The sequence below is a fragment of the Alligator mississippiensis genome, chromosome 1 (genome assembly GCF_030867095.1).
Source record: "Alligator mississippiensis isolate rAllMis1 chromosome 1, rAllMis1, whole genome shotgun sequence".
Classification (NCBI taxonomy): domain Eukaryota; kingdom Metazoa; phylum Chordata; order Crocodylia; family Alligatoridae; genus Alligator; species Alligator mississippiensis.
In genome coordinates this window covers 28,053,327-28,197,505 of record NC_081824.1, presented here as the reverse complement: position 1 = coordinate 28,197,505, position 144,179 = coordinate 28,053,327, and positions in this window count along the sequence as shown.

The window sequence follows — 144,179 nt, the reverse complement described above, 5'->3', positions numbered from 1 at the left end:
TGCCGCCCTGTTGTCTGCTCCTCAATTATTTTTGGCTAGGAGGACTCATATCCATTTATAGGCAATTCAGAAGGGCTCTATCTTTTCTGTTTGTTTTTTTTTAAAGTACAGTACTTTTTTCTGTATGCACCTCAGGAAGCATCTGAGTTTTGGTCCAACCTGGTTCTTTCTTTAACAAATTAGTTAAAATGACCTTTCTTTCTATATATATATTTAAATTCCTTCCGGCTCATTTGACTGCATTTCTCAGACACATAAACAGAAACTCAACTACCAAAACAAGACTGTCAATCCACATATATTAATAATACCACTTTTTCTTCCTGGGATCAATAAAGACAGCTGTAGTAGTAGGGATTTTTATTCTAAAGCCAAAAGTTACGGTGGGGTGAAAATTAGCACATATACTTGAAGTATTTTGTCTTTTCTGGACTTGCATATACATTGTTAAGGAGAAATCCTGAATAATTCATCTGACCTGGGGCTTGGACAGCACTACTGGTAGCTTCTTTGCCTTTTGAAAATAGTAATCATAAAAAACACTTTTGTAATTTTATACTGAATATGCCAAAACAGACTCTATGGCCATGTCCCCACAACCAGGGGAATGTGGTTGTAGTGGTGCACATGGGGTTAGTGCAGGGAAAAATGCTGCAGGTGGGTAGGGGAGGCTGAGGCCAGCACCAGGGCGGGGGTTGGGGGCTTCCCAGGGTTCCCACAGCAGTGATCTGTGCACTCAGAGCCTGGCCAGCAGCCAGAGTGTGGCTCTGGCCAGCCAGGTTCTGGTTTCAAGCAGTACAAGCAGCTGCCACATGTGCTGCCCTGCTTTTTTCTGTATACTTTTTCATACTGGGATTGCCTGGTATCTAAATTTGGCTCATTGCTGCAAATATGCAGTGTGGAGAACCAAATCACATGCACGGGGTGATTTGGTGCATGTCTGTTTTGCAATGCATCTACAGCCTTTGAGGCATCACAAAATGCATATGTGCACTCATGTGAATGCAGTTTATATGCCCATCATAATAAATTTCCTTCTTGACTGAAAAGATAGATTCTTCTGCAGTCATCCTGTGCATTGAAGAAGGGAAATTATTATAATCAATATTATAATCAATAATGCCCTTTATAGATTAGTATAATTCTGTTAAAATCAGAGGCAATGTATTTCTCAATGAACTTCTAGATATTCCACTCTAGTCTTTGTGCTGGTTCCCTGAATTTTCCAGGGAATACTTTATCCCCCTGTTGATTTACAACATAAACACAGTTAGGTTAGTGCTAGGTAAATGGATTTTATGCTCAAATATATGTACACATTCTTATACTGTTATATGCATTGAAGCTCATTACTCCACAAGGAGTGTCTGTAGAATAAGGCATTGCTTTGCTAAACTACCAATGTCTTATTAATTGCCAACACATCATTTGTTTTGCCTAATTGGACAGTCTATTTTCAAGCTATCATTACTGAGATAAACTCTGTCTTTCTTAGGTTTTAATTCTGCAAGATGCAGAACATTCTGACTTGATCCAGCAAAAAGAGTGTGAATGTAAGCTTAACCTAAGCACATGAGCAATACTATTGAAGCCAATGTTAAAGGTCATACCCTGAGATTTGGGCAACCAATGTTCCTCTGTATGCTGTGCCATAAACTTCCTTTGAGATTTTGGACAAGCCACTTTCACAGAGTTAGGTACCTAAATGCCTTTGAGACTGTGGCCCTTAGTCTCTTATCTCTAATTTCCATCTGTAAATAAGGACAAGCACTGCCTTAACATACAGGAGTGTTGTGAGATAATTATATGAAAGACTGTACAGCCATCAGATGCAAGAGTAGCAGAAAGGAGCCTTAGTCAGAGACACACATTTCAGTACTTGGGATAAAGCCCTTAGTTATCAAATGCAGTCATTTGCTCAAATTTAAATGAAGCAGAATTTATATAATTAAAGAGAAAAAGGGAACTTTTTATGGATTGCTGACTTTGTTCTGTACACATCAGATATATAGTCCCTTGCCACAGGCAGCTAATTATTTATAGCCCTGATTCTGCAATGCTACATATAGTTTTGCATACTGAAGCACTACTGAAAATAACAAGACTACTTTGATAAAGGTATAAATGTTTGCAGCACTGACACTGAAAGCAGAAAAAAACCCAATTCCATTTAGATACAAAGCATCAGCTAGTCAGGTAGTGGATTTCTTGTCACTCAGGCATATATTACAGACATTGGAGTATTGCTCCATGTTTGTGATGCTCTCATGTAATTGTTGATAATGATGGTGTGCACTAAAATTTCTTACTAAACAAAGGGTTCTTTTCTAAACTATAAATTCGCAGACCCCTAAGAGAACCAAATTTCCTTGTTCTCAAAACATAACACTCCTCCTTTAAAACATCTATCCCAGGCATCCTGCAGAAAACAGAACAAATCCTTAACACTTGCCCATCTTTCACTTCAATAGTATTACTTGTGCTTAGGCTAAGCTTACATTCACGCTCGTTTTTCTGGATCAAGTCAGATTCCTGGAACAGGTATTTCAAATACGACTGTTGCAGTGAAAATGGGACATATGGTCATCATCCTACAGGTATCTGTTTATTTCCTGATAATGTTAACTTGTTCAGTGTAATAGATTTTGGTGCTACTGTGCTGGCAGCAGATATATTTATTCAGTCATGGGCAAGTATTTTCAGCCATGGCATGTGCCATTTGAATATGTTATGCTTGAAACTTAAGTGAAGTGAAATAAGTTAGACATTATAATATTGGAGAGGAATAAATTTAGTTCTAGGCAATCTAGCTTGTCTGTAATGATTTCCAAGTCTTTGTTCTAAATAATTTGATAAAAGAGAGAAAATGTAAGCAAGACCCAAAAAAGACTTGAACTTCAGGTAGAATTTAGGTACGTATATAAGTCATAGATCAGTAAAACTCCCAACTAACTGGTTAGGGATTTCAGGGGCTGTAAGCAGCTAAGTATTCTGGTGAAAACCTTCATTGGCAACTAAAGTTCAGGCATTACATATATCAAGAACTACAACCATTTTGGTTGACCCAAACTTTAGGCATTTAAACTAACAAAGATAATTTGGTATCCCAAAGTAGACAGTCTTACATCTAAGACCCCCTAAAGGGCTTTACCTGATTCATGTAGGGTGCTTGTATATGTGACACCGGGGGGGGGGGGGGAGGAGTGGGGAGTTCCACATTGTCTCAATTTGTCTCCCTTAAATTCACACAATGGGTGTCAATTTATGCTGTCACTCTGTATGGGTAACAGGTCAAAAATCTCCAAATTGGATTCTGCAGGGGCACTGCAGAAGAAATCAACCCTGCTGACTTCTTATTACTAAATTACAGCAGGGGGCACCTATAGCTCACACAATGCTGATATGCGTAGCTCAGCAACAGTTGTTCAGTTTCATTAATTGGTATATTTCACATAAGTGTAATTTCAGTATTTCATTACTGTCTTAATTTAATATACATTTTTAAACAATGTTTTCTTTCCTCTTATTTGGAATTAAACATTATTTCTTATATTTTAAATGTTTTTAATTATTATTTTTATATATTCTTTTTATTCAAGTAAAGTTTATTTACTGTTAAAATCTGCTTGCTTGTATTCCTTTATTTCACCCTCAAGCACAATGCTTGGCCAAACAGCTGGGAGTGAGGGAGGGAGGGGCTTAATGTAAGTGGCAAGTATGTCTGCTCTTTGCAGTCTGTTTCACATACAATGGGGGGGGTGTGGGGGGGAGGGGATGGACTCTGGGCTGCCTCTTGCAGTTGCTGCACTTTTTTCCCTGTTAGCAGCGGCTGTATCTGCTGCAGCTGTGGCATGTGCACTCAAAGCTCAGACACCAGCATACACTGGAGCTGAATGAATGCATTTTTACTGCTTCCAGCAGTGATGGTCAAGGGAAGACATGATGGAGACTATGGTGGTGGCCTCTCAATCATGAGCACAGGCCGCTGATCATTTGGGTGACAAAGTGTGCCTCATATATAGAAAGACTGAAGAAAGAAGGCAGAAAATCACTGGGAGATTATGGCCAGCACAAACAGATTCCTTGACATGGCTGATAAGTTCTGTCTGAGTGCTGAGCGTTAGCCAGTGTCAGGAGGGAAAGTTTAAACAGGAGCTGCTTAAGTGTCTGTGCAACAAGGGCCCCACTGAGACAAACTCATTGACAGGGTCTGTGGTTGTGAGTGAAGGGTGCCTCTCCTCTAACCACAGAAGGAGAGTCCCATTATGCTTTAGGGATGAAGGGGAGGAGGATACAGAGGAAGCTTGGCGGTGGGGTAGGACCCAATCATGGATATTGAGTTCCCAGGTATGAATGATTTGCTCAAGGATACAAAGGAAAATCTATGCAATTTAGACACAGGATGTTGCTGGGGGGGAATGACTGGTGTTGTGAACTTTACCTGTATTTTTTCATGCTTCTATAGGAAACCCAAGAAAAATATGAGGTGCAGGGTGGGAATAATGTTGAGTGATGGGTCTTTATCAGTTAGTAGCAGTGACTACTTGAAAACTTGTGACTCAGGGTGAAAGAGGGGAGGGGAGCAAACAGATAATGCAGGGTGATAGATATTTACCAGTGACTAACAGTAGTTAGTGAATGCTTCATCCATCCATAGGAAAACCTAACTGAGGCTGAGATACAGGATGTAAGGGTGAAGTGGGTGAAGTGCAGGGGCAAGTAATGGTCATGTGTTTGTAGCTGTTTGACATTATTCTCTTCTGTTTCATTTCACTGACATTTAAATAAAGTCTAAGATCACATTTAAAATACTTTTATTCCATGTCTGTCATAACAGGGGAATGTGTGGACCACCCACACACCCCCTGTCTCCAGGTTGGACCCCCAATCCTCGCAGACAGGTGGGAAGGAAACAGTACACGATTATTTTATTGAGCAACCTTTGCTCCTAAAACTGCATTGGCAATGGCCTCTCAAACACTGATGTCATTCTCGGTGGCAGGGGGCAGGAACATGTAGCACTGTGACAAATCCAGGCATCTCCGGAGATTCCATGGTATCCCAGGCTTGCCTCCAGCTGTGTCATAAATCAGGACGCTGACCCATGAGCACAGGTGTGCCCAAGGCACCAGCAGGATGAGCAGGAGCAGGGCATAATGGATCAGGCTGCCTTCTTTCTGCACAAATAGATCATCTTCAACTGACCAGGGGACACACTGCAGGGACATGCATAGGCTGCAGCAGTGGCGCGATGCCTCCCTGGACAGGCCCCCCATGCCTCCCTGGACAGACCCCCTGTAGGGAGAGCAGGGGCACAGCCAGCCCCTCACCCCAGTCCTCTGGCAGGAGCCCCCACATGACCCAAGTCTGGCTACTGTGAGCTTTGCGACAGCAGCACAGCTACTCAAGATCGGCTGGCCTGTAGAGAGACAGGGTGAGTGGGCATTAGGCTTGCTTGCTACTGCAATTGGCCATGGGGAAGGGCAGGAAGCCAGTTAGGCTGTGGCCAGTACTAAGTGTTGTGATGGCCACACAGAGAATCTATCGGGGGGAAAGTGGATGGGCTGGTGGGTGGCTGCCTGGGGACAACCCACCAGCACCCCTTGAAGCTTACCATGTTTGTTGGGCACCTTCCTCGAACTGCTTTCCTCTGATCTGAGGCCAGGCACAGCTACCTCCCCCCCACTTCTCCTACCCTCCCCACCCCCAGTGTAGAGCATCTTATCTGTGCAACATTGCAAACTTGCACAAAAGACCTCTGTCTGTTCCCTGCTCAGGGCCAACATCTGGGCCCACCCATGAGGCTTCCAGCAGATAGATGGACCTGTCTAACCATTTCTCTTAGCCACATTTCTCATCCTCTTAGGGCCAGTGGTAACACATAGGGAGTGCATGGGGTGCACATGCATCCCTGGAGTGCACTGGTGCACCCCCTGACAGGCAGTGCTCCCCACTTAGGCAATGGGCAGGGGGGGAGGTGGGAGCACTACTGCCCCCCCGATGCATGCTGACCAGGGAGTGGGGGCACCAGGTGAAGTGCTGCTGGCACTTCTAGGAGTGCCACTGGCACTTCCAGGAGTGCTGTGGCTGCTTCTGGGAGCACCGCTCGCACTTTCCGGTTGGCACAATTGGCTGTGGGGGACCCCCCCGGTCAGCTAGATTGGTCATGGGGGGATCCCCCCGGTTGCTGACTGGCCACTGGGGGGGCACATGCCTCCCTGACTCAGGTGGCACCAGTCACCCATGCTTAGGGCATTTACCAGCTTGCTGGTTTTAGCATCTGCTGCTGCCTAGCTGGGCTGCCCCCACATCCTTGGTGGTGTCATTGCAATTGGAATTGGAAATGAACAACAAAAACCTTTATAAAACAAATGTGGTAATAAGATTCAATTATGTACACTTTGCACTACAAAACTGGTGCACTCAGTGAATCCTGCGATCAGAAAAAAATTGTTTGGCCCAAAAAGCATGAGAAAGTGTGTCTGGCTGTGGAGGGGAGAGGGGTAGTGGGCCCTCGTTGTCTGTAAAGAAGTGCGATTCCCCCCCCAAATCCCCTTCCTCCCATTTCAAGCCAAAGCCAACTGTAATCACTGCTTTCACTTTAGGTGAGAAGTGGCTGATCATTCCGCAGGGTTTAACATACCTTGTGTGGAGGTTTCTGCTGCTCTTCAGAACCAGCTGGTGATGTGTCCATATCCCTTATGCTTTCATCTGAACTTGAGCTGCTGGATTGCCCATGAGTGGCAGGTGTGGTTGGTGAAGTGCCCACAGTTGAAGTGCCTGCAGACAAGGATGTCCCGGTGGCCTCAGTCATTTGATGTTCATGTTGATCCAGTACCTCCATTAGCAACTTAAGGTACTGGTAGTGAAGCACGTGATGGACAGGGGTGCCCAGGTGCTTTGCTCGAGAGACATCCCTATGGAATTTTGCCTATGGCATCTTAGCCTTGACACGGCACTGTTGTGTGGTCCTCTTGTGACCTTGCTCTGACATTCTCAATGAAGATGTGCCAGTTGGCCCATAGGTTGATGATGAACTGGAGCATGATCTCAGGATCCCCCAACATATGCCTTGGGCTCTTAACTTTGGTGAAGGTCTAGGCAGATCCTGATATATGTGCTGCTGGCCGTTCACTTCTTCCAAGAACCTCAGGCATCTGAGATCAATAAGGGGTACCCCATCCCCCGGTGTGCTGTGATCTTAATTTATAGGTCTGGAGGTGACCTATACAAGGAAAGTTCAGTACCCTCCCCCTCCCCCCCTTAGTGCCTATGCAAAGTTAGACCAGACATGGTGCACAACTGTTGCAGTTTTTGGCACCAGAATGAGGTGATCACAGAAGTCAGTTTTGAGGCAGGCTGGGTCAAGACATGGCTGGGGGGTTTTATCTTGTGTTCTGTCTCCCTTGGCTGTGGCTGTGATAATGGGACACATTAAGATGTGTGGAAACAGACGTGTGGAAACAGAAGCTCACAGAATTTGGGGGCCGGAAGTTGAAGTGTTCTGCTGAGTGAGCACACATTTTTCCTGCTGAGGGCATTCTATGTAAAAAGGAGGTGCTTGGAGGGAGACATATTTAAACTTGGAGTGGGATTCCCATCTGGGGATGTGAGAAGAGGACTGATTAAGACGTGGTCACGCATGGGCAACCTGACACACACAGTACCCACCAGACCGCAAAGTTGGGGTTCAGTTCATAAAGTGTGTTGCTGAGCACCCACACATTTTAAGTGCTGAGGGAGCTGCATTTAAAAAGAGACTCCTGAGAGGGAAAGGTCTCCAAAGTGGCAGAGGGATGCCTTACATGTGGCTATGAGAAGAGGATCTGTGAAGACTTGAGGGGGGTACACCTGGCAGACAAATGGACTGAGACCTATGAGCTGCTGGCCATTCACTTCTGCCATGAACCTCAGACATCTCAGATCAATAAGGGGTCTCCCCACCCCTGGGAAGCTGTGCTTAATTATTAGGTCTTGAGATTCCTTGTTGAAGAAAAGTTCAATCCTCTTTCTCCCACAGTAGTGCCTGTGCGAAGTTAGAAGCCTAGGCATGCTGCACAACTGTTGTAATTTTTGGTGCCAATATGGGGTGTTCACCTGGGTCATTTTGGGGGCAGGTTGAGTTGAGCCAGAGTGGGGAAATTTGCTTTTGTGTTCTGGTGCCTAGGTATGCCTGTGATGGGGTAATTGGTCATGTGTGTGCAACCTGATACGTGTGGGTCACATGTGCATAACCTGACACATGCAGTATCCACCAGACCCTGAAGTTAGGGGTTGGTTTATAAAGTGTGTTGCTGAATGCCCACAGATTTTCAATGCCAAGGGATCTGCATTTAAAAAAAGGATGCTGGGAGGGACAGGTCTCCAAACTGAGAGAGGTATGCCTAGCTGTGGCTGTGAGAAAACAACTGATTAAAACATGGGTCTCATGTGTGCAACCTGACACATGCAGTAAACAACAGACCCAGAATTCAGGGTTTGAGTGTTTAAGTGTCCTCCTGAGCAAGCACATATTTTTTGCATTGAGGGGATTGCATGAAAAAGGGGGTGCTGGGAGGGAGATGTTGCCAATCTGGGAGAGGGATGACAAGCAGTGACTGTGAGAAAAGGACTGAATAAGACATGGGTCATGTACGTGGAACCTGACACACGCAGTACCCACCAGAACCTGAAGTGGTTCATAAAGTTCATAAAGTGTGTAGCTAAGTGAGCACATATTTTTAGCATTGGGGGCATTGCATGTAAAAAGAGGGTGCTGGGAGGGAAATGTCTCCAAGCTGCAAGAGGCTGTGGCATGTAGTCATGCTTCAGCCACCCACTGTGGTGTTGCTTTACTTCCCACCCCTGCTTCCCTCAAGCACACCCATTCCAGTGTGCCCCCTCCCCCTGCCCCCACCATCACCAGCAAGGATGGGACTAGGAGTCAGGGGCAGAAGGGCAGCAAGTAGTAAGTTTTCTGTTGCGGAGTGGGGATAGCGCGGGGCTTTGGGATGTGGTAATAGGGGACAACATGAAAGAATTGGTTAGAGTAGGTGTGAATATGTCAGGCTAACTGCTGTGTCTCTCACGCTTGCCCTCCAACTGTGCATAGCTTGATGGCCGATGCATCCACACAGACCCCTGCAGATGGATGTTTAGTGGCACCGAGTACATAGGTATTTTTACAGAAGGCTTGGGGACGTATTGCTTGAAAATCTGCTGTAAGGGGAAGCAAAAAAACTTGAGTTTGGGAGTATAGGACAAACCCCAATATCTACTTTCTTCCTCTGCAGCACACCCGGTGCTTCTTGGACAAGGTTCTGTGCTTGAAGTAATTTTTTTATGAAAGGCAGACAGAAGACTACATGAAGGGGCCATTTAGGATGGGGAGGGGAGAATGGGTATTTTTGCTTTTGCTATTTATTTATATTTGAGTAAAGTTTTATTCTTGTAAGTGTCTGTGTTTTCAATCAATGTACACAGTGCCATCAGTCTTGTGGCTGGAGGCATGTGGGTCTCCCTTGGGGAGGAGATGGTTTCAGTTTGGTGTGGGGAGGGGTGCTTTTGGCCATGAGGGGGGGCCCATGGCATCCATAACCATACTAGCCACCCAAGCCTGAATTCAGGGTTTGGGTGTTGAAGCATTCTGCTGAGTGGCCACATGTAGTGCTACCATTGAGGGAACCTGATGTAAACATGGGATGATAGGAGACCTTGCAAAACTGGGAGTGAGATTTTAATCTTGGGGTCATGCACCTAACTGTGGCAGTGTTAATAGGACTGTTAAAAAAAACTAGGAATTGTGGAAACTAACACCCATATTAGCCTTTGGAGCTTGAATTCGGGGTTTGGGCATTGAAGTGTGCTGCTGAGTGGCCATATACTTTTACCACTGAGGGCATCTGATCTAAAAAGGGGCTGCTAGGAGACCTTGCAAAACAGAGTGGGTGGAATTTGAATCTTGAAGTCTGGCACCTATCTGTGGCAGTGTTAATGGGACCAGTTAAAAATTGGATAGTGTGGAAAGTAACACACACACAGTAGCCACCACAGCCTGAATTTGGGGTTTGGATGTTAAAGTTCTCTGTTGAGTGGCCACATAGTGTTATCTCAGGGGGTGCTAGGAGACCTTGCAAAACTGAGAGTGGGATTTTATTCTTGTGGTCAGGCTCCTAGGTGTGGCAGTGATAATGGGACTGGTAAAAAAACTGGGGAGTGTGGAAACTAACACACGCATAACCACCCGAGCCTGAATTTGGAGTTTGGGCATTGAAGTGTTCTTCTAAGTGGCTGCATAGTTTTACTGCTGAGGGCATCTGATCAAAAAAAGGGTTACTTACTAGGAGACACTGAAAAACTGGGAGTGGGATTTTAATGTTGGGGTCTGGTGCGTAGTTGTGGCAGTGTGAATGAGATGAGTAAAAAAATGGGTATTGTGGAATATAAGACACACAGTAGCCACTGGAGCTTGAATTCAGGGTTTGGGCATTGAACAGTTCTGCTGAGTAGCCACATAGTGTTACTGCTGAGAGAGTCTCCTGTAATAATTGGGGGTTTGTAATGCAATGTTCCTGAATGTGACTGTGCTCCTGTGTTTCTGGGTGCCTTGCATAGTTCAAGAACCCCAGTCTTCAACACCTCAACACACCTTAGCCATCAGTAGAGTGAAATTGGAGACAAACAACACAAAAATGTTTCTTTTAAATATTTATCTAACTTAATTAATGAATTAAAAAAAGGAGGTCAGGAGGAGACTGATCCATGCTGGGCTCTGCAGCTTCACCTAGTGCACTAAAACATTCATTACACAGAATTCCTGTGAATTACAATGCAAATTACCTGAAAGTACTAGTGAACTGTAGTGGCACCTGGTGGCCAAGGCGGGGTCTGGACATGTAATTTGGCAAGTTGATATGTATGTGACATGTACACATGACAGATGTTTTGTCCACAGTGGGACAATTTGCCATGATCAAACTCAAATAATCAGGAGGTGGTCTAATCTGCCATACTGTAGGACAGTTTGAGACAACAAAACCTCATGGACATATACATGGTGACACCATTATGCTAGCCCAATGGCAATTTTAATCACATGTACATGGGAAAATTGTCACTTGTACAAGCGCCCATCTAGCATATATTGACACCGTTAAGCTTGGTTGTAGTGACTTTTTATCTAATAGCCTAATAATGATTAGTCCACCCATCCAAAAATGGGAGACCTAGATTCAGCTCTTTCACAGACTGAGGAAGTCCAAGTCATACCTATAGGAGAGTGCATTAACTAGTAGACTAGATGCTAGAACTGAACTGGTCTGAGGGCTCTCTCTACCCTTCCTGTTGAAGTTGTATCAATGTACAGAAATGAACATGAGAGCCTTGAGGCCAGGACAGCAAACAGGCAAGAGTATTCCTCTGTAGCCCAGTAATGAGGACTTTTTCCACTCCCAGGGGATGCCCTGAGTTATGACTCATGCTCCCTGTGCTCATCCATATTTATGAATGGTATTTAATGCAAAATACATATACAGTCCTAGAAGCAGGCCTTAATTTTTAGGTGTGGGAAAACTCGGTATCACTGGGCTCCTATACATGTGGAGGGAGGCTGCTCCAATTTACTGTAATTACAGAGAGCTAGAACACTCAATTACCATGCTCCAGCAGACTTTAGTGTCACATGTATCAGTGTCCTCACACTGAAAAATGGTGGTGGGGTGCTTTAAACTAAAGCTTGTTTGATGAGCTTTAGTTCAAAGCGCCCTGCCACCATTTTTCAGCATGGGGGCACTGATACAAGTGACACTCTGGGTGCTTTTAATTAGTGCAGGTTTCAGAGCTGCGCTTATTAAAGTGTTTCGCCTCCCCCCCCCCACCCACCCATCATGCTTAAGTCCCTTTTTGGATCTTTCCATATGTAGCTATTTTGTTTTATTTAATCCATGTGATCTTAATTGTGATTGTACATTACTCTTGATTTCTTCACTGGGAATGCAAAATGTTCCTGTCTCACTCACATTCTAACAGGTTATTTTCATAACAGACATTTAGACAGAATGATAGCTGCAGCTATATATATATATATATATATATATATATATATATACACACACACTATGTACCTGGTATGTCTTCATGCTCCTATACTGATATCAATGTAGTAAAATCTTAGTAACTTTAGGCCCTATTTTAACCAAGGGTTAAAGTTACAGCCACTTAGCTAATTTATACTGTTATGGGAGGATGTTATGTACCAGTTACAGTGAAACAACTGATGCCTGCCCAAGCAGTTGAAAGCTGCATTTGTTCACAGCCTCTGCAATCAGGCCCATAACTGGTTAAGTGTGCATTCATAAGAGGTGCGCGTGTGTGTGTGTGTAGCTGCTAGGTGTGTGTATGTATACATATATATGTATACATACATACATACATATATATTAGCCAATTGCCCGTCAAGAGTGATGGGGAGGAGAGGGCTGGGATGGAATGCCACTACCTAATGCCCCATGCTGCCGCTGTTCTGCCTCTTGCATGGAGTGGGGTCGGGGAGCTGATGGCCTCGGCTCCCCCACCCTCTGTCTGGTCCTTGGCATGCTTCGGAATCGTGGCAGCACTCCCCCATGCTTGGAGCACACTGATTGGCTGTTTCCGTCAGCCAATCAGAGCGCAAATAAAGAGTTATGGACAGACAGACAGACATAGGCTTTTATAATATTAAAATAATATAGCTGCAGCTTACACTACATTTTATCACTATAGGAACATGAAGACATACCAGTTACATAGTAACTGCTTATACCAGTAACATTCAACACCAACATGATTGTTATGTCTGAGCAGAGGTTTTCCTTTCACTAGAAAATGTTTGTTGTAGTAGCTGACATTGCCTCTCATGGCTGCTCAGGAAATCATGCTCATTATTAGCTCCTGATAGCTGCCTCTGGACACTCTTCATCTGTTTCTTTAGACACAGGATTCCCCATTTTTGTTTTAGACTGAGTCTTACTGGCAGATGGTGTCAAAACCTATATAATTTCTATAGAAGGAAAGAACTCTACATTTCATATATCTCACATGTGTTAAGTGAAAATGTTACCATCATTTCCAAAAGCATTTTTGCTGATTTTGCAATGTGTTCTCTTTCTTTCTAGAATCAGAATTGTCTTTGTGTCAAGGAGCTTGATTTTCAGTCAAATTGTAGCCATGTACAATCAGCAGTATAAGAAAGGAGTAGGTAAACAGTGCAGAAGCCATGGGTGCCAATGTAGAGAGGAAATCAGCATGGTAGGCCTCCAGGGAATCTAACCTGTCTTGCTACCTAACCCAGTGTTGCTAATTGCTGCCAGTGATGGCAATCAGCAGCACCCAGGCCAGTGACAAGGGCAGGGATTGGGCATAGTGGGGCTTGAGACTCTGGCTGCAGAGATAGGGGCTGGAGGAAATATTTGCCAATAGCTCCATGGGATTTGGAATAGCCACTGCTACAGAGGGAAGTGCCTGTGCAGCCAGCACCTACAGGGTTAATGCTGCAGCCATAGAGTGTAAGGACCCTCTCGCCCTATCTTTCCCCTTGACATTTTTCTTGCTGATGAATTTACCATTATCAATTGCCATGGGCAAGGAAAAAAATGGCAATTTTAGAGACCTGCAGAATCACCCTGTGCGCAGTCATATCATTCAGGCCTCAGGGCTTCCCATAGATTTGGAAATGTGGCAGCAGGGGAGTGGCAATTAATGCTGTCGCCACTCCCCAACTGCCAGATTTTCCGACTCATGCAGCCCCCCCTGCACCAGACTGACTGGATTTGACCTGCAGGCTGAACACCACTGGTTAAAATTATTAACCCAGCTTTCATGTGCCAGAATGCTAGAAACCATTGCTTAGCAATCTAACTTTGCATTTCCCAAATTTTGGTCAGTGTTTATACATTTTTTGAAAGTAGAGGGAAAGTAGCAGTTCCTTAATGCTAAGAAATTTGGACTATCAATTGATTATGTGTCTAGGTTACATCAGGGTGCCAAATGCGCAGCCCACAGGCTGGGTCTGGCTTGTGGAAGGGTTTTCTCTTGCTCATGGGGCTTCTGGGAGGCCTAGGAGTTCAGGGGTGGGGCCTGCTAAACAGTTCTGGACTATGGGACCCCATAGGAAACAACCTTCAGTGTCCAGGGGAGGTAAGCAAGTGGAGTGAGATGCCACTTACCAGGTACACTTGCCCCAGCACCAGCACAGAATGGCATGGCCCACTGCTGCAGTTGCTCATCACACCACCACCAGGTCCAGATCCAGCTTGCAAGGAGCCCCATGGCCTGGATCTGGCCCAGAGGACAGGGTGAGTTTGACAACTCTGGATTATATGGATTGTGTTAGGTCCTTTTTCCGCATTGATGATTGCTATATTTCCAAAAGGAAAAAAAAAATAGCATTTATAATAAGGTGCTGCTAGGAGATTTGTGAAGTGCTCTTTAAAATCTGAAATTCAAATTAGATGAAATAAGCCAGTTTGATGAGTTAGGGATAGAAACTTTCATATATGGGGCAAGGATAGATAAAGAGTTATAGTTCTTTTAAAAGCAGAGAAATTTATTGTGCTTCACCTGAATCCACAGTAATGCCTTTGCTTGTCCACTTCAACTCTGAGGTACATAGAAGTTAAAATGGCAGCTTACCTTGGGAAAAAAAGGAGAGTTAAGATAACACAGTTAAGTTTGATTTACAATGGGATAGGAATGGGCTGATAACAGTTACAAATGATCCATATTTATGAGTGATAAATTTTCCATCTTCTTTTGAAATGCTATAATTGCTTGCCTGTTCATCCCCAGAATTTCATATAAATACATAAGATGAAGAATACCAACAAGTTAACTTCTTGATTTCAGTTTTAGTCATTGCTTAGAGTTTCACAGATATGTAATCTATAACATAATGAATGCCTTTCTTGCTGTGTATAATAAATTCCCTGAATTACGGGTCTGCATGTTACCAAAATTCAGTAATTAAAAAAAACAAACAGGCCACTTATTTAGATGCATAAAAAGAAGCTAAGTTAGGGTCTTAATTTAGGAAGGGTACTGTGGTACCCAAAAGCTTGACTATGTGCAATCCAAGCATGTAGTTCGTCCAAAAATATATTACCTACAGAAATCCTTGGCTCTCATATGTGAATTAATTATATGTACAGTGTATAAACACATTCACCTTAATTCTATGTCATTCCTTGTATCCCAGCTAGGATGCTGAATATGTCCATCAGATTTTCCTTTTAAAACTTATTCAAATCATTCTGGCTTTGGCTTTGGAAATGTTGACCTCTGACTAAAAAGTCTGAAAGCTCTTTAGGGTGTATCAGTGCCATTTGTGAACCAATAACAATGTGTTACTTTAAACAAAGTTCTCCTTCTGAAATACAAACACCAGTTCCTACAATGACTCCTGGGTTTAGGCAAAAGTCTTACCCATTTCCAATCAACTCTATAAAGAATCCCATTTATATTCATTATAACTGACTCTTGTCTCTTTTCTGCCATGAGAAATGTAAGCTGCATGCAAAATTTAGACTTAGGTGTCTTTCCTGGCAGTACAAATAGCAAATGCTTCCAAGGCCATCCTATGCCACCTTTTCCACCTGTTACTTCAATATCTTCTCGAGCACTGAAGATAGTTTGTGTACAGCCATGTTCTATCTGCTCAGTTGGTGTCAACAAGGGTAGCTCTTTTGAAGTCGATGGAGTGATGCCATATCATACCAACAAGTATATGACTCTACATATCTATTATTGCTACCCTCTACAGCAAAATGTTTTATAACAGGGGTTGACAAAATGGTGGATCCAGCCAGTGGTTAGACTCCATTTCCCAGCAGCCCCTGTGGCCAGTTTCCATGGAGACCCCAGCAGTGGCAGGGCCATGACAATGCAGGGCCAGGGTTTTCACCGAGACTGACTCCAGCAATGCTGGCAGTGTGAGCAACTGGGTGGGGAGTTGTTGTGGGCCACAGCTGCAGTCTTGCGGTGGTGACAGCATGGTTTGGAGCCAAGGAAGAGCCGCGATCTACTGTCTGTATGTTCCTGCTCAGGGCATGCGGGTAGTGGATCGCAGTTCTGCCCCGGCTCCAGACCATGCTGTCACCATCACAAGATCCCAACCCCAGAGCAGCTCTCTGCCCAGCTGCATGCCTTGTCTGCGCTGCTGGGGCCGGTCTCCATGGAATCCTTGGTCCCACGCTATCAGGGCCCTGCTCCTGCTGGGGTCTCCATGAAAACTGGATGCAGTGATGTTGGCAGGGGATGCTGGGAAATGGAATCTGCAGGCCTGATTTGGCCTGCAGGCTGGACTTTGCCTGTCCCTGTTTTATAGACTTCCATTGTTCATCCACTGCATTTGTCTTTCTCCATCTTGTCCTTTTCTTCTCCCTCTATATATGCCCAAAAAGCATATTTAAGCTTGTTACCTTCCCTTTTTGTGGTGATAGTTTGCAATTAATCTCTCCTTGTCTCATAGGCCAACTGGCTAGTTCATCTCTAATTTGATCCCCCGATATTCTCGTCACCTTAGTTCCATGGTAAAATAATAGCTGCTTATAAAAATTGTGGCAGACTTTCCAGTAATTGTCCAGTATGCCAGGTTCAGAGAACCTTGATTTTGATTGGTGGAACACCTCCACCAATCAGGTAATGGCAGGGAGGGGCTTCCCCCACTCCTACCTGGGGCGAGGCAGAGAGCCCCAGACCTGGTTTTAGCCTGCACTCTTTAGGCCCAGTAAAACTTTGGGAGGCAGAGCCTCCAAAGAGAATAAAAGGAGCTGCACGCCCAGCACGTGGCAGATGCGTTGAGGGATGAAGAGAGCAGGGCTAAGAAGAGCTGGGGAAGAACTGCTCAGTGGCCAGATCCTGCTGCCCTGAAGAACCCCTGTAGATGCCTCTCACTGGACAGGAGTGGTGGACGGCTCTAGTCGCAGCCAGTGCGCAGTGCGTGAGACCCTGGAAGCTGTGTGAGACAGCTCAGGTCTCCAGCCACTCGGTGCATGCAGCAGTGCATGGAGCCCAGACCCTGGGAGCTGCATAAGGCAGCTTGGGTCTGCAACCCCTGGCATGTGGCCAGGACCTCGGTGCATGCAGTGGTGCACAGAGCCCAGGCCCTGGGAGGTACATGAGGCAGTTCGAGTCTGCAACCCCTCCGTGTGCGGCTGGGACCTTGGTACACAGAGCTCAAGACCCTAGAAGCAGCTTGAGGCAGCTCAGGTCTGCAATCCCAGGCAAGCAGCCAGGGAACTCGGTGCAGGCGGTGCTGCATGGAACAGGACCCTGGGAGCCACTTGAGGTGGCTCGGGTCAGCAGCCACCAGCATGAGGCCAGTGGCTCGGTGCAGGCGATGCTGCATGGAGGGTCCAGGAGCGGATTGAGCCCTGGAACTGCATGAGGCAGCCCAGGACTCCAAACCTTAGCATAAGGTGAAGTGGACATACATAAGGCACTGAATATGGCCCAAAAACGGAGCCAGTGGCAGTGGAATTCCCCTCACCTCAGGAGAGGTATGAGAAATGAAGGACTGGAGGCAGCCTCTCAGGCATGGATTCAGAGTTACCCTGGGAGAGAGGGTCCCTGGGTCCTTGAAGGGGTGTGTTGTAGGCTACTCCCTGGGGGTTAGGGGAAGCCCTGGGCCTCTCTTTCCTCCTTGCCCCCTCTCACCCTCTTTTCCACAGTTACCTATCAGGAGTGGGGCCCTGGTCTCAGAGGGCATCCAGGTAGTTGTAGAGTTGATCACTATATCTTGTTGTACCTTATATTTTGGAATATTGTGCCTTATTTTATTGTTATTACTAATGTGGGCTGTTGTTGAATGGTGGTATTTTATGTATATATTTGGCTGTTGAATCCCTTGTCAATACCCCCTCTTTGGTTTGCCAGAATTTATCTGCTGTTTAACTATATTTGCTTGTTGATTATTTGGACTCACCTGTGCTTACCGATTTTAGATCAGTTACTTACCTGTGCTGGGTTTGAAGCCATTGGTGGCAGTATAATTTCCTAGTCACCATTTATATAGTTTTATATATAAATATATGCTGTATATATATTTATTAATATCATTTATTTGTGTGTGTGTGTGTGTGTGTGTGTACACACACAGAGTATATATTATCTCTGTTATTATTATGTGATATTTTATATCATAGAATCATAGAACCATAGGACCAGATGGGACCTGTAAGATCATCAAGTCCAGTCCCTTGCCATGGGCAGGAAATTATTGGGCTCAGACAAGCTTGACAAGGTGCTTGTCCAGCCTCATCTTGAATACCTCTCCAAGGAGGGTGACTGCACCACCTCTGCTGGGAGTATGTTCCAGATTCTGGTGACCCTTACAGAGAAAAAGGTTTTTTTTTAATGCCTAGCCTGAATTTATCCTCTATTAGTTTATGCCTGTTAGTCCTCGTCCTCTATTGAGGTGCCTTCCTGAAGAACTGCTCCCCTAGTTCTTGGTGCTCACCCCTGATGTACTTGAAGGTGGCTATCAAGTTGCCTCTCAGCCTTCTCTTACTCAGACTGAACAAGCTCAGTTCCTGGAGTCTCTCCTCATAGGGTCTACCCTCCATGCCCTTGACCATATGCATGGCCCTTCTTTGTACCCTCTTGAGCTTATCTTGAAGTGTGGTGCCCAGAACTGGACACAGTACTCCAGTTGAAGCTTCATCAACACCAAATAGAGAGGGAGGAGCACCTCCCTGGATCTACTGGCAACATATCAGCTGATACATACCAAAGTTTTATTTGCCCTTCTGGCAACCTCATCACACTGTTGGCTCATAGTCATCTTCTGGTCAATTGTGACTCCCTGGGCTCTTACAGATGCTGTTCCAGCCAGTGGACTACCACTCATCATATAGTTATGGTGAGGGTTCTTCCTACCCAGGTGAAGGACTTTGCACTTCTTATTGTTAAACATCTGATTTTGTTCAGTCCATGAATCCAGTCTGTCAAGGTCATCCTGAATCTTTGCCCCATCCTCTGGTGTACCCACGTTTCCCCACAGCTTGATATCATCCGTGAATGTAATCACTGAGCTTTCCAACCCCTCATCCAAGTCATTAATGAATATGTTAAAGAGCATGGGTCCAAGCACTGATCCCTGGGGGACACCATTGAAAATGGGCCTGCAGGATGAGGTCATCCCATCAGTTACAACTCTCTGGGGGAGGCTTGTATTACCACTCTCTGGGAGCGAGCCAGTTGTCTACCCACCTCACTGTAGACTAGTCCAACCTATTACCCTCTAGTTTGATTGAGAGAATCTCATGGGAAATGGAGTCAAAGGCTTTACTGAAATCTAAGTAAATGACAACAACCTTGTGTCCCAAATCCAGATGGCCAGTTTCTTGGTCGTAGAATGACACAAAGTTAGCCAGGCATGATCTACCCTCAACAAAGCCATGCTGGTTGCTTTGCAACACCCCTTCAGTTGTCAGCTTGTAATTGATAGCCTCTTTAACACATTTTTCAATGATTTTACCCAGGACTGATGTCAGGCTGATCAGTCTGTAGTTTGCTGCATCATCCCTCTTCCCTTTCTTAAAGATGGGCACCACATTGGCCTTTCTGTCATCTGGGACCACTCCTGAGTTCCATGATTCTTCAAACAGCTTGGCCAGTGGTACTGCTATAAGCTCAGCAAGTTTTTTCAGGACTTTTGGGGCCAGGTCACCTGGCCTACCGACATGAAGTATGTATTTACGAGTTCTGCCTTTTCTCAGGTGCTGACTGTGGGCTGCCTCTGAGTATTCAGTAGGGGTCCCACAATGGATCCCAATATTTTCTTGCTTCCTATGTATCTGTAAAAGCACTTTTTGTTGTCTTTTATGCCGATGGCCAGCTTGATTTCCATGCCTGCCTTACCTTTCCTTGTCTCGTATCTGCAAGCCCTGGTGATACAGGTATATTCCTCTCTGGTAGCTGACCCATTCTTCCATTGCTTATATGCGTCTTCTTTCTTTTTCAATAGTTCCCTAATATCCTTGTGGAGCCAAGTGTGTCTCTTGGTTCTTTTCCTGCTTTTTGTCCGCATGGGAATGGCCTGTTTCTGAGCTATAAGAATTGCCTCCTTAAGGAAGCACCACTGTTCTTACACTCCCAAATCCTCTAGTTGTTGGTTGCAGAGGGCCTCTTCTACTAGCCTCTTGAGCTCTGCCAAAATCTGTCTTCCTGAAATCTAGAACTTCTGCTTTGCTGACTGATTTCCCAGTCTTTTGGTGGATGGTAGACCTTATCAAGTCATGATCACTGTTGCCCAGAGCACCACCAATTCTCAGGTCACCTATGATGTCCACCCACTTCATCAGCACTAAATTCAGAGTGGCCTTACCCCTAGTAGGCCCTTCCACAACCTGCATCAGAAACAGGTCTATTTTTGCCAAAAAATTGGCTGACCTGCTGAAGGTGGCTGAATGGTCCTCCCAACAGATGTCAGGGTAGTTGAAGTCACCCTTGACAACCACATCTCTAGTGTGAGCTGCCTCAGTCAGCTCTCCAGAGAATTGCTAATCACACTCCTCCTCCTGGGAGGGAGGCCTGTAGTAGACTCTCCCTCTCCTGGTCCCCCTTGTATCCTGACCCAGAGGGCTTCAAGGGACTCTTCCCTGCTATCAAATGTGACCTGCAGGGAGGGATACTGCTCTTTCACATAGAAGGCCACACCTTCTACCTTCTTCCCAACCCAATCCTTCCTGTAAAGCCTGTAGCCTCAATATTGACTGCCCAATCATGTGTGTCATCCCATCAGGTCTCCAAAAACTCAATCAGATAGAAATCCTCATCAGCCAGAAGGAGCACCAGTTCCTCCTGTTTGTTTCCCATGCTTCTGGCATTCCCATAAAGGCACCTGAGTTCCTCCCTGGTCGCCTCAGGTTTTCTGTCATGCCACCTGTGTTTCAAGATGTTAGTACTTTTATGGATGTCCATTGCTTTAGTGCCCTCTCATGTGTCATTGTGGCTAGAGGATTTGTGCACAGTAGTGGAACCTTCTCCCCAGCCCCTGGACATACCTAGTTTAAAGCCCTCAACAAGACAGTGACTCTCATAGCAAAGAGTTTCTTCCCTCTGCCTGTGAGATGAATACCATCTCTCATGTGTAGACCATTGTAGTTAAACTATGTATCAAGAGTGAGGTATCCAAAGCCCACTCAGTGACACCATCTCTGAACCCTTTGGTTGACCTCCTTGATGCACTCCTCCCTCTGACAGCCATGGCCTCTGACTGGGAGGATTGAGGAGAAGACCACTTGTTCATCTAGGTCCTTGAGCTTCACCCCCATGGTTTTGTAATCTCTTACGATCCTCCCAGGGCTACTTCTCACCATATCATTGGCATCCATGTGGACAAGGAGCATGGGGTAGTGGTCAGTAGAAGGGACCAGTTTAGGGATCCTTTCTATCACATCTCTGATCCTGGCTCCTGGAAGGCAGCAGACCCCTTAAGCAAAGGGGTCTGGCCAACAAATGATTCCTTCTGTGCCCCACAGTAGGGAGTCTCCTATGACTATTACCCTACATTGCTTCCTTGCTGGGGTCAATTGATCCCATACAGATGTATCAAACGTTGATGGTATGAGGCCTTCATAGCTGTTGTGCAGGGTTATTGGTGGGACATATAATGCATGCTGTAGCTTTGGTCCTGACATCACCAATGTCCACCCATGATTGGTTGGGGCATCTTGATCAGGCCTGCACTCCTGCCTGGTCTCCATGGCCTCTTTCTGGCAGTAGGCATCAATCTCTGCCTCGTGTTCCCTGATGGTCTGTAGCCTGTCCACCTCCTTCTGTAGCTCCCTCACCCAGCCTTCCAGAATCTCCAGCAGCGAGTACATCCCACAACTAGAAGCACTCATGCCTCTGATCCCAGCATCCAGCAGATGTGCCAGGCAGCCATCACAGCCTGGAGTCAAGGTCTCTGTCTGTGTGGAGGCTGGAACCATGGGTTCCGTCTGGGTGGAGGCCTTCAAGGTACTGGGGCGGTGGTTCATCCAGGCCAGGAAGCCTGGGGAAGTGGTGTGTACCCACTGTATTACAGGGTGAACTCTGGTCACAAAGCTCCCCAGGTGTTTGTATAGGTGGGAAACCAGGTGGATGTTATTGTCCTGACATCGTCCTTACAAGCTTCTGTGGCTTGGCAGGCAGGTTGGAGCAGTTGCCTCTAGGGGGAACTCCTAGCTACCCAGCTTCCCAAAAAGCCAGAGGGATTCCCTGGGTTCCTATGAAGCGGGGTGGGGGGCAGGGCTGATCCCTCATCCCTTTTACCTGATGTCCAGTGCTGGAGGACTATCCTTGGTGTGGGGGGGTTTCTGCTGCCCAGGAGTGCAGTAGGCACAGGGTGTTCCATGCTATGCGTGGGGCAACTTGGTGGCAACTGAGGAGTGACACTGCCCATTGATAGTCCTTTCACACACCCTTCCATGCTAACTCCAGCACTGACTTGCATGTGCCAGGCCCAGAACATGCCTGTTTGCACAGCTCTGATTGTGTGGCTCCCTGGGGGCTGGGCTAAGTAGGAGTCACAGGGGGCACGACTATCCTTGGCTCTGCTCAGCTGTTCACTCTATCTAGTGCTCACCCATCGCAGGCCCCACTTACCTCCTGGCTCCATGCTGGGGACCAGGTTGGGGTCTGCCAGTGGAATCTGCTGGGGGTCTTCACTGTTAGGAATGCAACAGGCTTGCAGCCATGTGTCTCCCACCACGAGCTGGTTCCAACTGAAGAAAGATTTCCATTGGGACCTTTAAAAACTTTTATATCTCATGGCCTATAGTGAGTTTCATGAGATCTTGTGGTGTGTGAGATTACGGCACACCACTTGCAGGGACCAGCTACTGGCCCCCACCCTGTCCCGCTGGAGAAAAGGGCTGGTAAGTAACCCCCCTTTCTCAAACTCCCATGCTAACTTGTACATGCCAGGCCCAGAGTATGCCTGTTTGCACCCTCTGTTCATGTGGCTCCCTGGGGGCTGAGCTAAGTAGGAGTCAGGGCGGGGAACATAACCCTCCTCAGGTCCAGTCAGCTTCCCCCTCTAGCTAGTGTCCACCCACCATGGGCCCCACTGACCTCCCGGCTCCATTTTGGGGGTCAGGTTCATAGATTTCATAGATTTCATAGACATTAGGGCTGGAAGGGACCTCGGAAGATCATCGAGTCCAGCCCCCTGCCCAAAGGGCAGGAAGTCAGCTGGGGTCATAGGATCCCAGCAAGATAAGCATCCAGTTTCATCTTGAAGGTGTTCAATGAAGGCGCTTGAACCACCTCAGGTGGCAGGCTGTTCCAGACCTTAGGGGCTCGGACAGTAAAGAAATTCTTCCTTATGTCCAGCCTGAAATGATCTTGAAGTAGTTTGTGACCATTCGACCTCGTCATCCCTTGGGGCGCTCTGGTGAACAAACGTTCCCCCAGTTACTGGTGGTTACCCCTGATAAACTTGTAGGTGGCCATCAGATCACCCCTGAGCCTGCGTTTTTCCAGGCTAAAGAGCCCCAGGGCTCTCAGCCTGTCATCGTAGGGTCTGCTTCCCTGACCTCTGATCATGTGCGTGGCTCTTCTCTGGACTCTTTCAAGCTTCTCCACATCCTTTTTGAATTGTGGAGCCCAAAACTGGATGCAGTTCTCCAGCTGCGGCCTCACTAAGGCCGAGTACAGGGGGAGAATGACGTCCCGCGATTTGCTTGAGAAGCATCTATGGATGCAAGCCAGCATTTTGGTCACTTTACTAGCCTCAGCATCGCATTGCAGGCTCATGTTCATCTTGTGGTCAATGATGACCCCCAAGTCTCTTTCTTCCATAGTGCTAGCCAACATAGCACTGCCGAGCCTATAAGGATGCTGCGGGTTTTTTTTCCCAAGGTGGAGAACCTTGCATTTATCGGCATTGAACACCATCAGATTCTCGTCCACCCACTTGCTGAGCCTGTCCAGGTCAGCCTGGATCACCCGCCTGTCTTCTGGTGTGGATGCTTTGCCCCAAAGTTTGGTGTCATTGGCGAACTTGGCCAGTCCGCTTCTGACTCCAGTGTCCACATCATTAATGAAGATGTTGAACAGTATGGGTCCAAGGACAGAGCCCTGGGGGACCCCAGTGGTCACAGTACACCACGATGAGTGACTTCCATCAATTACTACCCTCTGGGTCTGACCCCAGAGCCAATTTTCCAGCTAGTGGATCGTGGAGGACCCAAGGCGACAATTGGCCAGTTTCTCCAAGAGGCGATCATGGGACACCAGATTGAAGGCTTTTTTGAAGTCAAGATATATGACATCAATCTCTTCTCCCTTGTGCAGGTGATAGGTCACCTGGTCGTAGAAGGAAATGAGATTGGTCAAGCAAGACCTACCTGCAACAAACCCGTGCTGGCTATCCCTTAAGATGTTGACGTCGGCCAGTCCATTAAGGATGGCCTCTTTAATAAACTTTAATAAGTTGGGGTCCACTGGAGGGGTTTGCTGGGGGCCTTCACTCTTATGGGCACACTGGGCTTGCACCCATGCCCCTCCCACCGGGAGCTGGTCCAAACCACCATATTTTGGTGCAGGGGAGGATATAGTTAATTATGGTGAATTCAAGCCCCCATTCTCCCCCAAATTTGAGTTACCACTTTCCTTGTCTATGGGCTTCCTCTGTCTACTTGGCTTCAATAGATGTCGGACTGGGCACATAGGCAGGTTGGCAGGGAGGAGGGGTTGGAGGGAGAGAGACATAAAAAAAACCCCAAAACACATTTTTTCCACTCTTACCACAAACACACAAACCTCATTTGCCTCTTGGTTACAAAATCCCTGATCATGCCTCCATGCATACTTTCAAAAAGCCTCAGCTACTCAGCTGTCAAAAACTCTGTTTTTCCTGTAATGACATCTCTTATATACTTTATACTGTAAAATAATAAGAAATCTGCAGGTCACTGAAATTTTAGGGGCAGAGTAAAATAGATTTAATATAAAAATAAGGGATATAGTGCTATTGTGCTAATTGTTTTGGACTTGTCTATGGAGAGGGCATAATTCTAGGATTCTACTGTACCATTTCTGGTTCCTAGCCTAGAGTTGTAATGTACCACTTAGGGTATAGAGCCTTGTCCATATTTACTACCACCGGTAGAAAAAATGCTGGTTTGAATATATGTACATTACAGCCCAGAAGGCAGTGGGCTGGTGAAGTTGAGAACAACTCATTGCCTTCAAAGGAGCCATCTCCATTTACATCATCTATAAACTTTTTGTATTTATAGTTTCCTTTCTCAAAGGAATAAGATTAGGCTTAATTATTATTTGTAAAAGAAATAGGCAGGGATTTAAACCATAGGAATATGTAGAAGCCAGGACATTTTTTCTGATGAATCAGAAATCATTGTGCTTGCTATGGTGGCCAGTCTCAGTGGTTCTTACTTGATGTGCTATGGTGGGGCTGCAAGAGCATATAGAGGGGAGGTTGGAGTGGTTGTTTCATCACCCCAGAATGTTCCTGCTGCACCTGGTACCATTGTATTGAGAAACTGAGACTGAACTCAGTGTCATAACAACACAGCTGTGTTGTTTCTTTTCCAGAGCTAATATTTGCAGGGATAACTCGGGCATGTCTGCAGCATACTATGTAAGAATACCATGAGAGAGGGAAACTATGGGACTTTGCATGAGGTGAGGAAGAGGTTTGGGAAAGGGTTGGAGAGTGGACTGTGGGGTTTTAAGAGTGAGAGAAGGGGGGCTATGAAACTATATATTAAGTGGAGAGTAGGTTGGATCTTCTTAGTTGGATGAAAGCTAAGCCATTGGATCATAAAAGGGTCTGGAGGTGAGTTGTGAGATCACAAAGGTTGAGAAACATTGGCTTAAGTAACTACATTATATCAGTCTTACCCTTATCCAACTTTCCTCCTCTCCCTTTATTATTGATAAAGCCAACAAGTTTCTCTCTCTTTTAGACAGACTGAAATCTTTGGCCATGTCCAGATGAGTGTGGCTGTGCAGTATGTGGCACTGCAGACCTGTCTATGGTGCCACACAGTGCACATTCAGGCATTTCCCACACTGGTACCTTGCAGCATGGGGGCTTTTTGACCCAGGAAATCCCGGGGTCAAAAAACACCCACGCGGAAAAAAGGTGGGGTGGTGTACATTGTGGCAGCGTATGCTGCCCAAAATTGGAGCCTGGCTTTGGTTGCCAGCCAGGCTCCCAGCTGCAGGAGGGCCACAGCTGAATCTCTCTGAAGCCCCCAGGGCTCCAGGTAAGGCTACTGGGGCTAGCACAGCTGCTGGCCTCAGCCTCCCCTACCCCACCTGGGGTAACCTGCTGCATGCCAGAGGGCGTGTGGCATGGGTGTTCCCCAGGGACAAAGACAAGTAGGGGAGTCCCTGGGGAAACAAACATCTGTGCTCATGTGGACATGGTCTTTGAGGCCATCTTTTACTGTATGTGTACATGATCTTTACTGAGGACCTCAAGTCTATATTTTAATACACATGATAAAACTAAAGTGGGTTGAATTTTTTTGTATGTAGATAATCCTTTCTGATAAAGTGCAATCTAAAGTTTGTAGTGATAGAAGTTACAAATTTTGAGATGCTCTCTAATAGGAGACTGAGGGACCTGGCAATTAGGAAATGGTCCCTCAGTGATGCAACAGCTATTTAGTTACCAAGCTAGGGAGAGACTAAGGGCCTGCATTAGTTGCCTACTGCTCCACAATGACATTCACTGTTTAGATAGTTTAATTCACCTATTCCTGTGTTTACTGAACTCAATGAGCACTACTAAGCCCTGACTATAGCCATGCCTTAAGGCATTCCATTTCATTACTATAATTTCTGCCAGGTGAAACTTAAGCTATTTAAGTGTCTAAGCACCTGATCATTCCCACAAATTAAGTACTCACATGTTTTAAATGACCTTAAACCTGCTATCAGCAGGCTTAAATCTCTGGCCCCAGGAGTCATTTGGCCCACCCCGCCTCAGAAAAACAGCATAGATTCATAGATTCATAGATGTTAGGGTTGGAAGGGACCTCAATAGATCATCGAGTCCGACCCCCTGCATAAGCAGGAAAGAGTGCTGGGTCTAGATGACCCCAGCTAGATGCTTGTCTAACCTCCTCTTGAAGACCCCCAGGGTAGGGGAGAGCACCACCTCCCTTGGGAGCCCGTTCCAGACCCTGGCCACTCGAACTGTGAAGAAGTTCTTCCTAATGTCCAATCTCAATCTGTTCTCTGCTAACTTGTGGCCGTTGTTTCTTGTAACCCCCGGGGGCGCCTTGGTGAATAAATCCTCACCAATTCCCTTCTGTGCCCCCGTGATGAACTTATAGGCAGCCACAAGGTCGCCTCTCAACCTTCTCTTGCGGAGGCTGAAAAGGTCCAGTTTCTCTAGTCTCTCCTCGTAGGGCTTGGTCTGCAGGCCCTTGACCATACGAGTTGCCCTTCTCTGGACCCTCTCCAGGTTATCCGCATCCTTCTTGAAGTGCGGTGCCCAAAATTGCACGCAGTACTCCAACTGCGGTCTGACCAACGCCCTATAGAGGGGAAGTATCACCTCCCTGGACCTATTCATCATGCATCTGCTGATGCACGATAAAGTGCCATTGGCTTTTCTGATGGCTTCGTCACACTGCCGGCTCATGTTCATCTTGGAGTCCACTAGGACTCCAAGATCCCTTTCCACCTCTGTGCCACCCAGCAGGTCATTCCCTAGGCTGTAGGTGTGCTGGACATTTTTCCTCCCTAGGTGCAGCACTTTGCATTTCTCCTTGTTGAACTGCATCCTGTTGTTTTCTGCCCACTTGTCCAACCTATCCAGGTCTGCCTGCAGCTGTTCCCTGCCCTCCGGCGTGTCCACTTCTCCCCATAGCTTTGTGTCATCTGCAAACTTGGACAGAGTACATTTCACTCCCTCGTCCAAGTCGCTGATGAAGACATTAAAGAGTATCGGTCCAAGGACCGAACCCTGCGGGACCCCACTGCCCACACCTTTTAAGCAGGAGATATCTATTCACAACATTTTTTAAATAAAAGAATGAGGGAGATTATAGCACTTCATTACAACATTTAAGAGTTGTGATTTTTATGACATATCATTACATATCATTTGTATATTTATAAAGCATAAAGGAGAAAAAAATGTTCCAGTTACTTCAACTGGCTTACTCTAGAAGCAAGGAGTCTGCGATAAAGGGGGAAAAAGATATTCTAGGGATGCAGCTACAGCTGTACCTTAGGGGGAAACCCCCCCTCCAAAAACCCAGTGTTTAAACCTCGTTTAATCCTTTCAGACTAAGCGTCAAGGGGCATCAGCTAAGATAACAGGGGACTCCAGTGAGTTTCGGAAGGGGTGGACAGTGAGGAAGCTGCTGTTCTGGGATTTTCAGATGTAGAGATTCAGGTGTTATTAAAATAAAATGAACTGCTGGCAGAACTGTAGAATCACTAGCTAATAAGAATGGATTCAACATTGCCTGGGGGGCTGACAGAAACTCAAAGGAAATTCTCTCCATCACACTACATTTATCTTGCATAAATGCTTGAGTTCTGATTCACTGTGGTTGAATTCTGACCCTCTTGGTTTCCATTATCACTTACCCTACTAACACAGCCCATTGATTTTACTGCCACCTCTGTTCTCTCTCACCTTCCCTTATTTGTTTTCTAGGGAACTGTCAGAATTATAGCCATTGCTTCTTTAGAATTGCCGAAGAGTGTCAGCCTATTCTCCCATTAATGTTTCTCATGCCTATATAACACTTGTCTCTAGCCATAGAAATAAAACAATTATCCCTGCCCCCCAAAAACAAACAGAACAACCCAGGTTCTTCTTGGCAGCAACAGTCCTTTACATTTTTCTCAGGCCAATTCACTTGCTCCTTTTCCTTTCTTTTTGTTATCCAGCTATTACTGGCTGGTCTGGATGGGAATGCAGGTAGTTCTCATGGTGCAATTGTAATTGGCAGTTCCTCGATATGAGGAGGATAGTTTTTCAGTAAATGAGGAAGTTATCGATGAGTCTATAGATTACTATGGGGCCAATCCAAGATCTGTGTGTTCAACTGCAGACATGCTAAACAGTTCTAAGATGAAGGAGTGGATTCAGGTGACACTGGGTCACAATCTTTCCCTTTGTCTCTCTCATCTATCTGTCTCCAGTGAGGTGAGCTTGCTTAAAATGATCAATGCCTCGTTGTGTTTCACAGTGCTAGATTCACAGATTCAGTATTGAAGTTAATATCACATTTCTTCAGACTGGCCTCATTATCTCCTAACTATGTGTGTTGTGTGTGGGCCTCTGTTGCTCTTCACAGAGCTCTCCATGACATAGCTACCTACAGATCATCATCATCAGTCAGGACCTGGATGCCAAAGCAAGCACACATGTGCACCAGTGCACATGTGCCCTCGACTCCCCTGACTCCACCAAGAGAAGCAGTGAGGAGCCAGCTGCAGCAAGCAATAAGGTAAGCAGTTTTCCTCCCCTCCCATCCCTACTTAGATGTGCCGGGCAGGAGCCACACTCCCAAGCTGGGTGAACAGGCCAGGCAAACAGGCATGCTCTTCAAGGGCATGCTGGAGTTTGCGCAGTAGTGGGTTAGGGGAGAGGGGCAGCTGAGGGGGCACTGACCCCTGGGGAGATGGGGGTGCTTATCCAGGGAATCCCTGGTAGTCGTGGTGAGGGGAGGCTCCAAGCCAGGCTGAGTAGGGTTTCCTCGGGGAGGGCCTGCCAGCTGACTCTTCTGCACATGTGCAGAGCAGCCTGAGCCCTCACTGATTGGCCTGGGAAATTCAAACTGCGCCAGTCGGGACCTGGATGCCAGAGTGAGCACATGTGTGCACCAGTGCATGTGTGCCCTCAGCTCCCCCAACCCCACTAAGTAGAACAGCGAGGAGCCAGCAGCAGGAATAAGGTAAGCTGGGCAGGGAGGGGGAAGAGAGAGCTGAGCCGGGCCAGCTGTAGGGAATTGGGAAGGTGTTTTCCTCCCCTCCCATCCCTACTTAGGTGTGCTGGATGGGAGCTGTGCTCCCAAGCCAGGCAAACAGGCCAGACAAACAGGCACACTCTTCAAAGGCATGCAGGAATTTGTGCAGGAGTTAAAGCAGGGGGAGAGCAGGAGGGGCCTGCGACTCCATGCGTCAGAGTCGGTGGCTTTGGACAAAATCTTCAGGTGAGTGCACGTGAGGAGTCTTTAATGGGGGTGGTGACTTGGAGTCCTGCCCTGATGCTGCCTCCTGCCCAGGGCTCCACTGAGGTCTCCACCCAGATGGAGCCATTGGGTGGGTTGGCGGCACCTGGGCCCCCTGCCTACAAGGGTTGCCTGGCAGGCCCTTGAGGGCCCAGGGGTAGCAGGAGGGCCAGGACTCCCCTCACCTGCCCCACATGTGCCCAGATTGAGGCCCTGGAGGGGCAGGTGAGGGAGCTCCAGGCAGAAGTAAGCAGGCTAAGGGGGATCAGGGCGATTGAGAAGATTGATGAGTACTTCCATTCTCTGCAGGTTCACATGCCTGGAAGGAAGGAGTCACAGGAGGGAGTCGATGTGGCAAGATGGCAGACAGTCACCTTGAGGGCTAGACATCACAAAGCCAGGGCGACTCCCTCAGTGCAGCTGGAGAACAGATATGAGGTCCTGGCATAACTGGCAGAGAGTGCAGCAGTGGAGGCAACTCCCTTAGCCATCACCAAGCAAGCTAAGAGAGAACCGTGCAGCCAGAGAAGAAGACACTGGGTCATTGTGCTGGGTGACTCCCTCCTGAGAGGAACAGAGGGAGCCATCCACCACCTGGATCCCATGGTACAGGAGGTATGCTGCCTGCCCAGAGCCCGGATTTGAGACAGCACAATGAGGATTCCAGACCTGATTAGGCCCTTTAACTATTATCCCATGGTCCTCATCCATGTAGGAATGAATGACACAGCCCGGAGTAGTCCAGGCAGGGTCATGAGTGATTACATGGTGCTGAGAACCAGGCTCAGAGGTTTGGGGGCACAGGTGGTCTTTTAATCCATCCTACTGGTCAGTGGTTGAGGACAGCACCACAGTAATTGCGATAGAAAGGTCAACTCACACCTTCGGAGCTGGTGCCATCGTGCGGGGTTTGGATTCTTTGACCACGACCTGCACTTCCAGGATAAGGCCTTGTTCGGACAAGATGAGCTACACCTCTCTCCAAGAGGTAAGAGTCTCTTCTCTTACAGGTTGACTGATCTCATACGCCAGGCTTTAAACTAGGTTCGTCAGGGAACGGGGATGTTGATGACAGGGAGAGGCCAGGAATAATGAACCTCAAGCCAGGTGCTGGAACAGTCCAGGTAAGTACCAAGGGCCCCGCTAAGCATCAGAATGGGGAAATAGCAAGGGCACCTATTGGGGGGCTTAGATGCCTCTATATTAATGCTAGGAGCATGGGAAACAAGCAGGAGGAACTTGCACTCCTGCTTGCAAATAAAGAATTCGACCTAGTTGGGCTAAGAGAAACTTGGTGGGATCCTACCTATGACTGGGCAGTGGACATTGAGGGCTACAGGCTGTACAGACAGGACAGAGTGGGGAAAAAAGTGATCTCTTTGTTAAGGAGCAATATACATCTTCTGTAGTTAAATTGGGCCAAGAAGAAGGGCAAATTGAGGTACTATGGGTCAGTTTACAAGGGGGGCGGGGTGAAAGGGACTCAGTAGAGGGGGTCTACTACAGACCCCCACACCCGGGGGTCGAGTTAGATTTAGAATTCTCGAGACAGCTCTCAGAGGCAGTGCACTCAAAGGACCTGGTCGTTATGGGTGACCTAAGCTTCCCAGACATCTGGGAGAAACAGGCAGCCGGGTCTGCCCACTCACAAAAGTTTCTGACCTCCATACAGAACCTTCACCTATTACAGAAGGTACATGTTCCTGCTAGTGGAAATGCCTTACTAGACTTGGTATTGGCTACAGGGGATGACTTGGTGGGGGATCTGCAGGTACAAGGTAACCTAGGGAATAGTGACCACCTATTGATAGGGTTCACTATCTGAAGAAAGTTGGGGAAGATAACTAGTAGGGCAGAAGTGTTAGACTTCAGGAAGGCCAACTTCAACAAGCTCAGGAGATTAGTTAGGGAGGGACTGAGTGGTAAATGCCTTGGAGAGATGGAAATCCAGGAAGGGTGTGCGCTTCTCAAGGGACTAATCCTGCAGGCACAGAAAAGGACCATCCCAGTACAAATAAAAGGGGGCAAAAAAGCAAAGAAACCCTCTTGGTTGAGCAGGGAAATCCAGGAGAGCCTGGAGGGGAAAAAAGAGGCCTACAGGCTGTGGAAACAGGGGGCTGCCACCAAGGAGGAGTATACCTGCTTGCCTTGAGCTTGCAGGGAAACAGTGAGGAGAACCAAAATGAAAATGGAGCTTAGGCTGGCAGCAAAAGTTAAGGATAACAAAAAGTCATTCTTTAAGTACATAGGAAGCAAAAAGAAGGTGCAGGGTAACTTAGGGCCCCTTCAGGATGAACTAGGGCAACTGGTAACAGATAGGATGGCCGAAGCAAAGCTTCTAAATGATTTCTTTGCATCTGTGTTCCTGGACATGAATACAAATACGCATCCCATTGGGACTTTTGGTAAGCCCAGTATAGCTATCAACCCACCAACTGTTCGTGCTGACCTAGTAAAGGGGCACCCAGAGGGGGTTGAATGTATTTAGGTCAACAGGCTCTGATGATCTTCATCCTAAGGTACTTAGGGAATTAGCTGGATTCATAGCGGAGCTGCTGGGACAACTGTTTCAGCACTCATGGTGCTCGGGACAGGTCCCAGAGGATTGGAAAAGGGCCAGTGTGGTCCCTAGTTTCAAGAAGGGAAGGGAGGAGGAACCAGGTAACTATAGGCTGGTTAGTCTCACCTCTATCCTTGTAAGACGTTTGAGAAAATTGTTAAGGATCACATTTGTGGGGGGCCAGTGGGGAAAATAATGCTAAGGAGTAATCAGCATGCGTTCATAGCAGGCAGATCCTGCCTGACTAACCTGGTTTCATTTTACGACCGGGTCACAAAATGCTTGGATGAAGGAATAGAGGTAGATGTTATTTACTTAGATTTTAAAAAGGCCTTTGACACAGTGACACACCCAGTTCTTATAAATAAACTAAACAGTTGCAATGTAGATTATTACGTAGTCCGGTGGGTAGAAAATTGGCTTATGGGACATACCAGAGAGTGGTAATGGATGGGTTGGTTTCTACCGGGAGAAATGTAGGCAGCAGAGTCCCCCCAAGGCTCTGTCCTGGGACCGGTACTATTCAATATCTTCATTAGTGACTTGGATGAAGGAGTAGAAAGCACCCTTTCCAAGACTGTTGATGACACCAAACTATGGGGGGAGATACACAAACTAGGACGACATTTTTTACAGTAAGGGTGGCCAGAATCTGGAATGGGCTTCCAGGAGAGGTGGTACTATCACCTAACTTGGAGGTCTTCAAGAGGAGGCTTGATAAACACCTGGCTGGGGTCAGACCTCGGTCCTCTTTCCTGCCAGGGGCAGGGGGTCAGACACAATGATCTTTTGTGGTCCCTTCTGACTCTACAATCTATGAATTTAGATCACAGGGAGCAAATCCAGTCTGATTTGGACAGGCTGTGGAAATGGGCCGAACAGAATAGGATGCAGTTTAACAAGAATAAGTGTCATGTGTTGCACCTGGGGAGGAAGAATCATCAACATGCCTATAGCCTGGGAGGTACATTCTAAGTAGCACGACTGTGGAAAGGGAACTCGGAGTAGTGGTCAACTCCAGAATGAACACAAGTCACCAGTGGGACGAGGTAATAAGTAAAGCTAACCACACCCTTTCTTGCATAAGTAGATGCATCACAAACAGGTCTAGGGAGGTGATACTTCCCCTCTATGCAGCATTGGTCAGGCTGCAGCTGGAGTACTGCATCTAGTTTTGGGCACCGCACTTCAGGAGGGATGTGGATGGCCTGGAGAGGGTTCAGAGGAAGGCCACTCATCTAGTTAAAGGCCTACAGAAAAAACCCTATGTGGACTGATTGAGAGACCTGAACCTCCTCAGCCTCCACAAGAGGAGGTTGAGAGGTGGTCTTTTGGCTGCCTACAAACTCATCAGAGGGGTCAGCCAGAAATAGGGGATACAATGTTTATGAGGGCACCCATCAGGGTAACTAGAAATAATGGCCACAAACTGGAAGAGAGCAAATTCAGGTTGGACACCGGGAAAAAATTCTTTACAGAGAGGATTGCCAAAATATGGAATATACTTTCAAGGGAGGTGGTGCTTTCCCTTTCCTTGGAGGTATTTAAAAGGAGACTAGACAGACACATGGCTGGGGTCATCTGACCCCAGCACTCACCCTTGTCCAGGGCAGGGGGATGGACTCAATGATCTAATAGGTATCTTCCGACCCTAACATCTATGAAACTATCCCTGACCGATACCTGTCTAAACTCTTCTTGAACACCTCCAATGATGGAGAGTCCACAACTTCTGAACATAGTCTTTTCTGGTGCCTCACTGTTTTAACGGTGAAAAAGTTTTTCCTGATGTCCAATCTAAACCTTCTTGCCTGCAATTTCAGTCTATTGGTTCACATCCTGTCTGCAGCAAAGAAAACGTGTTTTGCCTCTTCTCTATGGCAGCCTCTCAGACATTTGAAGACTGCTATTATGTCCCCTTTAAACACCTATTTAGCAAGCTGAACATAACTATTTCCTTCAACTTCTTTTATGGCTTCCTTTATAATTTTTATCTGTCCCTGGATCTCTTCTAAAGTCTTCATGTTCATTTAAAAATGCAGAGCCAAAAACCTGAACATGATACTCTAGATGAGGCCTAACTAGTGCCAAGTAAAGAAGCACTATTAATTCTGATGTCTTGGACTTAATGGAGGCAGCCCCAAAATGGCTGTAAATAGGTAGGGATGTGGTTGACAACACAACAGAGGTAGCTTGCATATGTTGATGATGATTATGTCATTGACCTGCACAGTGTCCATTCTATTGCACTCTGGGAGTTATTATGTTTCTTGGTAGTATATGGTAGGGCTATGCAAAGCTTTGGTTGCTGATTTGATTTGGTGGAGATTTGGCCCAATTCAGTGGCTGAATCTCTGAATCAAATCAGGAGACTCTTTAAACGCTCTAAATCAAATTGGAACCCTTCAAATAGATTCAGAAAGATTTGATGATTCAGACATAGACACAGCTTTAAATGTTTTTTCTACATACCTCAAGGTTCCAGGTGGCTCATGAATGTGGAGATGCTGGGGCAGATGGAGCATCCCACAGGAGCATTGTGGGGAGGGTGGCAGTCTCCAATGCACTCGGCAGCAGACCCGGAAGTGGCCCAGAAGCACCTTGGACCCTCCTGGCTCAGTGACTGGTGCCTCCTGGGTCTGGTGCAACAGAGGGTGCTGACAGATGCAATTGGGCAATTTTAAAGTGCTTTGCAGCCATGCATTTCTGTCAGGACAGAGCTCTAGAGCGCTTTCAAGGGGCTGATTAAATAAGAGATGTCACTTCTGTTAGCACCCAAAGACAATCTTTGTCTCTGGGCAAGCCTGAATTATATAACCCTCATATGTGACCCCAAAGAGCCATGTACCTTCCACTCTGGATGATGGACCATTCAGACAAACCCAGATCTTGCCTGGTGAAAGGGCAACTCAAATAAAACATTGAAAAGAAAAGTACTTGACACGTTTCCATTATCTGAGCACAGATCCTCACTTACCAGTATTGATAATATGATTTTTCAGCCCACACTATCCAGACCAGCTTTAAGATGGAAACTTCAGAAGACAGATTGGCAGAAATACCAAACTGACCAACAAGAAAACAAACCAGTTAGAGGATCCATCAGAAACCAACACTGATGAAGGCTACAATACATTTACAAACTGCCTAATTGAAATAGCCAAACTCTGTGTACCTTGAGAGTTACAAGAAGCCATTATGTGACATGCTGGGATGAACAGTGCAAAGATCTCTTTAATATCATCAAGCAATGCAATGACCCTGCAACCATAAAAAGAACTACAGGACAGTTGGATACTGCATTAAACAATATCAAAAAGGAGAGAAGACTTACTACCATAGAAGGATTGGATATGACCCACTCAAGCAGACAAGCATGGTGCACCATTAACTGCCTTACAGGCAAAGGCATAAAAAAAACTACATTGCCCTGTGTCAGCAAACTCCCTCACAAAAATACTGTGCGACAACAACAATTATAGTAACCCAAGCAAGCAACACACAGAAATTATTAGACATCTGACTTGCGAACAATTTAAATCCCCCTACGCCAACCTTAATTTAACAACCCTCATTTAACAACCCTCATTTCTGGCAATGAGTTCCACCCAGTCATTAACGCAATCAAGACTGCAAGGCTGCAGTTAAGATTTCCAGAATTTGTTACCAAGCTGGGAACCACCATGAAAAGATGGCTTCAGACATGTATGTATAAATGCTTAGAAAGTAACAGATTTCCAAAAATCTGAAGAAAAACTGACATAACTGCTATCTTGAAACCCAGTAAACCACCAGAGGATCCAAAGAGCTACCAACCCATCTCACTACTCTGCATTATATAGAAACCCCGTGGAGAAAATAATCCTGAGTAGAACAGAGAATATCATTGATCCCTAGCTCCCAAAAGAACAAGCTGGCTTTTGGAAAAAACTGGTCTACCACTGACCAAGTTACATTACTTCTATCTGACACAGAGAATGTATTTGAAATGAGGCATGGTCTTTCTCAACCTCACAGATGCCTATGACAGAGTATAGCATCAAGGCCCCAAATATGAACTGCATCTATGATACCCGACTGCAAGCTATGTGCTTTCATGATGAACATAATTTCTAGCAGATCATTCAAACTGGCAACTAGCCAAGGAGAAAATAACAGTATGAATTCTGAAGAATGGAGTCCCCCAAGGGTCAGTGCTAGCATGAATACTTTTCAATCTATATACCTCGGACATTCTCCATACAACATCTAAGCAATACATGTATGCTGATGATTTTGTCACAGTAGCCCAAGGAACAGACATGACAGATCCAGAAAAGACATTGAATACTGGCATGGAACTCATCACTGACTATTTCCATAAGTGGTACTTAAAGCTGAGCTTCAATAAATCAGTATCTTCACTCTTCCACCTGGACAATCATTGAGGCACAAGCATGCTGTATATTACTAGAGTAGGCAACCACATCCTTCCCCATGAGTATGCCCTAACTTAACCTACCTAGGTGTCTGTAACAGGGTCCTACCCCAGGGGTGGTTATAATGCCCCAGAATGCCCTCTCAGCCCTTGTCCTCTCTGCTTCCTTTGAAAATCTCCCCTTCAGCTCACCTACCATGCCTTTATGGTTTTATGTCATTAGAAAAGGAGGCTGCCCCAGGGTTCCCCAAGCAAGATCTCACTCATGAGCACCGGTGTTGCTGGTCATCACTGTAAAGGCTAATCATGGCCTCCAAACCTCTTCTATAGCCATGCCCATGCTGAACAGGTGTTTATCAGCCATTACTTAAGTGCCCATCTTGCCTCTCAGCACCAGGCTGCCTCAGGCCTCCACTCCATTGTTGGGGCCTTGGACTTCTCAGCTTCTGCTCCCACTGCTCTGGCTGGTCCCTTTGGCCTAGACACAATACACCAAATCTGGCTCCTTCCTTGGGCTCTAGCCCTTGTCTCATCCTCTTAGGCCCTTGTCTCTACGCTGCCTGGCTTGTGGACCCTCTGGCCCCAATCTCTGACCCTTTCTGGGCTGTGGCCCTCTAGCCTGAAGCTCTGCTCCTCTCAGGGCCAACAGGCTTGCTAGCCCTTGTTCTTGATTCTCTAGACTGTGGACTCTCTAGCTCTGTTTCTGCCCCTGTAGGGCAACTCAGGGCTCTCTGGCCTGTGTCGGGGCTCTCTGAACCTGGCAGGGTCCAAGGCAGTTACATGCCCCTTGGGCACTAATAGGACCTTGAAGTCACACCTTTCTAGTCCCACCCAAACCACCTGTCACAACTCAAACCAAAAAAACCCCCATAAATACTCTGGCTAAATATTTACCCCCCCTGGTTATATACCAAAAACTCCTACACAGCTTTGGGTCTTAATCTGCTGCTAACCCTGCAGCCCCCTTCACTTGCTGTCTCCAGACATAGCATGCTCATAGTCCATCCTCAGCAGGCAGCTTCATGCAGAATTTCTTTCCCTTCAGCTTCCAGGGCCAGACTGTTTGCTCTGGCCTGGATTTATATGCCCCAGAGCCCTGCCCCTAAAGCAGCAGGCCTGCTTTAGGATGGCCTGAAGTAGCAGAGCTAGCTCTGCAGCTGTTCTCTCCTTTTAAAGGGCTCTGGCTGCCTATCACACTATAGCTAGTTCTCCTCTTGACTGCCTGAGTGCAGTTTGCCTTCTTTTTCTTTCTCGAAGTGAAAGGAACTATACGTTCCCTGTAACAGTGTCACATTAGGCTGCTCTTTCACCTATAAACATCACATTTAGAAGGTCAGCAGTAAAGTCACTGAACGGGTAGCTGCCCTAAGATGTTTAGTCAGCACGACATGGGGTGCCAACTTCAAAGTGTTCAGAACTACCACACTCACAATGCCCCAGCAGAATATTGTGCTCCTGTATGGTCCAGAAGTTGTCACACTAAAAAGCTTGACAGTGTACTTAACAGTGTGCTGAGAGTCATAACAGGCTGCATAACTTACACACACATGTACTCCCTGTACTCTTGGGCATTAGACCAAGTGATATAAGAAGACAAATCCTAAGATCATTACTGGCAAAAGAGGCAAGAGATGATGAAAATCACCTGCTCCATCAACTGTTAGCTGAAGTCGCAAACAGATGGAGGCTTAAGAGGCTTCAAAGTTGTAAACTGTTTATACAAGAAGTCCACAAGTTCCTGAAAGAGGTTAGAGATGCTGAACCAAACCTATGGGCAGCAACAGGGTGGGGCAACTGCTGGGAAAATCAGATCCATTCCTACAGCATTTTATACTATTTTATACCATCAGAGTCCCCCACTGGGCATGACCTTGACAGAGAAGTGTGGGTCAAACTGACCAGACTGAGATCTGGATACAGACACTTCAAAACAACACTTCACAAGATGCACATCTTGGACAGCCTCCTGTATGCATGAGGTGTCCAAAAAACAGCACAAGGCTTAATCAAAAGCTATAATTTTACAAGTGCCCAGATGGGGCAGGTGGAATCTGCACATTGAGTGATAATACCAGACAGTGGCTCATAGATTTGGAAATTGATATCTGACACCAGTGTTTGAATTATACTTTGACTCTTGGTGGGGTGGTCTGCAAATATTGGGCTGCCTATCATGAAGCCCTAATAAAATCAGAGACCCCCCTACCCCCCAATGTTATGATTTTCAAATCTTACAGGGGGGGGGCTCTCATCTCTTATGGGGGGGGGGGGCCTCAGCACCTCCCCCCCCCCACGAGCTCACCAATAATTCGAACCCTGTCTGATGCTATATGAAAGAAGAAGCAGCCCAAAAATCACTCTTGCCTTTTGTGCAGCTGCACCACACTGCAGGCTTAGCCAAGACTCTTAGATCCTTTTCCACAATGCTGCTATCCAGCCAGTTGTTACTCATTTTGTATTTGTGTTTTTGATTATTCTTTCCAAGGTGTAGCCCTTGCATCTCTCTGCATTGAACTTTATCCTGTTCAAGTCCAACTTTCCAATCTGTCAAGATCTTTCTGAATTATGCTCCTGTCCTCCACTGTATTCACAATCCTTCCTGGTTTCATGTTACCTACAAATTTGCTCAAGAAGCTCTCTATTCCAGTATCTAGATTGTTAATCAATACATTGAACAGTACTGGTTCCACAACAGACCTCTGTGGGACCTCACTTGAAACCTCCTGCCATTCTAACGTGGACCCATTTAGAAGCTCCCTTTGCTTGCAGCTATTTAGTTTTTAATCCACCATTTCTACAATTTGTTTATGGCAGTGGCTCTTAACCTTTTTAGATTCAAGGCACCCTCCATTACTGTTGTGAATCGAGTAGCACCCCATTTAAAAAAATGAATGTATTTATTACAGAGCTAACCACTTGCAGAGGGGGATTTAGAATTGCTGGTTTATGAGGAGATCATGTAGGAATCTGTCAATAGCCTTGTTGAAGTTCAGATATAGTGTATCTACTGTATGCTTTTTTTTTAAACCACCTGGTTAGTTAGGAAAAGATCAAGTTTATTTGGTATGATCTGTTCATAGCAATCTATGTTGGCTGCTTATCATTAGCCTTTCCTTCTCTAAATGCTTGCAAATGGACTTCTTTATGATATGCTCCAGTAACTTTGCAGGCAGCAAAGTGAAGCTAATTGGTTTATAGTTCCCCAGGTTCTCTTTTTTGGCTTTTTTAAAAGAAAGACATTATGTTGGCTCTTTTCCAGGCCTCCGGTACCTCACCTGTCTCCAACAGCTTCCTAAATATTATTACCAAGGACTGCAAGATTTCCTCTGCCAGTTCCTTCAGGACCCTGGGATGAAGTTCGTTAGGCTCGGCTGTCCTTTGAATTCATTCAGACACATCAAAAACTCTGACTGTTTCTTTTGTTATCTCATCCCTCAGCTTCTCCTCTTCCTTATCCAAATAATCCTCATTAGATCTCCAGTTGCAGCTGAAGACATGGATGAAGAAACCTCTCATAAAAGACTGAGGCAAGCTTGTATTCTTTTAAAGCTAGGTACAGTAAACATTTTGTTAACCAGCATCTTACAAGCCGGCATGCTCCACTAACCAGCATGCCAGCTTGTAAGATAAAATGAAACCGGAAGTGCCCACCATGGCACTTCAGGTTTCTCTGAGCCCCCATGGCTCAGGGCAAAGCAGCTTGTGCTGCCAAGCCCCCATGGCTTGGGGGCATAGCAGGCTGTGTGGGGCTGTGCGGCGTTCACCTCCCTGTCCTGCAGGGCCCGCAAGAGGGGTGGCAATGCTGCAGTAGGGGCAGTGAGACGCCCCAGATGCGGCAGGAGAAGCAGCAGGCAGGGCTAGTCAATTAACCAGTATATTTTTTTATCCAGCATCCCCCATTCCCAGGGGATGCCAGATAACAGAGCTTTTACTGTAGATGATTTCAGTCCTTGAAGCTGTCACTTCATCTTATTTAGGACCTGACTGAATTGAATGACTCACATTGACCCCTAGGGGCACTGTGTCTGACTCTTAAATGCTTGCTTAACTAACACATATGAGCAATGGGAGTAGAGTCAATGGGACTATTTATGTGCTTAAAAATATTGGGAGCCTATACACGTGCGTTGAGGCTGCTCCGAAATGTTGTAATTACAGATTGCAGATTAATTGAGTCTGCTTGGAGCGTGGTAATGGCCACCTCATTTGACGAGCTTTAGTTACTTAAAGTGCACCTGCTGCTATTTTTTATCATGGGGATGCTGATACACATGACGCTCTGGGATCTTTAATTAGAGCAGCTCCTCCCACCCCCACAGCACATGTATAAACACCCATTAAGGCTTAAATTCTTTGCCAGATGGGGGCATTAATGATCTTTACTATCTATATACTTGATAAAATGGTGTTAGTTATAATACAACTCCAGACAGCTTCTACTGTCTATAAAATAGATTGCAAGCATTTTGTATCAATAAGAATTGTTGGGATACTACTTAACAGATGACGCTGAATGCTCATGAGAAAAAAAATTTTGAATGCATACCATATGCCAACCTTTTTAAGAAAACAACAGGAAAAATGTAGTCCTCAGATGACACTAGGTAACTGCATTGTCTGCACTTGGATTATCTTAGAATGACAGAGCTGCATTTGTTCCCTTACGTTACATGCCCTCTTCCTCCCCTGCCCAAAGAAGAGAAAGAAAGTGTGTCATGCCATAGATAATGAATTATGCATTATTGCTTATTTGTATCACCCGACTTGAATGCATGCACACACATACCTTTTCTGCATGTTAAAGAATTTCTTGTGCTCAAGAATCCTTAGCGTATTCCAAGGTCTGCTTACTATTAAACTGTCCCTGCCTTGTTTTTAGCTAAGCTTTAATAAACATGACCCTTGGTTTTGTATAGAAATGTTTTAATTGAGGAAGTATGTTATTGATGGCTAGTCTCATTTACAGTACTTGCAGTCTTCATGGCTCTCTGCAGCTGACTGCACTGACGTCATCTCTAGTGTTATTGACACATTCTTTTGTGGTGTGAATGAAAAAGTAAATTGATCCCAGTGGGGACTGTGTTCACAATGAGCAGAAGAAGGCTGCCATTCTGCCCACTATAGATGGCATTAGAATAGTACTTGATCTGACACCCACATCAGTCAGAGCCAGGATTTAGTGCACTTGGGAGGGTTTTTGGGGGTTTTTGTTTTGTTTTGGTCACTCACAGAACATTCAGATTTTTTGGCTTATCACACAAAATGTAATAATTAAATGATAAAGGATATAAATAGTAACCTGTTTATAGAGATAAACGTGCTTTTGCAGAAAAGGGCAGGTATTCCCATTTTAGGGCTAGGGAAGGTCCTTGGGGTGGCACAGCAAAGGAAAAGCTATGAATAGAAACCAAGGACTGAATCCTCCGCTGGTGACAAATCAGTCAGCCTGGGTTTGCTGACGTCAGTGGTGATAAACTGAATTCCACTGACTGGAAACATGGCCTCAGGTCTCGAAAAATCCTAGTTCTGAGCAATAAGTGTTTACTATAGAAATCCTGTTCCTAATGTACTGAAAGTGAATCATCTGAATGTTATTCATGCTACATGTTTTGCATTAGAAAGGAAAAAAAAGAGGCGACTTTGCAAGCTTTCCCCCCTCATATCGTTTTAAAATATCTTTGGTACTTAATATATAGTCTCCATCAGAATAGTTTTTCATAATCTAGGGAAGTTCTCTTATGCTATGAACAAGTGTATAAGCAGATTGGGTGCCTGGCTTTGCTCTTGTTGGAGCCCCTCAGCCAGTCCTCGTAATACAAACAATAGTCCTTTCCTCAAACAAATGAGTAAAGCAAAATCTTAACTTTTCTCCAGGCAGCAGGTAAGGCCCCTGTATCTCTAGTCTTTTCTTAATAGTGAGTCCTTCTGGGTTCTAGGCTGACTCCTTGGCCACAAACTACTCTTTCTGAGGTCAAGCTCCTTGCTTTTCCCTCCTTGGGCTTTTAACTCTCAGCTAATCACCCTCGGCTGGGCTCCTACAAGGGCTGGCTATCTCCCTTAAAAGGCTAGACCTGCCTAATACAAGGTATTACATTTGTACTGCTAAATACAATCTTTTTACCACTATGAAAAGTGAGTGAACAGCTGTTCAAGCTCTTTGAAGTTCTACAAAGAAGGCGAAAGAGATACACTAGATCATCTCATTAAAAAAAAGGAACGTCTTATTAGGGCTACATTTTGTAGAGTAGCCTGTACAATTACATACAATCCTACAAGAGCCTAGCTTCCCATAGTGCCTTGCTCTCTTTTCCTCATTCCCCATTCAGTTGCATCCTTGACCTGTTGAGTGCAGCCTGTCCAGTGGCAAGCAGTCGGGGAGTGGAAAGAGTGGGGGATCTTAAAGTGGTGGCAGTAAATCCATTTTTCAGATGCTATAAATTCCTTGCCACAGTAAATCCCTACCTTTGCTAACTGTGGGCACATCTACATGTGTGCCCAACTGTGCAGTAATCACCACAGGGTCACCATTTCTGACCCTACTGCACAGGGTACACAAGAAAGTTACACAACCAGTAGCAATGAGCTACTGTGAGGTAGCATCAGCATCGCAGTTCATGGCCACTGACTCTATGCTGCTGTAGGAATGAGCTATGGTGCCGTGGCTCATTGCTACAGAGATGTAGCATCTTGTGCAGGCACGCTGTGTGTTCCTGAGTGTGAGATGGCTCCTTTTACTATGTGTAGTCCCCAAAGGTCATTTTGGTATAGAGTTGGTTTGAAAAATAGCTATATATTGTCCTCCTCTAGTCATGGGCAACTGGTGCCTCTTGGGTCTGGGGGAGGGCACCTGTAGAAGCTGGTGGTGGCATCGGCAGCAGGGATGGGGCTAGTGAGTACCCACAGAAGCTGGCGGCAGGGTTGGCAACAGGGAACGGCCCTGTCAGGGGGGAGGCATGTGCCCCCCCCCGTAGACCCCCTACCAGTCACCTATACCTCTAGTACACCCATGTAGTCCTATTTACCACAACTGTACCAGGGGACCAGCATTTGGGGAGTGCTGGGCTTCCTTTTTAGGAAGCAATTATATATTTTCGGGCCCTAAGAACCCTTATCTTGGCAAGATCAGTCTAGTACAGAAAGAAAAGATGGTTATTACATGATCTACCACAGGGAAAGGAGATGAGACAATGAATGGAAAGGGAGACTTGAATAGTCCTTGCCGGACCAGAGAGGAAGTGTTTCTTTTACAGTAGCGGAGTTGCTTTGTGTTGCTTTCCACCTGAATTCTTAAGGGTTCCTCTTCAGTCTTCACCAGTATTGGCCTACCGATTAAAACTCTGCAGTATTTGAGATGGCTGGTGCTCCACATGTGCACACATGTGTACTATAGGCTTATGGGATGATTTTATGTTGCCTGTAATGACCTATCTAACATATGTACACATTGTATAGAGCTGACAATTTAGCAGGACTTTGTTTTTGTGTAGTTATCAGTTTTTAACTGGAAATCTCCACTCAGGATTTTTTTATAATAGTGCTTGGAGGACCCAGAGATTTCTGTTCCTTTTCCACCCTACATAAATAATTTAATCTTCTGAGACAAGAGAGAAAAATTAATTTCTATCATTGCATGTGTGTGGGTGTGCTGTTTATACACACAGGAATACCATTGAGTAAAATCAATTTAGAACCATATGAGAAAAAGGGCAAGCAACAGGATTTTAGAAATAAGATAATCTTTTCCATTAATATAAGTTTCTACATGGTAAAATAACTAAAAGAGAAAGATAAAGGAGTACAACTTATCTAAAGTAATTTCTTGTCAAGAAAAATTTCTGGCTTTCTCGACCTGATATAAAATTCCAATGTTGTTACCCTTGCATTTTAAAAATGTTAGTACCATTTAAAGCTCTGAAATAGAGTTTTCTAGAATAAACTGCAAGAAGTCTGTGAGTATGTTAATAAGTGTGAGCCACATCAGAACCACAGCATCTATGGAGTGGATTCGAATTCTAGCTTTGGGTTAAAATATGGGGGGGGGGGGAGGAGCATGGGGAAGGGAGTATACAGACCTCCTAACCAAGAAGAAGAACTGGATCTCGAATTCAATAGGGAACTGGCTACATCTACACGTTCGCAGTGTATGATCATCATGGGAAACTTCAATCTCTGAGACATCTTATGGGAAGAGCACATGGCCTAGTCTGACCAGTTGTATAACTTCATTGCCTGCATTGATGATCTGTACCTGATGCAACAGGTCTATGGGCCAACAAGGGGAGAGGCACTGCTGGATTTGGTTCTGGCCAAAGGGAATGATCTGGTGAGCGATCTGAGGATCAAGGGGAAGCTTGGTGACAGTGACTATGAACTGATTACGTTCTGTGTCCAACACAGGGTAGGCAAATCCACAACTTTGGGAAGGCTGACTTTCACAGACTCAGGAGACTAGTCACTCAGGCACTAAGGGATCATGGCTCCCTAGGAAAGGGAGTACATGAGGGATGGTTGTTCCTAAAGAACTTAATCCTCAAAGTGCACAGGAAGTCCATCCCATCCCGCAGGAAATGCAGTCAGAGGGCAGGGAAGCCTCCCTTGGCTCAACAGGGAACTTCTGGATCTTCTGAAAGGTAAAAGAAAAGCCTACACCAGATGGAAAACTGGAATCATCACCAAGGAGGACTGCTCAGTACTAGCTTGTACCTGTAGGGAGTGGTTCAGAAAAGCCAAAGCAGTAACCAAACTCAAGCTAGCTACCAGATAACAAAAAGTCATTCTCCAGATATGTGGGAAATTGGAGAAAGAATAAAAGCAATATTGGCCCCCTGTGATATCAAATGAGGCAGCTGACATCTGATGCCCAAGAAAAGGCCAAATCTCCTAAACAATTAGTTTGCATTAGTTTTCCATCCACCCAAAGGGGTCATGCCATCAGACAGGACATAAAGCATCCAGGGCTCAGGAGTTGGGCCCACAATTGACGTAGACCAAGTGAGAGAACACCTTGAGAGGCTTGACATTCATAAGTCTGTGGGCCTGGATAATTTGCACCCAAGAGTCTTAAAAGAGCTGGCGGACATCATAGCATGCCCTATGGCTAAGATATTTGAAAGCTTGTGGTGCTTGGGTGATGTACCGGAAGACTGGAAAAGTGCCAACATGGTCCCAATCTTCAAGAAAGGGAGGAAGGAAGATCCAGGGAAATACAGACCTATCAGTCTCATGTCCATCCTTGTAAAGATCTTGGAGAAAATTATCAAGGGATCCATCTGCAACAGGCTAATGGAAGGCAACCTACTGAATGCCAGCCGACATGGTTTATTATAGAAGGAGAGGCTAAGAGACATGGAACTCTTCGGCCTGGCAAAGAGAAGGCTCAGGGGAACTGTGTGGCTGCCTATAAGTATATAAGGGGGGTGCATCAGGATCTGGGAGAACAGTTGTTTACCAGGGCTCCCCAAGGGATAACTAGATCTAACAACCACAAACTTCAAGAAGGCCAATTCAGACTCGATATAAGGAAACACTTCTTTACAGTCTGAGTATCCAAGGTCTGGAACAGACTCCCAGCAGAGGTGGTACAAGCACCTACTCTGGACTCATTCAAAAGGTGTTTGGATGCTTATCTTGCTGGGATTATTTGATCCCCACAGACTTCCTGTCTCTGGCAGGGGGGCTGGACTCAATGATCTCACGAGGTCCCTTCCAGCCCCTAATGTCTACAAAATCTATGAAATGATATGTACAGGTGCAAAAAACCCCAAAACAAAACAAAACATTATTTTAGGTCACAATCTAGTTTGGCACCTAAGTAGACACCTAATAGGTATCACTCCCATCATGAATGGCAAAGCTCATGAGGTGCCTATGTTTCAATCAAGTACCCATCCAGCAGTAATCCAGTTTCATCACCCACATACGTAATTTATACCTAAACCCTGCTGGGATCTAGTTTGGTTCTGGGGAGGCACCCAAGTCCTCAGAGTGAGCTAATATGTCAGGCATACACTAAGCATGCCTAACTCATGAGCAGCATTGAATTTAAACAAAAACAACAACATTAAAGGTAATATCCACCCCTTGCCAAAGTACTTAGTTGCAAGAGCACTAACCCTGGCTTATATATACTTTGGATATACTTTTTTTTTTGTTTTTCATTCATTACATTTGATTTGAAAAAGGTTTTTAAAAGTTCATTTTATAACATTAAATAAATAAAAAAAGATTGATGTTGGAGTGAAATATATTCGTTTTTCACAACACATGATTTCAAATGACTTAACATATTGTTTTTAATATTACCTAGTTGGACATTTCAAACTTCTTATTTTTATTCCATTTTGGAATACAGAAAAAAATGTTGAAATCATGGAATTTCTGGCAAAATGGAACTTCTTTCTGGTGACTTCTTTCTGAGGTCTACTGTCCAGTAATTAACACATCAGATATTTGAAAAGGACTAGTTATATACAACAACCTACATTCACTGTCAGGGTGGCTAGGATCTGGAACCAACTTCCAAAAGAAGTGGTGCTGGCTCCTACCCTGGGAGTCTTTAAAAGGAGGCTGGATGAACACCTGGCTGGGGTCATTTGACCCCAGTACTCTTTCCTGCCATGGCAGGGGGTTGGATTTGATGATCTGCTCAGGTCCCTTCCGACCCTACCAACTATGAAACTATTAATCTTCAGAGTATTGCTAAACCATTCAGACAACAGTTACAGAATAACTACAGTTAGAATAGCAATTTCCACTAAAATGTTTACATAGCAGACATTTCAACCTTGAAAGTCATGCCATTCATCTAAATAGCACTTGATAGAAGATTCCAAGAAAGTGTGGTATAATATGCTAATGATTTTGTGTGGATATGTGTTTTTATATTGATAACCTGGACAATAACTCAGACACTGTACTTTGGTGCACAAATGAATGATTTTATGTTGAAAACATCGCTAGATACCATGAATGCCCTTATCAGCTAATACCTGCAGAACACACAAAATGACTAAAGACACAAAAGGTCACTAAAACTCAACTGATTTCATTTTACTATAGAGCTAAAATGGTAAAATTCTATAAGGGAAATATACTCTACCTAGCAACACTATGATAAGCAATGCATAATGCATAATCAAGCTGTTAAGTAGCTATTGTGTAGCTAAATGTGTGGATATGCTCATTCTCAATCTGGCAGGAAAAGAAAGGCAGGAGAAAGAAATAATTTCTGAAATATGGAAATTATATGTTTTGGAACAAGTAAAACACAATGGTTTGTGTTTGTTGGGACACCAACATTTACAACATTAGTATCTTTTTCTCTCCCTTATGCAAAAACACTAATGAACATTTCATCAAAAATGAATAAAATTAGTTGTGTACATTAAAATACAATACAAAGTTCAGATCCAGACCCAGTCATCCCTATTGTTTTTGTAAGCTCCATCTCTTAGAGATTCATAGGTTTTTAAGGACAGAACAGACCACTGTGATCAAGTCAGACTTCCTGCCTCATTTAAGTCAGAATTTTCACTTATGAGTAAAGGAAGATGCACCTCACATCACACTATATTTTATACTGGTGGCTCAATATGGATGGAAAGTTCATCTGAGACTCACTGCCTATTGGGCTAGTATGTTAAGAGACACCAGTTTCTCAGCCAACAATACACAAACTCCCCAGGCAAAATAACCAGATATCCATTTAGAGCTTGTCAACTGAGGGGAGCCTTTTGGCCTGAGAGCAGAGCAAGGCTTGAACATGTCTCCAGAGATAGTGAGATGCCTTCACTGCTCTGCCGCCATTGGTTTAATGAACTAATACACCAGCATGTTAGTGAAGTGACTGACAAAAAATGAATAGCTCACAAAACTGGAAGGGCTAATTTGGCTTGTCCTTTAAAATTACAGTTGCTAATGCCTACTTTCTGAATGGGAAATTGTATACATCTGTTGTGTCTCTGAAGACTTTCCTGTGACTTAGAAAAATACCTTGTTGAAGGCCTAGCAGCACACTAGAAATGAATAGCTCCAGCTCCTAAAATCTCTAGCAACAATCCAGGTTTCTAGCATTCATTATTAGCATTTATTCATATTACAGTCTTAACAAGCATCTCCAATGAGACCTATTAAAACCACCCTATTTTATACTGCAAGGTTGCATGGTATATTTTGGTCTTGCTTTACACTTGGAGCTAATCAGGAATATACATTCTATATACTTGACCATGGGGCAATTTACATGATTTGGTTAGCGTTCACTGGACCATTGTTCAATGTGTATATGATATGAGGCTAATGGGTGAGATTATGTAAAGAGTTGGAGTCAGGTGCCATCAGTATGCTGAGGACACACAGCTCTACCTCTTTTTCTCATGTGAGCCTGGCTCCACAGTCCAGAAGCTGCAGCTGGTGCAGAAAGTGGCAGCCCGCCTTCTGACAGGATGGGTCACCAGGAACCCATAACTTCAGTGCTCTGGAGTACACTAGTTTCCAATAGCTGTCCAGGCACAATTCAAGGAGCTGATTTTGACTTATAAGGCTTTAAACATTCTGGACCCTACATATTTAAGGAACTGCCTTCTTCTTTATATCTCACCATAATCTCTAAGGTCAGCTGAGAACAGCCTCTTGAGTGTACCAACAGTATGCCAAGTCCGCTTAGTGAAAATGTATGTGGGAGGTCATTCTTAGCAGTTACTCTCTGCTTTGCAACTTTGCAACCTCTTGAGTCCCTCCACAGCCTAAGCCTGGATTATTATTCAGAATCTCTGTCAAACCTTCCTATTTGGGCAGGAAGTTAACAAAAAAAGCTAGGTTGAGATATTATGTAGGGGGTTTCTGGTTTATGCTGATATTCTAGTTCCCTTATAAGTTGTTTCATTTTTTTGTCTTTCTCCTGCTTTATAAGAAAAAAGTTATTTTGTTTTCTTATTGTATGCCACCCTACACCTTTGTTGGGAAGTGTAACATATATATAAAATAAACAAATAAATACATAAACAATTCCATGTGTGAATACTCTCAGGGCATGAACATACATGTATCCTCACCATCACTTGTGACTCCACCTCTGGCCTAAACCTGTCTGCAGTAACTGCATTTCTGTGGGTGCAACTTTGGAAACTGCTGGTCGAGGAACAAAATTAAGAAAGTCAGCTGGTTCAGAAAAGCCATCAGATGGTAACATCTTTCAGTCACTGCTGACACAGTTGGGATTTGAAATGGCGACATTGTGAAAAAAATCCTATTTTGGCAGTATCTTGAATCATCTTGGTTTCATGACTATGTTTGTCTGATGACCTAAAGAAGGTGTGCAAGATGGAAAACCATCAGGTTTCTGAACAACATGAATTTCCTCCTTTTAATTAATGGGTCTGGACTGCAGTCCATAATTTTCAGTGGTATCTTTCCACTTTTAAGAAAAATAGCCCCACACACACTTTGGGTTGAGGTTGATTTGGTCATTTAAAAATTCAGTTGAGAGACAAGTGGATGGATGTTCATTCTTAGGCGTTTCTGGTCAACGTTTTACTCAGTGCAAGTAGATGAAAATAGCTCAAGTTTATTACTTTGCTCCCTGTAATGCAAAAGTCATCTTTGTTCATTGACTGAAGTCTGTTATAGAACTTGAAGCTGAGCCAATGAGCCACCTTCACAATGTTCCAGTCCTGAGCAACTGAAACATGTCAGTGGAGGAGTTAGCAGATTTGTTGAAACGAACATAATTTTGAAACAGAAGGCAAGCTGTGTCAGTGCAATTCAGGAAATTCAAATTTAATATCACTATTCAGTCTACATATATGCTTTTTTCTCATACCACACAACATCTGAATTATGCTGATATAAGCAGCATCTTATTAGAGAACCATTTGTGTTGTCATGAGGTGGGGGGATGGAACTGGTACCTACTGGGAGCTTCTACATGTGAATTTTACTACCCAGTAGATTAATTTACTGCACAGTAAAGTGTCACCATCTACACATGTGCCGCAATTAGGGTGCAGTAGATTAATTTACTCCAGTGTAGGATAGTCCTGTCAGACCCGGGTACTATCCAACAGCAGAGTAAATTACTTCATTTAAACATACATGTAGATGGTGGTCAGGATTAGTTCACTCTGGCTCAAATTGCACTGGAGTTCATTCAGTTGCCTTAACTGGACATGTAGACACACCCTCTGTTTCTCTACATCAATCTTACATTGACGTAGCTGCCATAAATTCACCCACAATAATTGTCCCTCATCTTTAGGTCCCAGCCTGAAGCTTTAGGCAATCCTCTTTTAGTACATGCCTTCTCCATAAGCAGGTCTGTTTGTTTTTAGATTCTTCTCCTAAGCCCTAGCCATGTTTTCCTTTTCCCACTGTTACTACTATCTTTATGCTAGGAATGGTCTCCATTGCTTAGCTCTCTCACTACTAAGGGATTTTCTCCATGGTTTCAGTTTTCAGTGAAAACTATTAGGCCATGTTGGCTTTTAATAAATTAAAAACATATTTCTATGATGGTTTAATAAAACCTATAATTATTGCTGATAAGGTTCAGTTGAATGTCAATTAAAATGCACAAAGGGCTTTCTTTGTTAATTTTAATTAAGTTGGCAGATTATAAACCTAAATCATATAGTTCTAATAAGTAGCAAATAGTAATATATATAGTACAACAATACAAAACTTTTTTTTTCAGACTTGGGAGAAGGGATTTGAATAGATACAGGAGCCAAATTCAGAAGAGGACGCTTCAAAAACAAACAAACAAACAACCCCCCCCCCCAAACAAAAACAGACAGCCAACTCAGCCAACTCAGCCGCCTCCTTTGCTCATTAGCTGTGGTCCCTTCTCTGGGACCTTCAGCTCCCCCTTAGGCCCTGGCCTTGTCTCAGGCTAGTCAGGACCCTGAGCTTCTTTAGTCCATAGGTGTCCCTTGCGATGGGCCCTTTTGACTCCTCTCTGGGTCCTGGCCCCAGCAATGACCAATCAGGTCCCTCGGGTCAGGTCTACACTGCATACCTGCTTTCAGGGTTCTCCCATTCCTGCTTCAGGTGCTTTGCAAAACGTGCCTGGCCCCATGGCATCATTCCCAGCAGGCTCAGGTGCTTCAAGAAGCTTATCTGGCCTTCCCAGCATTAAATAACCCACCTGACGGTGGAGGCTGAGATTAAGGTCCCCCGACCCACCTTCCACCAGGGAGCTGGTCACTCCTGGTATTTACATGGGGACTGCTGCACCACCAGTGTTCTAGAGTTTGTGCCAACTGTAGACACTTTTCCATTGGGTACTATGTCAGACTACTAAACTAGTGGGTATCAACCTTCAATTCCTTTTTGAACAACAAACCATTAACTAGGTGTACCCACCTCCATTCGACCAGGAGTTCATGCACCGCCTTCGCCCGGGCTGACTTGGTCCCTCCTTCCCTGGGATGCGGCTGGCCTCTCTGCTACTCCAATAGCTCGTACCATGGTTACCCTCACCGTCGGCTCTGTGGTGCGGGGTGCAGTCGGCCCCTCCCTCGGCGCTGCTGCCGGCCCTCCTGCCGCCTCGGCTGCTGGGTTCCCCGCTGGCTGTGCCCCCACTTACGGAGCTGACTCCTCCCCCCCTCGTGCTGCTCCCGGCTGCTCCACCGCGCTGCTCGCGGCCGTCTCCGCCTCCTTCCTGTGCTGTCCCGCACTCTGTGGGTGGCGGCTGATCCCCTGCTCACTGGGGCTCCGCGCTCTAGCTCTCTCCTCTCAGCCGCCCCGTTGCCTCGGCGGGGCCGCCTTTTGTTTCTCCCGGCAGGCGTGCCCTGCCCCCGCCGCTCAGCCGCAGCTGGATAAATGCCCATCTGATGACCCATGCTGGTGCAGCCGGCGCATGGACTCTCTTCGGCTCCTCCGGCCCTGCGGGAGGTAAGCGGACCCCTTTGCCGCCACGGGGGTCTCCCGGCGCCCCCGCTCCCCTGGGACACTAGGATATATTATATTAACAACCCACTAGGCCATTAATTTCCTTCCACAGTTGGTTTAAAAGCAATAGGTTAGTTATCAATGGATTAATGGATTCATGGTACACATTGTGAAAAGCAAAAGGAAATGATCTAATCACCTTGAAATACATCCCTTGTGGTACCATTTAGAGGTTTCTGTTCATCACAAGATCAATTATAGTCCATACAGTGACCAACAATGAGAATAATCATGATCATTAGTTTTGCTAGGGATTCAATAGGAGATGTTAAATGTTACACATAATTATTCCTGTTTGATAGAAAGATGAGAGAGTTGTATAAAATAATGCGAAAATAGTCAAAATTGGTACCAGCAGTAATTATGAGAAAAATCCATTCCATTACTCAAAATTTGTTATGAAAACATGTATTTTCATTCTAAAAGTGTTGCATAAGTCTACAGAATTAATAATTCATGCATTTTATAAAGCATCTCACTTGTTCTTTTTTTTTTTTTTGTCTTTTCTTTTTAAAATTTGTTAAGAACTAGATCCTAAAGATCTTTACCAGATTTTTATTTCTTCTTTACTTACACAAAACTCAAGTTAATTTCAATCACATTCTGGCTCAACATCATAGATTTGCTGAATCATGTTTTACAGATTACAGATTATAAATCAAAGTAATAACAGTTGATCCTAAGGGGTGAAAGATAATTTCTGCTGAATGATTAATAACACTTTGCATTTGTACCATGCCACTCATCTAAAGTCTCCAAACATTAATGTTTTACAAACATTAATGAATGTAATTTCCGAATAATCCTGTGGTTAGGTAATGGAATTTTTATCATAGTTTTATAGAAAGAGTACTGAGGCACAGCCAGATTAGGTGATTTGGTTAAAATGAAAAAAGAAGGTAGGATTAAAGCTGGGAACCAAGCATTTAAGGCCATGCTTCAGTTCCCTTTCAGTCAACAGGACATGCTGAGTTGAAGCCTACATCTCCTAAATCTCAGTCATCTGCTTGAATCATGAGACTATCTGTTCTTAATTCTGATTTTTTGTGCAGTACATTCCTGTATCCCTCTTATACTTTTACAACTCCAGTAAGAGAAAAAGTCAACAGGGCATGTTGCCAATTTCATTTTTTATTGATGGGTAGAAAATATGCTGAGTTCTGTGTGTTCAGACTTCAGACTTGCAGCATACAAATTCCCCATTTCTCATTTCAGGGATTTGCAGGTCAAAACAGTAGGTGATGTCACCCCCGAGAGAATAACTAGGCACAGTGAACTCTTGACACCTACATACAGGAAACAAAAATGTTTCCCACAAATGTAAGCTTAAAATTACTCTTGCAAAAGGGTAGTGTTTGCTTCATTCTCAAAATCATCAGGCTACTTTATAATACTTCAGCCAGTAAATTTATATTTTGGGCAAAATAATAGAGGCCACTTTGTGGCAGATTCAGAAAACCATTTCCACCATGCCCTCTTGGTCCTTCACTTTTCTTTATTGTCCTTTAAACACAAGATAAAAAAATCCTGACTCAAGAAACCTGAGCCCACAGTACAATGACAAATGTCATAACAAAATTCCATTATGCTTTTATAGTGTTTTTGGACCAGCTACACGCTCTCTTACATTCTTGAGAGAACAGAGCCTGATATGGTAATGGACTTGCAGTAAATGTAGAAAAACACTTACTATTTAATGAAAGCTAAAGCTGGGTCTTTATTATGCTATATTACATAGTGTTTCTTACTAAACTATAATGTGTCATACCCATAATAAAGTTCTATTGGAGATATATTATCTGATGTGAGTAATAAGGACATCGGTTCATATATGCTAGTGCTAGAATAGTTTTGTTAGGTCAGAGAGTCTTTCTTTTTGCCTTTGCAGGATAATACATTCTTCACTTCATCTAACTGATGTCAGCTTTCACAGATGTGACTGTCAAGCCTCCTGACTTCATTTCCTCTTTCTGATCTCTACAACTGACCTTCAGCTTTGGGAACTTATCCCACTCAGCATTTGAATTATTCCTTGGGCTTTGTCTTTACTAAGAACTGCTCCTTCTCAGATGTCTCACTGACTACATTACCACTTCTGGATCAAGTCACTTCCTCTTGCATTATATGCGCACCCTCTGTCTCGGCCTACTCACATACCCCTTTTGTGACCTTCAGCCAGTTTGCAACTGTGACTCCTTTTTACTCTCTTTTGGTCCCCTCCTTTCCCATCTGCAGGAATTCCAAGTTTAGTTCTCACCTCTCCATCCCCCTCCTCTGCCCAGTCTCTCCCAGGACTCACCCCAGTCTCTTAGCACTGGGGTAAACACTTAGCATCTGTTTCCTCTGTTTCTGTCTCCCTACTGCTGGATACCTTTGGAGAAAAGATGTATGTTCTATCTTCCATTAGTATCAACCACCTTCCTCACGAAACAGTTTTTCCTCAATGAGCCACAAGTTTGTAACTTCTTGAATTCATTTATCCCAACATCTATGCTTAAATTTTCCTTAAATCAGCCATAGCAAAGAAATATTTTGACCCACACATTTATAAATAACTGTGCAATAGGCAAAAGAGGTTTTTTTTTCCTGTTAAATCAAATGTTTTGTTGAGCAGCGGAAGACAAAGGACACAATTCATTATGGCTGGGTACAGACACTACAGTTTTATCCATATAAGTGATAAGAAACTGGTTTATACCTGTAACAGAACAGAAGTTTGGCGCACACAGACTGGTTTAAAAATGGCAGAACCCAGTATAAGATTTGCCACCAAAGGATGAATGTATATTCTGTCTGCTACTGATCTCAACTGCGCTGGATACAGAAAACTGGGTAATTTAGATTGATTCCACCTCAGCCTTTGTGAATGTCTGTACCTAGCCTATACATCTATTTAAATGTTTACTGTTACTCTGTATTAGTTGCCTGCCTCACCATTAACATGACTGAAAAGCAAGGACTTTCAGATGTGAAGGCTAAGTCATAGCATTTATTTTTCCAAAGCTGCCATCATATTTGGTTCAGAAATTAATAACATATTTTCTTGTTTATTGATTACCATTCTGTAGAAACTATATTCATTTTCATGTAATAATAACATTTAAAATATCCCTCAAGCAGTTGAAAGTATTTTACTGTCAGGAAGGAACTGATATACATTTCTATTCTGTCTGTTTCCTGAAAGGAACCTTCCAGTCCCAGAGTGACCCCTTGATAGCTATTCTCAGTACTGGTGAGTCATTCATTAAAGCCTCTGAGTCATAGATGGTATCAGTTTCATATAGGCATCAGAATCACAATTGTGCTCACTATATGAGGAATGAAAGTAGCAGTAGGGGATAAATTACTTCAGCAAAATATTTCTATTTTCTTGCTTTTCCTCATCCTAATTTAATATCTTTTGGTGCCTGTGGACATTCATTATTGAAATATATTGTGTCACCTGCAAACTTTATTCTGATCAGCTTGATAGAGAAAAAATAATCAAATGTATAGGGCTCTGTTATGCTGTAACTGGAACAGATGTCTCTAGGCAAAGGATATTTTAGAATGACATTGAATGTGTCTTTATCCCTTTGAGAGATTATAGCAAATAGGCAAATGGATAAGTGAAGTGCACTTTCTGATAGAACTAATTCTAGGGCAAAATTCGTATCTATCTACTGGCATCAGGAGTAGAATTACAGGTACATCTATTTGTCAGGAGAATTTCAATGAATGAAAGAATGAAGAAATAAATGGTATTCTTATTTAACACTTGCAGTTCTGCAGCTCTTTAGATTATTACCTTAGGTGAAATTAAAACAAAGGGAATTATCAATGCCGAGGGAAATAAACCACTATACAGCAACAGCTGCTTCTGGCATCTTTAATACCAGGCTCATTTTGGGTTCAGGTTCTGCTACCTTTAATCATGTGTCCAATTAAGATGATCCATTTTTTAGAGGTAAAAGAATCTTCCTCCCCACATTTCATTCAAGATTACTGATGCCTGCATGAGTATACCATTTCAGACACAATCATTTTAAGACACACAAAGGCAGATTCTGATTAAAATATAAACCTCTGTTTTGATAAATTAAAATAATACAAAAAGAAGTATTTGCAAGTAATACAGATAGCTGCAGCCAGTCTAAGAGGAAGCACTGTGTGAAAACCATAACAGCTGCTGGTGGACATGTGCTTGCATAGTTCAAGCATGCTCTAATGGCTGAGCCCTCCTCTTTTACCAGGGTTGCAGGTGGTTGTGGTTAGCGAGAGGCTGGGGGGATAGGATGGAAGCAACCGTGTTTCTGAGGGGTGGTGCTGCCTGTCACCAGCTCTCCGGAAGGGAGCTACTATCGTATCAAAGCTTTGACTGCATTAGAAATAGAGATGGTTAGTAATTTTCCATCCAAATCCTTTTCTTATACATAATGTAGTTTCCACAAGATAAAAATTACATTTTACCAAAATTATTCATATGCTCAGAAATGAAATATTGAATTGCTGGTTTGTTACAACAATGCATTAAACTACATTTTCCTACTGGAACACATTACTTAGGGAACTTGTCCTTCTGACCTACATTTTTTCCCATATGCCAGGATCACTTGAGGATTATGTTTCCAATAAGGCAATACCCAGAGTTCATCCCACTTGAGCTGTATGATGCATCATAGGATTCATATACCTCTGGGTGCACTGTAGGAGATTCAGTTTAATGAGGGAACCTTTCTTACAGAGGAAATGGGAGAATCAGGTTCCCAAGTTATAGCTGCCATGAGGAAACACAGTTTAACAGTGAAATGACTTTTAACAAAGAGTTTTGGGTTGTTCCAACAAACTGTATTTCAACATTTTCATTTTACTAATGTTAAAAAGGCCCTTGCAACAAAAAACATCTTCAATAAAAAGAGTTTCTTTCAATCAAAAATTACCAAAAATCTGAACAAGAAACTCTCAAAATTAAAATAAAAACTTTAAAAAATGTCCATTGCACAAAAAATTTAAACTTTAACTTTTGATATAACTGTGGGATGAAAACATGTTTTAAAATTTTCCTATTAGATCAAACTTGCAAATTTCATGCAGCTCTGAATAAAATGTGTTAATTAATAGATTAATGGATTACACGGTCTCCACCTATTCATTCAAATACCTTGATATTTCAGTATTAACACTGGTGACATTTTGGGCCATTCCATTTAAAATCATGAATGTGTCTACTCATTTATAGATACATTTGGGGCAAATAGAGTTATTTCCTCATTTCAGTGATCTCATTATCTGTCAGTTCAAAAAAAAAAAGAAAGAAAAGAAAAATCCTTCACAAGGAGTAGCTCTCTCCTTTGATACCTGGGAAAAACATACCTAATAATCAAATTTCCTTTCATCCTTTTCTTCCCTCTGAAATCTCCTATCATAATTTCTGAAGTCTGGGAACATTTAAAAATATGCATAAACCCTTTACAAACTAGGGTAAAGATGCTTTGTGGAACTGTGAAGAACGTATTAGAAAATACTAGAGGTTTTGAAAATATTAATCTCTGTCCTCACAATCCTGATTTCAATTACAAAACTGTGACACTGTTTGGAAATTAAAATGGCCATTTTAAATTATTCCCAGGCTTGGTTTCCATGCTGCTTTCAGAAATGCTTGTTTTGTTGAAGGAGTGAAGATATTTTAAAATGACAGGGTTAAAAGAAAACCTCCCTGGTTTAAATGAAGTCATTATTTTAAAGATTGAACCTATTCTCTGTGAACTGATCTTTTTCACAAGGTCCCTGACAATAAATTCAGCCAAGCTTAAAGCCTATATTTTCAACTAGGTAACAGCAGCCTCTCAAGGCAAAAGCAGAACTGGACATTCCTGACTTAAGCAAGGTTATTTTAAGAGAAAGCAACATGTAAACATATTTTCTGTAAATACTATGGCTGCCTATACATGTACTTGGGGGTTGCAGGGTGGGGGCATTTTAATTAGGGCGGCTCCCAGACAGCCAATCCAATTAAAATGGCTCACTGTCATGTGTGTTAAGCCCTTGGGCATTTTAAAATGGCCATGAAATGCTTTATCTAAAGCTCATTCAATGAGGTTTAGATAAAGTGCCCCTGCAGCCATTTAAAAATGCACGGGGGTTAGTACACATGGTGGTGAGGCAGCGCTGGAGTGGTCTAATGTGAACGTGGAACAGGCTTGATTAATCAAGTCTGCTCTGATGTGCTTAGGGTTACCATACATCCAGGTTTGCCCAGACATGCCCTCTTTTTTGGCTCCTTGTCCTCCATCCAGGTGCGTTTTTTAAAATGCAAGCAAATGTCTGGGTTTTTGCTCTGCCTCTGGCTTTTCCTGGGCACAAGCAGCTTCTATGCTTAGGCCTGGGAGCAGCAGGCAAGGTGATTGGCTGTTGGGGGTCACATGCTCTGTGCCTGGGCCCCGGCAAACTGTTTCCAGCTAATAGTGTGTGTGTGAGTGCGCATGGGAGCTGAGCGTGCGGCAGAACTAGGGAGCGGGGGGCAGCAGGTTGGAAGTGCGGGGCAGTGGCAGGGTTGGGGGCAGAGGGAGGTGGGTTAGGAGTGAGAGGCATTGGCATGGCTGGGGGCAGGGGGGCAGGGCAGGGGTTGGGAGTGAGGGGAACCAGCAGGGCTGGGTGGAGCAGGGGGGCTGTGTGTTGGGAGTGAGCGGCACTGGCAGCACTGGGGAGGCAGGGTTGCAGGTTGGGAGTGAGGGGCACTGGAAGGGCTGGGGGGCAGGGGCTTAGGAGTCAGGGGAGAGGCAGGGCACAGGCATATCACCCCCCCCAACATTCATATTTCCCCCTCCCCCTTTCCCTCCCCACCCCTCCCTCTCACAGGTGTTCTCTTTTTGATCCTGGAAATATGGTAACCCTAGGAGCTGTAATTTGAACACAAATGAGCATATGTATAAGTAGCCTATATTCCGAAAAATAGCACCCCCTTGAAAATAAGGACCAAGGGTTTGCTTGTGTGTGTGTTCTCAGTAGTGTAATGAGAAGGGGTGTGTGGGGCAGCATCCCTGGGTGCCCTCTCCCAGGGCCTGTGTGAATAGCAGCTACTGCCACTCACAGACCAGCTGCTGCAGGTACTGCGGCCAACTATCCCAGTCCCTGCTGCTGTAGCTGCCCAGCACATCCTGGCTGTAATGTCTCTGCTTTGTTGACTTCAGTAGAAACTGGACTGAGCCATGTGAACAAAAGTGACAGAAATTTTAACGCTTATAAACAGGCCGCTGTAAACTGAGAAGAACTAGATGGGCTTGCATGCCTGGGAAAAAAAAATCTTCTTTGATCTCCCACCCCCTCTTCCCTCCCCAGACAACCATAGGGTAACTGAATATCAAATGACTCAGAGAAATTCTTACTGAAGTCTGTAAAGAAACTAAATTCCCTCCACAAACAAATGTATTGCTTTTTATTTTTAAAGATGCATGTTACAGATATTATCCAAAGATTACTGTAGTCTGTGGAAACTTTCCATTAATTTCAGTGGATTTTATATCATGTCCTAAGTGCAAACCACAGCCTGGAAAATCTTGGCTGCAGTTTGTTTCTTGTTGTATATGGGAGAATCAAAATAGCTGAGCATATTTCTTGTATAACAGTCTATTTGTGAATTATCTTGGGCTCTCAAACATGAAGTAGAGGTATTAAAAACAAACTGAAAGAGGCTTTCCAGCCTTGCAATGATGGCAAAACCCCTGACAAAGCGTGCCCTACAACTATGGGGTCTGAACTAAGAGTTATGGGAAAGGGAGCAAAGAGAATTTATCAATAAACTAAGGTGCTATAGCATTATCAGCTTCAGTGACAACTGCCAGGATAGATCTTGATGACATCTAGAAAAATTTCTAAGAGTGAAAATTCAGAGGTATTCTGTGGGAGGCGAAGGAGACAACAAAAGACCTTAGCCCAGTCTCATTCACCTTGTGCACACGCAGTCCCCATCCATCTGCTGAGTTTGATAGATGTGATCATAAAAGCTTTTGCAAAAATGCTTACTTGTCTGCCAGTTTAGTGTTACTAAAAGACTCGTTTTTTTCATCCATCTGTTTAAAAATAATGACAGAGTATAAAATAATCTAGAAATGTAGAATCAGAAATTATGTTTTAATCAGTAGTTCATTTGTTCCCATAAACCCCATCAGAATTTAAAAGAATATGTATGTATATTCTTATATATATATATTATTATAAAATAGCAGGCCATGAACATAGTTGAGGAAGCAGTAGCATAACTTTAATATAAAGAACCAAAATTTGTGACCAATAAAATATTCATTAATATCAAAATGTATAATAACTATTATTTTGCTAGAATATTTAATTTCTGAACAGAAATAACTAAAAGTTCAGTTTGGACAAATTTTACAGGATGTTAAAGATGAATACAAAGAGAGGGGAAAGAAAAAGAGGGAAAAAAAGTTCAAAAAAAATCACACTTTCAACTGGACAGTTTCACTTTTTCCACTTTTCCTTTTTCTAGAAATCAAAAACATCTGAAGTCATGGCTTAGCTCCATGTGGTGTCCTCTACCTTCTGTTTAAGACAATGTCAGTAACACACAGGTAATGCTTGAATGAAGTGTAGCTTGAATGTATATAGTTTGTCATTTTTTTCTCTAAAACTGAAATGTTCTAAGACAAGCTTACCATATTTACCAATATCAAGATGCCACATCTGGTCAAGAAAACCTCTATGGCTATTTTAGGGGAAAAGAGAGGGAAAAAAAACCCTACTTTTCCCTTATAGCAGAGTGGAAAGTTCCCCAAGAAACAGAAGAGGCAGTCATTTAACCTGTAGTGGCTCTGGCTTTTATTCGCATGCGCTCTTAGGCTGGATCCAGACATGCAGGCAGGTGCTGTTTGTAGTGCTGCAAACCTCTTCGCAGCACTGTGAAGTGTATGAGTTGTATGTTAATCCATGTATGGTGCTGCTAATTTGCAGTGGTAGGGCAAAATTTGCTACTGGGATTTCCTCGTAGCAAAAAACCAGAAACCAAAACCAACCCCCGCCTCCCCCCCCCAAAAAAAGTCTGGCTGGTTGGGGCACAGCGTGCCTGGAGACGTGGAAGCAGGACTGGCTGCTCCCCTGTCTCCACATGCCTCAGCATGGGGGCTCTGCTGCAGAGCAAAGTAGTGGCACAGATTTCTGCTGCTACTATTTCTGCTGCTAAAAAAGCACACAGCTCATGTGAATGTGGCTTTAACGCTTGTCCACACTGAGAAGACCTTGTCATATGTTCATTTGCAGCAGTTGCAAAACACTGGAATGTAGTGACCTATGAAAGTTAGTACACATTAGGAGATAAACCTTGCCTGAAAAGGACCAACTTTGCAACATCAGGGCATGTAATGCATGCTAAACTGATTCAACATGGTTCTGCTTGTATTGTAACTGCACTCAGTAAGTGTTAAGTTGAACACGTGACACTACCTAAAAAATGAACATTCCTCAATATAGCAGAGGAAATTTGCAATCTGAGCAGCCACAGTACCAAGGATGGTGACATAATTAGCTGCTGATGTGGCAGGAGTTATTTTTGTGCCTCCTTGGGGCTGCTGTCCTGGTTGCCCCTCCCCACGACACCAGTTACATTACTGTTCCTGCACTCTGGTATGCTCTTGGTCCCCAGAAGCCAGTTCTGCCCCATATTGTGAAGGGGTGTGTTAAGGTCTTGTCTCATGGCTGAACTAAGTAGAGCTGAAAGTCTGACACTCCAGAACTGAAATGGTGCTATGGACTGCTGGGTAGGAATGTGGTGGTTGCATGTGTGTGACAGATTTTTTATAGAAAAAACTATTTTTACAAACTGCATAATTCATTCAGTGACAAACCATTGTGTAATGTAACTTTTCAACGTACTAACCATGGTACGCAAGTTACCAAAATACTTCAATATAGGTGTTTCATATTTCTGATGTGATGTATTCATATATATATATAAATTATTGCAAATTAATGTTTGTTTAGTGACAGGACAGGCTGCATTTGTACTCATATCACCAATATAAAATGATATAATCAGGGACAGCAGAAGTAAAGGGAAAAGTCTCTTGCATTCCTTACTACTTTCATTGTATCATAGTACTATAACACTCAGTAACACTCCTATACTAGACTTTCTGTTCATACACTAACCTTCTATAATACTTTAACTTTCATCTTCAAGGAACAATGAAAAAACTATGTACCCCAATTTAAAACTTGGTCAGGGATCTCAGTGTTGTCAAGTCAAGGTATTTTACCAAACATCTAGACCTTTTGAGAGTCACGTGCTGATATATCGATAAAAAGACCATCTGAGGTTTCTTGTAAGGCTCTGTGTGTACATTTAATGAACGTTTTGTTACTAGATTTCCGTAAATTATATAAAATGACAAAAATCCCCTATCTAGCCCATATGTCAGTACAGATTTGTTTATTGCAGTATATTTCCTAAAGCATTGTTCATTTTTAAATGGCTTGAATCTGCTCTATCTTCCATTCTGAATTCATTAATTCAGTTTTAAATACTACACGGCATGACAATTATTGGTAGAGGCAAACAAAAAAATAGATAAGGATGATAAAAACTGGATGAAGAGAGAATTCAAGAAGAAACTGGTACAAAGTTGATTTGATTAAAAGAGAAGATTAATATGATTTATATTCAGAAGTCAAATATATAGGAACTGCCTGATCCAAGTATTAGATAATTCTATAATAGCAACTCCCAAGACTGTTTCTTCATTATGTGTTAAATAGTCACTAGATAAAATGCCTAACAAGCTTTGGGACTAAGAGGCTGTCCCTCTGAGGATACACTGGGTCACAGAGCTTGCTTTCCTTTTGGCCCCACCCCCCTTTCCTTTTTTTTGTTGCCAAGTGGGCTCCAAACTAAGTTTATTTGGTAATTTATTTTTCTACTTTTTTACACATGAAACAGTAAACTCCATAAAACTCTTTTGAGGTCAAATGGAATATTCCATTGCATCTAAAACAAAGCACAGGTAATGAAGGGCTACCTTCACAAAGTTGCTGTAGAATCTTCCCAAAGCAGTGCTCATTGGTGCAGACTCCACCTTGGCTTACAGCCTCGTTAACAAAGTGTTTAGGATCTTTAAGTGGTGGTGAAGAGTGTTCGGGGTGAGGGGTCGGGGGCAGCAGGGAACAGACGTGAGCTCTCTAACAGCCACTGCCAAATGTATAACTATCAATCCTGGTGCTCTAGGCAAGCAAGCTGTCAAGTCCCAGAATGCAATTCAGGGGTGGGGGATAGAGGGGAGGGAGTGGGATTTTTACCTGACCATTGTTTTAATATGGGATCTCAGAGATCCTAGCTTCTGCCACTGTGGGACAGGGTTCCTGCACCTGGCTCCCTACATCCAGCTGCTACTTCCATTGTGAGGGCATGCTGGGGGTGCTATTCTGGTGCTCCCTCTACACTGGCACCTGGAGCTGGTAGCCTGGTAATTATGCTACTACCCAAGCTGTACTGCCCTCATATCTCATGAGTGTGAATGTACAGAAGGCACTTGAAGAACTGACACTTCCTGATTACAAATGTTGAAGTCAAGGTAAAATCCAACCCCTCTGAAGTGAAGGGCAGTGTGCCATAGTTTGGTATGTCATTGAATTCAGTGGGATCTGAAAAATGTGATCTACGTTTACTTCCAAATGCGATTTTTTTTTTCTGAACTGAATTAAATGTAGGTCAAAGACAGTGAATTGGCAGCCTTGCAAAGTGATGTCCTTTATTTATTTATATAACAGATAAACTCATGTAAGTAACACTAGCATATACGTCTATCCTTCATTGCCTTTCCAATATATGTCCCTGCAGACTGCACCCATCCCTCTAATGTCTGCATTGCCAATCGTTTATAACCCTACCACTACTAGTTTAAGATTAACAGAAACATTCCCAATTGCTGCTAAGTGAGTTGGTGTTTTTCTTTGCAGTGCTAATAAGTCCCCAAGGTAAAGATGAATATATTTCTATCATTGGCATGGATCTTGTGAGGAAGCATCTTGAGAGGCTGGACCCCCATAAATCAGCTGGTCTAGATAGGTTGTACCCAAGAGTGCTAAAGGAACTGGCAGACATCATAGCACAGCCATTGGTGAGGACATCCGAGAACTCGTGGTGCTCGGGTGAAGTACCTGAAGATTGGATGAGGGCCAGTGTGGTGCCCATCTTCAAGGAAGGGAAGAAAGAAGACCTGGGAAACTACAGGCCAATCAGTTTGACCTCAATCTCTGGGAAGATTTTGGAAAAAATTATCAAAGAAACCATTTGTGACAGGCTAACAGAAGGCAATGTTCTGAGGGATAGCCAGCATGGGTTTGTTGTGGGTAGGTCTTGCCTGCCCAATCTCATTTCCTTCTATGACTAGGTGATGTTTCACCTGGACAAAAATGAAGAGGTTTTGATGTCATATATTTGGACTTCAAAAAAGCCTTTGACCTGGTGTCCTATGATGTCCTTATGGAAAAATTGGGCAACTGTGGCCTCAACTACTCCACAGTCCATGGTTGGGGAACTGGCTCTAAGGTTGGACCCAGAGAGTGGTAGCTGATAGAACAAAATCAACATGGCACTCGTGACTAATGGTGTCCCCCAAGGCTCCTTTCTCAGACCTGTACTCTTTAATGTCTTCATAAATGATCTGGACACTGGTATCAAAAGCGGACTGGCCAAGTTCACTGACAACACCAAACTTTGGGGGAGAGTGTCGACACTTGAGCATAGGCAGGTGATCCAGGATGACTTTAATAGGCTTGCAAGGTGGGCGGGTGAAAACCTGATGGCATTCAATATGGAGAAATGCAAGGTGCTCCACCTTGGGAATAAAAACCTGCATCACACTTACAGGCTTGGCAATACTGTACTCGCTAGCACCATGACCAAAAGAGACTTGGGGATCATGATTGACCACACGATGAATATGAGCCACCAATGCAATACCGCAGCTGGCAAAGTGAACAAAAATATGGCTTGCATATACCAATGCATCTCGAGCAAGACCCAGGATGGCATCCTCCCGCTGTACTCAGTCTTGGTGAGGCTGCAGGTGGAGTACTGCATTCAATTCTGGGCTCCACAATTCAGGAAGGATGTGGAGAAGCTTGAAGGAGTCCAGAGGAGAGCCATGTGCATGATCAGAGGGCAAGAGATCAGGGCTTATGAAGAGAGGCAGTGAGCTATGGGACTCTTCACCCTGGAGAAGTGCAGGTTCAGGGGTGATATGGTGGCAGCCTGTAAGTACATAAGGGGTGTGCATCAGGATCTGGGGGAACACCTGTTCACCAGAGCACCCCAGGGGATGATAATGTTCACTGGTCACAAATTTCTGCAAGACCATTTTATGCTGGACATAAGAAAAAACTTCCTTACTGTCTGACACCCTGTGAAGGAGTGAGACAGAACGTACAGCATGGAGGGCCAGCAGGGCTGCAGCTGCAGCCCGGAAAGGAAGAAAAATACCCACCCAATTTCCGGAGCAGCATCTCGCTCAGGATTGGCAGAGGGAGGCTGCTCAAAGGTATTTCCGGCCCTGGAGAGGGGCAGAGAGGGGTCAGTTCCCTGCAGGCCGCAGGGAGAGAGGAGCGGCTGAGTGTCTTGGCAGGCAGAAACTGCAAAGCCTGCCTGAAGAATGCTTCAGGAGTGACCCTGAGGTAGGCAGAGGCCTGCGAACAAGCGACTAGTGGGAATCTCTGGGGCAGAGTCACAGCTGAGGATCCTGAGTGAGGGAGTTCACAAGGCCAGAGTGAACCTCCGGACTGCAGTTTTTCCAGCAAAGGATCCGGAGGAGGGTCCAAAGGGAAAAAAATCTACAGTCACAGGTAGAGCCTTCTTGCACAGGGGGAAGACCCTGAAAGACTGTGAACATTCATAGGGGTGCAGGGCAGGCTCGCACAGCAGAGAATGGACTAAGGGATTTGTTTTGGGGACATTGCCAGAGCCTGATAAGAAGGATGAGAAGCAGCCGGGGGGGGGGGGGGAAGGGGGAGGGTTCTGTGATTTCTTTTGCTGTCTATTTTTTTAAATTTTGTTTGAGCACAGGCCAAGGCCAGCCCCTGGAAGGTTGTACCCAAAAGAGGCACTAGGACACCCTGGGGTGCAGAGAAGGTTACAAGAGGCATCAATGCAACCTGGCTGCGGAAGAACATCATAAAACACCATCTGGAGAGGTTAGGCTGGGGTAAAGGGGAGGTTTGGAGTCCCACAGAAGACACAGGGATCAAAACCAGGCAGGATCACCGTGGGCATTGCCTCCCAGGAATATAAAGGTCATCAAAGTCATGGCAAGTGAGAAAAATGTAAGATCCACCTCCTGGCAGACCTGGTGATGCAGAGTCAAGGTCTACCCTGTCGCCACCTGTAGGCAGATGAGCACAGGGCAGTACTAGCAAACCCTATAATACCTACAGACATCACAGACCCCCCAAGGCCTAGAACAGACTCCCTTTAGAGGTGGTGCAAACACCTACTCTGGACATTTTCAAGAAACATTTGGATGTTTATCTTGCTGGGACCTGATGATCTTACAAGGGCCCTTCCAGCCCTAATGTGTATGAAATCTATGAAGTCTGTGGGTGTGGAGGACACTGAACACTAAACAACTTTCAATTACTAACTTCTCCAAACTGAATCTGAAGTGATAATCTATGGGCACAAACAATCCCATGATTTACTCCAGGGCTGTTCAACCTCTAAGTAGCTGAGGGATGAATGCCCCACAGGCTGCACTAACAAGGGTTGCAAGGCTGTGAGCCACACCATGGTGAGCCATGACCCTCACTGGGTCACTGTGATGAGGGTACCTACTGTTGGCCAGTAACCATACTGGCCCGTCACTTCGTCTAGGGCAGTCTTCCCAGTCTCGTCTGCCATGACTTGTTGAGAAACAATCTGTTGGAATAAGCAGGAGGCTGCCCCTTTAATACCCCGAAGTCAGGGGGTTCATGCATGACTTCACCCTTCCTCTATCATATCCCATGCCTTGCAGATGGCACCCTAGAGTACATCTTTGCTCCAGCTCATGGCCAGGCCAAGCCCAGCCCTTTGCTAGGCCTCATACATTCGTCCTTTCATTCAACCCCATGGGGCCTCATTCATACCGCTCCACTCTTATTGGGGCCTCTTGTACTCCACCCTCTCTCATCAGGCCTCTCTCATGTTGCTCCTCACTCAGCCACACCCACCCTGTTCTGTACCCTTGTACAACTGTGTAGACCATCAGGCTTGCCTACTCACTCTCCTTGATTGGCCCTGGGGCAGTCTTTTGGGCCTCTCCCATGGCCCTCATCTGAACGGTGATCAGCCAATTTGCCTGGCCCTAGACAGAGCTCTGAACCAAGTCCCTCTCCAGGTAACTTTTCACTCTCGCCCCCTACACTAGGGCCTCATGGTCTTACACCCCCTGGGCTCAGGTGGCTCTCTCTGGGAATGTCTGGCCCCACCACACACTATGCCCCCTTCAGTAGGGCTTGGGGTCTTACACCTCCTGGGCTCAGGTGCCTCTCAGTAGGCATGCTTGGCCACACTGCTTTCACTATTACCCACTGGGTAGTGGGGGCTGGGGTTTTAAGATACCCCACCTTGCCTTTCACCAGGGAGGTCACTGACCTCACATTTCTGAGGGACTATTCTGTCATGGACAGCCCCACCAGACCACCCTTCCCTGGCAGGATGCAGTTTTCAGTCATACCCAGGACCAGGAGCCTCCTGCCATCCCCATGGGTTCTGCCCTTATCTCCAAGATGTTCCAAGCAGCCACTTGGCCAGGTGTTGCTCCTTCAGCTGCTAGGAGCTCACCATACACGCATGCCCTGCACTGCACTACACTTCATGGCCTGCCCCCATTGCTGCACCATGCATCTTACCCCCTCTATGACCCAACACTGCACTGCAACCCCTCAGACCACTGCACCACTACCCACATTGTCCCAGGCTCACCATCTGCTCTCCTGGCCACACTGTGGTGCACTGTGGGGCAGGCAGCAAAAGCCAGGAAAAGGAGGGGGAGCCCAGAGACACCACCTGCTGTTGGAGCCAGAGCGATAGGGGGAGCAGTGTCCATGGGAGCTTGGGGGCTGCAATTTAGTCCCTTGCATGTGGCTTGCTAGTTGAACAGTTGTCTACTCACTCTTCAACATATGCATTTTAAAAATAATGTAATTATATTTGGAGATTTTAAATTAAAAGAAACTATTTAGAGCTGCCTTGATTACAATTCTGATGTTGAGTCTGTGATCTCTCACTTCTGAACTAATATCTTATTCCCAGTACATGCATAAGATTAGAAAATATTTTAAACAGAGATTTAGGCATTAAATTAAGAAGACTACTGAAAATGATAATTTAGTGTGAAGAATGATGCCTGGAGAAATTGTAAGTTACACACAAGAAAAAGTAGGAGGTTATCTCATAAATCCACACCATAAAGGAGGAGAGAGTACTCTTAACACTTTTACTTTCCTTGTACTTTCCAGATAAGGTTGTTAGCTGGAAATCTCTATGATAAGGCTTTTTAGACACTTGGGGTCACATCTGTTATGATGATATGAGCCAACACAGCATATTTTGCCATTTTTAAAGCCTGAAGTTATAAACAAAGTTACAGATCTTTGAAAAAGTCATGAAAACAAATATATTGTTATAAAACAATGCATTCTGCTACACTATTATATTTTAAAGATTGATTGAATTAAGCCCCAGGCAGATATGGACTTAAATGCATGATGGGATCTGATCTCTAAAACTGCTATCATGCTTCCTGCCATGCCAGGAGGAGGAATTGTGATATCAAGAATCATGCCATATTGCCTGTGCATGGAGAGCCTGAGATCATGATTCTGGACTTGCCCTGTTCTGGCAGGTTGGGTGCCCAACAGTCAGATGATATACAACTAGCTTTGGGGCCACAGAGCCATTCAAGCTGGCTCTGGGTACCCCCTGTGGTCCCCAGAGCTGGTTGATGATCAGGTCATAGTTGGCAGATTGGGACTGTTCTGGGGCTCAAGTCTTGGGCCCTCTCAATCTCCCAACAGCCTCCAGGGACAACCTGCGATTCAGGTCCCAGGGTGGTCCTACCATCCAAGGATCAGATGATTCAGATGGCCCCAAAGTTTGAGCCCCAGGGCATCCCAATTTTCTATCAACTAGCAGAGATGGCCCTGGGATTTGAGCCCCGGTGCCACACGAATCTGCTGTCAACTGAAGGGGACTCAGCTGGCAGGGTGCAAGTCTTGGGGGAAGTCCTTGCCAACCAATGATCAGGTGACTGGGAGACTACCCTCATCTGCCATCAACTGGCAAGGTCTACCCTGGGTCTGAAGCCCCGGGCCGTCCCTGCCAGCTAATCAGGATTGCTCTGGAGTTTCAGCCCTGGGGCAGTCCCTGCCTGGCATCCCATGTGTTCAAATTATGGCACCATACAAACCAGCCACAAAGATATTACACTTTTAAAGTAATCTCTTTGTCCCTGATTTGTGATTTTGTGGGGCCATAAATTCTATTAACTTGTGGCCAGTTGCTATTTCTGGCATGATTAATAACTTAATCATGCCAGAAACATAACATGTGCCAGGGGCCTTAGATAATAATAATACATAGCTTTTATCTAGTGCTTTTTATCATTAGTTCTCAATGTACTTTACAAGGAAGAATTATGCTACAGAAAGAACTATCCTAACCTTATGTATGAGAAGCTAAGACTCAGGGTGGAGATATGACTTGTACAAGGGCACCAGCAGGCTAGTGATCAAAATAGGGTAGAACCCAGGCTTCCTCAATCCCAGTCTAGAGCTCTGTCCACTTCTGACTTTGCATCTAGCATATTCTGTGTTTTACTCTGAAACATGTTAAAAGTGATAACCTGTTCTTTCCCTTGTGTATCACCATTATCTTCATTTCATAGGAACTCAAGATATGAAGCACTGGGCTCTTCACTTTCCTCTTGGGTTGACCGCAACCCCATTATCAAACTTAGTTTTCTTCAACTTCTGAAGGGAAATTAAAACAGCATCATGCCCTTCAGTTAATGGCAGCTGCTGCAGCAGTTAGGTATCTCTATTTAAGGCTTAGATTTAGTGTGCAGCTGCATCAGCATTTCTCTGAGCTTGTATAATCTTGGGATGATTTTATGAGCCATGACAAAAATGATACAGAGGGTCAGACATAAGCACAGTGTGGATGGAGACACATTTTTAACATCATTGTTTTTTAGTGGAGTCTCCTACTGGCTGCTCTTGAAAAGTCCAGCATCTTAAATATTCTGGAATTATATGCTTTGTCTGAATAAATTATATACATGATAAGAAACAAACCATAATGACCCCCTAATGTTTGCATGGATGGTGATTTTTACTCCTTTATTATAGTGTATTCATGGGCTTGCTTGGGAACAGGTGCACAGAACGGATATATGCATCTATCAATAGTTTCTACACAGTTCAAGTAATTCTCTTAAATAAAACTCAGTAGTCTTTGTCAAATTGGCTACCTTGGTAACAACCCCTTCAACACATCATGCGTTACCATACAAACTTCCTTAATAGCAACATGTGATTTACCAATTCCCAATCCTGACTAATTAGAACATATCAGGAGTAGCTTGCTTCCATAAGACAATGACCACTCTCCTTTTCATATCATTGGTACTTTCATTCTTTTGGTCTGGCACTGCAGCATCAGACCTAATTTACCATGGAGCTACAAGAAAGCCTCCATTCTCGTTTGGAAGATGTGTAGCCATTGCTGCTAATCCCAGGTTTTGACAACAGCTTGGCTCCATCAGATTGTGGTTTTGGTAGAAGCTGCAACATCTTATTCCACTTGGTAGACACCATGCTCAAGCACTACATAGACCTAACTACTTCAGGGATGGGAGTGCTACTGTTGGAGGAATTTCTCCATGAACTTTTCTGCATATTCTGCCCTTAGCTTCAAACGTTTTGTATGTGCTTTCAAAAACTCTAGTTGAAAGCTTTCTTAGCAAGCAAGGGCCAAGCATTTATCCTGGTCTCTGTTTTGAGTAAGGCACCAGTTCCAAGAATTTTGTAGGAGTTTCACAGTCACTTTTAGAATTTGTCCTTTTATCCCAGAGCTTTACTTTATCTTTAAATAAAAGTCCTTTCAATATCTGTGGCAAGCCATCATTTCAAAGATGTGTGCTGTGAACTGTGGCAATGTGAGCAGGTGGCACTATGATGCAGAAGTGTATGTAGGGCAAAACTGCAATAGCGATAAAATAGCTAGCATGGATATTGTGTACTGGTACTTAAACTGACACAGTCCTACCTTTACAGTTTTCAATCATTTAGTTCTTTACTGTAGATACAACTCTTGAAGTAGAATGCCTCTCCAAGCTCCAAAACAATGGGCTAATGACTAAATGACATAGTTTAGCACTTTGTGGCCACATCCAGATCAGTGCAGATGTTTGTTTCCCTGAGGACAACTAGCAGTGAGATACCTTGTGCCACTGCTAGCTGTCCTCAGGAAATGCCTGTGCCATGCACCCTCTGGCATGCAGGTTATCCCAGGTGGGGTAGGGAAGGCTGGGGCCACCAATGAACTGGCTCCAGCAGCCTCACCTGAGGGCCTCCTGGGGCTGCAGCATTGGTGATCCTGTTGCTCGGAGCCTGGCCGGCAAGTGGAGTGGGACTCCAGCTGGCTAGGTTCTGGTTTTGAGTAGCATGCACTGTCCCCATATATCCAGGGGTCAACCCCCCCGCCCTCCTGTGCTGCTCCCTTGCAGTGTGGAGAACAGCTGAATGTGTGGCGCCATATACCGCATGGCCATGCTTATCTGGACATGGCCTGTGAGGCATAATACTCAATGAAAACCATGCCTGAAAAAGAACTGCATCATATAATCACTTGTTCAAGGGAGTGTATCCGTATGTGAAATATGCAAGACTATGAAAAGATTGCAATGTCCACATGCCCTGTGTACAGTACATAAAGGAATAATATAAGGGCTATAAATAAGGTTATGATACAGGCTGTGTTCTAATAGCAGATGTATAACTTGATCATTGTAAATCTCCTGAAATCCCCAACAGGCCCAGCGGAATATATGAGACATCTTTGAGACATATGACTATAAAATCAACCTGGGTTTCCATTTTTGTAGAACAAATTTTCCAAAAACATATATATATGCAAAATCATTAAACAATATTTTTTTTAATGTCAAATGATTTTATTGCTATATTGTGAATTAATTTAATTTGACCTGTATAGTATGTTAGAACATGATAAAAGTATATTTTATATATCGTATTAAATATCATTTCAATGTATTATACAAGTCAAAGGAAACTAATTAAAAAGACAGTCAAAATAAGACACCAGACCAGATCCTGTTTAGCCTGTTAGGTATATAAATGGCATTCTACTTCACTTTGAATTTCCTGAAAAAATATGAATGTATATGTTTTTGTACCATGCCGGCCGCTTCTACATGAGACTCTGACTGCACAATTATTACTGCGCAGTCATTCAGTACTTGCAGACCCAAGTAGTAAATGAGTATGCAGTGACCAGTATTACTGCACAGTAGCATTCCTCCATGGTTTCTTTGTGATGTTGACTGCACAGTAACTCGTTACTACTGTGCAGTAGTGTTGTGTCACAAGTTCAGGTTGTGCAAAACTGCTGCACAATAGTAATGAGCTACTGCACAGTGAGCATCTCATATAGACATGGCCACTATAATCTTAGCCTTATGACTGAGTCCCAGGGACTTGAGCAAGGTGGAATAGGACCACACTTAGGCACCTAAGTCTACTCTGATACCTAGTAGTTGGAATATGATCTGGCCTTTTTTCCAGTTAAAAAAACCATAATCCTGAAATCAAAATATATAAATGTTCTGATTTTGTTCTGCATCTTTGACAGTAAACTGCTCTGTAGAAACCTTGTAAGAATTTCTAGTTATAAAAATAATCCATTTGAACCTGACTAGGGAGGGTGTATGGGGAGTAATAAAGAAAAAAGGCCAAATGTAATGTAAATCTGCAATCACTCCACTGAGTCTTCATTTTACACCTGTGCAAGATGAGAATCAGATCCAGGGTCTCTTCATTAGAAAAATCTGTAGAACTCTCTAGAGCTCAAATGACTTCTCATAAAATAGCATATAACTTGGTAACTGGAAGAATACAGGAGAGATGACAGTTACTTTCTTTCCTGCTTAGTTTAACTCAGAGCTCAGCAGCAGGTACAGGATGTTCTGAGGCATTGCAAAAACTCATTAGTTCCCTATAAGGAAAGCTTGCCCTGGAGTTCACAGTTATTATCCTTGAAGCTAAAGATGTGAGTTGAAATTCTATGCAGCTTCAGTGCAGCATGTTTCTGCATTTACTATGTCACCTCAACTGAACCCTTTTGGCTCTCAGGGCTTCACTGTAGCCCATCAGCAAAATTACAGGTTACTGTGAACAAATGCTTCAAGTTATTGGGTAATTTCTGGATTGATCAATGGAAATTTTTACAGCTGTAGTATTTTTTGCTGAAAGGATAATTGATTTTTCTGTTTTGCCTTGAAATGAACAAAAGGATAACACACAGACTCAAAGACCAGAGCATAAATAGATTTGTATGACTGTGTGTAGCGTGGTCACAGCTTGATCTGCTCAAAACTTTATTTGGGTTGCATGAGTGGTGAGCTGTTCATTGTATTTTCTACAATCCTATGTAGCCTGGCATTACTATTGGCACTGCATGCTGGGCAGCGTGCTGTTTGTTTAAAGAAGCAGTGTACTGATCTCCATATTTCATTTGTATTGTAATCCCCTGATTTCCATCACATTTTAATCCAAAGTTTGTATTCATTTTAGGCTCCCATGGGATCTCTACAGGTAGTGTAATTACGTCTATATATGATATGTGTCTGTGCACGCTGTAGGGCTGATTGTGAGGGTGCTAACTTGTACACAGATCGCTCTCACAATAGCAGTGCTATCTTTTCTCCCTGTAGAATGCAGGAAGCAGGAAATGGCTGGGCAAGAGGGAGGGCCATAGATCCCCTCTTTCCCATACCTCCCGACACACACACCTGCACTATCCCATGAACAGAGCCAGTGCACCATGACACGAGAAACAGTCTCCGTAAGTGTGCCATACTTGTCACACACTGTGTCATAATCCCTTTGGTGCTTCTGCTGTGCAGCTTCACATTTCTCTGAATGCAAGGCTTTGACATAAGTGGCACAATCCCACCCTATATACATACACACTGTAAGCAGGGCCATCAGTATTAATAGAACATATTGAGGGAAAATAAATAAGTCTTCCACCTAAAAAACTCATATAACTACAGCAGCCCAATCAAACGGTCACAAAATTTAGAGTTGGATGTAGATTTCATATGACCTCAAAATGTCTACTGTAATCTCTTTATTGAAAAGCTTATCAACACAGTACTGAAGCATGAGGAACTGATGAGCTATTGGGGTTTGGGTCACCTCATTGTAGATATAGCGCCCAGCTGTAAAATTCAGGTTGAGAAACTGTTTCAGATTCCAAAAGTTTCTCCACAAAATTTGGTAGCATTCATAACTGATACTGGCTCAGCTCACTTTAATATAGAGCAAGTTAGAAAAGGGGAATATTTAAGAGATATTGCACTGGGGATAAAATCTGAATCTTATAGGGTGCACTAAATCTATACAAAAGTTTCTGAATATCATTATAAACTGAATCAAGGTCAACTGCATGTACACGGTTTGCAACCTCAGTGTGCAATTTAATTCACAGCCTGAACAGGAGTCATCATTTTACATTAGGAACTAGGCTAATTATGTTGTTTTGTATGTAATAGAGGAAGCCCAAATGTATGGCTTGAGATAGGAACAAAATATACAGAGAGTTTAGGGAGAGTATTATCAGGGGCAATAGTGGATGAACATCACAGGCTTAATGGTCATTTCCATTTACTAGGTAGTTAATCCTAAAGTGATCTACAGACCAGAGCATAGACCTCCATCTCTGAATGAGCTACTTTTAGAATATAAAGCTGGAATGTCTAAATGATTTGAAATATGTTGAATCTTGAGATAAAATCCCATAAATTTGACAGACTCTGCATAGCCAGTTAAATGTAAAAGGCACTTTAAATGCAATGGGCCTTACTGTAACACCTCACTGAACAGACCTGAAGGAAGCGAGCTTAGGGACCATGGAAATTTGCAGGCTAACCTTTGTGTCGTTTCCTTCAAATTCTCTGTGCATAGGGAATGATTAGAGAGATGTGGAGGCACTGGGCCAGATATGTAAAGGTATTTGGGACTTAAATTGGGGTTTCAATATGTAAATCCCTCCTAAGTCCAAAACTGCACTCCTTAAAACACATGGCTAGAGCAGGGTCAGCTGTCTAACCTGACTCAGGTGTTCATAGATTTATCAGTTTTCAACATTTAATCTCTCCAAGTGCCTGTAATACTGCTTCTTTGCATACACAGAAGCACCTCATTCTTAAGAGGCCTGGCTGGCTTGGTGCCTATTCCTTGCCAAAGACCTGTTAGGAACTTATCTCATCTGAAAGGCTTGGCTCAATAAGTAGACCCTAATTATGCCTTCCAGATTGGGCTCTGCATGAAATACAGTGCCACTGCCACTTTCTTTAGAAGGAGGTGAAGGTGGTGGTGGCTCCAGCCTCCCCACTTTTGATACAATAGTTTAACAGCTATTAAAGCATCCAGAGTTCAACAGAACGTAGTGACACACTGATCACACCTCCTTCCCTTAGCTACATCCTTTGTATGGGGACTGATGATAGAGAGTGGACTTGCTGCTACCATGGATATTTTAGGCCACTCAAAGATTCTCTTAGATAAAGGAAATCCTCCATGTCCAATTAAACTATTTTGTGCCAGAGTGATAAAAGGCATGATGAAGAGAATAAAAGGTCTGGCCTGAAGAGGACCGATCTAATAGTAAATAACCTACTTCCTTTTTTGATTTCAAATGTTCTTTGGATTACTATAATCTGTTTGCTTGTCTGTTTTGGCAATCTTGCAAATGCAGCAGTTTTGCATATGGCATTTGTGTTTTTCTTGAGAAATGCAATGGTCTGTCCTTGAACTTTGTCAGAACCAAAGGCAGTTAACACAATTAAACAATTGCACTCACATAGATACAGGTCACAGGCCCTTCAAAGCTGAAGTGGTTGGATGGCAACTTTGCTCTTTCTATCCCATATATTTTTGAAACGTTAAAAAGAAATTCCAGGTTTCACTGGGTTAGTGCAATGTACTTCTTGGGCCACTATTTCTTTATTTATTCACCTCAGAACCTTGAGAAGAGTATTTTTCAAAGGTTTCTGTATACTTTGACAAAGAACCTGTAGTGATGGAGGGACAAAATTAAAAAGGTTTACTGAAGTCCAGTCATAACACCTCTCAAAGGGAAAAAGAAGCTAGGCTACAGGCAAGATACAACCCCCCACTGTAACAGCAGAAAAAGACACTAATGATCTGTATGGTTTCCAGGTTATAGAGCAAAGGAGACAAGAACATATATTGCTGTAATCATAACAGGTAACAATAGTATGACAGAGACCATCAGATCTGTAGGCAGAAACTGAAACAGTTACAAGAAGTACAGCAGCACTGTAGAGAGCATATTATCTTATTCACTTTGGCTACTCCCCAGATTCGGAAGCAAACTGTTGGCCTCATCCCTTGAATTGATACAGACCACTCCAGTGTCTAGTATAGTCAATGAATGTCTTTCCATGGACAGATTTGCAATAGACACTTGTTGTGATCTAAAATAGTCTTCACTTCCAAAAATGATAATCTACCAGCAACAGGTAACTGGCCCTGACAGACATCACATTTAAAATGAGATTAACTAGTCAAGCTCCAATGCACCCTGGAGACTGGGAGTGCAGAGTGATCTTCACTGTTAGCCTCAAGGTCACAGCAGAACCTATGGCCACATCCAGACTTGCAGGGGCATGGGGTTTGTGGTACTGCAAACCTCTTTGTAGCACCACAAACCACATGCGGTGAACGTTAAAATGTGCCCCACCTGTGAATTTGTAGCACAGGGCCAAAATTTGGTACCAGAATTTCCAGATAGCAAAAAAAAAAAAAAAGAAAATTGGGAAAAGGAAGTGGCTCAACACATGCATGATAATTGAGCACCAGCACACATGAAGGCCAGGCCTCCCAGAGCAATGCTCTGGCTGCTGGCCAGGCCTCCATGCTGCCTGACCTGTGCCCGTGTTGCTCTAGGGCACCAGGTAAGACTGCTGGGCCAACACTGGTGCTAACCCCAGCCTCTGGTTCTCCCTTGCTGAAGAGCTAGGGAGGAACTGGGCAAGGGTGGAGAGGTAAAACTGCTGGGGCCAGCACTGGCTAGACTGGTAAGACTAGGTAAGACTGCTGGGGCCAGCAGTGGTGCTGGGCCCAGCCTTCAGCTATTCCTGGGTAAATTGCTGGGAGAAGCTGAACAAGGGCAGTTGGGACATTGCAGGACAATTTGTCTGTTCACAGGCAGGGGTGTGTGCTGTGGCAATTTGTGCTGCTCCAAGTGCACACACCTGCATGTCTGGATGAGGCCTTTGAGGAGATGAGAATGAGAACCACTGCTGCCAGGGATTTAGGAGGGGTATCCATGGTCAACATCAGTGGAATCAGATGCACCACCTATGTCATGGTTGATACAATATTTACAGAGGTCTTATTGGTACTGAATGCACAGACTAACTAAGGCAAGAAAATCTCATGGGGTCAGCATTACCAGTAGGTTGCAATGATTTGTTCCATTTGTCATCTTCAAAGCAGATCCTACTGTGATATAGCCTCCCTGGGGGTTGAATGCTACCTAAATCAGTCTCTGGCTGGGTCCCTTCTAACTATCTGGCCAGATGGTCAATCTGTGTCTGTTCATAGCACTTCTACCATGTCACCGAATCTTTTGGTGATCATGAGATTGATAACCACATAGTGGTATCACTTGGTAAACATGCTTTGTAATTCGTTGGACTTCTGTCCTAATATCACCATGGAAACAAACCATTGCTGATGGAGGTGGTTGCTGGGTTCATCTATGAATAACTTCATTCCTGATCTTATTTTGCCACTGAATATTGAGCAACTGATAAAGAGCATGAAAATAAAACCATGTCCAACTGTTATTCAACCTTCTTAATTTCTTACATTTCACTGCCATGCAATTAAATTGGTTTGATGATCTGCAGCTACCTAGAAAGTGTGACATCATAACATATTCAGAGGTCCAAAACATGGTGGCAGCTGCTCCTAGATGAGCATCCACATTTTCAAACACACTACAGCATTTTACAGCCCATACACAATGGCTGTGTCTACACAAGTGGGGGTCTCCGCAGTTGTTACTGTGCAGTCATTTAGTCTTTGCATAAGCAAGTACTAAATGACTATGCAGTAACTGGCTTTACTCCACAGTAGCATACCTGAATGGTTTTTTTCAAATGCTTGCACAGTAGCAATGAGCTACTGCATGGTAGCTTGTTACTACCGTGCAGTAGTACTGCTAGTGCCTGGCAACACGACTGCACCATAGCAATGAGCTACAGTGCAGTAGCTTGTTGCTACTGTGCAACAGCATCTCATGTAGTCATGCCCAGTATCTGACAAAGTAGGTTGTTGCTTATGAGACCTCATGCCTCCCTGAATCAGTTAGTCTTAGCTACTGACCACACTGCCCTAATTTTGCCTGACTTCAGACTAACATGATTTATCACCTTTCTGCAGCACTGTCTATAACACTACCTGGGTATTTGACAGTTGTTACTCAAAGAGTTAGTGCTGAGATGGTTGTAATCTAGAGATGGAGGCTTCATAGATGTTTGACAGCTATGGCTATGAACTTAATTTTTTCTAGGATAACCAAACCAATGCACTCTGCTTCTCGCTTCACCAGATTAGCAGCCAGCTCCACTGAGTCACCAGACTGTCACCCAGGTATATCCAAGGTCTTACAGCAGAAACATATTCAACTCATTGCCATCAACAGCTGCTTCTTCATCTTAATCAGGAATCAATGACAACTCTTACACAATAATGGTAACAGGATTTAGTCTTGCTGAATGTCTGTGGAAATAGGAGACCATGCTGTGTATACGTAATCTGAACACAGCTTCCTTTGACAGAGGCCTTCTACTATGAATGCTGCTTTCCAAGGGACAGTCAGTTGCCTCATCAGATCCTTTTCAGCAGTACAAAGCAGCGATAAATCTAGTTTAATGGCCGTTTACATAAAAAACCCATGCAAGGCAGATAAAGGCTACCATCTCTGATACCTATCAGGCTGGTCTCACCAAATGTAAACAAAGATAGTTAGTTGAATCTGCAAATCACTGGTAATTGTGTGAGTAAGTAGGAATCTTTTGATGATGTAATGGAAAATCCCATTATTCTTAGTATGTTAAGTCAGTAAAGAAAATGCACGAGTATGGGAAGGATCATTTATATTTTAGGAACTTGAAGACATTTAGGTATTATTACATCAGTAGCCAGGTTTCAGACTTCAACAAATAACTAATTAAGCACAAGTTTTTTAAATGTATGTCCTGTATTAGGAGCTTGTTAATCATATTATAGAGGTGTCTACTGCTACAGTGCTGTGATCCTTAGTCTCTGCATGACTCATAGAAGAGCCATTGTGTGTTGTGTGTGTGCACACACATGGGGGGAGGGGAGGGGTGGTGGGAGATGGGCAAAAGTACAGGAAACAGCAATTCTTCCATTTGCCCTGCCAGATGTGAGAATGATTACTGAAGCCTTTATGGAACAAGTCATCACCAGTCACCATCCTGGGTCTCACTCAGAAGCAGTGTTGAGTCATTAGATGGTTTCTCCAAGCAAAAGCAGAATCCAAAGTCAGCAACACAAAGCCTATTTAAAGCATGGACTTTGAGAAATGATATAGGAATTCTGCCCCGCTGGCAACACAGAAGAATTCAAGGAGACACCAGACAAATAGCGACATCCAGACAAAGAAAATCTGAAGAAAAAAAATGAGTTGTTTGAGTGCTGAAGAAAATGCCAAATAGTGTGGCCATTCCAGCTCTTAACTTAAGGGCTGGCCAGTTCTCATTTGCTTGTAAAACAGAAATTTGTAGCCTGTATCCAGAATAATGCAAAATATAAAATTCAAAGTATGAATGCTCAGGACTTGTTTAGGCTTTTACTGTATGGTCTGTTATTCTTTCTCTACAGTGCCAGTTAAAATGAGTAAGAATGGACACCCTCACCTCACTTCATTCTGCCTCATATACTATAACAGGATCCCAGTTTAGATTAGTTATCTAATAGCTGTTTATAAGTTAGATGGCCTGGGTAGCATCTAGGGATGGCATATGTGTCTCTGCCCCTTGCAGCTCTCCTTCTAGGTCTATAAACACACTGTTGGTGGACAAAATATGAAATGAATGGGTTTTTTTCTATTTAAGTAAATCTAGTATGAGATTTATCTATATCCAAAATAACGCAGGTACTGGAGATTCAATTCACATTAGACATAACTCTTTGATCTCCTTTGATACGTCATTGGGTACACAGGGCTATGTTAATTATATTTCTATCTCTCCACAACAAAATCCAATTGGCTCATCTCTTAAATGGAAAATATATGTGGAAACAGCAAGCCTCCTTAAACATGAGCATTTCAGTAATACATAATGAGCCTGTACAGTAACTACCACTGTAGGGTTGTACCACAGTACAACCCTACTTCTACTTCTGGATGTTTCTGGACTGTAATGGGACCCATTCTGAAGGGTCACACTGAGGTGGGGCCTGGGTGGCACATCTCAATGGGTGTTTATCCCTCTTATCTATATCCCACCTGCCACAACTCGCTGTTAATGAAAAGGATCTTAATTCAAGTTTTCCTCTCAATGGGCCAAAAATAATCAATATAAAACAGTAAAGCACACTCTATCCACCATGTGCTACAGCAATATATGGTGGCAGAAGCAGCAATGTGGAATAGCAAAGACTGTTCCTTGTCCTTGTTTGTGTGGGATTTGGCTTTTGTTGGTTCGAACTCTTTTGGGCACTTCTCTACCAGGCCTGGAAGGTAGCCCTCATCCTCTGCGCCAGGCTACTCTCTCACCTGCAATGGGCTTCAGGGGGGTCACTGTCCCCTGGAACAGGGCTCCTCTATTCAGGGCTTCTGGGGCCTCTGGCTTGGCCCAGTCTGCTGGCTCAGTAGCCCAAGCACCATCTGAGTCCCTGGAATCAACCTTTTGCTATGGGTCAGAGGCCTGGGCTGCCTTGTGCAGCACCAGACTCAGCTCACTCCTGGACCCTCCGTGCAATGACTCCTGCAACCGAGCTGCCGGGGGGGGGGGGAAGCACTCCAAAGGTCCTACTCCATGCACCAGCCTGTGCACTGTGCCTCTGGCCACATGCCAGAGACTGCAGACCCAATCTGCTTCACGCAGCTCGCAGGGTCTGGATGCCATGCGCCGTGCTGCACACTGACAGCCTAGCTGCTGGAGTCGTCCGCCATTCCCCACTGATGGAAGTCTTTAGGGGCGCTTCTGGGCTACTGCTTCACCCCACTGAGCAGCTCTCCTTAGCTCTTCTAAGCCCCGCTCTTCTCTTTCCCGGATGTGCTCCCTTATGCTGGGCATGCAGCTCCTTTTATACTCTCTAGGGCTCTGCCCCAGAAGTCTTCTGAACCTGAGTGTTGCAATCTTCAATTGGGAGGGGGGGGGACTCCTCTCCCCCTCCCCCTCAGGAAAAGGGCATGACTTAACTCCTCTTGCTGCCTCATGATAGGTGGATGGGCTCCACCAATGAAAACAGCAAAATTTCAAGTTTGGGACTCAACCCAAGCTCCAAAAGGCAAGCCTACTACATAAACATACATTTACCTTTGATTCAGGAAATGCAGCTAAATGCTTGCAGTGGCTCAGGCCAGAAGTCAGGGGGAGCTGAAGCACGGCTTTCTGGCTGTATGTTCAGTTCTTCTTCCTGTTGTCCCCAAGGTCTCTGGGATTTGCAGTCCAGAATTATAGCAGCAGGACTCTACAGGGTTGCTCATCACTTCTTCTTCCTGCTTCTAGGTGCCTCTGGGATTTGTAGCTCACAGTTGTAGCCAGTAGGAAGTTTGAGCAGGAGAATGGGTGTTTAGTCCCCCTCCCTGGCCCCAGATGGGATTTGCCTGGGGCAGAGGGGGGGGGGGGCAGTTCCCCCCATAGACTGTGCTGCATCCCCAGCTGGGCTTGCCCCTTCTACCCCCTTGTCAGCCAGTCCTCAGTGCCCCAGCTAGGGAGAAGAGGGGTGGGGCCAGCCTTGTTTTCTGGAGCAGACAGAGCAGCCCAGCCCAGGTCTGGGAAGCATGCTGAGGGCTGTGATTTAACTTGAACCAGGAAGGGGTCTGGGACAGAAATTTCATGCATCAGTTTGACCCAAAGCAATTAAGTTTGATACTACATTTAACCATATTTATCTTAAACTAGTTTCAGCCATTTTGAAACTGGTTTATGTGCACTGAGCTTCTGTTGTTTCAGGTTTAAACCAGTTTCTGATCACTTAAATTGGTTTATGTATAACTTATGTCCCTAGCCCTGGTGTGTTACAGATTTGAATCAGTTTCCAATCACTTGTACCAGTTTATATATAATTTCTATCCCTAGCCATGAAGACTCCACAGTGTTCTACTAACTTTGCTCTCTCCTGCCTTATCAAATAAGGACAGGAAAGAATTCTGTATTGGACAGCCCATATTTATTATATTTCTTATCCCCTTTATTCATGACAGTGGCTGTGAAATTATGCAGTATCCTCCTAATTATCTCCAATTATGTCCAAAAGAAGACCTCCTATTACTATTGCTTCAATTTTAGCTTTTGGGCCACAGAATACTATTTAGCTGCAGCTGTGGAAGTTGGCTGTATTTTTCTGATAGTAACTGTGGAGGCTATACTATGTCTATGTTAATCCTACTACTTATATTAGCACAAAAGTAATTGAATAGTTAAGCTGCTCAATTTGCATTACAAAATCACGCCAGTAAAATAAGAGCAAGTATCATTTTCTATTCTTAAGGCATCAAGTACAGCTAGCTTTGTGTATAAGATTCATTTAAAAATGGAATTAACCATGGAAAGATCCACAGGGAATTCCTATAATTTTTTTTTCATGCCGGTTTAAGCAGCATTTGTTAAGTCAGGAGTCAACGTGGATAATGTTATAATTCATATGGGAAAATAAACAAATAACATTTACTTTAATCACCTATGAATATGCATAAACAAAATATGTCCTCTGTGGTTAGATACAACAGTACTGTAAATGTAGGAAAGCTTAAAGAAAGGATCATGAGGGAAGGCTGATCAGCTGGGAATTTGACAATCAAAAAAACATGTTTTTACCCCATTTAGATTAAGCAGCAAGGTAATGTAGGTGACTGCAATGGGGCCCCAAGACTGGGAAGGGAGCCAGGTACCCCTGGCCCTTTTCCTATCCATCACCCCTCTCCCTACACCTTTTCTTCCCTTACCTTTTGTGTATTTGCCAGTGCATCCTTTCCCTGGTAAAGGTCCTTTCCCCCCGGTTTCCTGGTTATGTGGTTCTGATTTCCCACCCCTTCCCTCTCACTTCTTTCCACTTTATCTATGTCTCTTCTGCCTGTGACCTGGTGGTGATCTCAGAGGCAAACTCACATGCAAAGGAACCTGCAACAAGATGGCCACTGGGTCCGGGTGCAGGCAGAGCCTAATGACTTAGGGAGGGGAAGTAGAGGGGCCATGTGGGCTAGAAAGCCCTGCATAAACCCAAGCCTCAAGCCAGGAGAGTAGTCTAGCAATGGAAGTCATCAGGGCTGGAACCTTCTCTGAGAGGTGTGAGGACTGGAGCCCAGGTTACAGATTGAGGACTCAGGAGGCAGCCCGGAGTGAAGAGAAGCTGGGAGCCTTCATAGGAAGCAAGTTAAATACCCCGTGCACTTTCCATTTTGCTTTCTTTTCTACATGGATCCTACTACCACCAAAGGGATGTGATGAGCCCCATGTAGGAAATTCTTTTGAATCAAGACTAGGGTTTGCATTCTGTGGTTTTCATTTTCCCTTGGAGGGCTGATGGGGAGGTGGAGGCCTCTGAAAGGGGGTGGCTGGGGACATCCCAAATTTGAAATTGCAGTAAGTGGAATCTGAGGTCATGGGGTGTGACTGGATTGTGTTCTGTGGCCACAAGAAGCCAAGCTTGCCTGGACTGTAGGGCAGGGGGTGTTGGAGGAAAAACAGGACTTAAGGCCCCTTGCTGGCTATGCAACAGATATTGTGGGTGCTGGAACCTGAGGTCATGAGGCATGACTGGAGCTGAGCCATGAGCTTGTGGCTTTGAAGTGGGCCCTGAGTCAGAGGGCTCAGTGAGAGTAAAATTGGGACAAAGTCAGGGGGGAGCCTTGGACCTGGTCTCTGCTGGAAGTGGTGGGGAGTCCTGCTCCCTGCTTTCTGAAGGAGTCCTAGAAGCTGCTTGTGGCAGCAGACAGTGGGGAAGGCAGCTGGATCCTTTGCACGGGGCTTCCCTCCAGTGGCATGTGAATCCTGGGAGCTGCATGTGAGCCGTGCACAATAAAGGCAGGCTGGCATGGCTCCACTCCTTGCTGCCATGTGCAGCTCTCTGAACTGGCTGGAGCTGTGCACCATCGGGCAGCTGGGTCTGCATGGGCCATGAGCAACCTGAGGTCCTGCTGCCTACTGCTGTTGCCAGTGGCTGGGGCTGTGTGCCATGGTGGGGAGGAACATATGGGGGGTCCCCCACACCTCCCCGTCCTCCCTCACAACCCACAAAACCCACACACCCACACTCTGCCCACCCCCTACAGCCCCTCACATATACACATATCTACACCTCCAACATACCCTACACCCCACCACATGCAATCATACCCCCCACCACACACACCATACAACAGTAAGACTATTTTGAGTTTTTATGTAATCACCTCTATATACACTACACAAGCACATATAAATCAGGACAAAAATATTTTAAAAATAAAATTAAAATATAATAAATGTTTGACTTTTAATATATGATTTTTTTTTCCAGTTCCAAGATGCCAACCCCCCCCCAAAAAGGAGTACTTCTGGAGGCAAGGGGAAGGATTTCTGGTGGCAAAGGTCTGGGGGTGGAACTTCTAGTCCCAAGATGGTGACCAGGTGGTGGGACACCCATCAAGGGGTGGGGTTACTGGTGCAGCCTTCAACAGCTCACCAAAGCTCATTAAGTGGTCCTCCAGCTGAAACAATTGCCTACCCCTAGTGTAGGTGCTATTAGGCCTCTAGAGGCAAGTACCCTGTAGTGACACTCATAAGTGGCCTTCAGTGACATATACATTTTACATACAACCCAAAAGATTTGCTGTTTGGTAATAAGAAAGAATCCTTAATAGCTGCTGTAACAGCATAGAACAAACCATGAAATTTAGAGAACCGCATGCCTATTTTTTAATTTTTATAGAATGACTCAGCTAACTTTGTCAAAGGAAGAACAGATCCATCTGGATACATGGCACAGGGCAAATAAAGTGACATGAGAGAATCTTTGGTGCAAAGAGCTTATAAACTAATTTTAGACACTATACAAAGAGGGGAATTGGCACCAGAGGAAGGCTGGGGTAAGATATGAGTTACACTAACAAGGTCACAGAGTTAGTAAATGTTCAACTGGCTGGTACTTGTTTCTTAATAAAGAAATGAACAGTAAAGAACTAATTCTTATTTAGGATATATCTATATGGTGCAAGATGCTGCCATAAAGAGATACCGAGCTAGCTCTACATACAATAGCTCCACACCTGAAAGCTATATAGCCACATATGGTGCTGTCCACAGGGTGGGGATGATCTATGCTGTTCGTAAGACTGCTGCTGAAAAATAAGCCCTAGCCTCCTACTTATGCTATGTATTCTCCAAGATAGAAACCAAGGTGTGATGGTGGTGCTTAGGATGCCTCTTTGTACCCTCTTATAATCTCCCAAAGAACTATAGGTACCCTGACTTTCCCACCTGCCATGTCTTGGATGTTATTATTAAGTTATTATTATGTTATTATGTTCTAATTTATGATGTCACTAGTCGAGAGGGTTATTATATATAGTTCGGGGGGGTTTGTCTGTTTGTTTGTTTGTTGGGTTTTTTTGTGTGCCTCTATTAGGGGTCCTGGTATTATAGAGGAATACATCGCTCGCCTTCTCGACTATCCACACGCACTCGACGATACGTATATTCACAGTCTGATTCAGATTAACACTTGTCTTTATTTTTATCTTTTATCACTCTATACAAACTTTCTTTACTTTTAGGCAGAAATTGTCCATTTATATCCTTTTCCTTTTTTTTCTTTAGCCTTATCAGTCATATCAACTTTGTAATTCTATCCATATAATGTTCCTATGTAACTGCTATCAATTTGATTGGACTAAACTTAGTATTAGAAAACAAAGTCTCTTTCTCTCTTGTTTGTCTGTTTATCTTTTTTGGGTAGGCTTTTATCTTCAAACCCCACTGTATACTTTCTCTTAATTTTGTTGCTATAAGTGTGTACCTTTTATCCTACATGTGCCTGAAGCCTTGAATCCTTGTGACAGAGAATCAGATGCTATCTTCAAGCTTGGAGAGTGGGTCAATTCACTCTCTTCATTTCTTAGTTTACTTTCCAGGGCAGCTGCCAGACACATCCCACGGTGTGTCTCCTCAGTGACTTGGATGGGGGAGTGAAGTGTACTCTGTCCAAGTTTGCAGATGACACAAAACTGTGGGGAGAAGTGGACATGCCAGAGGGCAGGGAACAACTACAAGCAGACCTGGACGGGTTGGATATATGGGCAGAAAACAACAGAATGCAATTCAACAAGGAGAAATGCAAAGTGCTGCACCTAGGGAGGAAAAATGTCCAGCATACCTACTGCCTAGGAAATTACCTGCTTGGTGGCACGGAAGCGGAAAGGCATCTTGGAGTCCTAGTGGACTCCAAGATGAACATGAGCCGGCAATGTAACGAAGTCATCAGGAAAGCTAATGGCACTTTATTGTGCATCAGCAGATGCATGATGAACAGAACCAAGGAGGTGATAATTCCCCTCTATCGGGCGATGGTCAGACCGCAGTTGGAGTACTGCGTGCAATTTTGGGCACTGCACTTCAAGAGGGATGTAGATAACCTGGAAAGGGTCCAGAGAAGGGCCACTCGTATGGTTAAGGGCTTGCAGACCAAGCCCTATGAGGAGAGACTGGGGCACCTGGACCTCTTCAGCCTCTGCAAGAGAAGGTTGAGAGGCGACCTTGTGGCTGCCTATAAGTCCATCATGGGGGCACAGAAGGGAATTGGTGAGGCTTTACTCACCAAGGCACCCCTGGGGGTTACAAGAAATAATGGCCACAAGCTAGCAGAGAGCAGATTTAGACTAGACATTAGGAATAACTTCTTTACAGTTAGAGTGGCCAAAGTCTGGAATGAACTCCCAAGGGAGGTGGTGCTCTCCCCTACCCTGGGGGTCTTCAAGAGGAGGTTAGATAGGCATCTAGCTGGGGTCATCTAAACGCAGCACTCTTTCCTGCCTATGCAGGGGGTCGGACTCGATGATCTGTTGAGGTCCCTTCTGACCTTAACATCTATGAATCTATGAATTGTCTCGTCAGCCTCTGTATCCCCTATGTGAGACACTGCTACTGCTTTGGTCCTCTCCATGGAGCAAAACCATGTAGTAGTGGAGAGGCTTGTGTATCCCAATGATCCTTAGAGCTATGTCACCTGGAGTCTCACTCCTGGCAGGGTCATCTGTGCTGAACAGGCCTCAGGGGAGGCTCCAGATAAACCACGGTTCAACCCCAAGTCCTCAATGGTGGTTCAGGTGGAAGATATCAGGATTACATTTGCTGTAAAGATGGAAGAAGGCAGCTGCAAGATGGAGGTCTTCTGTCATTTAGAGTTCTCCCTTGCTAAGGGACCCAGATCTCTACCTTGCCCAGATTGTATGGTCACCATTTCCATGCAGACTCCTTATGTTAAACAAAGTCATGTGCAGGCTTCTGTCTTTACTCCCATCTTAGTTATGGCCTGAGATCTTCCAGTGGCCAAAGGAAATGTTACCAGGACAGATTGAAGACATACCTCAAGAGAACAGATACTGACATCGAGAGCTGGGAAGAGCTGGCTGCCAGCCGATTCCAATGATACCATAACCTCAACCAAGTGGTAGCCCATTTTGACATAAAGCGTCTTGCCCTGGGAGCAGAGAAAAGAGAATGGAGAAAGGAAAAGAAGAGGAATCCCAGCCTATACCTTTCTCTCCCCTGTGAGGAGACCTGAAAGTTCTGTGGATGGATCAAGGAGTGGATTGTTCAAAGATTGGACTCTTAAGGTGCCTCAAGACCCATAAATGAGTTGTGGTAGAGACATCCTCAAATTGAGGGATTGCTGACAATGATGACAACAACTACAGGGTTAACCCTTTCATAGCCACAACCTAACTGTATGAAGACCAACACTGTACAAACCTTATTTCAGCAGCAGCTGTAAGAGGGTTAAACTAGTAGCTGTTGGCTGCATGGCAGGGGAAATGGAAGTAAAATCTAAATGGAGTGGAGCATTCAGACACTGTGGACATCAGTTTCCTCATTTAATATGTATGCCCCAATTTTCCATTGCTAATTTTAGGGGAAAAGGTGTGTGTGGTATGAAAATAAATACAATATGCAAAAACATACTGCTGCTATAGTGCTGTTGACATAGTGGTATCACAGATCAAATAGAAGATATGGCCTCTACCATTTCCCTCTGTTCCATCTCTTGTATGATAACATTTGAGACACAATACTTGTTTTTGCCTTGCGCCAGAGCATTTATGAGTGCAATCCATCTTTGAGCTCTAGCCTTTCCCAGCTGGACTGTACATAGCAATTGATGAACAGTCATTTTCTTTGACACACATGATATTGTCCAGCCAACAGTACCCTTTCCCTGATAATATTGCTGAACACAGCTGTATGATTCATTCCCCAATAAACTTCTTTGTTGATGACATGATACAATCATTTCATAATAGGTGCTTTTTAAAGGTAGTTAAGGTCAGTTGTTTTCCATCTGTTGCTTTTTCCTGGAGTATAGGAAACTCTTTTATATTTCCAAATACATGGAGGACAGATTCAGTCTGAGTTTGGGGCTATGTTTTTTTCTGATACTTTTTAAAATTCCAACTCACTTTCCATTCTTATCACAGTCATTACAGATTAGGCATAATAAATAGATGCCATTTTCATTCATGTCACATATAGTTCTGATTACAGCATAGCTCTTCAGCTCCCACAGAAGGATACATTTACCATCAGCTTTTGTCCTCACTGTTTACCTACCCTTTACAATTTGCATTAATTCTTCATTATTATTGATATTACCATACCAACACATAGTTAGCATGATTCTGCTCAGTTTGCATTTTCCTTAGAGCAGTTCACCTTCTGGCACCACGAGCTACATGAGTGGAGCAGAACTGGTATGCAGGTTGGATGGGACCCCACACACCAAGATGAGACCTTGGGGCCTCACACTGTTCCTGCCCTATGGGATTGGGCCTTGGGATCCTGCACTGCATCTATGCACTGGGATCAGGCCCTGGAGCTCCATACCACCTCTCTCTAGCCCTATGCTTTGGGATGAGGGCCAGTCTGCATGCCTGATCTATCCTGTGGAGTTTCCTAAGCACCCATGGGGACTTCTGTGAACCAGATGGCATAGTGCCAGGGGCAGATATGACTAACAGGCCAGAGGTTGGGCACCTCTGCCTTAGAATTGTTAAAAAGATTTTAGCAGAAAAAGAAAATAAGAAAGTGAAAATTTGTATAATTCCTCCCACACCTCCCTTTTTTCTAACCTGCTCCAATTTCACACTTTCCTCAATAATGTTAGTATGTGTAACCAAGGTACAATAGTTAGTTTGTGTTAAATCATGGTGGGGGACTGCCCAATGTCTTGCTGGAATAAGCCATCAGGGTACAGGATAGTACTGCCACTACCAATTTCCAATATTCTTTTCTTTCCTGCCATACTTTGGTGTTCTTTTAACCGTTGGGCTAGTTGTATGGGCTGGTAGAAATCATGGATGGTCCTCTTGGAGTGTTCTTTTCATGGGGCTTCACCTCCCCTCACACCCCACTGTTACCACTTCCTGAATTACACACGTTGGGGCCTGGATCTTGTATCAACCCCCTGTGCCACTGGCAGTTAACCTGGCTAGGCTGAATCAGGTTGTAACTGCACAGACATCCCAGAAATGCAGCCACATGCCTGTGGTGGCTCAGGCTAGAAGCCAGGGGGTGCTAGAGAAGCCCTCCCGTCCCTCCCACTGTGCTGAATTGAGGTGGTGGTGGGGGCGGAGGGGAGATGTGGCCAGGTACAGGCAGGATGCTCTGATTAGGGAGGTGTCCCTCCCTTTCTGATCAGCCCATCATGGAATAGTTAACACAGAGTTTATCACCCCTAACTCAGTGTTTATCACTCCATTAAGAAAACAACAGAGGGACATTACCAGCTACCTGTTGATTCTGCCTTTGTCTTGTCTGCCACTGCACAGACCATAGCAAGCATGTGGTATGCTAGCTAATGCTGAGAGGTATCTGTGTAAGGCAGAGGGGACGGGGATCTCTGCTTAGCAGGGAGTGGAGAGGGGACCAGGGAGCAGGGGGAAGCCAGGCAGACACCTTCAGTCTCTGCCATGTTCCAGTCAGGGAGCAGAGGGGAGGGGCCAGATCTGCTGTGGAGCAGAGCCCTGCCCAGCCCAGAGAGTATGCCAGGATGCTGGGGGAGTTTGGTTTAACTTAAACCAGCAAGGGGTCTGGGACAGACATTGCATAAACCAGTTTGACCTAAATCAGTTAAGCCTGATACTACATTCAACCAGGTTTATCTCAAACTGGTTTCAGTCATTTTCAAACTGGTTTATTTGCACTGAACTTCTGTTCTGTTACAAGTTTAAACCAGTTTTTGATCACTTATACCAGTTTATGTGTAATGTCTGTCCCTAGCCTAGGAGTTTAAATACATTCATTCAGGCTCCATGAAGCCATCTTTAAATCAATTATTCACTGGTTCATTGATCCATCAATTAAGATAAGTCTGACTAAAATCTGTAATAAAAATGAACTTAATCAATTCATCCCAGGTTCCTGTGTTAATCAGCCTGGATCAGTCCCTTAAGGATCCAATCAGATAATCAAGTAGATAATCAAAATGAAATCAATGCATCCCGGGTTCCTGGCTTAATCAGTCTGGCTCAACCCCTTAAGAATACAGTCACATAATCAAATAGATAATAAAATGAAATTAATGCATCCCAGGCTCATGGGTTAATAGGTCCGGCTCAGTCCCTTAAGGATCCAATCAGAAAAATCAAATAGATAATAAAAATGAAATCAATGCATCTCAATAACCAAACAACAATCACTTCCATTGGGGCTTCTACCCTGCCTTGTTTCTGCAGTGACAGGCACCTTCAAGGAGGGGAGCTCTCCTTCCTGCCACTGTCCCCAGCACAGTGGGAGGGGAGCACAGTTCCCACAAAGAAAACAAAAAAGAAGAGAGCGGAAAAAAAAGCAAAGCGGGGAGTACCCCTGAAAACTCAAGGACCCATTCACGGTGACTCCACTACTTTAGTCTTCATGGACTTATTCACGGTGGCTCCACCACTTTAGTTTTCACCCCGCTGCCTGCAAGTGGTTCCCTAGCTCAGAGTGTCCAGGGATTTGTCAGTGGTCCTCTGACCACTCTGGACTACTTTCCTCACTCACTGTTGGCCGCAGGATGCTGCTGGCTGGAAAGGCCTCTGGCATCTCCTCAGCCCACCCGCCACAGTCCTCTCTGGGGCTGGAAGTACCCATCTTTGTCCTTGCATCTCCAATCTGCAGGGGGCATATGCTGTGGAAACATGGCAACACATTCCCTGCTCTGTCTAGGCTTCTCTCTGCACTTGGGGTGAGTGTCCCTTGTTCAGGTTTCCCAGGGCTCTTTTCTCACAAATCAACATAACTGCATTGAGTTCAGGTGAGAGTTTGGAGTATATAACAGCTAAGGATCTGATCCTAAGACTGCAAAATGTCAGGTCACAGTACTTGTCTAACCAGTACTATTGTTCTACTTCAATTCAGATTGCTACATTACCCTATCAGTATCTACTGTGAAAGAGAATATATGTACCTCCCTCAATTTAGGGCAAAGGAAGAATCATCTGTTTATAAGCTTGTAATCATCTGGTTATATATGCTTGTTTATCTGGTTATATATACTTGCTTATGTATGCTATGTAAGGTCTAAATAATATCAAACAGATGGCAGGGAAGATTTGCACCTCTGTCCTTAGAAAAGTATACAAAACAGGTAATTTAATTAAGATTTTCATCTTATTAATTCAGGAAAACTGATCCCAATAGTGATAGACTTTTGAGGATCAGGTTTTTTAAAAAGAATTTTGTTTTACTATTTTGTTCTGACTACTTCTGACTTCTGTCTCATATCAACCTTCCTCATTCTGAGTTCTGTATAATACTCTTTTTTTTTTACAAGAACAATAGCATAGATTACCTTTCTGTCTGATGTCATTCTGTAGCCCATTAATTATTTCAATGTGAAGTTCTACCTTCCTTTGAAATTGTGATAGCATCTTTGGAGGATTATGTTTCGGTGTTACTTCATTTTCCCCATCTATGTTAAAGTCAGAGCAGTCACTTTGTTCTTACAATGTTTTACCTCAATTATTTTAATGGAGATGCTGTTGCATGTTCCTATTTTCACCAGTAAATACTTTTGTTACAACATGGAAATAGTTAACCTACTGAAGACAGGAGGTATCTTTGTGCTGATGTATGCATGGCTTTGGTGTGGGTTCTACTCATCATTATAAATTGTGCAGTTTACAGTGCCTATAGTTATGTTTAACTCACACTTCTCATTATCAAACCCTGATTTCAGTTGCTTAAAACTTTACCAAACTTTCATTTTCCATTGTGGGCATCTGCCTCAGGCTGAGATTTTTTTAATGTTTCTATTAAAATAGCTCTGGCACTTCTGAGAATAAGATCAGGGAAAAACATCTTGTTTTACCCATGTTAAAAATATTCATACAAACATTTAATTGAGAAGCTGTAGCTCTTCCATGCGTTGGGACAGGAACTTCGACTTTAGCAAGAGGGGGATTCTGTTTCTTCTCTCCCTATGAAAATTGTCCAAATGATATTATGTTATAAGCCTTCAAAAATGCCATTTCACACAGTCAGTAGATACTTTTAGAATTTGGCAGCTCAGTTTTCCATAGATGATACATTTATCTTGTTACAGCTCTTAGGTGCTGACTGATCACACTCCATTTTTGGGCTGCAAGCGCTGAACAGAAATTCCTCCGCAATTCCTCCTCTGATTGTTGTGGGCCACTGTGCTACTTTGGACTGGTATGGCCAGCAGGAAGATGGTCTTCCCTGAGTTCTCAGTATCCTTCTTCCTCATGCTGATGTCCTGGCAGCACAGAACTGGAAGCAGGCTGTTTTAAACACCAGGAGGTTTGTAGAAAGGGTGAAGAGGTGGGGGTAGGGGGAATCAGTAATAGGAGATTGGAGAGGGGGAGGGAAGTAGGACCCAGGGCAGGGAAATGAGAGAAGAGGAGGGCAAAAGAAAATGAGGGATAGGTCCAAGAAGGGGAAGAGCAGAGGAAAAGAGAAGGTTAAGGCAGGGATTTGGGGAGGATAGGGACAGAAAGGTAGGAGCCACGTGTTTGTGGAACAGTAAGAGCAGTAAGAGTGGAAATATAGGTAAGAGCTGAAGAGAGAGTCAGGAGCAAGAAGACAGGACAAGGAGAAGAAGGGAAAGAAAAAGAAGAGAATATGTAGAGCGAAGAGAGAGATGTATAGAGAGAGATGTGGTCACTGCACCCAGCATAACTGATTCCCTATACTCTTTTGCTGTCTAAGTGGTGACTGGAAAAACCACTGACAAAGTATGTATCTCTTTACCCTTCTGGAGATAGGATGCACGGAAGATAACAGCTTCCTACTCCTACCCATTAATTACTCTGTTCATTCAAGTGGTGGAGAGCTGTGCTGCAGGTCTAAAGATCTCAACCTTGCTGATGACCACATTAGTTCCACAGGACATATGGCACATTTTGCTTTTCAGTTTTTAAAAGGTAGTTATTTTCAGCAGAAATCCACATTAAAAGAGTGCAAAATTGTGAAGTCAAGCACTGAAAATGAGAAATGCCTGAATTAAGGTGGCTTGTGACACGCTAATTTAGCTTCTTTGTATATACACATTATGGCAGTCTTCGACAACCTGATTGCACATTATTTTTTTCAACAGGATTCTTGAACTAACAGGATGGAAGATAATCATCAACTGGGTAATTAATGAATATGTTCTTTAGCTTCAAGAGTCAACTTATGTGTCACTTACATAAATAATGCAAGAATTAAGAAAATAATGAAAAAGCCAATAAAAGATGGATATCATAAGGGACTGAGGAATAGAATTAGTTGGGGGAAAGTATTTTTTTGTCCTGAAAAATCTTTCCCAACTTCAAATCTTTCCCATTCTACACTGAAATTAATCTAAGACCCTGAATCCCAGGATGAAAGGAGGTCTCTGTATTTTACCTAGTGGGTGGCCAAGGGGCCCAGGCACCGACTTAGAAGCCCTCATCTCTAGGTCCCCTTTATCTGCTGGTTTGTGCCCTGGGCCAATATTACCCAAACTCAGTGGGCTTTCTTGTGCCCCACTATGGGTCCCCTCTGCCTGCTCATTTAGCTCATAGGGGAATCAGCCTGAAGGTAAATGACAGGGCTGCAATAGCAGGATGCAAGAGCAGCCATCAGTACAGATCTGGAGGGTTGGGGAGGCAGCAGGCAGCTTGGTGTTGTGGATAGGATACAGAGAAATTCACAGAGAAGGGCAAGAGAGGTGGCTGTAGGACAGCAGGTAGAGGGGGGCGTGAGAGTGTCCAGAAGGTATGGGAAATGCTGGTCCAGGGAGAAAATCTATTAGTTATGTCTCTGGGAGGCTGGGATACATCTCACAAATCCATGAGATCCTGCGCAGGTCAGGTGAAAGAGATGTCTGTTGCTCACTGAACTGTGCACTCACAGTGCAGCAGTGCAGGGATTGTCCCTCTCCAGGGCTATGTCAACTTCTGATAATGGACACAAGGGAGGAAGTCTGCCTGCCTGTGCAGCATGCAGCTTACAAGTCTGCAGCTCTTGCAACATGCAGCCACCCGCTGCCCTCGAGTTGGATAGTCCTGATCTAAGTTAAGAAAAGATATGGTTGGATGTATCAAATAACCAGAGAGAATGGGAAGTGGGGGGTGGGGAGGACTATACATAGTTACATTGGTAAGTTTGGTGCAGTTAGAAGACCTGGAGTCAAATGAATAGCATTTTGTGCTTAAGTATCACAGCATATTTGGAACTCACGTGTTAAGTACCATAAAACAATAGGTGAATTTCTTTGCATGTTTCCTTTCAACTGCAGTAAATAACAGGAGTGCCTGAGTGATTATATATTCATTTCTGAAGCACAGAGCAGGAAAGTGCCTTCTTTTGCTATCTCACTTGTGCTCTAGTAATTTTAATTGGAAAAAAAAATGTGGTTGTTAAGTAGCATTGACTTCAAAAAGACAAATGTGTTATACTTCCTCTTGGAAAGAAACATTTACATTTATAGAGCAATAAGCAGTATGAAATGTGGCAAACAATGCATAGCCGGCAAATATAATCAATGCATCTAGGATAGTTTTTTTTTTCCTTTCTTTCTTTTTTCTTTTTTTCTAAATTAACTGGGAACCACAGGAAAAAATCTATATCTACTATGATATTTTATTTACTCTTCAGCTATTAAGGGCTGGATCCTTATTAAGTAGGATTTTTTTATGTTAAGGTAAGTAGATTTATGTTTCCAGGGTGTCTGGCCTTATATTACTCCACAGGTCAGATTCACCTTTGGGTGAATTGGAATTTACAACTATTGGATCCAAAGGTAACAGCAGTTAATGGAAATGCTCTACTGAGCTTCGGAGCTGCCCTATGATTCCTGCTTGGCAGCAGCACTGGTATATGCACTTTGAAGAAGATAGGTAAATATAACAACAAGGAAGTAAAATATTTAACATTGTATCACTTTTACTAGCATAAATCTGAAATAATTCCTCTGCAGTGTGTGTGTGTGTGTGTGTGTGTGTGTGTGTGTGTGTGTGTGTGAAAATACATGGGTGGATCTAGGAGTTTGAGAAGCGGGGTGCAGATAATGTAGTGTATCATCACATTCAGCAAATATATATTTTTCTCCAGTTAATAAGAAAAAAGAAGTTTTATTAATATGCTAGTGGCCTAGGAGTATATTACTTAGTTTAAGATCAAAGCAAAAACAATACGACTCTATTGCAATGTGCATGTGCTATATCATATATTATGTATAGAAACAAATGTATTGCATACTACATTACATATTATTACAACTGAGACAAAAATAATCAAATATTGTTTCATTAGTCTTGTAGTCATTAGAATTAAATATACATCTCTTTTTCAGATTCATAAAACAAAATCTAACCTTCTTGAGCATCTTGATAGTGCATCCAGTGCTTCACTGAAAGTTATTTCCACACCTCAGTCAACATTTCCATACCTGTGTTAATGTTTTCAGTTGCAGTGTGTAGGGCTACAAATGGGAACTACATTACCAGGAGCCACTATCAGACAGCAAAATTACAGAAGAAAGGCTAGTCTGATTAATGGAACATTAAATAGGTGAGATGATTGTTAACACCTGTGGAATGAAGAATTCAGAAGGAATTCAGGAAGAATTGAATGCTCGTGGCGCACGGGCCAAGTCCCGGAGGACTGGAAAAGGGCCAATGTGGTCCCCATTTTCAAGAAGGGGAGGAAGGAGGACCCGGGCAACTATAGGCCAGTCAGTCTCACCTCCATCCTTGGCAAAGTCTTTGAAAAAATTATCAAGGCTCACATTTGCGAGAGCCCGGCAGGACAAATTATGCTGAGGGGAAACCATCACGGCTTCGTGGCAGGCAGATCGTGGCTGACCAATCTAGTCTCCTTTTAGGACCAGGTTACAAAACACCTGGATGCAGGAATAGGGGTTGACATCATCTACTTAGACTTCAGGAAGGCCTTTGATATGGTATCCCATCCCATACTGGTGAACAAGTTAAGAGGCTGTGACTTGGATGACTGCACGGTCTGGTGGGTGGCAAATTGGCTAGAGGGTCGTACCCAGAGAGTCATGATGGATGGGTCAGTTTTGACCTGGAAGGGTGTGAGCAGTGGGGTCCCACAGGGCTCGGTCCTTGCACCAATACTCTTCAATGTCTTCATCAGCGACTTGGATGAGGGAGTGAAGTGTACTCTGTCCAAGTTTGTGGATGACACAAAACTGTGGGGAGAAGTGGACAAGCCGGAGGGCAGGGAACAGCTGCAAGCAGACCTGGACAGGTTGGACAAGTGGGCAGTAAACAACAGAATGCAGTTCAACAAGGAGAAATGCAAAGTGCTGCACCTGGGGAGGAAAAATGTCCAACATACCTACTGCCTAGGGAATGACCTGCTTGGTGGAACGGGAGTGGAAAGGGATCTTAGAGTCCTACCAGACTCCAAGATGAACGTGAGTCGACAGTGTGACGAAGCCATCAGAAAAGCCAATGGCACTTTATCGTGCATCAGCAGATGCATGACAAATAGATCCAAAGAGGTGATACTTCCCCTCTTTTGGGCGCTGGTCAGACCGCAGTTGGAGTACTGCGTGTAATTCTGAGCACTGCACTTCAAGAGGGATGCGGATAACCTGGAGAGGGTCCAGAGAAGGGCCACTCGTATGGTTAAGGGCCTGCAGACCAAGCCCTACAAGGAGAGACTAGAGAACCTGGACCTTTTCAGCCTCCGCAAGAGAAGGTTGAGAGGCGACCTTGTGGCTGCCTATAAGTTTATCACGGGGGCACAGAAGGGAATTGGTGAGGTTTTATCCACCAAGGCACCCCTGGGGGTTACAAGAAATAATGGCCACAAGCTAGCAGAGAGCAGATTTAGACTGGATATTAGGAAGAACTTCTTCACAGTTCGAGTGGCCAAGGTCTGGAACGGGCTCCCAAGGGAGGTGGTGCTCTCCCCTACCCTGGGGGTCTTCAAGAGGAGGTTGGATATGCATCTAGCTGGGGTCATTTAGACCCAGCACTCTTTCTTGCCTATGCAGGGGGTCGGACTCGATGATCTATTGAGGTCCCTTCTGACCTTAACATCTATGAATCTATGAATCAAGTAGATAATGAGCTATGAAGTCAAGTGACTCTGTTACTGCTACATGAATAGAAATGCTGCTGCCACTGCCAGGCAGTTGTTCTTAAGGTTTGGGCGGACCAGAAATGAAAGGTGGGTGCAACAGCATCGCCAAACCTCCCCTGGATCCAGCCTTGTATCTCTCTCTCTGTCTCTTATAGTCTAGGGTTCATTCTCTGAGAAGCTTATTTTATACACAAGCAAAAAGGAACATTATGTATTATTTCTTATGCATTTGCAAATGGACAAAAGGAGGAAGAGTGCTCTCAGCCTTTACTATGCACCTTGATGTTGCTGGTTCACATTCTCCATAACATACAGTGGGCCTGAAGCAGTTTAAGTTCATTTGTATTAAGTTTGTGTCACAGCGTGCAGAGCCTACAGTCTGCATTTTACAACTAAAGGAAACGAGCTATTTTTTGTCTGCGCAGCAGCAGCCTTTTCCTGATCCCATGGGTTTTCAAGTCACTCTGAGTTAAACTATCTCAACCAGATCTGCTTCTTAACGGTGAACATACTGATGTCTGCCTTGCGGGGGGAGATCATTATATATATTTAGCTTCTAAAATGTTGGAGTTAATTCTTATGAATCGATCCTATCTTTTGACATGATAGTGAACATGACCTTGTATCTTGTAAAATCAACACTTCAACCTTTCAGCTAAGTGGCTGCTTTTACTTCCTACACTTAGAAATTGTTTGCGTTTGAAATCTTATTCAGATTTAGGTAGAGTGTGAATTTAAAATACAGTTTACTTCCTTTCCCTTCACTTAGAAAATGGATTAAAATCAACAGGAATAAGATCTTATCTAACAGTAAGAATGTATAGATATGGAGTTATTCCGGAAGCATTCCAGAACAAGCTCAGATATTACTGAATTGAACTACTGGCAAATGCTATTTGAGGTTGCTTACTACAATTGAACAGGTTCTTCAAAGTGTTGTTGATAGAAAATTGTTTTTGATTCTTCTAGTAATAAAACAAAACAGACTTTTGGAATACACTACAGGCAACAAAATATAGCCAAACTTATAGATGGCTTTGAGTGATCTCCATAATAATAGGGGCTGATCTTTACTAAAACACCATAAGTTTTTTCCTTTCAGAGTGGAGACATTTATTCTCTTAAATTGCTAAGAGATTTTCCAAATTGCAGTCTGCCAAAGTATAACTGGGGAAACAGTAGAGCTTTTTCTACCTAGCTTTAATTTGTGACCTTATCTCTAGAGGCCTCCTCTATTACTTACTTTTATACGGTAGCAAATGTTTTTGTCATTATTTTACTATATTTTACAGTAAAAGAAGGGAATAGCACAGAAATACTACATGTATTCTTCAGGGAACAGCTAACCTGGGTCACATGGAGCCAGTGGAAATATATATTGTAGACACCATATTTATTCTGCTTTCAAATTTCAAATGATTTAACATAAGTAAAATCAAATTTGAAAAATAACTTTCCCAGACCATTTGATAGCTTTTACAGATGTGGTAAGGGTCACAGGAAAACTCTAAACAAGGTAGATACAACACATTTTTTGTTAGCATCCTTGCAGGGCTAACCTATATAGAAAAACGAGATTTCTGAATTTCCATAAGAATAATACTAATCTTTGAATCTTTTTTTTCTTCTTTTTTGTGGCTTACAGAGAAATCTACTCAGTCAGTCTTGCATAAAAAAGAATAGCAGTGGATAAGTTTGTTTTTAAGAGCTCTATAACTAACCCCTCTCCACCCAAAAACCATAAAACTTCTTCATGACATTTGTTTGTAGAACCATAGAATCACAGAAAATTAGGGTTAGAAGGCACTGCAGGAGATCATCTAGTCCAACCCCCCTGCTCAAACTAGGGCCATTGCCAACTACATTACTCGAGCCAGGGCTTTGTTGAGCTGGGCCTTAAAAACCTCAAAGGGTGGAGATTTAACCACTTCTCTAGGTAATCCCTTCCAGTGCCTCACCACCTTCCTAGTGATAGACTTTTTCCTAATATCCAACCTAAACTGCCCTTGCTGCAACTTGAGACCATTGCTCCTTGTTCTGTCAGCTGTCACCACTGAGAACAGTCCAGCTCCATCCTCTTTCAAACCCCACTTCAGGTGGTTGAAGGCTGCTATCAAATCCCCCCTCACTGTTCTCTTCTGCAGACTAAATAAGCCCAGTTCCCTCAGCCTCTCCTCTGAAATCATGTGCCCCAGCCCCCTAACCGTTTGTATTGCCCTTCACTGGACTCGCTCCAACTTGTCTACAACCTTTGTATAGTGGAGGACCCAAAACTGGACCTCACCAGTACAGAATATTGTGGAATAATCACTTCCCTCAATCTGCTGGCAATGGTTTTACTAATGCAGCTCAGTATGCTGTTAACCTTCTTGGCAAGGGCACACTGCTGATTTATATCCATATTATTGTCCACTGTAATCCCAGGTCCTTTTCTGCAGAGCTGATGCTTAGCCAGTTGGTCAGAAGCCTGTAGCAGTACTTGGGATTTTTCTTTCTAAGTGCAGGACTTTGCACTTGTCCTTGTTGAACCTCATGAGATTTATTTTGCTCCAATCCTCCACTTTGTCTCGGTCACTCTAAATCCCAGCCCTATGCTCCAGCATATGTACTATACCCCCCAGCTTGATGTCATCAGTGAACATGCTTAAGGTGCAATTCATCCCCTCTTCCAGATAGTTAATGAAGATATTGAACAAAACTGGCCCCAGGACCAACCCCTGGGGCACTCCACTTGATACCAGCTGTCAACTACACATTAAGCCATTGATTACTACCCATTAAGCCCAACAGTCCAGCCAGCTTTCTAACCACCTTACGGCCTATTCATCCAATCCATACTTCCTCAGCTTGCTTGCAAGAATGCTGTGGGAGATGGTATCAAAAGCCTTGTTAAAGTCAAGGTATATCACATCCACTGCTTCCCCTGCATCCACAGAGCCAGTCATCTCCTCATAGATAGCAATCAGGTTGGTCAGGCTTGACTTGCCATGGGTGAATTCATGCTGACTGTTCTGAATTGTTTTCTTCTCCTCCAAGTGCTTAGCAGTGGATTCCTTGAGGATCTGCTCCATGATTTTTCGGGAGACTGAGGTGAGACTGACTGGTCTGTAGTTTTCTGGATCCTCCTTCTTCCCTTTCTTAAAGATGGGCACTATATCTGCCCTTTTCCAGTCATATGGGACCTCCCCCAATCACCATGTACTTTCAAAGATAATGGCCTCAATCACATCAGCCAACTCCCTCAGCACCCTCAGATTCATCGCTTCCTATGTCATGGACTTGTACACATCCAGCTTTTCTAAACAGTCCTAACCTGTTCTTTTAACACTGAGGGCTGTTCACCTTTTCCCCAAACTGTGCTGCGTGGTGAACTGTGCCTGTGAATTTAGAGGTAAAAAAGGCATCGAGTACTTCGGTCTTTTCTGCATCATCTGTCACTAGGTTGCCTCTCCAATTCAGTAAGGCACCCACACATTTCCTGACCTTCCTTTTGTTGCTAACATACTTGTAGGAACCCTTCTTGTTACCCTCCATATCCCTTGGTAGCTGCAACTCCAATTGCACTTTGACCTTCCTGATTTCATCCCTGCATGCCTGAGCAGTACTCTTATACTCATCTCTAGTCATCTGTCCATACTTCCATTTCTTATAAGCTTCCTTCTTGTGTTTACGCTCACCAAAGAGTTCCCTGCTAAGCCAAGCTGGTTGCCTGCCACACTTGCTATTCTCCCTGCACTTGGGGATGGTTTGCTCCTGTGCCCTCAGTAAGGTTTCTTTAAAATACAACCAGCTCTTCTTGACTCCTCTCCTCTTCAGACTGGCCTCCCAGGGGATTCTGCCCATGAGTTCCCGTAGGGGATCAAAGTCTGCTTCTCTGAAGTCCAAGGTCCATACTCTGCTACTCTCCATTCTTCCTTTTGTCAGGATCCTAAACTTCATCCTCTAGTGGTCACTGCTGCCCATGTTGCCATCCACTTTTACATCCTCCACCAATCTTCCCCACCAATATGAAGCAAAATGTACAAGGTCAGCCTCTTAACATGCCTCTGTACAACATCTACTGGAGTCAATGGAAGTTGAGCCTGCCTTAGTCAAGTTAGAATGTCATCTACTAAAAATAAACTGTAATTTACATAAAATTCTCAAATAATTTGGAAGAAGCTACTGCTCTCTGTTTCCTCTGAAGTCTCCTTGCTACATCCTTCTATGCCAGTATTTTCAAACTGTGGGGCATGCCCCTCTTGGGGGATATGAAGGAGTATGGGGGGGGGGGAGTCAGGTGCTGTGCAGGGGGCTGCAGGCAAGAAGTTTGCAAGAAGCTGGTGCTGCTGCATCCTCTCATGATGATTTGGGTGTGGGGAGCCCTGGGCAGGCTCCTCCAGAGGGCTGCTGCACCTCTGGGGGCCCAGCGCAGTGGGCGTACAGCATAGAGCTGCAGTGGGGCCAAGGCAGGAAGCATTGAAGCCATGGTGGGTGGATCTCATCCTGCTGAGTTGAGTGAACCCATGGCAGCTGCTAGGATGAGGGCACACTGTGCCTGGGTGCACTGCTCCTCTGGGATGAGGGGGGTGGGAGGGTGGAAGACAGCGCAAAAAAAAAATTGTACCTCAAAGAGGAGTGCTCATCTCATAAAATTGAAAGCCACTGTGCTATGTTGTGATTAAGTGGAAATCAGTGGAGGATTAGGACTCAGTGGTGCTGCTGTCAGATCTGAAACTGGTGGAGGCACTTTTTTGAAGTTTCAGACCATTGATCAGGTCAGTCTGGTACCTAATTTATATGAAATCCAATAATGATTTACTTCTACAACAGCAGAGCTGGGTCCAAGTCCTCCTGTGGGCAAGTTTCTAGTCCAAATATATTGCAATGAGTTTATCATAAGTGTTACACAGACAGATCATGTCTTCTTACTTACTGCACCAATTCATTATTGTGTTGTAAAAAAAAAAGAAGAAGAGAATCTTATTTAATTAAGCACAAATGAACATGTAGCTAAATTAGTGATTCCTTGGAGGTTGCTTTGTCCTGTTTCTGCTCACAGCAGTTTCTTAAGGGGCATTTTATCAACAAGTTATTTTATCAATAGATGCTCTAGCTGCTATGGGTGCAAACAAGCCTTCGCTGCACACAGTCTATGTGTAGATGGATTGCTTTAAACTGACTACATCTGGCCTGGGAGTAGGCTCATGCAATTGTTCACTGCTTCCAGAAGTGCCAGGCATAGGTATTCATCACTTCTGGGATGTATATGGAGAAACTAGTGTAAATAATGTGGGGTGAGGGGTGTATAGGCAGGATCATGGTGGAGAGGGGAGAGCTGGAGAGTCCATGGGAAGGGGGGTTGCCACAAGGAAGGTTGGTTGGGTAAAAATAGCCCAGAATCGGAGAAGTGGGATTAGCACAACTCCAGGGCTGGGATGAAGGGCTGTGCTGAGAATACAAACAGGTGTTCATGAGATTGGGTTAACTCTCTCCTACTTTGGGTTAACTCAGGGGTGAGCAAAATATGGCCTGTGGTCCAGATCCAGCCTGCAGTGGGTCTTTGTCCAGTCTGCAGCTGGTCTCTCAGTCCTGTCTGGCCCAGGCACCGTCTAGCCATGGTACACCCTGCTGCCCCCTGGGCACACAGTGGGGTCAGAGGGCTCTGCAGCTGTACTGCCATTTTAGGCAGATGCCAGGTGGATCCTTTTGGAAGCTGCTGCCAGTGGCCCAAGCCCCACAGTACCAGCAGGGACCTGCACATACAGCCCTGACCCCATGCGCCCTGCGCCTGTTCTGGGCTTGCCCACCCAAGCTTAACAGTGGCAGTGCAGGCCAGAAGCTATTGTTCAGTGTGGGGGGAAGGCAGCCCCACCCCCTCCCACTGCTGGCAGTTCACTGCTGTGGCTACCCAGAGTGCATGCTGGGCTCCCTGTGTCTCTGCTGCTGCCATCTCCAGGCTGCCTCATGGAGTAGCAAGCATGGCTGGTGAACTCAGACTGGTGGGGCAGGTGGAGCATCACATGGGATTGGGGGGGGGCATCTGCAGCTAGCCAGGAGTTGGGGGTGGGATTTGCAGGTGGACGGAGGTGGGTGTGGGGAGGGGTTTGCAGCCGGCCAGCTATTCTAGGTGGAAGCGGGGAGGCTGCAAACCCGCCCCCCCCCCCCTCCCAGCCAGCTGGAACACCCCACGGCTCCCGTGTGCTGCTTCACCTGCCCCACCAGTCTGAGTTCATCAGCCGTGGCTGTGGGGCAGTGCTGGCAGCACAAAGCAGACACTGCTGCGAGGTGGGGGCAGGTGCTGACTGGTTCAGCAGGGCATGTGGGGTATCCCATGTGCACCCCACCAAACCCACAACCACACCCTTGTCCATACACAATCACACATCCCACAAACAGTGCACCCAACCACACACTCTCCCACAAACCCCACACCCCCACAGTCTCACCCACATGCATGCCCCCCCACACACAAACACATGTGCCTCTAGGGGGAGACCCACTCATTGCTATGTGCACACACTTTACCACACATGCACCCACACCCCTGTGCACAACCTAGACCTACCCCTTCACACACCCAACAAACCCCATACATACCCACCCACACACACACATACCCACACATCCCCGCAAACACGCCCCACAAACCCCACATACCTGATCACATCCACACACACCTCACATTCTTCCCCACACCCCACATACACACACATTCACAGCCCCCACAAACCCCATACTCTATATCCCCCCACACCTCCACACTCCCTTACAATATGCAAGAGTAAGACTCCATTTTATGCGATTATGCAATCACCTCTATATATACCATACAAACACACACAAATCAGAACAAAATATTTTTTAAAACAAGATTAAAATATGTTATTGTCAATGTTTGATTTTTAGTATATAATTTGGGGGTTTTTTTCTAGTTCCAAGATGACAAACCCCCTTCCCAAAAGGAATACTTCTCAGGGTATGGGGAGGGACTTCCAGTGGCAAAGGTCAGGTGTTAGGGGGGTAGGACTTCTAGTCTCAAGATGGTGACCAGGAGCTGGGGCACCTGTCAAGGGGTGAGGCTACCTTGTGGCCCTTAACAGCTCACCAAAATTCATTAAGTGGCCCTCCACCAGAAATAATTGCCTGCCCCTGGGTTAACCAATCTCAGTCTAAGTTTGTGCACCTACTCAGGTGAACTTGTTTAGATTGGGCACACCATTTTTTGCCCAATTTAACCGATCTGATTTCCTGTGAGATTGGGTTAATCAAAATGTAATGCCTGTTTGTACCCAATAGAGGTTCTTTTCAGGCTTTGCCTTATCTGAGTACACAGAGTACAAAAGGATGGACATTGTTCTCCCTTGTTCTTGCCTGGCCATGGAGGGCAGGACATGTGACAATGGGTGTAAACTGTAACAAAGCAGATTTAGATTATATCAGAGGAAAACTGTCTAATGGTAAAAGCAATGGAGCAGGCTTCCAAGGAATGTTGTAGAATCCCCTTCACCAGACTTGGAAGACGAGACATCCATCTGGAATAGTTTAGGAATAGGAAATCCCATAGGTTAGACTAAATGATCTTTAAGGAATCTTCCAACTGTATTCTTTTATGACAACTTGTTTAATAACAACAGGTACAGGCTGAGGACTAAGTGGCTAAGCAGCAGGTCTGCAGAAAAAGCACCGCAGATTACAGTGGATGGTAATGAGCCAACAGTATGAGCCAACAGTGTGCCTTTGTTGAGAAGGCTAATGGCATACTGGGTTGCATTAATAGTAGTGTTGCCAGCAGATTGAGAGAAGTGATTCTTCCCCTCTCTTCAGCACTGGTGAGACCAAATCTAGAGTACTGTGTCCAGTTTTGGGCCCCCCACTTCAGAAAGGATATGGATAAATTGGAAAGAGTCCAGTGGAGAGCAACAGAAATGGTTAGGGGACTGGGGCACATGACTTCTGAGGACAGGCTGAGGGAACTGGGCTCATGTAGTTTGGAGAAGAGAAGACTGAGAGGAGATTTGATAGCAGCCTTTACCTACCTGAAGGGTGATTCCAAAGAGCTAAAACTGTTCTCGGTGGTGGCCGATGATGGAACAAGGAGCAATGGTCTTAAGTTGCAGCAAGAGAGTTTGGGTTAGATATTAGGAAAAACTATCTCACGAGGCAAGTAATAAAGCACTGGAACAGGCTACCTAGAGAGGCTGTGGAATTTCCATCCTTGGAGGGTTTTCAGAACTGGCTAAACAAAGCCTTGATTGGGATAATCTAGCTGGGGATGGTTCCAGTTTGAGCAGGGGGTTGGACTAGATGACCTGAGGTCCCTTCTATCCCTACTTGTCTATGATTCTATAAACTTTTCCATTTTATGAATCTGCCATTTTTCCTTATACTTTTAAGGCCAGGAGAGATCCTTTTGATTATCATGTCCAACTTCCTATTTAAACCAGGTCAAAGACCCTTGTCCAATGATTCCATTATCAAGCCCAATAATTTTAGGGTTAGCTAGAGATTATCTTCTACCTATTCATCGAGTATTCTTTTAAAGATTCAAGCAACACGAGTGTTACCACTTCATTTCCTAATGTGTACATTACTTTTAATTAAGGAGAAAATGAACAAACAAATGTGTTCTGATTTTGCTTGGAATTTTTCAGATTTTCTAGTTTGCCATTGGATCAATCCTCTGTGGGTGTGTCTACATGTTCATTAATGCACCGTAGTTACTACACATTTAGTTTAGTATGTCCTTAATGAAATACTAATTGAATCCACAGTAACTACATATACTGCACATTAGCGCCAGCACATGGATTTTTTGTGATACTGAGCAGTAACCTAATATCACTGTGCAGTAGGTTATTAGCACGGTTTTTGACTGGCATGCTACCGTGCAGTGTTAGTAGGCTACTGTGTAGTAATTGTCTCATGTAGATGTGCCGTGTATGTACATTATTTTTGGAGACAAATGGCTTTTTGATATTCATAGTCCTCTCATTCATAGTTGCCTGCCATAGATAGTATTTTTCTGGCCATAGAAAAGTACACTTATAAGCCTGGTTATGCTGCTTTCTAGTCAGCCTGATGGGTCACATTTTAATCAGATGCATTTTAGCATCTGAAGGTGCTGATTTCATAGGTGATCAGCTACTGGGAGGAAAAGTATGAGATACTAACTAGTGATTGAAACCAGTGCTTACCTGGGAAATTTCTGTCCTGAACCACAAGTAAATGTGACCTGTAATAAAGAATTCTAGGAATGTTCCTTAAGGTGAGAATGATATTTAATAAATAGAAATAATTTAGAATGCAGTGTTTAAAAATTACTCTTTGAGGAATAGCTTTTTTCAAATATTACCAAAAAGACTATAAGGAACTAGCGTCGCTAAGTCAACCAATGCTCAATTTTTTATGATTCATTTAAAATTCTAAAGAGAGTTTTAATTCCCTTAACACATCAACTAGTTTGAAAGATGCTTTTTCTTAAGACAGTAATGCTGAGTTAGTGGTTTATCCTTTTATGGTTAGTTTCTAGTTTATTAGGGATTGAGATTTCCTATGAGATATGTAAGAATCAGATATTGTGTTTAAAATCACTAACAACTGACATGTGGAGTATATTCTGAAGCACAAACAGAGGTCTCAGTTTACAGTATTTAACATTGATACTGTTTTAGAGGCTGGTGCAATGAACACATGTTTTGTTGGTATTATAGTAATTTAAAAGTCACATTATTGAGTGTCACAATTGCTTGTCCTTTATACATTTTAGATAATTAAGTTAATTAATTCAAAGACCTCTCACCTATAGTTCAGGATCACAGTGCACAGAAAAGCTTGTTAGTTTTTATTTGCTGTGCTTAGTGGAAAAGAGCTCACTTTGTATCATAAAGCAACTGTAATAAATTAATACAAATCGTCAGACTCCCCTTTCAGGCAAAGCTAGATTAGCGGAGCAAAGTAATAAGCATAAATTTAATATTTATTTTAGGCTCTAGGAAATCATGGAAATCATGTTAGCTCAGTTCCAAAGCAGTGTGTCCTTTTGAGACTGTTTGAATCAATTTAATGAACTCCAGAGACTTCAGAGAATCACTCTGCAGAGACAGCAGGTATTCACTTATCCATCTTACAGCACAAGATAGGACTGTCATCATGCTATTAAAGAAAGATGCCTGCACAAAGTAATAGGCCTGGGTGAATAGGCAACTATTCAATTCAGAGTCGGCCGATTTCGATTCAGCTGAGTTGATTTGGAGATTTGAATCACTTTTCCGATTTGATTCGGCCAAATCAATTCGGAAAAAGATTTGGAGTTGATTCAGAGAGATTCAGCCATAGGGTATAATAAGGAATCAGTGAAATATCTATAACTTTGTTGTTTTTTGGCTGGTTTGGATGAAACTTGCCGGAGTGGTAGGGGTGATCTTTCCCCCCATGCCCCTTCCCTCCCCTTCCAGACCTACAAGCTAACCACAGCTGTATCCAGCGTCATAAAAACAAAACCTGTGTTGAAAGCTTGAAACATGGTGTCAATTTATAAAAGTTGTGCTGTTTGTCATACCTTCAAAAGTCGTAAATCAAGGACTGCCTGTATATTCTAATATAATAAAAGCCTTAGCCTGTCCATCTGTTTTTCCACAATGCTTTCACCCAACTGTGCATGCACTGATAAAAGCCTTAGTCTGTCTGTCTGTCTGTCCCTAATGCTTTTACCCAACTGTACATGCCCTGATAGGCTGCATGGGCTGGGTGGGTGGGGGCAGGGGCAGCTGAGTTCAAATGGCAGCCCTTCTGCTGGTGCCCCCTACTCCTGCAGCCTCCTGTGCGGTGGCTCCCTGTGCCCCACCTCCACAGAGGGAAAAAAAAAAAAAAAATGCCACGGGTACTTTGCAAGTGCTGGGGCCAGTTGAGGAAAGGCAGGATTCACTCCATTGGCTCCACCTCCTTCCCACCATCATTCTTGATGGCAAATTGGCTAGTCGATATATATTTGTTTCCTATTAGCTCTATATTGATGACTCCTGAACAAATATATATATTTGTTTCCTGTTGTCTCTATATTGATGGTTCCTGAATTTAGGCTACCAGGCTAAATAAACTACTATTGAGTCCAGTGTTCTTGATGCATTGGAAAGTAATGTGGATTTTATTCTTAAGAAGGCCAAAAGAAACACAGAACATTCACGAGATGTAATTATTTAGAATTGATTAAAGAAGTGATAAATAATATCTAACAATACCTCTCCAATAAACTGAATTACATCTTTTTTTAATTTGAAGGTAATGTGTTTCTCAGGTGTTTACTATTACATGTCTGATGCTATACATTTTAACGTGATAATTTAGTAAATTCACTGGTTACCTGATAAAATGTCTTCAATGCAACCATGCCAGTTTATACCCAGTTGTTTATACCCAAAATAACCCATATTTTATTAGAACATTTCTCCTCCTTCTAATTCAATTAGAATATATTAATTTAGACTGTTGTGTCTTGGGTTTTTGCGGAGTTTCACCAAATGTCAGAAGAGCATAGCAAATTTAATCTCTCCAGCACTGCCTAAAGTGAATCCCCTTTTCCTTTGGTGACAAAGAATTTCCAGTAAGATTCACCTGCTATCACGGATGGGATATTATTTAAAAGTAAAATCATCGTTCACTTTAATTTAGAAGACAAACATATCAAAATATAGGAAAGCTCAAAAAAGAAAATATCTGATATGCACATTAATTTATTTTAAGGAACTAAAGACAGTCATAGAAAAGAAGAAATTAGGTCTATTTTTTCGGTTTACAATTATGCATGTACAGTATACTGATTGGAGAAATGTGTAAATTATTAACCTAGAATCTCTGATCTTCCTGGAGTCAAGCTCTGTATAAGAATCTACTGATAGCTTGAGCAGGAGGCCATGTTTTTGAATGTATAGCAAACTTGGTTTCGGCTATTAACAAAGTTTAAGATTCTCCCATCTTATTCCGCAACTGTCACCACTTCCAGTCAGCTTGCTCTGTTCAGATATCAGGAGAATCTCAAATCTTTCCTTTCACAGCAACAGAACCTTGTGACTTTAGATCATTCTGTTCTCTCATGAGGCTGCATGGTAATTGCTAGGACTGTGCGAAGCAGCTAGTATTCGCTTTGGATTCAGATTTGGCCAATTTGGGGGACGTTAATTCAATTCAGTGATTCGAGTCACTGTCCTGAAACAATTCAGTTGAATCTGATTCAGAGATTCAGCCACCACTGAACTGGCCGAATCTCAATCAAATTCTCCCCACCCAGCTCCAGCATCCCAGCACTTATAAAAAAGCAAAAAAAAAAGCCCTGTACTCACCAGCTCCTGCCAGGCCGGGGTGGGGGAGGCAATCCCTGCTGCCCCTACTGCTCTGTGTTGCATGGGGGGGGGGCTGTGCCAAAAGCCCCCAGAGGCCCCAATGGCTGCTGCAGCAGCTGGTAAGTGTGGGGCTTTTTTTTTTTAAGTGCCAGGACACTGGGGCTGGCTGGGGCAGCCATTGACAGGGCTGGGAGAGCAGGCAGGGGTTGGGGGGTGCTCAGAGAGATTGGGGGATAGGGCTGTGTGAAGCTTCGGCCCATGATTCAATTCAGCAGAGATTCAGCCTGATTTGGTGGCTGAATCTCTAAATCTGAATCAAATCAGAGGACCCTTTAATCTCTCCGAATCGAATCAGAACCCTCTGAATTGATTTGGAGAGATTCGGAAAGAATCGAAGATTTGGACATAGACACAGCTTTAAATGTTTTTTTCTACATACCTTTAGGTAGCAGGGACTCATGAATTCTGTGATACTTGGGGGCATGGAGTATCCCACAAAAGTGCAGGGGACTCCCCAGTCTGCTTGGCAGCAGACCCAGAAGTGGACCTGAAGTGCTTCTGATTTGCTTCTGGGTCCACCAGGGAGTGTGCAGGGCTTCTCTCCCCCCCTCACCCCGTGTTCCCCCAGGCTCAGCAACTTGTGCCTCCTCAGTATGGGCCCCCCCCCCGAGGGTCTCCCTGAAGCCCATTGCCAAGCTGGGGAGGCACAGGGGGGACCCCCCAGCTCTCTCCCTGGCAGATCCAGAAGTGGACTGGGTTCACTGCTGAGAATGTGGAGGGCCCCCCCACACTCCTGTGGAGGGCCCCCCCACACTCCTGTGGGGTGCTTCATGCACCCCAGCATCACAGCCTGCTACCTCATGACCTCAGCATTGCAGCCTGCTACCATCACAAACCGCACCTGCTACCTCAAGGTATATAGAAAAAAAATTTAAAGCTGTGTCTGTGTCTGAATTGCTGATTCTCTGAATCAGCATTGAATCTTCATATTCAGCCAAATCGAATCAGGGACAGTGATCCAAATCAACAAATCGAAACACTGTCCCTGATTCAGGCAGAACCCGAATCCAAATAGAATAGGGCCCACTTTTCACATCATTACTGGGGGAGCAGGCAGGGGATGGGGCCTGGCATGGGTCCCCCCATGGTCCCCTCCCCTTCCCTCTCCTCCAGCACACCCCTCTGCCACCCCTTGCTTATTGGCATGAAGCCTGGGTCCAGCTCCCTGCAGTGGCGAGCAGGGACTGCCTGAATCTCCGAATCTCTGAATCTTCTCTGAATCTTTTCCGAATCTATTTGGAGGGTTTGAATCAATTCAGACTTCTTTACTGGTCTCCTGGTTCAATTCAGATTTGGAGATTCAGTCGCCGAATCAGGCTGAATCTCCTCCAAATCAAATCAGCAACTGAAGCGTCACACAGCCCTAGTAATTGCTTCAGTCCTGAAGTCTTGTCATGTGCAACCACTTCTACCCAAAGTAAGGGACATTATGACTCCTGAGTCTCAATCAAAAATGTCTCTGGATATTGGGATTTTAGGATCTTCCCTATATAGTTCAGACCATCAGGAGAAAAGAAACCTTCCTATTTCCATTGTTGCCTTGCTGAGAGTAGGGTCACAGATGTTCCATAGCCCAGCTCAATGGCTGGAGGAGAAATATTCAATTTCCAATGGAACCAAAGTGATACTTCCTAAATATGGCATCTGAATGTTCTAATACTTTAGCCACATATCAGGTGAACTATACTGGTTTTACACAACTTTTGAAAAGCTAATTCAGAGAGGAAAGGGCAGAATATTTATTTTGTGGAGTGTAAATAATACCCACTACATGACAATGCTTATTTATAGTTTGTTATTTAGCTTGAACGCCTGCATAACAGTAGCTAATCACATTGTACAAATGATGACATATGCAATTAAATGTAGAACTGCCATCTGACGATGGAAGGATACACCTTAGGGAGAAACAAAGTAGTTAGGAAATATTAAATTATTACTTGAGAATAAACTGCCAGGAGGAGGAAACTGCAACATGTGCAAGATGAAAGGATTTCTTGAGTGCAGATTTTTCAACAAACAGAGCATTGTATTTTCAATTAAATTATTTTAATTGTTACAAAAAGCTGAAAATATTTGATAAATATGGCTTTCACACCAGTGCCTTTAAAGAAACGTGTGTAAAGTAATGACTGTGGTTGTGTGTGTATGGTCTTCTTCCAGTTTACAATCTAAGTAGCATGGGGAGAGTTATAGCCTGGATAGCAATCTATTTTCAAATTGGATTAAAAAGTTACTGAAAGGACACTCAAGTTCTGTTAAGGAAAATGGCAGCATGACCTTATGAGCCTCTTCCATCTATGATGTTTTGTGGCAAAGAACTATGTACCAAGGACGATGTAGGAAGTTCTGCTGATGAGCTAATATGGGACACTCTTCTTCCTGTAATCTATTGTAGAATAACACTTACTAAATACTTTCTACACTCTGTAGCACCAGGAACTAATCCCAGATGCAGTCTGTTTCTACATTTGTAAAGCACAGTGTGATTTTTGTGGATAAAACTGCCATGTGAATACTAGTCTTTTTTAATCAATAAAATAAATTGGGTAATGGACAAGCCCTTCAAACTGAACCAGCAAGTAATTAGGTATTGGATACGAATAAATGTTTTGAGTAATGACTATGAATTATTTCATCTTATTGTCTGAGTATTTACTGATCCATAATGTCATTTTAGCAATATTAGATATATATTATGTTTTGGCATCTCATCTGAATCTAAAACTACCTCTTAATGTAATTATGCCCATTGTAGGCCTGGTCTTTTGACATCCTTGCTACTGCTTATAAATATAGAGATCACAATTGTTTGACATCATCCCCTAAGGTCATACTTGAGGAAGATGGAAAGACCACAGCATCAAAAATTTTACTTCAGTGGAAGAAGCTGGTCCTGCTTACACTTTAGTTTGACTTGCTGAATAAGCAGATATTGGTAGGTTAGATTTTTTTCATTGTTTCTGGATAACATAATTAGTGTCTATCTCTTGTATAAGCAGAGTACATTCCTGGCTGATCAAGCAAAGCATAATGATGTGCTATTTTATTTTGTATTTCAAAGTCTCTTCCATATACTGACAGTGTACAAGAACTTTTCACCTTTACTCAGTTTTCTCATAAATTATGATTATGAAGTTATGCAAACCACTGAGCATTGATGCACTACAGAAATATAGATGCTCAACATTACGGGAGAAATAAAAAATAGCAAGACATTGGAAACTGTAGTTTCTCCATCTGAACATTTTTTTAGATTCTGGAAAACCAGAGGCACAGCACATAACATAATCAGCTGTTACTGGACCTTTGAATGTGTATAACACAAGGCTAAATTACTCTGATTTTTGGCACAGAGTGAATAATCAATTTACCATTCAGGAGCTCTTACAATCTTTTACTGGAATCAGACTGCTCAAATATCACTTTAATTTGCCCAAATGTGGCAAGGTTGGATTTGTCTTGGCCAGATAAGATGGATTTTAGGTAGAAACTGAGAATAATGAAATAGGTATGAAAACAGACATATTATGGGAGAGGAAAGGATAGCAGGTACATTAAGGTACCATTTCAGGGACTGGAATGAGAAACTGGTAAAATCTGCTCTGGATTTGAACATCCTTTTGGATCAACAAAAGGGTCCACCAGAATCATGTTAAGTGAAGGTCTATTAACAGCAACTAACCTGATAAAAATATTTTCCAAAAATAAAAAGGAAAAGTGGAGACATTCTTGTCCATTAGAAAAAACAACAACCAGCGGAGACAAAATTTGTGGTAATTCTTTAATAAGTACTTTTCTCCCCTTAAAATAGTGTGTGTTGACATAACAGTTATATGGTCTCTCCAGAAGCATTGAAAACCCCTCATCAACAGTACTTATAGTGTAAACAAAATCAATTCATGCATCATTTTGGCTCCATGTTTTACTTGCTTTCTACAATGTGTTACAATTGAAGCCTGTAGGTAAAAACAATCTTCCTGACACCTTTCTGCATGATGAATGGTTTCTGGTTTCAAACAAAGAGTGATGTTCTCACAATGGGTAAAACCCTAGCCCTATTAATCTTTCTCTGGTCTCACAGGCCTTAAGGGCCTAAAACTGCTTTAACTACAGCCTTACATCTCCTCCTTTCCTGCACAATCTGCTTGTGCCTTGTCTCATCTTCGCCAGTGCAATTTTTATGTTATCTTCCCATGGTTGCCTTGGTCTACCTCAAGATCTGATACCCTCCAACTAAGGTTCCAAGATCTGCTGCACATGCTTTTTCTAGTCAGCTCTTGCAATATGCCCTGCTCCTTTCATTTTCTGCAATATTATCTTGCTCAAGACATCAGGTCTTTTTTAAAGGTCCACAAGTTTTTGATTATGTCTTTTCCTCCATATTCTATTTTCTTGAACTTCAACAAATATTTTCCTTAGCACATTGATCTCAAACACTTGCAGCTTTATTTTTTTTTTTCATTTGCCTTTGTCAGTATCCAGTATTCACATCCATATAAAAGGACAGGTTGGACAATTGTGCTATAAAGCTGGATTTTGAGGTTTCTTGAGATTCTTTGATAGCATCATTTTTGCTATGCTCAACATGCAAATAAGCACTATAAATTCTTGCCTTGATTTCTTCAGTTGTTTAATTATCCTCAGTGATCATTGTTCCTAAATATTTAAATATCTCTAAATTTTCTACACTTTCATTCCCTATCTGTATTTTGCTGTGATCTTGAGATTTATTTTGGATGGATCATGTGTTTAGTCCTGCTGACACAGATAGCAAGCAAAAATTCTTTGGCATTTGACTATGATCTCTCCATTTTTTGGTACCATTACCATTTCCTTTCCTACCAGGCAGATATAGCATCAAGCTGAAAAGCATCACTGGATGTGTCTACATAAGATGCTTAATGCCCATTGGACTAATTCTACTGCACATAAGCATAGCTGGTGAAAACAGTGTTAATGCACTAATGTGCAGTAGATTAGTCCAATGGGCATTAAATGTCACACAAAGAGCATTCATCTGTGCTAATGCGCAGTAGTGCCAATTATGGTGCATTTAGTACCTATCATTACAGGTACTAAACTTAATGTGTCATAATTATGGTGTGTAGATGTGCCCAGTGAATGTATAGATGCACCTAGTGATAGGCATCCTTTTGTCTGAGCCTGCTGAACTAGCCCTATTAATTCCAAATGCAAAATTCAGATTGACTTCATTAGGGGTAATGATTTCTCCCAACTAGTCCAACCCATACACAAAGCAAATACACCAACCATCACAATAGATGTTGTTCCTGAGAAATTAAAAAGTCAACTTCAGTTTGGGTCCAACCCAAAACAAAACAAAAATTGGTTTGCTGAAAGAGATTGGGGAAAAAATAGTTCTGAGCCTAAAAACATTTTGCTTGACCCCATGTAGAATGTGTCATTTAAGTTTCAGGCTTTTCAAACTGTTCTTTAATAAAAGCAAATTTGAGTAGAAAGGGATAGATTGATAGGGGGATAGTTTACAAAATGAAAATGCTGTAGTAGTTCCATTTACTGTATAGTTCTGTAGCTAGGATAGTTCCCTGGGCTCAGTTCTGTTCTCTAATGCCACCCATGCCCTTACCATAGACCACCATAGACTGATATGTTGGTCCTTATTTGCCAAGAACATCCTTTAACTATTCAGTATCTGATTGGGAAGGCTCTTAATCTCTCCTCTTGAAGCTTTTTCCATGTGCATGTGTCCGTGTGCATGTACAAACTGAGTATGTGTATTCATCAGTGCATGAATTGAACACTGGAGCCTGGAACCTGGGTTCAGATAAGTAGCATGCTGCAAGTACTTAGGTTGTGGAGGAGGGCATGCCAACAACTTCTAGACAGGGGCAGAGGTGACAAAAAGGTAAGACTTACCTGCCCCAGCTCTACAAAGTGAAGGTAGCTGCTACTGATGCCACCACAACTGCTGTAGCAGCATTGGCCCTGTGGCTTGGACTCCTTGAGAGCTCTCTGCAGGGCCCGCTATGCTGCCCCCTCTCACACCTCTCTAACCCGCTTGTGCTTTAGGTACAGGGCTGTATCTGGTGTGGCAAAGACTCCCCAGGGAGATGGGAGAGTACCATTTCTTTCATCCCATTCATCCTCACCCTGCAGACACTCTGCTGGGTGTGGGGCTGCACCAGCCTTACTCATATGCCTGGGCAATGCAGGGCTGTCCCTGCCATGGCAAAGGCTCCTGGGGTGTGATTATGGTGCCCCCATCAAGTCTGCACCAGGTACCAGTGCCCTGCTTGCCCTCTTCACTCAGTTATGCTACTGCTTGGTTATTCCTCCCTGATGTGTATCTTAACCTCCAGCTATGGGATCATTCTCTCCAAGCCTTTTTCTGGTACAACACCCAATTATTTAATGCACAGTGGAACAGCTTTAGCAGAAGAGACTAAGAGAGTCCTTATTCCAGAGTAACCTGGGTGTGTGATCTTCCTCACTGAAAGAGGACGCACCCAAATTCAAGTCTCCCACCGACATCAGGCAGAGGAGGGATTTAGACCAAGTGCTTTCACACTAATTCATATTATTACTTTGAACACAGTTTTATAGAAACATCACTATTTGACTTACTATTCTGCACAAAAGAACCTGGGGATTAGAGTGGACAATAAGCTAAATATGATCCAATGGTGTGCCCTTGTTGCAAAGAAGGCTAAATGCATACTGGCCTGCATTAGTACAAGCATTGCCAGTAGGCTGAGGAAAGTGATTCTTGCCCTCTGTTTGGCACTGCTGAGGCCAAACCAGTTTTGGACCCTCCACTACAGAAAGGATATAGACAAATTGGAAAGGGTCCAGTGAAGGGCAGTGAAAATGGTTTGGGGGCTGGGAGCACATAATTTATGAAGAAAGGTTGAAGGAACTTGTCTTATTTAGTCCACAGAAGAGAAGACTGAGGGGATTTAATAGCAGCCTTTAGCTACCTAAAGGGGGTTCTAAATAGGATGGAACTGGACTGTTTTCAGTGGTGGCAGATGACAGAACAAGGAGCAATGGTCTCAAGTTGCAGCAAGGGAAGTTTAGGTTAGATATTAGGAAAAGCTCTCTCACTAGGATGGTAGTAAAGCACTGGAACAGGTTACCCCGAGAGGTTTTGGAATCTCCATCCTTGGAGGTTTTTCTGATCCGGCTAGACAAAGCCTTGGTTGGGATGATCTGGTTGGGGATGGTCCTGCTTTGAGCAGGGGGTTGGACTACATGACCTCCTGAGGTCCCCTCTAACCATAACTTTGTATGATTTTATATTTCCTTCTCAGTTTTGTGAATGGTACCTAAGATCCCTTGTGAATCTAGCATGCAAATGAAAACATTTCATTTTAGAACTGCTGAAAGTGAACTGTTTTGACATTTTAAAATGTGTTTCTTTCCAAAATTACTTGACTTGAATTTGAAAAGAGTTTTTGTGTTTTGGAGGTTTTATTCCTTCAAATTAATTAGCTGCTGCAAACAGCTTGCATAGACTATTCCATCAGTCCTACTGGTCACAGATTTCTAAAGATTCCTCTCTGGAGGAATCTATTGAGGGCTTGTCTATGGTGTCAATGGTGGTGCCTGCAAACCCTGGTGCATCCAAGAATACTCTATCCATGCCCTGCCCACCAAGTGCCCACAGGCACACTATAAACCCAGAAATATGCTAGTGAGTCCACTTCTGGATCATTTATCTTCACTCATAATTGAGTGCCTAGTTGCAAATAAACCTTGCAGAAGAGCCCAGAGGAGCATCACAGGTTTATATTTGCAGGTGTGTGTGGGTGGGGCATGCTTGAGTGAGCTGGAACCAGAACTGACTGCAGCTGGGGGGTAAAGAAGCCCTCACAAGGTCTACAAAAGATGCAGAAAGGCAATTTGCCTTATTATGTTGCCAGCATGCAGAGGGCAAAGCTTGTACAAAGTAAACTGTGCCAGACATCCTACTGTGAAAAACATAGTAATGTTCCTTTTTCACAATCCCCCTTTTCTAATTTATATTAGGTACTGGGGGACTTCGTGAATAAATGACTGATTCCAATTATTGAGAAGGTAATGAGAATAAAAATGCTAAAGATAATGCAATGCAAAATGTTTTCCTTATTTTTATATTGTCAGATTAGATTGCTTTCTGATAGATTATCATGTGCTAGTAAGTGTTATATGTATGTAATACTGAATGCTTACTAAATAAAATATATTTATAAAAACATATAACACAATGTAATAATATTGGCTGATATCAAACATACCATAGTGCATAACTATTTATAAATGTTTATGCTAATTTTTTTTCCCTGGGCATAATACATGGCTCTGAACCATCCCTACACCATGTCCCATTCCTTGTAGATGGCATCTAGATCCACTATTATTCCCCTGGCCCCTTAGCTGGGCCACACTTGGCCTCAGCATCCTCAGACATACTTGAGCCCATGCCTCACACAGGGTCCTCTATTCTGGCCAGCCTCCGTGCAGTCCTTCAGGCCCCTATGGATCCTACTGTACATGGCCTCTGGCTGCTACTTTGGTTGGCCTACACACAGTCCTTCAGGCCCCCACAGACCCTACTTTATTTGGCCTCTAGCTCTGTGTCCCACACTGGGCCAAACTTTGCCTCTGGCCCTTACTGGGCCACTACTCCACCCCTCACTGCACTTCTGGGCCTTATGTCCCTTGGGCCTCAGGTGTCTGTCCATGTGCCTGGACCCCTAACTCAGTCTATGGGCTACTCGGGCTTCAGGTGTCTTTTGGCATGCTTAGACCCTGCCTCAAGCCCCATTCAATGGGCCTGCGTCCTGGGCTTTTCTGTCAAGGTGTGCTCCCAAAACGTTTCCGCTCCATAGCCTTTCCCTCCATGGGGTACCCACAAGGCAGTGGGGGCTGAGGATTTCTTGTACTGCATACTCACCTTTCAGTAGGGAGGCATAGGTGTGGCATTTAGTGAAAACTGTCCCGCCACAGGCAACCCCAGCACACCATGAAACCCCAGCAGGGTGTAGTTTCAGGTCATGTTCCAGAAACAGGAACCTCCGCCATTCCCATAGTTCCTACCCTGACCTCCAAGGTATTCTGGGAGCTGCAGTATGAAGGCTAAATGATGTTGCTTTTTTGGCTTCCTAGGTATAACTGCCAACTCTGCTTCTAGGGCCTGGGATTATACTGAGGCTGCCCAGCCCTCCTTCAATTTGGTAGCCCCCTTATGGTCATGTGACTGATTAATTGGGCCTAACAGAGCCTGTCAGCTGCTCCACAGCTGACTCAAGCCCCTTAGAGTGGTAGACACCAAAGTTGCCCTGCCACATGCCCTCTGCTGGACTCTCTCCAATTTGTCCACATCCTTTCTGTAGTGGGTAGCCCAAAACTGGACATAGTCCTCTAGATGTGGCCTCACCCGTGCTCAATAGAGGGGAATAATCAATTCCCTTGACCTGCTGGCAACACACCTACTAATGCAGTCCAATATGCAACTAATCTTCTTTGCAACAAGGGCATGCTGTTGCCTAATATCATGGGTGTCTGGTGCCTCTTGATTCAGGGGGGGCACATGCCCCCCTGACACCAGTCAGTGACCAGGGGGTGCAATCCTCTTGGCCGGGGGGGAGTCCCCTGGCAGCCGATCCTGCTGACTGTTGGGGGGGCCATAAGCAGCAGATCCCGCTGACCAGAGGGGTGTCCTCCGCAGCTGATCTCACTGTAAAAGCAGCTGCACCGTGCTCCTTCCAGAAATCCCATGACCACTGGTGCTCCTGCCTGCCCCCCTGCCCACTGGCTAAACAGGGAGTACGGCCTGGCAGGGGGTGCACCAGTGCTCTCAGAGGGTGAATGTGCACACCCGTGCACCCCCTACATGTCACCCCTGTCCCATATTCAGTTTATTGTCAACTGTAACCCCCAGGTCCTTTTGTGCAGAGCTGCTGCTGAGCCAGCCAGCCCTTGGCCTGTACTGGTGCATGGGATTGTTTCATCCTAAGTACAGGTATTTGCACTTGTCCTTGTTGAACCTCATGAGATTTTTTTTGGCCCAATCCTCCAATATTTCTAGGTCACTCTGAGTCCTAGCCATACCCTCCAGGGTATGTACTTCTCCCCCGAACTTGGTGTCATCTGCAAACGTGCTGAAGGTGAACTCTATGCCATCTTTCAGGTTGTTAATGAAGACATTGAACAAAACTGGCCCCAGCACTGACCCCTGGGGCACTCCACTTGATACCAGCTACTACCTTGAGGACCTGATCCATTGTTTTTTTCCAGGGATGAAGGTGAGGCTGATTGATTTGTAGTTCCCTGTATTCTCTTTTTTCCCTTTCTTAAATATGGGCCCTATGTTTATCCTTTTCCAATCATCTGGGACCTTTCCTGATCACTATGACTTTTCAAAGATGATGGCCAGTGGCTCTGTAATCTCAGCAGCCAACTATCTCAGCATCCTTGGGTGCATCCGGCCCCATGGATTTGTATATGTCCAGCTTTTCTAAATAGCCCCTAACCCGTTCTTTTGCCACTGTTGGCTGCTCATCTCCTCCCTAAACTGTGTGCAGTAGTTTGGGAGCTGATCTTGGCTGTGAAGACTGAGGTGAAAAAGGCACTGAGCACTTCAGCCTTGCCTGCATCCTCTTTCACAAGTTTGCCTCCCCCATCCAGTATGGGACCCACACTTTCCATGATCCTCCTCTTGCTACCAACATACTTGTAGAAACCCTTCTTGTAACCCTTCACAACTGTTGACAGCTTCATCTCCAATTGCACTTTGACCTTCCTGACTTCATCCCTACATGCCTGAGCAATGCTGTTATACTCCTCCCTAGTTATTTGTCCAAGTTTTGACTTCTTATAAGCTTCCTTTATGTGATATGGTTTACTGAAGTGTTCCCTGCCAAACCAAGCTCTTCTTCTGCCATACTTGCTAATCTTCTTGTGCATTACGATGGTTTATTCCTACACTCTCAGTAAGGCTTCTTTAAATTATAGCCAGCTCTCCTGGACTCCTCCCCCCCTTAGATTGGCTTCCCGGAGGATCCTGCCCATGAGTTCTCTGGGTGAGTCAAAGTCTGCTTTTCTGAAGTCCAGGGTCTTTACTCTGCTGCTCTCCATCCTTCCTTTCCTCAGGATCCTGAACTCAATCATCTCATGGTCACTGCTGCCCAAATTGCCATCTACTACTACAGGTTTGTCTAACATATGCCCCACGGGCCGCCATGCGGCCCGCCAAGGCATGTTCTGTGGCCTGTGGTGCTGCGATGGGAAATCCCCTTGTTCCTCCCCCAGTCCCTCAGCAGCTTCCTAGTGGCTGCTGAAGGGTTGGGGGAGGGACAAGGTTCCCACACACACCGCATCAGCTTGATGTTGCCGATGCAGTGTGTGTGGGAAGAGGAGTGCAGACCCAGCCCCCCTCCTCCCGTCCCCAGCACCATGTTGGGAAGTCACCACTTCCCAGCCTGAGCGACTCACCACTTCCCACCCACAGGTGAGAGGCAGCCTGGCTTGGCCACCTGGCCCCGGGTCACTGGTGGAGGTGGAGCAGCGTGGACAGATGACTCCTCCTGCCGGGCAGTTGGCATTGGCCGCACTGCGTGGGGCGGCCCTGGGCTCAGGTGGAGCCTGCACTTGCTGCGCCCCAAGGTGCTGCCCGGCCCCGGCCCCAGCCCCGGCCCAGGCCCTGGTCCTAGCTCCCTCCAGCCTAGTGCGGCATACTGATGCAGACCTGTGGAGGCGGCGTGGTGGCTGGGCTCACCCTCATTGTCTGCCTCTTCCGCCTCCTGCCCAGCTGGGGCACCACAGGTAGGGCGGGGCCGGGCCAGGCCGGGCCAGTGACTGTGGGCTCGCAGCACCTGTGTGTTTGTGGGGGGTCCCTGCCTTTCACAGGGAAGGGAGGCTCAGGTCAAGGGTTGTGCCCTGTGTTGCTCTGCTCTGCCTCAAATAATTGCCCACCCTGGTCTAGATCAGTGGTTCTTTCTTGTACAAGGACCCAGTTGTAAACATAGATGGTCAGTCCTGACCCAGTGTCTCTCACTGCTCCTACCTCCAGACCCCAGTGCCCCAGTGTGTGGGGCATGGGGGGGGGCCCAAGTAGTCCCTTGCAGGCTGGAACTCTGCCAGCCCACAAGAGAAAAGCCACAGTTATATGTTTTTCTCCTTTAAAGGAGAACCCATTTTTAAAGTTTGCTCGTGACCCTTTCATATATTCTTGAGACCTACTTTTGGGTCACGACCCATGTTTTGAGAAATGCTGGCCTAGATCATGCCTGACCAGTGCTGTCCAACATCTTTTTGAACACTTCCGAAGATGGAGAGTCCACAACTTCCCTAGGCAGTCTGTTCCACTCGCTCGCTGTTCTAACCTCTGTGAACAGAGGGCTGGTGCTGGAAATACAGTGAGGTTTTCATGCTCTGTTCTGTGCCTTGTCAGTTAACACATGGACAAAAAGAAAAGGGGAAGAGGTCTTCTCTTTAATTTCTACCTCCTCCCATTGGCAAGAAGCAGTTGGAAATTTCTTCCCAAGGTCTTGTTTGACTGGTGGCAGGATGCCTGCTGCCTCATGGGGTCCAGGTTAGATACTGTTTTTATTGTTTTTATTTTGGATTTTAAACTACATTTCCAGACCCATTTCATTGTCACTTCCTGCAACTTCATAGGTGTCAAAGGTCATGTGACATCATTTCCTGGTGTGATACCATTTCCTGTGAGGTCTTTGAATATGGCTTGCTGGCCCAGTGGGTGATAAAAAGTTCATGATCTGGCCCCACATTCAAAAAGGTTGGACACCCCTGTACTACTACATTTCCCACCAATTTGTTTGTGAGCATCAGGTCAAGAAGAGTATGGCCCCTGGTTGGCCACTCCAACACTTGCACCAGGAAGTTGTCCCCACCACTCTCCAAAAACTTCCTGGATTGCTTGTGCACTGCTGTATTACCCTCCCAACAGATGTCAGGCTGACTGAAGTCCCCCATGAGAACTGGGGCTTGTGACTGGGAAACGTCCACTATCTCTTTGAAGAAAGCCTCAACTACCACTTCCTCCTGGTCTGGTGGTCTACAGTAGACCCACATCATGACATCACCCTTGTTGCTTTCCCCTCTGACCCTAACCCAGAGACTTTCAGCCAGCCTATCTCTATTGTATATGGGAGGTCTGAGCAATTATACTGCGCTTTTACATAAAATGCAACTCCTTATCCTCTGCTCCCCTGCCTGTCCTTCCTGAACAGTTTGTACCCATTTATGACAGTGCTCCAGTCCTGTGAACTATTCCACCAAGTCTCTGTTATTCCAATCACATTATAGGTCTGTGACTGTGCAAGGACTTCCAATTCTGCCTGCAAGATTTTACTATATTGTTCCATATATATACACACAGTATTCCTTTATAATTCCCTGCTGACAGCTTTAGTGAGTTCTTTGTTGGATAATTCCAGTGCAATTCTTTCAGCTTCTGGACATCCAACCAATGTTTCTAAAGGTAATTAGTGAATCAAATAAAATAGTAATGGAAACAGGTAATTACTTTAGAGCCTATGGGTAATAGCAGGAGGCAATTATTTCAATATCTGCACACACTTGCTCAAATTATAGATGAATTGTCACGGTTCTGCTGTAGGCATGCCTCCAGTGTCATTACATCATCTCTAAAAACACAGGAAAATATTCTGGGATAAATAAGAATACATTTCATACCACAAAAGGAAGAAAAGTCATGTAAATAAGTTAATTTGATAAATTAATCTATAATTTTGACAGGTCAAAGTAGTGCAGTGTAAGGAAAATGCAGATCTTCCTAAAAGCTGAATTTTACTCTGTACAAAGTTGATTAGAAAAATAACATTTATTAAAACATGGATGGAAAACATCTGGTTATATGGCAGATGGTAATTCAGCTATCAGCACATCCAACTGTTAAATGAATAGACTGATTTAATAGAAAAAGTATGGCTTTTCCCTTTACCAAAGCTCATTCATTTGTGGATTGTTGAAATGCTTTTTCAGATTAAATTGAGCTCTTCACCCATTCAATGATTTATGTTTTATTAAAAAGCCTCCCTCTTCCCTTTTGGCATATACCTTCTCAATTCTTTTTCTCAGTATTGTTGCTAAAACAAAGAGAGATGAGTCATCCTTACTGCATGAGTAGAAAAAGCATATGGAACTCCAGGCATTACTGCATATTGGTCCATATATTCTGCCTATTATTTCATAGGACTCAATTTTACCTTGTGCCAGACTTTAATATTACTGAAATCAAAATCTAGCTCATTGTTCCTAAGGAAGGAAACAGACACAATCTGAGAAAGGTCTATCCTATAATAATTTTGTTAGCCACCAGGCATTGGGTTCTCCCTTGTGTTCGGTCTGTAGTTGCCCCCTTTTGGAGGAGGACAGTTTCTTCCAGCTTTAAATGCTTGACTTCAAAGCTAGGCTTTGACTCTCCTTGAGTGCCTCTGAGTGCCTCCCTCTGATGTCCACTTCCCATTTTGCAACTTGGGCCCCAGAATCAAGGTTTCCAGGATTCACATGCCACAGGCAGCAGCTTATTGTTCTACTTGTGGCATGCATGCAACAGATTGGCCACCCTTGCTGTACAGCATGACAGTCCTTCTAGCATACTTAGAATTACAGAAGTTTGGCTCTTTTTCTGATGTATGATTCATAGAGTTGAGGGTTTTTTGTGATATCTTTTATTGGAACAACTGAAATGATGGCCTAATTTTGGCCACAAAGGAAAACCTGTGCTTCAGGTCCCACAGATATGCAGTTTTAGAGTTCTAGAGAATAATTTGTGGTTGAATAATGACAATCTGTATATGCTACAGGATAAGCACATGAGGAGTCACATGGACTTCAACTGGCCCCAGCTGTGCAATGCATGTGTTAAAGTTAGCATGTGTTTACAAACTTTCATGTATCAAGGCCAGTATAAATGGGAAGAGGGATGCGTTTGTGGTTAAAGCACTAGATTGCCTCTTATGAGGTCTATGTTCAATATATACCCATTTTCTGACTTCCTGCATGACCCTTCGCAAAACTTTTAGGGGCACATTATGAGATTCTTACTCATACAGCTTGGTATTTTATTTCAAAAGTAGTCTTAAGGGAAGACATCAGTTCCACTCATGAGATGAGATGCTACATTCTGGAATGAGGAATAAGGACTTCTTTCACTTGTCTTTTGTGTGCCTAAGCTCCTGGTCTGAGGATCAGAGTATTCCCCCAGTTTAGAGGCACTTATAAGGCTTACATAATCCATATTAGTGAGATGTTTTTCAAAGAATAAAGATATAAAGAAAACAGATCTTTCGATTGCTGTAGTGGTTGCTGCTGTGACTTTGCTCCTTTAGAGTCCCCAGAAGTATCCTGCTGACCTCAGCGGTGCCAGGTATTATATCCTAGGGGGCAACATTCTACCCCTCTTTGGCCAAGACTTAAGGTTAAGATCTCAGAAAATTAAAAAAGCTATCTTCATTCCCAATGGCTTGAGAATACATTATGCTTGTAAAAAATGGCATAGCTATAGGTAGGGGTCTATTTAAATCATGGTTAGACTTATCAATTTTCACAGGTTGGTCATGGCACAAAAAGCAAATTTGATCGATGTTTCATGGATGTGTTACAGTGGCCCTGCCCATCAGTGCTGGTTGGCAGAAAGGCCCCAGGGGGGAGGAAGAAGAAGAGGGTGAGGGCCATCTTTTTTGCTGCCCTTTGTGCCACCCTTTCACCTGTTGCCTTCCCCTCCTGAGCAGGCTGCGAAGTTGGTCTGCAGCAGCAGCAGCAGCAGCAGCAGCAGCAGCAGCAGCAGCAGCAGCAGCAGCAGCAAGGACTACTGGCTTATAATGGGGAGCCAGCATTTTACTTTTATTAATTTTTTGTTGTTGCTGATTTGGTGGACAATCCTGGATTTTGCAGTTTCTGCTGTGAAATCGGTGAAACTGTGATTTAAGTAGACCCATAGCTATAGATAAACTTCCCATAGACCACATGAAGAACACATAACATTTTTCAAAGCAGTAAGCTTTCTATACAGAATCATGCAGTGAAATAAGAAAACTGCTATGAGAGTATAATTTATTTAAGTTTTCTTTGCTGTACAGTTATGTCCAACCAGAGAGGGTTGGAGGCTTTTAAAAAATTCTGTTCTGGAAGAAAGTAATAAACTGCACCTCTGTCAACTTTAACACTAGTTGCCTCCAAAGCAAAAATGTTTCATTACTTGTTCTTTGAAGTCTACCAGAAACCAAACAAGCCTGTCAAAGATAAACAACCATCTCCTAGAAAAGAGAATAGGCTTGCATGCAAACCATTGCTAAGCTATGCCAGGAATGTAGTATGTTGGTACCTACTCACATTTTAATTTGGGAGAGCTTTTTGGAGTTGTTAAGCTAAGCAGTGCCTTGAAACCAAGTTTGTAGACATGAATAGTCTATTCCTTACTAAGGAATTTGGCCTAAACATCTAGCTATATATCTTAAAGTACTAATCACTACCTTGAGGCAGAATTTATGTCCATGTAGACAGGAAGCTAAAACAAAACCTTAGTTTACTGTGTTGTAGATATGAAACTGAATCTGATATGAATCTGAAGTTCAGTAAGGACCTTGGACTTCAGAAAAGCAGACTTCAACTCACACAGTGAACTCATGGGCAGGATCCCCTGGGAAGCCACTCTGAGAGGGAGAGGAGTACTGGCTGTACTTTAAAGAAGCCTTACTGAGAGTGCAGGAACAAACCATCCTGATGTACAGGAAGGCTAGCAAGTATGGCAGAAGAACAGCTTGGTTTAGCTAGAAACCCTTCAGTAAACTAAATCACAAAAAGGAAGCTTATAAGAAGTGGAAACTTGGACAAATAACTAGGGAGGAGTATAAGGGCATTGCTCGGGCATGCAAGGTTGAAGTCAGGAAGGTCAAAGTGCAATTGGAGTTGCAGCCAGCAAGGCGTGTGAAGGGTAACAAGAAGGGTTTCTACAAGTATGTCGGTAGCAAAAGGAGGATCACAGAAAGCATGGGTCCTGTACTGAATGGGGGAGGCAACCTTGTGAAAGAGGATGCAGGCAAGGCTGAAGTGCTCAATGCCTTTTTCACCTCAGTCTTCACAGACAAGATCAGCTCCCAAACTACTGCACACAGTTTAGGGAGGAGATGAGCAGCCAACAGTGGCAAAAGAACAGGTTAGGGGCTATTTAGAAAAGCTGGACATATACAAATCCACGGTGCTGGATGAGATGCACCCAGGGTGCTGAGGGAGTTGGCTGAGATTGCAGAGCCACTGGTCTTCATCTTTGAAAAGTCATAGTGATAAGGAAAGGTCCCAGATGATTGGAAAAGGACAAACATAGGTTCCATATTTAAGAAAGGGAAAAAGGAGAATTCAGGGAACTACAGATCAGTCAGATTCACCTCCATCCCTGGAAAAATCATGGAGCAGGTCCTCAAGGAATCCATTTCTAAGCATTTGGAGAATATGAAGGTGAAGTCAGCTTGGGTTCACCAAGGGCAAATCACGCTTGACCAACCTGACTGTCGTCTACTATGAGATGACTGGCTCTGTTGATGAGGGAAAGCAGTGGATGTGGTATACTTTGTTTTTAGCAATGCTTTTCATACAGTCTCTCACAACATTCTTGCAGGCAAGCTAAGGAAGTATGGGCTGGATGAATGGATTGTAAGATGAATAGAAAACTAGTGGGAGCATCAGGCTCAGAGGGGAGTAATCAATGGCTCACTATCTAGTTTGTAGCCAGTATCAAGTGCAGTGTCCCAGGGGTCAGTCCTGGGGCCAGTTATGTTCAATGTCTTCATAAATGACCTGGAAGATGGCATAGAGTGCACCCTAAGCAAGTTTGCAGATGATACCAAGCTGGGGGGAGTAGTAGATATACTGGAGAGTGCAGCTAGGATTCACAGTGATCTAGACAAATTGGAGGTTTGGGCCAAAAGAAATCTCATGAGGTTCAACAAGGACAAATGGCAAGTCCTGCACATAGGACAGAACAATCCCATACATCAGTACAGGCTGGCGGCTGACTGGCTGGCAGAAGCTCTTCAGAAAAGGACCTGGGGGGTCACAGTGGAGAATAAACTGAATATCAGGCAACAGCATGCCCTCGTTGCAAAGAAGATTAATGGCATATTGGGCTGCATTGGCAGGTGTGTTGCCAGCAGGTCAAGGGAATTGATTTTTCCCCTCTATTAAATACTGGTGAGGCCACATCTGGAGTACTGTGTCCAGTTTGGGGCCCCCTACTACAGAAAGGATGTGGACAAATTGGAGAGTGCCCAGCAAAGGGCAATGAAAATGGTGAGGGGGCTGTGGGGACATGACTTCTGAGGAGAGGCTGATGGAACTGGGCTTATTTAGTCTATTTAAGAGAAGACTGAGAGTGGATTTAATAGTAGTCTTCAATTACCTGAAGTGGGGTTCAAAAGAGGATGGAGCTAGACCGTTCTTAGTGGTGGCAAATGAGAAAAGAAGGAGAAATGGTCTCAAGTTGAAGCAAGGGAAGTTTAGGTTAGATATTAGGAAGAATTTTTTGCACCAGGATGGTAGTAAAACACTGGAACAGGTTACCCAGAGCGGTGGTGGAACCTCCATCCTTCTAGTTTTTTAAGATCCAGTTAGACAAATCTTTGGCTGGGATGATCTAGTTGGAAATGGTCTGCTGAGCAGGGTGTTGGGTTAGATGGCCTCCTGAGGGCCGTTCCAACCCTAATTTCTTTGATTCTATGAAACTTGTAGAATAGCACAAAGTCGAGCCCCTTACTAAGAAATGCAGCCCTGATCACAAAATACCTCAGCATATGCTTCTGTCCAGTTGTGGAATATAGACTGAACTTGTCCTATGGTAAGTTATGAGTAGATGTAGGATTTTAGATGCAGTTAGTATGGCACATCTGCCCATATTTGTCTCTAGTTAAAGAGAAACTAGGTGTTTTACCAAAATATAGGGACTAGCCCCATATCATTCAGTTTAAGAGCAAAGCAAAAAGAAATATAACTGTTGGCATATCCACTAATTTTCTATATTATATTAAAAAATAGAAACCCTAGAAAATAGGCAAAATGTCTTGATAGTACCTTCAATACTTCACTGTTAGTCATTTCTATACCTCAGTTAATATCACCACACCTGAGCTAAAAACAGTCGGCAGAGCTATGAATTGTTAGAGACATTACCAAATGTGGCTAACAGACCACAACGTTGTAGAGGATAAAGTAGTTTCAATAGTGGAACATGAAGGCCAGTAAAAAGGATAGATCATCATTAGCACTTGTGGAGTGGAGAGAGATTAGCATGAATTAGGGAGGTGACAATGAGCCATTAAATCATTTGACTCTCTTAGAACTGCCTGAATAGAAATAATGTTCCTCCAAGGCAGTTGGTTTTAAAGGTTGGGTTGAACATGAATCAAACTGGGGTGCAACAGCATTATTTCACCCACCCTGGATCCACCCCTGCTAACGGTATTGTTAATGTGTGTCCATAGTTTTATACGTTGCCTGTGTAATCTATTTTTTATATTGGATGTACACATTGATCTTTTGGGAAAAAAAACAAGGAAGCTTCACATATATGATCCTGCTTCTAACATAAGGAGGAATTCAATAGGGCTGATTATTCTACTGACTCATTATACTTTATATAGTAGGGATCATTATTAGGATCAGATTCCATATTTGCATCTTTGCTCAGAGTTTATATCACCGCTATTGTTCCATAAATCTTATGGCATTTTTTTTTAGGGGGAAAAGACCTAAATGACTTTACTATTTTTGCTTTTGCTTGCTTCTCTGTTCTTTCTATCACCTCAGTGAGCACTTCAGATGGAACCATCATTCCTCATGTGCAGTCTGATCCTATTCTGGGTATACTTGATCAGAACTCCGTGTTTAAAAATAATACCCTTTTCAATTGAAGAGACTAAATGACTCATCAATGGAAATGTTTTGACCAGGAATTTACACTTGCTGGCATGTTTCAGACCAGGGATCAATGAGTGGGCACAGCTTGAAAAGTTAATCAACCTTTGGATAGTGAAGAGCCTGAAAAAATTACTATTGTAGTGCTGCAATTATAGGAACAGTAGGTATCTGTTGCCAGTTATAGCAGAGGGGAAGAGGCTGAATTACTTGGCAGACTTATGATATAAATACTTGCAACTTTTATATAATTCTGACATCATATTTCATTGATACATGTGCAGTGAGTGTCTGAAGACCCTTTGTTTACCTGGGAAATCTTCCCATACTGTCACCTGATGCAAATACGCTTTAAATTATATAATCATAGAAAACTAAGGTTGGAAGGGACCTCAGGATGTCATCTAGTCCAACCCACTGCTCAAAGCGGGACCATCCCCATCTATATTACCCCAGCCATGGCTTTGTCTACCTCAGTCTAAAAAACCTAGAAGGATGGAGATTCCACAGCCTCTTTATGTAGCCAGTTCCAGTTCTTTACTACCCTCTTAATGAGAAAGTTTTTCCTAAAATGTAACCTAAACCTCTCTTGCTGCAGCTTGAATCCATTGCTCCTTGTTCTGTCATCTGCCACCACTGAGAACAGTTTAGCTCCATCCACTTTGGACCCCCCCTTCAGGTAGTTGAAGGCTGCTATTAAATCCTCACCCTCAGTCTTCTCTTCTCCAGACTAAATACGCTTAGTTCCCTCAGAAGGCATGTGCCCCAGCCCCTGAACCATTATCACTGTCCTCCATTAGACTCTCTCCAATTTGTCCACATCCTTTCTTGGACACAATACTCCAGATGTGGCCTTATCAGTGCTGAATAGAGGACAAGGATCACTTCCCTCAATCTGTTGGCAACACTCCTACTAATGCAGACCAGCATGGTCTTAGCTATGTAGGCTCAGTTTGGAAAACAAAAGAAAACTGCTTCAGAACAATGCAATGTGTTTTCTATGGTACTTTTCCTATGAACTATTCTTCACAATTCTTTAAAGTGTTGTTATAAAGAACACAATTAGAGTTCAGGAGTAAAAAGTAGCAAAGTGATGAAGGAAATTAAAAGTCAAGGGTTACACTTGAAACAAAGTCAAGAACAAGAAGGGCCCGTGATGTTTTTCGCTGCCTGCCAGCGGCTTCATTTAATCAGGAAGGTGTTTTTGGTACTTCCAGGCTGCAGCATGGTAATTAGGACACTATCTTGTACCGTGAGAGTTCAGGTTTCAAACTCTCCTCAGGGAGGGGTGGGCCTAGAAACCTGGGTCTCTTCTTCTCTGGGTAGATACTTTAATAGTAGAATACTTAGTGTGGAAAGTAGAAGAAAAATCAGTTCAGAACAAGGTAATAATTTTTTTTTTAAACTGCAATAAAAAGTGGGTACAAGTGGATAAAAATAGGCCAATATAACAACCATGTTGATCTCTGTTGAGTATCGCATATCTACTATTCATGGCTTATGATCCAAGGGTTCATACAGCCTTTCTGGGTATTCATGGTAAAGCTGAATTACAGTAAATGAAGTCAGCCACCCATTGGACTGTATTGAATTACTTTGCAGAATGTACAGCAGAAGAAACAGTTGTACAAGACAGAAGTCCAGCCACAAGGCATTTGAGCCTCTAGGCATGAGTCAGCTGTTATGTGAAGGGCGCTGACAATATTGCAGATTTCTTTTTGAAAATTTGCGGCGTGTGTGTGGGTAAAGTCTCATTTTTCACAGAATATTCACAGAACTACCATTCATCTTGGCAAATGGGTCCCAGTACTTCTGTGAATATTCCATGAAAAATAATACTTTACCCCTGCATATGTGGCAGGCAAGCACACACCATAGGAGGCAGAAGACTGGGACTAATGGGGCTTAGCTCCCACAGACATGGGGCAATGCAAAGGGTGGCAGGGCAGCCCAGGTGCAGGCTCTGGGTGACTGCAGCGGGGGGACGGGGGCATGCACAGACAGACATAGATCCTGCAGATGGCCAGGATAGCAGCCAGATGGCATGTGGAGCACAGCCCACCACAACAGCTAAGTCAGAGAAGGGGAAGGGGAAGGGGAAGGGGAAAGAGAAAGGGTGTGATGGGGGGCAGATTGAGGCCCCAGCAGTGAGGGAGGGAGTGGAGCAGAGGCAGGGATAAATGGGGCCCCAGTGTGGGTCATGATTCATAGATTCATAGATGTTAGGGTCGAAAGGGACCTCAATAGATCATCGAGTCCAACCCCCTGCATAAGCAGGAAAGAGTGCTGGGTCTAGATGACCCCAGCTAGATATTCATCTAACCTCCTCTTGAAGTCCCCAGGGTAGGGGAGAGCACCACCTCCCTTGGGAGCCCATTTCAGACCTTGGCCACTAACTGTGAAGAAGTTCTTCCTAATGTCCAACCTAAATCTGCTCTCTGCTAGCTTGTGGCCATTGTTTCTTGTGACCCCCGGGGGCGCCTTGGTAAATAAATACTCACCAATTCCCTTCTGTGCCCCCATGATGAACTTATAGGCAGCCACAAGGTCGCCTCTCAACCTTCTCTTGCGGAGGCTGAAAAGGTCCAGTTTCTCTAGTCTCTCCTCGTAGGGCTTGGTCTGCAGGCCCTTGACCATACGAGTTGCCCTTCTCTGGACCCTCTCCAGGTTATCCGCATCCTTCTTGAAGTGTGGCGCCCAGAATTGCACGCAGTACTCCAACTGCGGTCTGACCAGTGCCCTATAGAGGGGAAGTATCACCTCCTTGGACCCATTCGTCATGCATCTGCTGATGCACGATAAAGTGCCATTGGCTTTTCTGATGGCTTCGTCACACTGCCGGCTCATGTTCATCTTGGAGTCCGGTAGGACTCCAAGATCCCTTTCCACCTCTGTGCCACCCAGCAGGTCATTCCCTAGGCTGTAGGTGTGCTGGACATTTTTCCTCCCTAGGTGCAGCACTTTGCATTTCTCCTTGTTGAACTGCATCCTGTTGTTTTCTGCCCACTTGTCCAACCTATCCAGGTCTGCCTGCAGCTGTTCCCTGCCCTCCGGCGTGTCCACTTCTCCCCATAGCTTTGTGTCATCTGCAAACTTGGACAGAGTACATTTGACTCCCTTGTCCAAGTCACTGATGAAGACATTAAAGAGTATCAGTCCAAGGACCGAGCCCTGCGGGACCCCACTGCCCACACCCTTCCAGGTCGAGACTGACCCATCCACCACGACTCTCTGGGTGCGACCCTCTAGCCAATTCGCCACCCACCGGACTGTGTAGTCATCCACGTCACAGCCTCTTAACTTGTTCACCAGTATGGGGTGGGACACCGTATCGAAGGCCTTCCTGAAGTCTAAGTATACGACATCCACCCCTCCTCCTGTGTCCAGGCGTTTCGTAACCTGGTTATAGAAGGAGACTAGATTGGTCAGGCACGATCTGCCCGCCACAAACCCGTGCTGGTTTGCCCTCAGCATAATTTGCCCTGCCGGGCTCTCACAAATGTGAGCCTTGATAATTTTTTCAAAGACTTTACCAAGGATGGAGGCGAGACTGACTGGCCTATAGTTGCCCAGGTCCTCCTTCCTCCCCTTCTTGAAAATGGGGACCACGTTAGCCCTTTTCCAATCCTCTGGGACTTGGCCCGTGTGCCATGAGCGTTCGAATATTCCCGCCAGTGGCTCTGCAATGATGTCGGCCAGTGCCTTCAGCACCCTCGGTTGGAGCTCATCCGGGCCTGCCGACTTAAAGGCATCCAGTTCTTCCAAGTGACTCTGCACCACCTCAGGATCTACATACGGAAGTCTGGCGCCTTGCTGCTGCCTCTCTACAACCCCAGTGAGAGACTTGTTGTGCCCCTCACTTAGGAACACTGAGGCAAAGAACTCGTTGAGGAGTTCAGCCTTGTCACCCCTGTCTGTCACCAATTGTTTCTGCCCATTTAGCAGAGGTCCTATTCCTCCCTGGGCCTTCCTTTTACTCCCAATATATCTAAAAACCAATTTCTTGTTGTCTTTTACTTGGGTTGCCATCCTCAGCTCCATGGTAGCTTTGGCTTGGGATGCTTGGAGCCTGGGCCGCTTGTCCAGGGGCCCAGAGGGCTCCCACCACTGCACGCACCTATGCCCCCCGGATTTGTGTGCATGGCAGAAGCAGGTTACGGCTGCACACTGGGCTCTGTGTCCTGCTGCCAGTGCCTCTGGATCCAACTCTGGGAGCTGGCAGTGGCAGGTACATGGCATCATGTGCAGTAGCCAGCTCCCAGGTCAGTGGCATGCAGAGCTCAGCATGCAGCAGCAGCCCTCCTCCACCCCGTACACAAACCCTGGGGGCATGTGCTTCCCAAGGTGTGCACAGCAGCAGGAGTGCCCCTATGCCCTGGAGGAGCTGCACAGGTTCTGAGCATCCCATGACCTGCCTTGGGGCCCCGTTCACCCTAGGCCCTGCCCCTGCCCCACTCCCTCCCTCACCATGGGGGCCTTGATCTGCCCCGACATGCTCCTTCCCCTTCCATGACTTACCTTCTGTGATGGATAGTGCTCCACATGCCATCTGGCTGCATTCCTGGTCACCTACAGCCTCCGTGTATGTCTGTGCACACCCCTCCCCCTCTGCTGCAGCTGCCCAGAGCTTCCACCTGGGCTGCCCTGTGGCCCTCTGCACTGCCCCATGTCTGGGGGGGCTAAGCCCCAGTAGCCCTGGCCTTCCATCGCCTGTGCTCACAACCCTTAAATGTGGTGTGGGACAAATTTCACACTTTCCATGCAGTCCACGAAATCACAGCTTTCTCAGGGTCCTACTTATGTGACACAAAGTAGAATCTCTTTGGGTGACTTGGATACTTAAAAACTGTGTGAGTGATGCTCATAGTAGCATGACATAGAATTCTGCCCCTGGTGTTCAGCAAAAGTGAAGATGCAAAGAGCCCTGGAAATATTATCAGCTGTTTTGATCTAGGAAAATCTATGTATGGCTTTGGGCATAAGGGCACACTTCTGATCTCACTTTTGCCAGTGTTACACCATTGTGGCATCACTTAACTCAGCAATGACTCTTGATTTATTCTAATGCACCTAAAATTGCAATCAGGCTCTAAGCATTAGAAAAAAATTCTGAAATCTTCATTAAAATGCACTAAAAGGACTTGGGAGCAGATCTAAGTGAACATGACCCAATTTTTTACTCACATCATCAGAATTGTGCAGAATGAGTAAGTGAAACGTGACTGAATCAACTGTGTTTCATTTTTAAGATTTTGACCCTGAAACTTGCTTTGCTCTACTGATACTTTGTAACCCGGGCATAAAACCACCTGCTTCCCCAAGCCACTTTGCAGTGCTCAGTGCAGCTCACCAGGGGGAAGTTTCTTGCAGTCAGACCCTGCTCCAAAGTGCTTTGAAATCAATGGAAAGTTCTCTATTGATTTTAATGGACTAGCTCCAAAAATAAAGATTTTCATGTCTACTTACTTTGTATTGTGGATTTTCAAATGTTCTTAACGTTGAATTGAACTCAATTTTTTGTGAATGCAGGCAAGCACATACTCATTGAGAACATCCAGTATATAATAAAAATGGCTGAAGTTTACCAAATGTACCTATAGCATGATCCAAAAATAGAGGCATAATGGTCAAAAAGTGTCTCTTTTGCTTCTTCCTTGGTTGTAACCAGTTTTTTTTCCCCTTGAGACCAAAGAGTAAACATTTTTACACTTGAAAAATGAATACTACAAAGTTACGAGTGGTGAACATATAGTTATAAATGACAAGTGTTTAACTATTTTAATTATAACAGGCACTACAAATACTGTATGGCAGGGGTGTCAAATTAATCTGGCCCCATGGGTTGGATGAGGGTCACTGGAGCAGTCTGTAGGCCAGATCAAGACCTACCCCCTGTGTAGCATCCATGGCAACAGGTCCAGCTTATGTGCTGCATGCACAGGCCCTGGGGTTCACTGCGCATGTCACATGTGGAGCATAGCCTGCACAATGCATGTGGCTCATGGGGTTGGTCTGGGGCTGGTGCATACTGCACAGAGCATGCAGGGCTGGACTGGCTGTGTGTTGCATGCAGCACAGGGGGCCAACATAGGGTGTGTTCTGTATGTAGTGCCCTGCCAAACCAGTCCTTTACACTGATTCCAGCCTGGCCTGATCTGGACTGGTTTTGCAGCCAGCATGTAGAGCTGGCCCAGTGGGGTGCCCCTGTGATATGTGCAGGGCACGTGGTGTTGGGTCCAGCCCGCATGCTGTGTGTGAGGTTCGTGCTTGGGTTGATCTAGTGACCAGTTGGTCGGATCCAGCCTATGGGTTGTATGTTTGATACCCCAACTACATATATATTGCAATGAATGTCACAAGGTGAATGCAGTAGATATTGGTAGATCCAGAGTTAAACAAAATTAAATAAATAGGTAAAGGATAAGGAAATCAGACAGCTATAATGAACATGTATTTATAGTTTTTGTCAATGATTTCTAGAAATGACTAACAAACGCCTACCCGGATACCTTCAAGTCTGCAATTTGCTGCTTCCTGGCTAAGGGATTTCAAGAAAGGAAATGTGTGGTTTGCACCTCCATGACCTTTGGCCTTCTCAGAGAAGCAGCTGCCAGGTAAAGCCAGCTGTAATGGTAGCATGAATTCAAAATACGGTTCAAACTACTGCAGGGCAACTGCAGCACATCTGAGGAGTAGCTTTTACTTTCTGAAGGGTTGCTTGTAGCATGTAGATTTTTCTGAAGGCAAGTAGTCAGAGGAGTAAGGTTCCTTTTTTGTTTTTAGATCTGTAAAATGTTCCCTATTTCATGGCCCACAGTGCATGTGTGCAGTGCAATAAAACACAAATGAGTGCAAACAAGACTTTGGCTGCTAAGACATTTTCCCTTCATACTTCAAGTGGTAACCCCTCATACCTCAATGGATACCTCATCTGGTACACTTTCCTGGAGGTTCCTTATGCTGATAAGGGAATAGGGTAACTTGATATAAACCCTGCTGGAGGTGAGAGGGATGTGCATCACTTCAGTTATACCAGAAACCAAATGCAGTGCAAGACCTTTGTTTTCCCTTCCAATTTACGCCTATGAGGAAATGAAGAAATGGAAACAATAGATATAACTCTATCAGTAAATGGATCACCCACTAGCATTATAATACAATATATTGAGACCAAGCTTATCTGTTGATTCCAATATCCAGCCACATCAGTATTATGAAAGGGACATTTCACTTGGCTATGCCTTCTCTGTATCAACTTGACTCTTTCTATCGGACCAATCTGCAATGCAAGAAAACAAAATTCTTTAAATGCAAGGCAGATTGTGAGATTCAGCAGTAATATAGACAGATACTCATTTTTATTGCTAATATATCAGAACAATTGGTTGTTACCATAGCAACGTAGGGCAAGAATTACTGCTGTCCTGTGAAGAACCAAAATAGAAGAAAGAACCCACAAAATGATGTGTAATAATCAGGATTATAGCACTGTTGACCATAGAAGAGAAATTAGAAGAGCCCTGTAAAGTACTAGGCCAGACAGATTCATCAGGAAAGAGACATGAGCTATCTGTGATGAGACACGTTAGATCCGAGTCACCTAAACAAGAGAAGCAGGACCAGAATAGACCAATCTTTGAAGGTACAAACTCAAGTTGGTGTGTTTGAGTTCCAGAGGTATGTGAGAGGGATCAACCCTGTGGCAAAGTAACTGACCAGTTTTGTGGTCACCAGTGATTTGAGAGGTGGTGGTAGTGATCAGGGGGCACATGTGGCCCAACAGGCAAGGGGCACTGCACTTCTCAGCCTATAGTGCAACTAGAGAGTTGACGAATAGGGCAGGCACCGAGCAGATTTGTAGCTCCTAGGCATGCCTCTGCTTATCAGCCATCCAGCTGCAGGTCTGAGCACTGCATGTTAGGGCACTAACTTTTAACATGCGACTGCTTACAGTATGTGATAGCCTTAACATAGTCACAGATTCACTCAAGTTTAGGGCTGGAAGAGACGTCATGAGATCATCAGGTCCAGCCCCCCTGCTGTGGGCAGGAAACACTGCAGGGGCCTAATAACCCCAGCAAAGTGTGCGTCAAGTCTCCTTTTGAAGATCTCCAGGGTAAATGCCTGCACCACCCCTGCTGGGAGTCTATTCCAGAGTCTGGTCACATGATCGGTAGCCATCTGGGGGACAGTGATCACCTAATAATAGAATTCACCATAAGATGGTGAGTGGGTAAGGTAACTAGTAGGGTGAAAGTGCTAGACTTTAGGAAAGCTGATCTCAATGAACTCAGGTGATTAGTCAAGGATGCACTGCAGAGTAGGAGATTTGAAGAGATGGAAGCCAAAGAAGGGTGGCTGTGCCTTAAGGAAACGATCCTTCGGGCACAATGCAAGACGATCCCCGAGCGAGGCAAAAGAGGGAAAGGGGCCAGGAGGCTTCCATGGCTGACCAGAGAAATCCAGAGCAGCCTAAGGGACAAAAGGGGAGCACATAAAAAGTGGAAACAGGGTGAGATCACTAAAGATGAATATACCTCCTCTTCTCGTGCTTGTAGGGAGGCAGTTAGGCGGGCCAAAGCTACCATGGAGCTGAGGATGGCAACCCAAGTAAAAGACAACAAGAAATTGTTTTTTAGATATATAGGGAGTAAAAGGAAGGCCCAGGGAGGAATAGGGCCCCTGCTAAATGGGCAGAAACAATTGGTGACAGACAGGGGGGACAAGGCTGAACTCCTCAATGAGTTCTTTGCCTCAGTGTTCCTAAGTGAGGGACACAACAAGTCTCTCACTGGGGTTGTAGAGAGGCAGCAGCAAGGCGCCAGACTTCCATGCGTAGACCCTGAAATGGTGCAGAGTCATTTGGAAGAACGGGATGCCTTTAAGTCGCCAGGCCCGGATGAGCACCATCCAAGGGTGCTGAAGGCACTGGCCGACATCATTGCAGAGCCACTGGCGGGAATATTCGAACGCTCGTGGCGCATGGGCCAAGTCCCGGAGGACTGGAAAAGGGCCAATGTGGTCCCCATTTTCAAAAAGGGGAGGAAGGAGGACCCGGGCAACTATAGGCCAGTCAGTCTCGCCTCCATCCTTGGCAAAGTCTTTGAAAAAATTATCAAGGCTCACATTTGTGAGAGCCTGGCAGGACAAATTATGCTGAGGGGAAATCAGCACGGATTCGTGGCAGGCAGATCGTGCCTGACGAATCTAGTTTCTTTTTATGACCAGGTTACGAAACGCCTGGACACAGGAGGAGGGGTGGATGTCGTATACTTAGACTTCAGGAAGGCCTTCGATACGGTGTCCCACCCCATACTGGTGAACAAGTTAAGAGGCTGTGACGTGGATGACTACACAGTCCGGTGGGTGGCGAATTGGCTGGAGGGTCGCACCCAGAGAGTCGTGGTGGATGGGTTGGTTTCGACCTGGAAGGGTGTGGGCAGTGGGGTCCCGCAGGGCTCGGTCCTTGGACTGATACTCTTTAATGTCTTCATCAGTGACTTGGACGAGGGAGTGAAATGTACTCAGTCCAAGTCTGCAGATGACACAAAGCTATGGGGAGAAGTGGACACGTCGGAGGGCAGGGAACAGCTGCAAGCAGACCTGGACAAGTTGGACAAGTGGGCAGAAAACAACAGAATGCAGTTCAACAAGGAGAAATGCAAAGTGCTGCACTTAGGGAGGAAGAATGTCCAGCATACCTACAGCCTAGGGAATGACCTGCTGGGTAGCACGGAATTGGAAAGGGATCTTGGAGTCCTAGCGGACTCCAAGATGAACATGAGTCGGCAGTGTGACGAAGCCATCAAAAAAGCCAATGGCACTTTATCGTGCATCAGCAGATGCATGACAAATGGGTCCAAGGAGGTGATACTTCCCCTCTATTGGGCGCTGGTCAGACCGCAGTTGGAGTACTGCATGCAATTCTGGGCGCTGCAATTCAAGAGGGATGCGGATAACCTGGAGAGAGTCCAGAGAAGGGCCACTCGTATGGTTAAGGGCTTGCAGACCAAGCCCTACGAGGAGAGACTAGAGAAAATGGATCTTTTCAGCCTCCGCAAGAGAAGGTTGAGAGGCGACCTTGTGGCTGCCTATAAGTTCATCACGGGGGCACAGAAGGGAATTGGTGAGTATTTATTCACCAAGGCGCCCCCGGGGGTTACAAGAAATAATGGCCACAAGCTAGCAGAGAGCAGATTTAGATTGGACATTAGGAAGAACTTCTTCACAGTTAGTGGCCAAGGTCTGAAATGGGCTCCCAAGGGAGGTGGTGCTCTCCCCTACCCTGGGGACTTCAAGAGGAGGTTAGATGAGTATCTAGCTGGGATCATCTAGACCCAGCACTCTTTCCTGCTTATGCAGGGGGTCGGACTCGATGATCTATTGAGGTCCCTTCCGACCCTAACATCTATGAATCTATGAACTGTGAAGACGTTTTTCCTTCTATCCAGTCTAAAACCTTATTCTAGGAGTTTATGACCATTGCTCCTGGTTTTCCCCTGGGGTGCTTTGGTGAATAGTTGTTTGCCTACCCCTTGATGCTCTTCCCTGATATATTTGTATGATGCCACCAAATCCCCCTGAAGTCTTCTCTTTTCTAGGCTGAACAGCCCCATATCAATCAGCCTTTCTTTGTATGGTTTGCTCTTCAGGCCTCTAATCATATGAGTGCCTCTTCTCTGGACTCTCTTAAGCTTCTTCACATCTTTCTTGAAGTGTGGCACCCAGAACTGGACACAGTAAAACAGCAGCATACTTTCTGTACACTCCATCTCTAACACTCCTTTAAAGTTGGTACATGCTAATTGTAATCATGTAACCTTACCCATGTTGGTACTGTTGAGATCTCAGCATATACCTTTTACTAATAATCAGTCATGTGTTTAGAAGGGAATGCCATCTCTGTTGCATGGAATTTACAACATACTTTTCTGAAGTGTGTTGAGGGCATTCAATAAATAACACATTTGTAGCTATGTTTAATAAGATTGGTTATTCACATAACAACAAAACCTTTTCAGTACTGAGACTGAGTAGGGGTAGTGAGAGATGAAGAAAACAATTAGATCTGTTCAAGATAAAAGCCACTTGAGTCATGCTATTTCTGCTGCAGTAAATGTTAAGAGTAGCTATTGATTCATTTTACTAGTACCTACATAGCAAATCAAAGACCTTTTAAAAGGGTGAGAACTATGATGCATGGGGGCTGTGCAGTAACTTTACATGGCCCAAGCTTGTAATTTTAGAGTAATTAATACAAGTGTCATAACTAAAATACAGTGGGAAATACACTAATCTCTATCTGACACCACATCCAAAAATGGTTTTCCCTTTGGAACAGCATAGCTATAAACATGAATTTAAGATTACTATATGTCGATACTCGCTATTCTTTAAAAAGGTATTTTTGAGGTAGATTGTGCAACCTTATTCAAGTTGACCTTCCACTGGTTTGTTGAAATAACTTGAAATACTTTAGGAGTAAGGAACCATTACAGAGTGTCCATGGCATAATCTAGCTGTTATGAATTGAGGGCTATGTTGTGTCCCCATTTTGCTCCTTTACATCAAAACAGCTGTTGCTTTCATGCACTCCTTGTGCATTACTTGAGTTGGGACAGTGACATGAGGAAGCCATCTTCCATTCAGGATGTAGGGCCACTTGTTGGTTGCTATCTGTAACACAGGGCCTTCTCCAGGGCTGAGTTACCTTTGGCTTGCCCACCTGTTTCTGGGCCAACCGCCCGCCTTCACACCTGCCATGCCTTGTTGTTAATTGATTAATGTTCTTAATTAGGTGGGAGGCTGCCCATTTTCTTGCCCCGATGCTAGGGGGCACTATCTGTGGCTCTGTACCTCCCCTACACCACAGCCCATGCCTTGCAGATGGCATCCAGCTGTCATTAACATCACCAGCTCCACACTGGGCCCCAGAATCCTCCCATCAGGACCCCTCCATGATCCCTCCATTCAGGCAGCCTACCCCACCCTCATTCAGGGCTGTCTTGCTCCCTGAAACTATTTCCCCTCTTGGGCATGGTCCCCTCCTGGGACCTTTGGCCACTCAGGCCCTGGCCTTGCTTCCTAGGCCAGTTGAGAACCCCAGGCCCACCAAGCTCTGGGCATCCCTTGCTTTGGGCAGTGGCTCTTTTGACTGTTCTGGTCCTGGCCCCAGCCCAGACCAGTCGAGGGTACTCTCAGTCAGGCCTCTGAGCCTCTAGCCCCACTCTCACTCCTGGAGTCTGCCTTCTGGCCCCTACTCAGTGTTAACCCACCTGGTTGTAGGACCTGGGGTTAAGGTGCCCTGACCCACCTTTCACCGGGGTGGTAACTGGCCTAACATTTCCTGGCGGCTCCCGCACCACTGAGAGCCCTACCAGGCCTCTCATTCCTGGCAGGGTGCAGTTTTAGCTCATGCCCAGGACCAGGAGCCTCCAGACCATCCCCTACAGCTCC